Genomic DNA, 144179 nt, shown 5'->3' on the forward strand with positions numbered 1-144179 from the left:
ACAAAAGCATGTCACATATATTGTCTTGTTTATGCCTTCTGTTTTCTTTAAATTAAGACAAGTATTTTTATGCAGGGGGTATCAGCAAACTCTGTAAATTGGGATATTCTAAGTAAATAATACAAATATATGCCACTTCAGAAAAACTTTTGAGGTAAAGCTTTTCCCCTCATGATAGCCATGGAAATTATAATTGTTGCAACTGACATTGAACTATTTATTGTGCATTGCTGCAACATGCAAATAAAGATATATAATGTGATTAGTAAGACTCTCATAAGGCTGGTTCCCCTCTCCGACCCCAACAGTATTACAAATAGTATCATAACCAGCAGGTTCTGAAGTTACTTACCATAACTGAATATGATCCTGGAAAGATTAACTAGGTAACTGCCTCAAAGAAGAGAGGATTGTACAGAAAGCACGTTTAATTGTTTCGCCATCATGAACAATCAATTATGCCTTCGTAAGCATCAATTAATCAGGTGTATCCAGGAAAGATCTGTGCCACATGAGCAGGAAGAATATGGCTCGGAGCATATAAAAAAATAAGGATTACAGGGAAGGTTGCCCTAAAAACGCCCGTCTTCCCCCCCGAGAGACTGCGCTCCCCCATATCAACTACTCGTGAGTGCATCAGTTCGACGTCGCAGCCGCCCTGCTCGCCTCCTGCACGCTCGGCTGAAGCGGGGCAAACAAACCGCAAACTTCGGGAGCCCTGGGGACAAGTCGGGGCCCGGCGCTCCAGGGCTGCGCTGTGCAGCCTCCGCGGGCGGAGCTCGGACGGGACCCGCCGCCGCGGGCCGGGCGGGGCTCGGGGCCGGCTGCCTCTTTCCCCCTCCCGGCGCGGATCCCGCCCGGCACACTCCACCCACCCGCGGCTACTTGTGCCCCCTCTACGGGCCGGCGGCATTCCCGTGTTGGGCGGCCGGAGGAGCTGAGCGCGGCGCGGCACGGAACGGCAGGGCGGTCATGTCGCGGGGCCCCGTGTCGGCGGTGCGGCTGCTGGCGCTGCTGGTGAGTGCGGGGCGCTGCCTTTGCCTCGGGGCTCCCTCGGTACCGGGGCGCTGCCTTTGCCTCGGGGCTCCCTCGGTACCGGGGCGCTGCCTTTGCCTCGGGGGTCCCTCGGTACCGGGGCGCTGCCTTTGCCTCGGGGGTCCCTCGGTACCGGGGCGCTGCCTTTGCCTCGGGGGTCCCTCGGTACCGGGGCGCTGCCTTTGCCGCGGGATGCAGCCGCGGTGGTACCGCCGCGGGGGTCCCGAGTGCGGCCGCCGGAGAGAGATGTTCCCATCGGGACTTGGCAGCCCTCCCGAGGCCGGCTAGGAACGGGTTTTCTCTCTTAGGGAATTAGACAAAAGGCATCGCCGTTTGCTGCGTTAAAGCAGGTGGAGGTAGGAAATCCCAACAGGAACGGTATCTGGGATGGGTGGGGTTTCTGGGGCGCCGGGAGGAGCAGGAGCGCAGTGAGGAGCTCATGTTGTTGCCTTCTTCATGTTCAACATACTCTCTATCCTAGTAAATTGCATTTCCCTTCTAAGGGAACAGTGCCAGGATGGAAGATGAATCAAAAGTTTGGCTGTCTTTATCGCCTTAGAAAAGTTACGCCAAATTCTTAACAATCCAGGACACTTCAGGCTTTCTCCTGCCCTTCCCTCGCTAATTTTCAGCCGTCAGCCTTTAGAGCTTCCGTCCTGTGGAATACTTTCTCTGGCTAAAAGCAGCGACTGTCTCATAACAAACTGAGAACAAAACGCTTGGTGTCTTGGATTTGGACTGATGCTTTCTAGCTCTTTCTAGCTGGTTTACTTCACACTCTTTGTTGTATCTGCGGCATTTTCTTCTGCTTTTCACCTTTCCAGGCTGGCGGAATGCCTGCGGAAGTTGGGCTGCTGCCAGTCAGACAAAGGTGAGGGTGGAGGAGGCCATGCCCTGGGCTGTGCAGGGAGCTGCCGAGCAACTGGGCACGGATCAGTAATGTCTTGTTGCATGGACAGAATGGAAGGCTCTGGGGGTCGGGACCTTGTTCCCTGAGCTCAGGAACCTGCAAAATCGGATTTTTTTATCTGGAGACCTCTTGTCCGATAACTTTAGTACAGACCTAATGTTGTGTATAAGTTGGCCAGCAACAGTTAAGCCTGTTTTCACGGCAAGCTGGTAGTTGGGGTTTGGTTGGAAAATGTTTTATCCCTGTTTTGTCCATTTTAACGATGGGAAACATGAAGTGCCACTTGTGCAGAAGTTTTTATATATCCTCTCTGCAATACCTGAAACCACACCATTTTGATGGGCTTGCGCTGGCTCGGGATGCTGTTAGTTTTGCCTGAAGAGCACTATTTTTCTCCGTCCTCATCATCCTCAGTTTCAGCTAAGGATGAGTCAGGATATGATGTACTGAGGGTCAACTCAATTTGGCCTAAAAGACTCACTGTTGAATAGAATATTAGACTGAATAAAGCTGCCTTAGTTGTCTGATGTCAGAAAAGAATGAGAGGCACTGCTGAGTTTTGAAATTTTGGGGTTTTTTTCCTAATCTGGGCATTCATTTGGCAAATAGTCAAGTTTCTTATTTGAGAGTATTGGATTAGGGTGATTTATTTCTTACTAATCTTAAGAAACGACTGAAAAACAAATAGATTAGTCTAAAAGTAGTGTCTTCTCAAAGTGTATTTTATCTTAGAAGCATCAGAAATGGTAGGTTCTTCCTCTCCCAGTTTTTCCTGGACGTATCTCTCAGTGCTCCCTCCCTGCCTTCAGGCTCCCTGTATCATCATCCCTGGGTACCTCGCAGAGGTCACAGCAGATTTCCCCAGGCCCCTGCCTCTGACCCTTTTCTAGGAATGTTTGTCTGTGCTGAATGGTGGTGCACCCAAAGGGTTGGGCTTGACTTGGAGCATGTCCAGAGCACACACCCAGAGCCATGGGCATTCCGGGTGGGCATGGCTATCGAGGATTATTAGACTAGGAGGTTTCTCTGCCTTTTCTAAAGGGGGTGGACATCATGTCTTCAAGAGAAGTCTTAGAACACTTCCTGCCTTTGAGTGAAAGAATAGTTTGACAGAGATATATGAATCTTACTATGGGAGTAGCAAAATTTACCTTTTCTCTGAATGTCATCCTCAGATTGTGCTTCACTGATGTTTTGGATGTTAGCCTTAGGCTGGGTGTGATGAAATTCAGGCCTGAATATATTAGGTCACTACTGTAATGTCAGAGTCATTAGCAGATAATTTTCAGAAGTCATAGAAACAAGTTAAAAACCATCACAAAGTGAAGCTTGGTTTTACAAAGAGCAACCTAGCTAGCAACCTAGCTTCTGTGGCCAGTAACACGTCGAAACATGGTAAAAGTATTTACAAGCATCTGTGTATTGATTTAACATTTTAATATTGTTCCGAAATCTAGGGAAAACCCAACTGTGGTGGGGTCTAAAAGCAGCTGAGAAATATATGAGGACTAGTGTTTTATCCATTCTATTGAACTGAAGTGGTAGGGTTTTTTTGAATATGAGACTTCAGAAAAAAGTGAATCTGTCCAGGAGAGACTGTATAACAGCAAAAAAAAAACAAAAAAAGGAAAAAAAAAAAAAGGCAATCCAAAGTCACAAATCCTGTTTTATGATTTTTAAGGGAAATTAAAGAACTGGTATGTGAGAAAAGACAGTGAGTAAGGTGTTTGATAAGTTTGCAGATACATGAAGGGTATAGAAGAAAAGGGACTTGTGAAGGAAAGGGAATTGCGTCGTGCAATGAGAGCATTGTCAGCATGACAAAGGAGATTAGTTTTGAGGCTAAGGAATCTCAATATACATGTTTAAGTTTCTGTTAAGGTATATGGAGATGCAATGGATGCCAAGTGCAGCTGTTTGATTGGATCAGATTGTACTTTTGAAGAAAATCTCGAGAACGTGTGAATCGTATCCCCCCAGGTGAAACCATGTTGGGAGATGCATCCATCTGCTTGTAGATGTTTGATCTGTGGGAGCAAGCTAATTCTAGTCTGTAGGATCCATCAAAACATGGGTTGTATGTTGTTGGGTTCTCTGCATTAAATCCTTTGCTCTATAATCCTTCTGTTTTGGGTTTACAATACTTAATTGGACATACCTGCAATCAGTAGAGCTCAGGGAGAAATAAATATAGACTGGTTTGGGGTCAAGTTGAACAGTGCTCCAATCTCTGTTAGTATTGGCTATATTTCTGCTGGTCATAATGAAAATTTAGGCACTTAGCTTTCATTTAGATATGTAAATTTGTGTACCTTATTCTGATATCATGCAAGCAGCAATATGGTCAACTTGCAAGGAGCTAAAAATTAGGATAATAAAATGAAGATTAAAATTAACTGGACACCTACGACTGTCGAGGTGCCCTGTTAAGTTAGTGAGGCTGAGGGACCTCCATCCCTCATTTTAAAGAACAGGATAAACAGTTGTCAGGAAGCTTTTGGGTGTAGTTTGTTTTTCCCCAGGGCCAGGAGATGACCTTGGATAGGTCATCTACTAGTTCTTCTTCTCTGCTTGCTTCTCTCAGGTTGTCTTCAACACCAAACTGACACAGGAAGTAGGAGCTCCAAATCTCCTAACACACAGCACCCAAAAAAGACCATGTTTCTAGGCATTACTGTTTCATGGTATAGTAAATACAGGCACATACCTTCTTGGTTACTCAGTCTTTATTGCTTTACAGCTTAAATTTGGGCTTTGTGTTGAAAATCTGCCCTTTAGTCACTTCCTGACTATATGAACAGGGATTTGGGCAAGAGCAGCCTTGCAGTCACTATACATGGCAGTCACTCCCTTCTTTCCCATGCCCTCTTGCCTATTCCTTCTGCTTTCCTGTAGTATTTCATTCCAATTTCATTACTTCAGGCCTCGGACCATTTTTTTTTGTAACCATCCCATTTTGTTCTTACAGTGTGTTGTCAGCTCTGGTCAACAGGTGTTGTCAGTAGATGGCTGGGTTTTGAGCTAAGGCTCAAGCAAATGACAGAGCTTTCCTACTCTGAGCCATTTAACAGAAGGCAGTTGTAAGATACTAAAAAAATAAAAGTAAAGTGGGGGAAGGGGAAAAATTCACGTGTTCAAAGGACAGCAAATTCTAACATTTCACTTGTCCTTGAAAATGTCACTGAAAAGTGCTTTTCCCCCTAAAGTTTTTGGAACCTTTAAAAAATTTCAATAAAAAGGCCAGATCCCTTTACATATTTTTCCCCTATTATTTGTGCATCTTGTGAATAAAATTATCATTAACACTTAAGTTAACATTAAGTGTCTTGAACGTTTTTTATAGGTATCTTCCAAGTCCCTTGTGAGGCTACCTGTGGACTGTAGATTGAATAATACAAGAGCAAAAGTATTTTTTATTGTCTTAGCATTAACCTGGAATGTTTTGAGGAGCATTTGCTACTGTGCAAATTGATTTTTACTTATCTTACTGAAAGATTTTCTTTTTATAATGGCTAGTGGAATTTTTTGCACATTTTTGACACATATCTCAGTTAAAGATCTGTTTATTCTTGGTCTTCAGATACTGTTGTTTATACTGGATTATGAGGTTTCCAGTACAAGTAAACTTCTCACCACGTGCCTCTTGTCTCCATTCAGTTTTAAGACAGAAATTTTTCCCTCCAGTTTACTGGTTAGAGCAACCAAGGATGTTTCTGGAGACATCTTGACAATTATTCACCTTCCAAAAGAGTTGCAGCTTCTGTGGAAAAACTTGACTGTAAAGCAAAATTCTCCTGTCATCTTGCTGGTATAATCTCATTAGTCCTGAAAATAAATTTTGAAAATCCATAAAATTAGTAAAATCAAATAAGACTAAGAACATCCATGAAAACAGCTTGGTGTGAGATCCTGTACCCATCATGATGCATATCCATTAGGATACCTACTGCTTGATAATTTTTTGTCTTCAGAATATATACATTGGGAAAAATACCCTTTGAAAAGCAGTTTTGTTGAACAAGTTGAAACAGAAGTTTGCTGTATTGCTCAACACAGTCTCATGGATTGTGTGGGTACAAGATAACATCTTTTTAAAAAAATAGAAGCTGTCATCAATTTAGTAATCTAGACTGAGTCAGAGGGAGGAATAGGGAGAGCCCAGTGAACAGACTGGAAACCAGTCAGAGACTGACTTATTTGAGTAGAAAACACCTTTTCTGAGCCTGCTTTGCCTTAGGCAAAGAAAGTAATCCCAAGAAATATCTAAGAAAATAATCACCCAAATTGCAAAATATAAGTAAGTAATAGTTTTCAGAACAGTACCAATATTCTCTGCCTGAACAAAGTTTAAAAGTTTGATTTGGAGGTTTCCCATGTTGTAATAGCCTTACTTCTTATTGTTGCTGCTTCCAATACCTACATTTCTTGCAGTTTGAGGGGTGGTGTTACTTGCAGAGTCTGATGCCTGGAGAGGGGACATAAACATGGGGTCTCTGATAAGTTGGCTTGTTCTGGCAGGATTTGTTACCTAACTGAGAAATTCAAGGCTATGCATAGCTGTCCTGGCCTATGCTGGTGTGTGAAGAGCTGGGCAGTCCCAACACTGAACGTCATCCTGCAAGGTTTTGTCAGAGCAAACACCTCTGCCCTATTCAAATAAGTGATGCCATTTATCCTCCCAGCAAGGTTCTGAGTAAGAGAGCTGCTTCTGTTGTGTACACTTCAGCAGATGTTTGGGTCAGTCCTTGCCTTTAAACACCATTTATCCGATTTTCTTCTCTGATGTGATTTGTAACCCACCACAGCCACAAATCCAAGGTTTGCCCAGAAGAGGGAGCTCCTCCAAAGTGCTGCAGGCAACCAACGCTTGTTTCCATCAATGGCACATCCTCATCGTTTTGGAGTACTGAAGCATTACTCAGCACTAAAAAAAATGGTTGCTTAAAAATTACTATAAAGTCTGACTTTATTAGGGAAAAATATTAATTGCTTATAATCTGTTTCCTGCTAGGAAAAAAAGGTGCCAAACTTAATTATTATGTAGTTAGAGTGTATATTTTAATGTCAGTGGTTATGGATGAATTTTCAGAAGCTGTTACGGGTAAATAATAAATAGTAATTTATACAGGTCAGAAGCCTTCTTCTTGTGGCTTTGTTGCTCTTACAAAGCAGTTCACGAAAGTTAAGTTTTAGTAGTGCTGAAGTGACATAGAATAAATAATGACTATCATAATTTCCATTGCAGATCTGTTTGAATTATGGACATGGGCTCAATGTGAAGGTAGGTTATAATGGAAAGCTTTTTCTTTATCAGTGACTGTAGAAGGGTTCTCTGAGCAGCATGTCAATGCCATGCCATTTTTCAGTTGAGAAATGTCTTGAATTCTGCCATTTTCTGATATATGAAAGCTGCATAATGAACAGAGAAATGAAAGCTGAAAAGTGAATAGATTCCTACATTCATCACCTAGAGTAGCATTGAACTTTGAGAAACTTCCCCTAACACAGTAAAAATGTAGATTGCTTTTTTAAACTCAGTAGATGAGAAAGCACTGTTTTATTGAATATGTTAATTTAGGAGTCAACAGAGACAGTAGAGACTAAAGTGGACAGAAGGATGAGGGGTATCACTCAGAGCAAGTTAAACAGGGATAGCAGAGACTTGGGTGGATTGAATAGAGGCCTGCTCTTCCATGTATTCTGTTTCAGAGAGAAGGTTAAATATGCAAGGCAGTATTGGTAGGAAGATAAATACTGTGGTTAGACAGAAACGGCGGTTCAAAACAGCCTTAGTGCCAAACTTCTTCCCATATCTGATGACAAGCATTTAAATCTTCCAGAGCAGGTGTATTTTCACCAACCAATGGTCAAGGAAGCTTGCTCATATTTTTAAAGCTTGTCTTGCCTAATTCTATCTTGATGAGAGGACCAGTGTCTCTTTTCCTCTTGAACCAACTTGAGGACTCTGTAGCTCTTAGACTGTGACTCAGAAGGTTGATGCTGCTCCATGATTTTGAAGTTACTAGCTATTGAAAGAGCAAATGTTGCTCGGAAGTCTTGGCTACAGCAGCAATAAAGCATTTATCTGAAATGACTAAGTGTAATGCTGACGTTCTGTGTTGTATTTTCACAGGTTTATAACCGAAATGACAGGAGTGGCATGTTGTCTCATCCCAACAGCCTGGTCAGACAGAAGCGAGAATGGACAGTTCCTCCAGCTTTCATACGAGAGGAGGAGGACAATTCCTATAAGAATCCAATTGCTAGAGTAAGCCTAGAAAAGAGTTAAATGTGCAATACACAGAAAAGTGGAGATGAAAACTGTAAAATAGGAGTGTGGCTTTGCTAAACACATGCAGGAATATTTCTTTTATTTTAAAGGAACTGTTGAATACCAGTTGAAAATTGACACATTTACTTCTGTATCCTTTACTTCTAAAGCCTGGTTTGGCTCAGTCACTCATCTTTTTATAGCCCCATTTTTCATTAAGATTTTGAGGAATGTGGTATCTTTGAGTTTTTTTCACCCCACCACCCATACTCAGCTGGGGTTGAAGTTGGCAAACGGGGCCCAGGTCTGCTGGTGGTAATTGGACAGAAGGGTGTACATGGAGCATGATTATGTATTAGTAGTCATTTAGGAAACTGAGTTAAGAATAGCCAAGGTGTTACCTTTGTGGAAGAGTGATGTGTATCTGGCTCAGCACCAGTGTTGACACCTGAATTCACCACTCCTGCCACTTCAGCATATGAAGTGACTGCAGGTGGTGGCAAGCTGTTGCCCTCTGCTTGGGCTGCTCCTTGATGATGATACTGGCACAATGCACGCTTTTCCAGATGTTTTGAATATCTGCTGACAGCAGAAAAACGGTGTAATCTCTAGTCTCTGCAGCCTTTTCTATGTGTTCATATCCAGGTCTGACCTTTTTTCCTCCACGCTATCCCTTCTCCAGTCCTGCTATATTTTCTAGCTTAGGTCTGACCTCCCAGCTCAGATCCTGGATCCAGATGTTTCTCATCTCCCTGTGCCAGATTATCAAACAGTACATGCAGCCATTCCTGCATTCATCTCTACATCTCCACAGTCAGAGGAGTGCAGGGAAATAAATATGAAGTGTGTTAAATATTTATTTTTGTTTGTTCATTACAAGGTAGAAAAAAATATTTTGTTGCACTTTTAAATGTGATTTTATTTACTGAGTGCTATTTAATTTGTTATATTCCTACTAGATACATTCAGATCTTGAAGATACAGGAATAGTAGTAACTTACACTATATCTGGTCAAGGAGTAACTGAACCCCCTTATGGATTATTTGTTATCAATGGAAAGACTGGTGACTTGAACATAACAGGAAGGGTGGACAGAGAAAAGACTCCAATTCTTCTTGTAAGTTGAAAATTAATTTTTTTCTTTATAGATCCCCTCCTGTCAATTTTTTATTTATTTTCTTTAAATGTGTCTGCTTGAAATAATACATATATATAATGTATTTTTGGATATTTGTGCATACCTGCTTGTATTTATAAGTATATGTAATAAGCTTTTATGATATTTATTCTTTGTTATATATAATGGGTGTATTTCTTGTTTGTATTCGTATTTTGTATACATGACAGTCACTTACTGGATTTGTTTATTGTTTCTGTCTGTATTATCAGGTCCGAGGCCACGCACTAGATAAGAATGGGGCAAAACTGGAAGAGCCAATAGACCTCCCAATTAAAGTTGTGGACATAAATGACAATTTTCCAGTGTTTTCACATGAAGTTTTTGTTGGTTCAATTGAAGAATTAAGTGAAACTGGTAACTTTAATTTTTTTTCCTTTTATATTTCCCCAGGGTATGCAAGGGGACAAGTGAATATGCACTTTGGAGCAGTACATCTGCAGTAAAAAGGCACATTCTCTTGGTGACATAAGCCAGGTTATTAATGTGTGAATGGAAGTTTTTGATCAAAATTAAAATATGTTGTGTGAATAAGGGAGAGCATCCCGCTAGGGGCAAGAGAGAACAGTATTTCCTCTTGTGGCATCTTTGGTTTGTTGTTGGGGCTGCCACAAATCCAGCAACCAGAATTCTTTTGCAGGAATTGCACAGGAAATGCAATCTGCCTTCTGGCCTATTAGTCACAGCCTATTTGGGAGGGGTTTCACTTTGCCATCCTCATCCAAAGCCCTGCTTTATTTGTGGCTGGGGCGGTAGTTTTCTGGTAAGCACATATGGCTGTGCCATAACCATCGAAGAACTAGTTAATGACCATTTTCCTATAGACATCAGTGAACATAAAAGCAACAGATTATTTTCAAGGAGATTAGAAAAGATGGAATAAAACAATTTAATAAATAACCTGTCCGTGTGTCTGTTTCAATGTTACCATAATCTGAAGAAACAAATTCTTGCCCATCCACTTGGGTGAGGTGTTGAGTAACCTCAGTAAACTTTCAAGTCAGTAGCAGCCATATATATAATGGCTTTTAGTATGAATTCCACCTAATGTTAAAACTTGGGCTCTGGATGCTGAGGTATACCCTCTCCCAAAGGACAAAACCCCCTGCCATAAATTATATGGGGATTGTACCATGGGTACCACCATGTATATTGAGTGAAGCTGTTGGAGGGCATCAATAGAGATCAATGGTTTTAATAATGTTCAGGTAAAGGAATAATTGGTGGTCTCTTTGGAAAAACGTGTGAGGGAATTTATTGTATGAGTAGCTCATTATTCAACAGTTTTTACTTTCTGCTCTGCTTGGTATCTACATTTTTCTGTCAGAATTACTGAGAGAATTTAGTCTGTTGTTTAATTTGTGCATTGAATTTTATGGGTTACAGATGTGTGAATGCTCTCTTTTTGTTGGATACAAAGTATACTTTTAACATGTACCTAATGGGTTTAAGAACACTTCTTCAACTTCATGCATTAAATGAATAAAGTCAAGAGCATCATAAAATTGTGCAGTGCTTCTAACAAAATGCTCTTATCTTTGACACTGCAGTAAAGATATATGCCAGTGCATGGTGGTGTAAACAAGTGCCATATTTTTGTTTGTGTTTTCCAGGTACAATTGTAATGAGGATAAATGCAACAGATGCAGATGAACCAAATAATTTGAATTCCAAAATTGCTTTCAGGATTGTTTCTCAAAGTCCTAGCGCTGCATTCAGCATGGATAAGAATACTGGCGAGGTTCGAGTAGCAAAAATAAACCTTGACAGAGAGGTAAAAACACCCTCCAGTTGTGGTCTTTGTTAGTAGTGGTTTTCTGGTGCCCCCATTGTGTCACCCTCAGCCCTGCTTGCAGGGTGAAGAGCTGGCCCTCTTACTTGTCTTAACTTCCTTTGGGATTAAAACCTTGTCTGGCTGATGCATGCTTTTCAGGGATTGAGGGAAAAGGCAATGGGATTGAGGCTGTCTCTCCCCACATCACCTCCCTATGCCAGCACCAGCCAAATGGTTGTTGCTTTCTTTCCTCCTTTGCAGCCAGGGCAGCAGGTATCCACAAAAGGCATAATTTCTTTCAGCTGGGGAGCGTGTAGCAAAGATAACCTAGATCACCACCTGCAAAGCTGCTGGTTGCATCTGGATTTTTGCAGCCTGCTATGCAAATCACAGTGCAAAGAGTTAGGACAGGTGCTACTGTGAATCTGCACTGAAAGTCACATACTGCCAGGGACATGACTTGTGCTTGCAGAGCTTTCCCTGGCCAGCAGGTGGTGGTGGGAATGCTAGCTCTGTGCCTGACGGATGTGACTCTGCCTCTGAATGTCCTGACATTCAGGTGTCACTGGTCCTGTCCCTGTTCATGGCCACGGGAATTTTTTACTTTGATATGTAAGTACAGTCTGAGTTTTTGTGTGGAAGATGTGAAGGTCCCGTATCCTTTTCAAAGCCTCAGTTCTACTCCAGCCGAATCTGTCAAGGCGCTTGTGTGCAAGATTTACTTCTAGCTAGAGAGGTGTTACAATTGACCCTAAGGGGCATTAACGACATGTAACAGAGATCATATAGCAATGGGAGATTTTTTTTTAGCCTGGATTAAAAACCTTTTTCTTACCATGACAGACACAAAGTAGCTACTCTTTGGTGGTGGAAGCGAAGGACCGTGGTGGTGAAGCAGGTGGGAATGCTGCAACATGTTCTTTAGAAATTAAGATTCTGGATGTCAATGACAATATACCTGTTGTTGAAAGTCATGCAGTAAGTATAGTTATCACAATTTTTAGCATGTTCCTACACTTTCCAGTACCCCATAATCAGACATTGTGCAAAATCCCTTGCACTGTTGAAATGAGGTAAACCATGACATCTTTTTAAAGAGTGTGTTGTTTTTTTTAATTGAAGTTTGAAGGAAGCATTGAAGAAAACAGAGCAAATGTGGAAATTATGCGAATAAAAGTATTTGACAAAGATGAAGAGTTTTCTGATAACTGGCTGGCAAAATTTACATTTGTTTCTGGCAACGAGGATGGCTATTTCCAAATTGTAACAGATACCCAAACAAATGAAGGAATTTTGACTGTTGTGAAGGTAAGTATCGATTTTAGAGATGCTACTTTCAATATTAGAATAATTTATCCATGTGTTGGCAAATTGTTTTTATTCAGTCAATATGTAAAATTCAGTCAGTACTTAAAATATGTGGATACTCCTCCTTTGCCATATTTTTAATGCGTTCAGTAATTCCATGCAACATAATAATTTTGTCAAGCTTTTCCTCTGGCATTCTGCGTGATCTCAAATATGACTAGTAGGGCAGAAGTCCACAGATTCTTTGGGCAACAGTACTAACATGCTGTAAACTTTCACGTTTCTGCTGTCCTTGATGATCTCAGTATAAATTTTTTATATCCCCTGGCCACTAATAATGTTACAGGCAGCACTTTTTCCATGAGGTGTGGGCTACAGTCTATTTTATCAATTTCTGTAAGTTGAAATGAGGAAAATATTTTCCATTAATGGAAATGTCTGCTTTTATAAGTTTTGCTTTTCTTTAGTCCACAAAACCTGAAGATGCATCGTGCCCTAGCTTTTCTGGTTTTTTTCCTGCTTGGGTTTCCCTATCTGAAAACCGCTAATTATTTAAAAAAAAAAAAACAAAAACAAAAAACCTGAGCATTATTAAGTGAAAAAATAACAAACCACAAATTTGGAAGAGCTAAGTAATTGAGCATTGATTCACTGAAAGTGCAGGCAGAAACTTTAATTAGTTTAAATCAATAATATAAAGCCATACTTACGGTGCTGTCCATTAAAAATGTGTGAGAGTAACAAACTTCCTCACACTGTAATGTCCTTATTGTTAAATATTGCTGAAATATTTACATCCTTACTACTTAAATAAGGATGCTATAGTATTATTAAATATTAAATGTGTGCATGTTGTCCAGATATTTGATTCTGAAAAATTCAGAATGTTTTTGTATTATTTTCTTTATTGCTCTAGGAGCTGGATTATGAGAAAATGCAAAGCCTAAACTTAGGCATTGTTGTTACAAACAAAGCAGAGTTCCATAAGTCAATTAAACCCAGTTACAAAGCAGAAACAATTCCAATCAAAATTAAGGTGATCAATGTGCGGGAAGGCCCTGTGTTCCCTGGTGGCACAAAAATTATTGAAGCAAGTGAGAAACTGCAGATAAAGCAGGTTATTGGACAGTATCAAGCCTATGATGAAGACACTGGGAAAATCGCAGAGCACATTACGTAAGAATTTCTTTATAACCATCAAAACTATGTCAGAAGTCATATCTTGTTGTCAAAGTTTGCATGTTGAGCCAAAATAATTTCAAAGGCAATAATTTTCTGCTAAGTGTAATTCACACCTTAAACATCATCATGATCTTGAATATTCTATTATGCAGAAAACAGGTGATATGAAAATCCTCCTTCTTTTGTTGTATATGGCGAGACATGAGTGTTTGGGCTGAAGTTGTCTGTGTTTGCATGATGTGTTTGTCATACCTGCCTACTTCTGAGATTAGATTTACCAGTCTGATTCCATTGTCTGCAGTAAAATTAGGAAGGAATATGCAGAAACATTTATCAGTCAGACAGAAAGGGTGTAACACAGATACGTCTGCATTTGTGTGTTTGGGTTTTGAATCACAGCTTTTCAGCTAGAATTTTAAATTTAACCACCACCATGGCCTTTATAAATGGAGCACAGCAGAGTTGCACACCCAGGGGTGGATCCCATTCCCCCATGCCTGTAATACAGTTTTTCATGGGTGTCTAATGCTCACCTTGTGCTGGGAGCACAGAAGGAGGGGAAGAGGATGGTACCCAGCAGCGTAGCTCCATCTCCTGTTCCAGCCTCACTCACTGACTGTACTTCCTATAATGCACCCATACCTAAATGTTTGATCTAGAGAGAAAAGCAGCTCTCAACATGCAGGGTAGGTTTATAGTTGTAACCAATTACATCAGCAGGAGCATCAGACTAAGGGATTTGATATGTTTTAAATGGCGAGTAAACATACTGTGAAGCTGCTTTTTCTACTGATGGTTGTTTTCCATGTTATAAATGTGTCCATCTTTGTGTGATTTTCATCAGATACATGAAAGGAAAAGATGCAGCAAACTGGATCACTGTAGACTCAGTCACAGGTGAAATCAGACTTGCTAAAAATCTTGATTATGAATCACCTCATGTAGTAAATGGTACCTACACTATCACCATGTTGGGTGTAACTACTGGTAAGTAGAGAGGGTTTTGTTTTCACACAAATTGGCTTGTTTGCCTATTTACAAGGGTAGTTGGTTTAACCTGCCCATGTCTAAAGTTAGGCACCAAGTGCAGTCTTGGTGTTCAAAGGAAAGACTCGGGCAACTCATTTTTTGGGATGGGTTCCCAAGGTATCTGTTTCTCCCTTTGGCTAGATGGAGGTGAACTTCTATAAAAAGTTTTCAAAGATAGGTCTGATAGGAAACTCTGCTGTCAAGGTGGGAATTGCCAAAATCTCAATATGCCTATCACCAGACTTCACAGTCCTAAGTTTTCTTAACTTCTAAGCAAGAAAGGCTCTCTGAATTTCTTTTGTATCTAAGTAGAATTCTTCATTTATAATCTGCATGTTACTGTGTAACCATACAGGATTTTTTTTCAAGTTATAGTCATAAAAAAGCTTGCCTTCAGAAGAACTTTATATATTGTTATATATTAATAATAACTAACAATATGTAGTTATAATTAATACTTTGTTATTGATAATTAATTATTAATATTATATAACTAATATATTTATATATTATTTATAATATGTGTCAATATATTTATTAACATTGGGAATGAAGCACTGCTTTCCTGAGCTTCAGGGAGATCTCTTTCAACTTACTTCAGCAATGTTGGCATTTTGGAAAATACTAAATTGGTTTTTTTTCTTATTTCAAGATAAATTTTTGTGCACAAATCAATTTAATTTTTAATATTTTAAATTATTAGATTCCCCAAGGAAAACAATCACTGGCACAGTCGTCATTCAAGTTCAAGATGAGAATGATAACTGCCCAATTATTGCGAACCCTGTGCAGACTGTGTGTTCAGATGCAAAATTAGTTAATGTTACAGCTCGAGATTTGGATAGTTACCCAAATAGTTATCCGTTCAGCTTTACTGTCATTGATGAACCAGAAGGGACAGCAGAAAACTGGATAATTGCATCTGGAAATGGTAAGAAAATGTATTTTTAATTGCTTTCAGTTCTATGAAGTTTTAAGGTCATAATTTATTAATTCCAGTCAAACTGACAGTGTGGCTGAGTGAGACCATGGAAAGCATATGGAGTCAGGCATTTAAACCATAATTTACATTCTTTTCCCTTCTCTCTAAAGATTATAAAAGCTCAGACATATCCTCTGGGGTGTGTTGCCTTCCCTCAGCTGGACCATCTTTTCCTGGCTTGATGTCCCATGTGTGGTGACCAGGATTTCATGAATAGTGCTAGGATCAAACTATACCAATCATCTCGTGGAAAACATGCTGTGATGCATTTTCTGGGCATAGAAGACAAGCTGTCCATGAGCCATCAGTGTGTCTTTGTGGCCAAAAGGTCTATGGTGTCCTGGGGTGCATTGGGCAAGGCAATGCAAGCAGGTTAAGGGAGGTGATCCTGCCTCTCTCCTGTGCCCTGGTGAAGCACATCTAGAGTGCTGTGTCCAGTTCTGCCTCCTTGGTACAAGAGGGATGTGGAATTCCAGCATCCAGACAGAGGGCTATGAAGATTATTAAGGGGCTAGAGCATCTCTTATGAGGTCAGGCTGAGTGAGCTGGGCCTGTTCAGCCTTAAGAAGAGATGACTGACAGGAAACCTCATGGACATCTATAAGTATCTGATGAGAGTGTCAAGAGGATGGAGCCAGGCTCTTCTTGCTGGTGCCAAGCAATAGGACAAGAGGCAGTGGGCAGAAACTGATGCTCAGGAAGTTTCCACCTGAATACAAGGAGGAACTTCTCTACTGTGCAGTGACCACACACTGGAACAGATTGCCCTGAGAGGATGTGGAATCTTCCTCTCTGGTGGTACTCGAGAACTGTCTGGATGCAATCCTGTGCCATGTGCCTTAGGATGAACCTGTTTGAGCAGGGAGGTTGGGCCAGAGGGCCAACTGTGATACCTCCCAACTTTAATCATTCTGTGATCTTCTGCCTGGTTAGTCCTTGACACGATACAGGCACAGGAGCAGGTATTTTGTTGGCTCCTGATCTCTCTCTGTGGCCTACAACAGATTAATCTCCTCAAGACTGAAGCTGTTTGTTTGTGAGTTCAGCCTTTATCTATCCAGATGACATGAACGCTATATAGGTGATCGGGCTGTCTTCCATGCTTAGTCTCTGGTTTTGTGAAATTTCACAATTATCTGAGGCTGCAAGTGAGCATGGCTGCTCACTTACTGGCGTGAGTTACTTGGTAAAAATAAAATGACATACTGTAGCAGCAGTACACTTAATTTCATTGCATTGGCTGGGCTTAACTGGAGGGGATTTGTTGGAAGACTGTAACAGTTGTATTTTAGTTAGTTTACAGGAGTCAATTTTCTCTCTGCTCAGTTCTTGTGTTTTGTTTTGTTTCCTTTAACCTCCCTCCACTTCTGCTTCAGATACCAGCATACAGCTGGTACCACAAAACCTGAAGCCAGGCAGAACTGAAGTTCCCATGCTAATAAAGGATTTCCAAGGGGTCAGCTGTGCTCTGCCACAGTCTCTGCAGCTGACTGTGTGTGAGTGTGCAGATGATGGTGTGTGCCAGGAGAAGTTTGTTGGTGCGCAGTCCGTGGGTCTGGGACCAGCAGCGGTTGCACTAATCATCTTGGCATTTTTACTTTTGCTGCGTAAGTAATTGTTTCATGTTATCTCAGAAGCACTGCAAATGTGGTCTGCAAAACATCAGGAAAGAAATAGTCCAGCTCCCAGGTTTTATCATCTTGATACATTCTGTGTAAACTTCTAGTCTTGTGGGAAGTCATGGCACCAGTAATTTTGGTAATATCAGCACTTCACCCTCAAAGGATTTCAAGCTGTGCATTTTAAAATTAATAATAACAACTATTAATATTTGTTTGTGGTGCAGTAAATAACAAGTGGGAAAGCACTGAGTAATGCTTTTGGTATTCTGAGATGTCCCCAGGTAAACCCTAACTCTTCCTACTCAAACCACAGCACATTCTCCACTCTCTTCTGTCACTGCAGATTCACTGCCTTGCTCAGAGCAGCATGTGACTTTGTTCTTTGGTGAGATAAAATAAAATAAAAATAAGAATATTTGTAATTATGGTGTGGCCAGGTGTAGCAGTGCTGCATTTAAACTCCCAATGGTTTATTGCTTGTGCTGGCAGCAATCTAAATGTGATAAAACAAAGTTCATGACACAGGAATAATATTCTCTGCTTCTGAAACGGGGTTATTCTAAGTCCCCCAGGGGACACTCTAGGCATGTCAAAGGAGTGGTGAGGTGGAATATACATGATGCCATGTAGTAAAAGAGGAGGAGTTAGAAATGCTGAGGTTGTACACTGATAGCCAGGGCTTGGAATTGTTATATGACATCTTCGATACAAGTATGGTTCCATACATGTATGGCCATCTTCAGGATTCAGGCCCTGATGTGTTAGTTGTCAGTTTGCTCTCTAGGAAAATGACCTTGGCATATGCTTCTAGGAAATGCCTTGAATATTTGGGAACCTGTCTTCAATCCTTGCCAGCCCTCATACTGATCACTAGCTCATTGAAAATGTATTTGGGTATGGGAGCTGGTCAAAATCACAGTGGCTGTAAGTATGCTAAGGTTCTAATAACCACACTGTTAATGGCAACCTTCTGTTTCCCTGTAGTTGTTCCACTGTTACTGCTGCTGTGCCCTGGTGGCTTGGGAGCGAAGGGATTTGGTGGAGCAAAGACGTTTGCTGACATACCAGACCACAGTGAAGCGATGTTGCGTCAGTGGAACAGTGAAGGAGCAGCTCCTCAGGAGAAGGCATGTATCCCTAAAAACCCTTCTCTTAGATTTCTGTCCTAGCGTTCAGTTTGGCACCTGGGGCCCCTTCCACACTACAGGTGGATATTTCAAAGCTCTATAACAGATTTTAACAGCACACGAACATCAGTTAAAATTAACTCTGTGAGGCTTGGTGAAGGATGTTTGGGACATCAAACTTCCACCAGCAGCTGTAGAAAAAGCAACCATAGCACTTAAATCCAAAAATATAGGGAAAGCAATCAAGCAAATATTGATCATATCTGAGCAGAAGATAGAACTGTGGGAAAGGCTTTGAACCAACAGAGAGTGAAACATTTGCATTTGCAAGCCTGGAATGCTCTGCACCCCTTCGGGAGCATCATAAAGCAGCAAAATAGTGGGTTATAATGCTGAGCTTCCCTTCATTGGTTTAAAGTTTCAGACTGTTTTAAATTAATTCCCTGTGTATTTTCTTTTTCAAACAGAGGAAATTCCTTAGTAAAAAAGAAAAAGGCAGAAAAAGGTGCAAATCTGCAGAGGGAACAGTAAATACCAGGAGACATTTGCTCTTTGTTGTTATGCTACAAAACAAGGTTTTCAAAAAAAGGGCATGACACTGACATGCTCTTGCACAGTGACAGAAACAAAAGGTAAAAGACTTTGATTTAGGGCCAATGCTCACACCAAATTCTTGTTGAAAGATAATTAACAAGGAAGTCAAACTGCTAGGAAAAAAGAAAGGGCCAGGATGCACCACAGGCAGTGCATACTTCCCCACTTTGTGTCTGAGGAAAACTGGGCAGAGTTTTTCTTGGAGCAGCTGAGCTCCCTAGAGTTTTGCAAGTACGTTTTTCGTGGGTTTTTTTGTTTCGTTATTTTTTGTTTTCAATCCTCTGAATTTCAAGAAAACAATGTGTCTATAGAAACATTTCCATGAAACTTCTTGGCAGTTTATTTGTGGAAGCTGCACCCTGTTTTAGGAGGCCTTTGACTCTTTGCAGCAACATGTATAAGTGCAAATTGAAATGAGTTGTAAGGCAGCACCCTCCCTGTTCCCACCCAGCCCCACTGCTGGTTTGGTGAGTTCCATGTGCTAGACAGCAAAGCTTTCATGTCATGTCTTAATTTGTCTTATTTATATAGCCACTGCTAAGCTTCATTCCACCCACTGCACTTGGGAACTTGAAAGGAGGAGCAGCAGCAGGAGCAGCAGCAGCAGCAGGAGCAGCAGCAGCAGCAGGAACAGCAGCAGCAGGAGCAGCAGCAGGAATGAGTGGAGAAGAAGTTCTAATAGGAACAGGCAGCTCTGCCTCTCACGTAGGAGAGCATCACAGCACTATTACCAGGGAAAGATGGGAAGAGCAAAGGTGTCTTCTTTCTGCTGCCGACTATGGAGCCATCATGGCAGCTGGAGCAGCTGAAGGCATGACAGGTGTAGATGGCAAGACAGTAATGTCTGGAGGAGGAGTTGCTGTGGGAGCAGCAGGAGCCATGAATGAAGAATTCTTAAGAGACTACTTCAATGATGTAAGCATATGACCCAAAAATAACAGTATTGTCATGTTTACACTTAGCATTGTGAAATATTGTTCATGGTATGACAGACAGAGATGAGTAGAGATGTAGATATAAACAGTTCTGATATTGTGTATGTGGAGTTGGGGGCATTATGGATTTTTGGATTAGCCACACATGCAGGACTTGGAGTGTGACAATGCTCAGTCTTCTAGCGCTGAATGTTTGCAAGGTGTCACACAAATAGACCTTTCTCTCAAGGAAGATATTTGTGGATGACATCCAGAATATTCAGCAATAGCAAAGGAGCGCCTTGCCTGGGAAAAAGCCCTGAGAAAGACCATATGATCTAAATCTCAGGGATTTAAGAACATGAAACTGGTCTCTAGGGAGACAACTGTGATTCATCATGAGTCACAGCTCCAAACTTTACCACAGAGCAGGTTTTTGGAAGATAAGCCAAAGATGTCATACACCAGTGGGTGGGGTTATATTTTCAAAGTAGCTGATGCAGTAAGTGGTGCTGACTTGTCTATTTGCCCAGCAGCCTGGGTAAAGGGCCATTCATCAGAAGTGTATGAGGCATGTGTTGCAATCGCCTTCCTTTTTTTTCTTTTACTGACCCAACCATTGGCCAGTAGGTTGTTCCTACTTGTTGAAGTTATTTCTCTTCATGGTGCGCACATCATTAGTCCTTCGGCAGGTGAGCTCCTTTTAGTGAAAGTTTGACTTCCATGCACCATCACCTGTACAAACAAAACGTCTTCACACCCTATAGCTGGCAGCTGGTGTGGTTTTGCAGGGGAGTAGCTGTGCAGATTTGAATCACCACCTCAGGCCAGGGAAGGATTTGAGCTTTAGGTACTTGTGTGTTGCAGAATGCTCTAGCTACTGGTCTCCTGGGTGAACAGATGGAATAGTAGCAATCTCCTTTTCTTGTACTCTTTGTGACATACTTAAGCATAACTGCCTGATTAAGTCTTCAGATGGGAAGTCATACTCAGTATCCACACAACTTCTGGGAGGCTAAAGTATCTCAGATTAGGTGTGAGGAAACAGACAAGTAACCAAACCAAGTAGTTTCAGCCACAGATTTTTGTGGCAGAATCTTGGGTTGTGTACCTACTTCCAGGATCAAATGCAGATAAACATGGGGAGTCAAATTGGATCTGGATGTATAGTACATTACACAGATGCCTGAGCTAATTTGCAGTCCAGAGCTTCAAATGTGTCAGAAGTGGTTCTGCGCACAAGCGAGGAACCATATTAGATAAAGCTGGTTCAGCAGGCTCAGAGGATTTGGCTGTCTTCACTTTTGGAACTGGAGCTGATGCAAACACATACACAGATATTTGTGCCAGCTCTGCAGCAACTCCATGGCAATGGTTTCAGATTGAGCTGACCCTGTAAGTACTGTAGCCAGAACTCCTGAGCCCTCCTTGTTGCCAGGTAGCCTGGATAGAGCCTAAGAATTTACATGGTGGACTATGCATCCATGCTTTACCAATCCATTTAACTTTTTGATTTGCTTTCTCTTGGGCATTTTGGATGTGATCTTTCAGTCTGTGCTAGTGAGAAGGGCCATGGTAGGTGATAACATGTCAGCATGTACTCAGTAAATGTTTCTTTAAATGTTAGGGTACTCTCAGAAATGGTCTTGGTGTTCTCCCACAAAAAACTAGTTAGAGGTAAAGTTCATTCACTCACTGAACTAAAACAATTTCTTCATGAGTATGAAGAAGTATCACATTTAGTGGAAGGAACACCAGCAGATAGTGATGGTATGCAAAGTCTTAAAAACAATCTCAGATTTTTCTTCATATCAAGTGTACTGTCAAGTTCAGACTAATTTCAGAAAAGAAAAAAAAAACATGTTAGGTACCACCCTCATTTGGTTGACAGTTTCTGTGGGGTCAGTTCAATTTTTTATTCCAACCTTTTTGTCCAAGCATTTCTGATTTTTCAAAATTACTAACTCCAGAGCTGGCATTAATGAACTTTTGCTTGCTTTTGTTTTCTGTCTGCAGAAAGCTGTCTCTTTTGCGGATGAAGATGAAGAGCAAGCTGCGAAAGACTGTCTCCTGGTTTATTCCAAAGGGGAATCAGGCTCCCCTCACGGCTCCATTGGCTGCTGCAGCTTTATTGAGGGGGATCTTGATGACCATTTTCTTGATGATTTAGGAGAGAAGTTTAAGACTCTAGCAGAAATTTGTATAGGTAGACAGATCAACATGAAAGAAGGTGGCTACAAGAATGAATCGGGTTTTGGTCTTAGTGAAGCTAAGTCACAGTTCTTAGATCAGCAAAATGCTTCCACCTCTGAACAAACCTTTGCCTCAGGCAGTGGTTTCCAGTCCCTCCCACCCATGCATGCAGGCAGTGGCACTGGAGAAAGCACCCTGTCCAAGGAGGTGGTCACAGAAACAACCTTTTCATCTTCCCATTCTGGGCAGCACAATGCCCTGCACCTCCCCACAGGCCACATGGAGAGCAATGTCACCATGAAGGAAACATCCTATTCTGTGGGGGCTCCTGCCCGCTCAGCCCCTGTCTTTTTTGACCCCCAGTTTAAGGAGAACGTAGTGGTGACAGAGAGAGTGCTGGCACCTGCATCGAGCATTCAGGGCATGGTGAAAATCCCTGATTTGCCACACGGAAGTAACATGGTGGTTACGGAAAGGATGGTGAAGTCAGCAGGTGCAGGGCCAGGAGCCCTGACAGTTCAGGATCTTCCTGACTCCCAGTATGTCGTGGTGAGGGAGCGAGAGAGAGTGCTCGTGCCTGCTGCAGAGCAGGGCTTGATCAGCTTCCCCACTTCCACGGAGGAACGCAGCACGGTGCTGAATGAAAGGGTGGTGACAGCCTCAGGGCTGCAGAGCAGAGCTGAACAGGCAACAGGTGCCAGCTCAGGAAGGCAAGAGCATGCTCTGATCACAGACTCCCCACTTAACTTGATGGCCTCTGACATAAAAGGGCCACCTCCTGCCAGTGCCACACTGAGCAAGTCTTCCAGGGTCACCAAATACAGCACAGTGCAGTACACTCGCTCATAGCCTGGCTCCTTCCAGGGGTGCCAGTGTCCAGCACCCTTCTGTCTGCATGCATCCTGCCTCGGGCTCTTCCATGGCATCCAAATTTGCTGGAGCTTCCAGAATGACATGTATTCATTTGCACTAGTTTGTATAAATATGGATTATATGACCAGGAAGCAAGTAAGAAAAACTGATGTTATGTTACATTGGCAGGGATGCTTTTGAAGTGGAAAGATTTTTTTTTTTTTTCTGGTTTGCTGTTTGTGTTATTGCTTTTTATTATACAGATAATGTAACAACATCACGTAACCAGAGCTGCCTAATTATGGGAAAACAGGAAAAAAAGTCTCCAGCCTAGTGATGGATAGTACCCTGCAAAGCACAAGTAAATTTTTTTAACTGCTATTGAGTGTATCTGGAGTCCTCCTGTGAGGGGAATCAGTTTCTTGTTGTGTGTTTGCCATTGTATTGTGGGCCATGGTAGCTCCTCATGAGCCTTGCTAAGAAATCTTCCTGAGAAGCCCAGGCCACCAAAGCTAGTAAGCTTTCAGGGCAGGGGTGTGTTGGTCTCCTGAAGGGATGTCACAATTTCAGGTTATCAGAATTTGTAACTTAAGCAATCAATACTTGCATGTTACCACAGCAGTTAAAGAGAGCAAGTAGCAAAAAAGCTGAGAACTGCAATTTTTCATTACCTCAGTTTAAAAGTTCCATTACTTGGTGTGGGTCTACACTGACATAGACAAGTAAGCATTTGCATCGTGTACATTTTCCACTTCATTTAAATTATGAGAAACAGCTAAGTCTCACCTTAGCCTTAGAGCCAGAGATTCAGTCAGTGGCTTTGTCAACAAAGTTTGTGGCCCTTGAACATCTGTAGGATCTGATTTACAGGTGTGGTTCCACTATTTTCAGTACCAGGGCCTGAGTGTCTGTTATAGTGCTGTGTAATAACAGCTTCCCTTGGCTGTGGCAAGACAAGAGGAAGCTTCCTTTAGCTCTGCAACATTTGAGTTTGCTTTCCTTGAAGTTTATGTGGTAAAAGCAGGAGACAGTACTGTGCTGTTTGGCAGTATGTATATATGCACATGTAAATATTTGTATGCCATTTGGAACATTCTGAAGTTAATTTTATACAGGAAAAATAGTCTTGCACTCCTTACGTTTTCTCAGAGTAGAAGTATTTTAGATGAAGCATAGATATCATGTTTATCTCATACATGTGAAATCAGCAAGTTGGTCATAAGGTACTGCAAATCCCATGGACCTGCATAACTTTCAGGTTGTCTCCATCTCCTGGAGTTTTCTTGCAGCTACAGTGTTACATTTTCCACTGATGTGTTCTGCATTTGACTAGAAATGCTCTCAGTGTATTTAGTTTTACTAACAGTAAAAAAAGGTTGCTTCAAAAAACATAAATACATAGATTAGGAACTATGGCTGTGCTCCACCATGACAGATGGGCCATTACATAAGTGGAGTAGTATTTCCAAACATATCAAACTCCCTGCTTGCTTGGACCTATTGGTTATTTATCTCTTACACTACACTTTTAAAATACATGTATTTATTTTTAAGCAAGCCTGCAGTTCCAAGCGGTCACCATTTTTCTGACTTTCTGATAGAGCATCTCTGTGCTTTTATACAATCTTAAAATAAAGAACAGAGCTCAACTGTATTTTATAATTCTTTGTCAAACAGCTACCCCACTGAAAACACTGGCTTTCCTACTGCAAATAAAGAGTTTAAAGATAGAATGAGGACTGAGGTTTCCCAAACATTCTCAAAGAATAGCTAAAAGATGCAGGTGTAAAAAAAAAAAAAAAAAAAAGTTGGTGTCCTGCTAACTTAAAGATTCTGTCAAAAATGTGAATTCTGCCTTATGGTTAAGTACACTAAAATCTGTACTAATTTGATGCAAGAGAACGGTGTCTTCTCTGTAGATTTACTGGGCTTTGAGTCAAATCCTTCAAATCATTTTATGCTTCCAGACAACATGGCATAAAAACAGTCTTGGTTTTATAATGTGTTAAAACATGCAATTGTTAAAATCCAGAAGAAGATGTAAGAGTGTGATATTTGTATATAAACTTCTTTCACAGATCTGCTTGTAAAGAGTCTGTTTGAATAGGTTCATTAAGAGCGAGTCTCCATTATTTGACTTGTCTTGTACCAAGGCTGCAGCTGCTATCAGCATATCAGCATGTGTTAATGCTGGCAGAACATCCATCAGATTAAGTCGCTCACCTCTAATGGAGCTGTGTTTTGTAAACGATAGTGGCTGGTGGGAGGAATGTACAGACTCAAATTAATGGAAGTTCCTGGTTAGCATCTCACTACTAGATAACCCTGAGAGGGGGACTAGCCCCAGACACTTATCTTTGTGAGAGATGCCTTGTTGTGACTTCAAAAGGAAAAGCAAAGTCTGTAATTTTCTTATCTAAGAATAATAGAGCACAGTTATGCTGAAATGCCAGCGTGACAGGGATTAAATCCATGCTGCTATTCTGTGATTTATGTTACCTATGAATCCTTGCTAACTATGTTGGACTCTATGAGTATGAGCCAGCCTGCCACAACAAGGGTGCAGCCTGTGTCCTGGATACCCATGAGGAAGAATTTCTGTATCATCCCTCAGTGTCTAGTTGGAGCTAGGTTAGGCTTTGCAAGACAGCACAATCTTTCCCAGGCTCCTGTTCTTTCCTGGGAATTTGATCATAGTCCCCCATCAAAGGTTTAAAGCTTGTCAGGGTTATCAGCAGTAAATCAGTCTTTAAAAGTTAAGCAAATCAGCTGCTATCCCTAGGAGAGTGATGATAAGTGTTTATGGCCTTGAGGCATCTCAAAAATGCTTCACTCCTGCAGCATGCACTGCAGTGGTGGAGCTGGTGGTGCTGGCTGTCTCCTCTGCTAGCCTCTTGTCCTTCCTGGTGGCCTTTGAGCTTCCAGGGAGCTCAGAGTGCATTGCAGCCATCTGTCCTCCTTACCTGATGTGCAGGAAGGTTGGCCCCTGCATGCTTCTAGTGCAAGCTTCCAAAGCACGTAGAGTTTGCATGGTTTCAAGGCAGCTTTTCAAGGCCCAAGTGCATGGAGAAGGAAGTTTACTGAACACACTTATGTGGCTTCCAGACATGGGAAAAGCTGAGAGCCCTGTTAGTAAAGCCTTCTTCCTCAGGCATATTTGGGTGACTGCTGCTACAAAGATGGGATACTGGATGGCAAGGACTTTTGGCATGATTGATGTGGGAGAGGCTTGGTGTCAACAGGATGGCATTCACATGACACAAATGATGGATTAAGATGACTGGATGAGGAGAAATGGTATTCTGCTTTCCCTGCATGGACAGCGATCACCGAATTAAAAAAAAAAATTATGTGGGGCAGGGCCTTGATTGCCCAATAAGCCATGCCCAGTGCCCCAACCCTCTGGTATGACTAGTGAGAGTCGCTGCCAGGAAACAGCTGCACAAATGTAGCCAGGGTGACTCTTGAACCACACAAAGTGGTTGCAGTGGCCAGCTCCCAGCTCTCCAGCTTCTGGTGGCCTCACTCCAGGAGCCAGCACTGCAGGTGGTCCGGTCTACCCAGCAAATCTTACTGCTCAGCACCCTGGCAGCCAAAAATCAAATGCAGAGCTGGATACCTGTTCCCTATTGCATGGGGCTGGTATGTGGAGAAATTACCTTCTTTTACAGCTACCCATTCGTGGTGCCATGGGGGCTGTAATGAAAGGGGGCATGACAGTAGGACCCATAGCTAAAAATTGCATTTTTATGTAACTCTTAAGCAAATTTTTTTACATGCCAAATGGTGAAACTTCCAACTTTATGATGTATTAGTTAGGGAAGCCCAGGGAGAGACGGATTCACACTGTGCAGATGTTCCCTCCACTTAAGTTCAATATTTTCTGTTAGATACTGATTTGTAGTGAGTTATAGCACTATTTTTAAAATTGCCCTGAAACTCATTTCCTTGAAATAAATAGCAGAAAGTGTCATTAGCCCTATGGTAGGAGTGCATCCAGAAGGTGCTGTGGACATGCTGGGGGAAAACCACATGGCAAAGTTTGTTCCACTGGGTGCTGGGGGAGCAGGAGGGTTTACAGCCTTCCCACCTCAGTTCCAAGCTGGTTTCTGACCTACGTTTCAAATGTTTCATCAGACTATTTCTCTTAGATCTGTTATCTGTTATTTGCTAGAGCAAATAGAACTCAGAGATATCACGTCACAATGATTGCGCAAAAATCCAGCATTGATTCCCTGGCTAATAATTATCCAAGATCTTTGGAGTGTGGCTAAAGTTTAAACCTTGGGGTAGAGCAGGAGTCTGAGCAGACAGTACTGGTACCAGCTGACAGGTCTCCCTCAGGCCTTGAATTCAGCCTCCCTAACAGCCCTGAGACATGGGATGGTGGCAGACACTGAGCTCCTGGGAGTGGCTGAGCATCAGTGACATGGCACTGTGCAACAGATACCATAACAGGAGCTGGGAAAGCAGCTGTAGTAAAGTTTGACTTGTAAATTAATCCAGGTAGTATAGAAATATAGTTGGCTGTTTAAGGATTAAAGAAGTCTTTTGAAGGAGGTATTTAAATGAACATTCTGGTTAAAAAATCATAAACTTTCAAGACACCCACTAAAACACTTATAACAGGTATTTCAGTGTATCATTTACCAAAGATCTCACCCCTTTAGTGTGATCCCCTGTCTGCAAATCACACTGATAACTTGTGCATTCTGGCATCCCACTGTACTGCTTTTGGCTGGGATAAAATTCATTTTCTTCGTAGAGCTCCTGTGGTGCTGCTTTTCATTTATGACCAGAGTGGTCTTGCTAACACAGGGATGGGTTAGTTATTGCTGAACAGCACTTGCAAAGTGCTGATGCCTTTTATTGCTGCTCACATTGTCCTGTCAGCAAGCAGGATGGGGGTAGGCAAGGAAGGGACTGAGCCAGGACACTGCATCCACAGTGCAGAATCCAAAGGGAAGGGCAGAGCATGGTGCTGTCCCAGAGCATCTTCACTTATTTCTCAGATATCTTACTCAGGTTTTTCACTAAGGAGTATTCTGACCTATGACAAAAGAAGAAGAATATTTTTGAAGCACATGACTGGAACAAAAATGTTCTTGTTGTGATGTGGTCTGAGGAGCAATAAAATAATTTGAGGTAGAAAGCCCCCAGGCAGTGAAGTTCTGCTGTAAACACAATTTGAGGCTCTCACACTGCATCAGCTGAAGTTTGAGATTAGCGTAAAAGGACACAATACATGTCACAATATCGTGGGGAAGAAGAAGAGAAGCTGTTACTTTTAAAAATGTTTCTGGGAGAGAATGTGCTGAACATACTGCTCAGTCTGAGTTTACAAAATTATCTGCTGTGTGTTAGGGAGAAATACTCTATGAGGAATGTTTGCTGCACTGAAAGGAATTTGTACCACAAATAAATCAGTGATTAGTACCACCATGGTTCATTTCAGAGAAAGCCTCCTTTGGAAGGCCCTGCCACTCAGATAACCCCTCTGTTTCTCTCCCACATTTACCTTTTCCTGCTGTGCTCTACAGCCAGATTAAAACATCAACAGGAATTTAAATACTCCACAGTGTCGCCTACTCATCCAGCAGATCAGGTGTTTTTTTTGTTTGGAGAAGTTTGACAGTATCTATCTAAGTGCACTAAGTTTGTCTGCAGAGCATTAGAAAAGAAATCCAGGTTTTCAAAGGGAAGGGAAATGGAAATCTGCCTTCATCATATAATTTTTGTTTACTTTGGTGACAATGATTTTTGGTTTGTTTTTTTTTTTTTTTATGTCTGGCTCTGTCTGCCACCACAGATAAGTTTCTGTATCACAGCAACAGAGGAATGGCTAACATTTTTCCTGGTGTCAGTGAAAAGAAAATAAAATAATTGGGTTGTTATCTTTATTACCAACAGATGACCGGCTGCTTTCCAGGAGGCACCAAAGGCATAATGCATTTCACAAAGCAGAACCATTAAATCTTTCCTTCACAGAATTACAAAAGTGTTAGGGTTGTAAAGAGATCATCCACTCCAACCCCCTTGCCAAGGCAGGGCCACCTAGAGTAGGTTACACAGAAATATGTCCAAATGGGTTTCGCATGTCTCCAGAGAGGGAGACTCCATGATTTCCCTGGGCACCTGTTCCAGTGCTCTGCCACCCTCAGTGGAAAGATGTTCCTCCTCATGTTGAGGTGAAATGTCTTGAGTGTTAGTTTATGGCCATTACCCCTTGTTCTGTGTCTGGGCACTGAAAAGGGTCTGGCACCATCCTCTTGGCACCTGTCTTTAAGATATTTATATGGATTAACAAATAGACTGAGCAGCTCCAGCTCCCACAGTCTCTCCTCATAAGAGAGATGCTCCAGACCCCAAATCATCTTTGTGAGCCTCACTGGACCCTGTGCAGTAGCTCTTTGTCTCTCTTGTAATGAGGAGCTCAGAACTGAGCACAGCATTCCAGATGTGGCCTCACTAGGGCCGACTAGAGGGGGAAGATCATCTCCCTCAACCTGCTGGCCACACTCTTCCCAATGCACCCCAGGATTCCCTTGGCCTTCCTTCTGTGCAGGAAAGCTCCTGCCCCACTCCTTCGGAAGCAAAACCAAAGCAACAAAAGTACCAACAAGAAGTATTTTTTCCTAGATTCAGAGGAAAATGCCTGGGGGGGGGGCGGGGGGGGGGGGGGGAGGAGGAGGAGGAGGAGGAGGAGAAGGAGAAGGAGGAGGAGGGGGCGGTGGCAGTGGCAGTGGCAGTGGCAGTGGCAGTGGCAGTGGCAGTGGTGCCTGGGGCCAGCAGGTGGCAGCCCGTGCCCGCGTGTCCCTGCCTGCCCGGGGCCGCGGGAAGGTCACAGGGCGACACGGGAACGAGTGCCACGGGCAGCGCAGCGGCTGCAGAACTGCCCCGACTCCACACGCGGCTCTCGGTGAGATCCCTCCAGCCTCGCTGCATCCGAAAGGTTTTTGCTTGGGTTACAAACACATCCTTAGTGGCATTAAAATGTAACCAGCCGGGCTCGGTAAAGTCCTTGGGAACAGAGGACGAGGTCCTGGACTGCAATACAGCCTCTCCCTTTTAGTGCTTCCTTTCATGTAGGCAACAAATCCCTTCCAAACAATAATGATTTTGTCCAGTTTTGTCATTGAGCTCTTAAATAGGATGTTCTCTGGTAACGTGCCAACACGTTCCTGCTCTCAAAAGACCAATCCCTTAAGACTCTCTTACAGCATTTTTTTCTTTCAGAAGTTTTGACACATACTCTAATGAAAAGAGAAACAATACACAAGCTGACTAATAGAACTGCAGCTAACAAACAGTGCCCTGAGGGAACAGCACTCTAATCATCATGTAATGTCAGAGCAATGTCTCCATCCCCATTTCCATCACTATTTTTCTTCTCAGCTTTGCATAGTTTTAACCTGAGATAGCTCTATCCGTGTGCTGGTCTTTTACTGGTGATGAGTCAAGTTGCAGGAGGAGACAAAAAAGCATCCCAGCACTGCAGTTCACTGTGTGGTGGCTTCTGTATGGGTATCGCTCTTAGTCAAAAGGACCAACCTATCAATGACATCTTTAGAAAGGGACCTATTACGGATGTTGTTTGTTTGCTTTTTATCAACAAAAATTAGGAAGTGGTTGATAAAAAATATTGCACAACAGCACAGGATATCCCCTCAGAAAAATAAAAATATTGTTATGTGCTTTGCAATAGAGTATGTTCCTTTTCTCTGTCCATGCTTTATAGTTTTTCCACTGAAAACAGTTTTTCTTCCATCAGTGTTTCTTTCTTTTTCCACCTCACTATTCTGGAAGATTTGTAAGAGGAAACTAAACTTGACCTAGGGTCACGACTAGACCCTTTTTGCCATGAAGGCACTGCTGTGTTTGCTTCATCAGGGTTCTCTTGGTAGTTTATTCAACATCTAGGCAAAGACACCATGAGAGGTGAAATGAAATTTCTTTTCCTTGTGAGCAGAGCTCAGCCCGGCATGAGAGGCAAGTGTCATTCTAATGAAAGTTTCTGTAAGAAAAACACACATCAGTCACATATGTAATGACAAGGTGAGGGATAAATTAGTCATCCTATCACAACTGAGTAGTCTGGCAAACAGCAAGGCTGATATAGTACTACTAATTTATTTTTCATGGGTACAAGCAATTTAGTTTTTGATAACTGGTTAAAGCTGGAGTTTAGACTGTGGATGACTAACTACAAAAACAGCAGGATGTAGGAATTAAAAGAGAATGCTCTCTCTCTATTTTTGAAGAGTATCTTTCTTCCTTCCAGAATGACTTCAGAAGAAGGGGCCCTACCTAACACTAGACAAAACCTTTTTGTTTTTTAGGGGTTTTTTGTTTGTTTGTTTGTTTTGTTGGTTTGTTTTTTTTTTTTTCCAAAAGCAGACTGCTCACGGGGTCAGCAATCACGATCTGTATATCACTGCTCAAAATTATGAACTGGTTCATCTGCCTGCTCACTTCTCTGGTTTCCACCTTCTCCACATGGGAAGTTCCTCCAGGCCCTTACTTCTGGAGTGGTCCATGGGCACTGTCATGATGAAAGTCAATGCTACCTCTTCTACCAAAATTTAAAAAAAAAAAAACAAAAACTGTATCTCAGATCCTAATTGATTCGGATGAGGAAAGAAAGGAAGTAACATCCTGTCCTCATCCAGGGTGCTATGCCCAAACCTCAAGGGCAGCAAACACCTCCTGCACTTTGCCAGTTCTCTTCTTCGAGTCTGAAGGAGACCCATAATATACCTGGGAAAAATCTGTTCTGGCATAGGAGCCACAAAGTGAATGTTTACCCTGTGTTTGAACAGCTGATTCATCCCAGCAAGGGTTCCATTTCTGGACCCACTACTCTAGGCAGTAGCTACCCTGCTCTGGCCACTGAGCTAAAACTGATCTTAGTGAGCACAGTGTCCTGTCTGGAAATAGCACTGTTACCTCCAAAGGGAAATTACATGCAAAGCTACAGCAGAGTGAGTTGACAGGAGAATTACACAAGCTCTTCAGAAAAAAAAGGACAGTGTATTCATTCCTTCTAAAATTTGAGACCAGAAAAACCCAGAGTCTCCTCTGCAAAGAGCTCTGTAAGACAGGATGTCCAGCAAACACAGCCTCGAGTAGGCATAGAGGCAGCACATGTTTAATGTCTGCTACAGTATAAAACACAGAGACTGACTCAGAAAATATTATTTCAGCCTTGTTTGTTCTTGAGTTATTGCTTCCCTTGGAGACTTCAGCATAAGACACTGAAAATACCAGTCTGCTGTAAAGCAGGTATATTGAACTACTGACAGATTTGCTTTTCTATACAATGCTGCTTTCTGTTTCTGTGTTTTATTTGTATGACAGCCTGTGGCCATCACCACCTGAAAGTGAATCCTCTCTCCCTGCACACAGCCTTCCCTTCTGTTGTTTTTGCAGCTCTTATTTCTCACCATCCCTCCATGCCATTTCTTCCTTTTACTTGAATTCATGCTAGGCAATTTCTCCAACCATTCCCCTTCCCTGCTCCTGTTAAATGCTTAGTTCATGTTCTTTCCCCCTGCCCAGTTGCAGACATGTGTCCCCACAAAGCTCTGCCTTTCTTCTTTTCTTTGCATGGTTCTTGCTGGTGCAGCTTTTCTACTTAAAATAATCAATTTTTTTCCTACATAAGGAGGCCTTTGCTCCTTACACTTCTATGAATGTACGTGCTGTGTACTACCACCTTCTCCTCACAGCTGACAAACTACCTCTCCTTCCCAGACTTCTTCCCTTTCTGTCTGCATTCCCACCATTAACCAGATATGCTGTTTCCTGATTTTTTTGTGCCCTTTCCACTGTGTTCCCCTCAAAACCCACTCTAAACAATTTCTGCCAGAGGTTCACCCTTAACATTTGATAATTACCTCGGCCACTCAGGCTTGTGTCTTCCTCCACTTTTCAATGCTGCTTGGCCACTTTTGCCTAGGAGAGTGGAACATACTAGCTTGGAAAAGAGAGAAAAAAATAGGGATTTTTATTGGTTAAGGAAGCAAATGGGTAATCTCTGAAGGGTCTGAGCTCTTCAAACCATTTTGTATACTCTTCCTGCTTTCTCCCAAAATAATTAATTCCAAAAGGCTAGGGAAAAAATTTTGGTTCCTGAGACCCCCTGAGAACAGAGACCCTCAGGGTACTCTTACAGGCAGACCCACCACAGGGTGCAGAGGCTTAGTGTGGAAAGGAAAGGCCAGTTTATCAGGATCCTGATCAGACCCTGAGGATAAAAATCTCTGGAGGGGTGAGGCACAGAAGCTAAAGCTCAGTTCTCAAGTAAGTAACTGAAATGTATAATTACACAAGAGCACTGAATAGAGGTTTCTGTTAATCTGTGATCCGATAATCATCTTTCATTGCCACTTAGCAACAGAACTACAAACTGAGGATGGAAAGCCAGGTTGATTTAAAATTCCTCTCTTTGCTGGGCAGAGATGAAAAAAGGTCCCTCTCTGAGCAGGCACAACAGGTTTTCCAGCTACGGGGAATTGTGCCTTTCAGCACAATGTAAGTACAGACACCTGAATTTCAAGTTGCCTGAAGAACAGATCAGTTGGGCAAATAACATTGTTTCTAAGAATTAGTAAAATTTATTCACAGAAATACAAGATTAATCCAGACACGCTTGTCCACAAACTCCTTTAAAATCATATATTTCAGAAGAGGGAATGTGGAAGAAGGGACTATTGGGCCAAAACTGCTGCCCTGGAAATTATTCTTAACTGGTGGGTCGAATAGCAGTTGTCATATTTTTTGGGAGATCCACAGTGTCACAGAGATGCACAGGAGAGGTGCAGGAGGGTGGTATTCCTTAGCAATGATCCCTACCCAGAGCCACTGGCCTTCATTGTTCTATCTCTGAGAGACATTTTGAACCCAACAGAGTTCCAGTGTACTAGAGGCCTCTATTAGGTTCATCTGTTTTCATAAACATCAGAAAGGAGGTAAATTTAGGTGCCTGCCACCATTCTCTTTATATCTCAACCTCTTCTTTCCATCTTCTTCTTACCTTTTTTATTTCCTTATTTTTCTTACCTTTTGTCTTTTCCAGTGCTTCTTGACTACAGAGTTGAGAAGTCAGATCAGGCATCATCTTTTGCAGTGCTGCTGTGAGTCTGGGAGAGAGAGACAGCTCAAAGGCATGCTAAAAGCTGCTTAACAACCAGGCTCAGCCACATCTTGGAGTGCCTGGTGAGACTGCATGGCCTGCTTGGCATTCAGCAGATTCTTCCCATAATCCAATTCCAGTGCCTTTTCTTTTGCACATGTCATGATCCCCAGAGACAAGACTCCTACAAAGACAGCTTCCTCCCACCTTGAGCAATTTGTTCCCTGCACTGTGGAAAGGATGGGCTCCCATCCCAGTAGTGTTGCCCAGTAGCAGAGGAGACAGGGGAGGTATTCCATCCAAAGGGCAACAGACCCAAGGGTGCTGTTAAAATGAAAGTTTAAATTAATATTTACATTTTAAAAGGATTTTAAATTTGCTTTGCTGAGTTCATCTTCAGCCAAGGACATGGCTTTTTTTTTGTTCGATTTGTTTTTACAGTAATGTTTTGCTCTGAAACTGAGCAGCCTGGACCTGCCCATGCAGACCCATGCACCCTGTTTAAGAGAGACTCTTTGTGCCACAGCATGGCTTTGCTCCAGATTGCTGGAGTTCTTCATTTCTGACCAAAAAAACCACAGTGGCAGGGGTCTGTGCAAGGGGCCTGCAGATCTCCATGGCTGCTGGGTACCCTGCCATGGACCACGGGACTGCGTTCCCTCAGGAAGGAGCTGATTGGCAGGCAAAGAGGAAGGGGAGAATAGGGCACTCTGATACCTCTTCTCTACTGTTTTGGGTGGCTGCGTGCATGGAACAGCCAGAGGAGTTCTGGCTTTCAAAAGAGCCCAGGGGGTGGTTTCCCAAGGAAGTTACACCTGCGCTGGTAGATGTTACAAGAGCACTTAATGTACTTGTTCAGGACCATACACACCCAGCTGGATGTACGCAGCACACCATTGTGCTTGCACTTCAGGCAGAGAGGGTAAAAAGTCTCATAAGTCATGTATAACTGAGTGCTTTCCTGCACTGAGATTTTCCCATCTTCTGCATGGCAACCCTGGGTGTAAAAAAAGACAAACTGCTCAATAGAAAGGAGTGTGACTAGCAATTACACACTTCTGCTATTTACAGCCTTCCTCACATAATGGCACAAAGAAAGAGCAAAATTAGTATGTCTTCATCTTTTCATGTGACTTTTTGTACTTGGTGGAGAAACTTCAATAGACTCATCAAGCTGATACTAATAAAAGATCTACAGAGTCAAATATTCCCCAGATAACAGTTGTGGGCTGGAGTTATTTTCTGGTTTTCCCCACCTCAGGCTATGCTTCTTTCATCATTTTTCAAAGACTAAAGCACCTACTTGCTGAGTATCATCTTTAAAGGAAAGCCGAAATTTACTTTTTCCTTGCCACCAGGAGCCCAATAGCTAATGATGTCAAGCTCATTGGAAATCATCAGTACAAAGCAGTAGCCAACAGTGTAATGAGGTCTAATACTGAGGACAGAGGGAATCTTTTAAATTGCAAGAAGGAGAGCAGAATAAAGAAAGTCATTCAGAGTGCATGAGTCTTTTGTCCTCTATTGAGGGAGAATGCTAGTTAGCAAGAGAGGGTGAGGATTTTGACTTGACATTTCAAAGCCTTTTGAAGCATCCAAGCAATTCTAAGGACTTGTCTATTTGGCCACACTTGAGTTTGTTAAGGCAAAAGGAGAACATAAAATGTGGCAACTGTTCTGCTAGGTGTGGACAAGCTGCTGGCCTCAATGCCTTCTCTGGCCTACATGAGAGGGATTAAAATTCTTTTGAATCGCGCTTAGAGGAGAAAATCAAAGAGATGAAGGGGATTAAATGAATTTAGTTTACCAGTACATATTTCCCTAAGCTGGTTTTCAGTGGCTCCAGTATTATGGGCTGCGATGAACTTTCAGGAAGACGTGGGATACTGTGCACTACATCGTGCAGTAGTGAAGGGACCATAGTGCTGCCCTACCAACAGGGAGGGCACTACCTGTCCCCCAGAATCAGATATGGCTCCCAGATCAGCTCTGCACGAAGGCTGGGGTGACAAGGAGCAGAACTGGCCTGATCTGGGAGCTACTGTTAGAAGGGCAGTACAGCAATCATAGTTCATACTCCACCTCCACGCCTCATGAGAGTGAGGAGTGGGAATAACTCCCCAATAGCTCCATATTCATCCAGCACTGTGAATCACTTCACTTGCAGAGTGTTTTGTTTTTTTTGGATAAAATGCTTAAAATCACTATGTGGACTCCAGGCTTGTAAAGCAAGCTGTTGGGAGTCAGGAACTCAAACTTCCTTCCTCTTGGACCTGAGTACAGGCAGTAATAATTTTTCCTAACTCTAGCAGAGACCTAACTGGCTGCTGTAAACCCGCTACTGTTTCACCCCCTGGACACTACAAACTGCATGACACTGTTGGATAAGATGGTGGTTGTTCTGCTTGAGTTTATGTTAAAGACACAATAGCCTCTGCTTTGCTACGATTATTGGCAAATGCAGAAAAAAGTTGTGAAAGTCCAGAGACTGAACAGTTTCTCAGCAGTGGTATGTGGGGGCCTATATTCTATACCAAGAAAGAGAATCTAGAGCCTCCCCAGGAAGGATATACACAAACACAGGGCAGGGATAAAATGTACCTCAGCTGCAAAAAGCAGATTCTGTAATAGCTGTGACTGTAGATCTAGAACAGTGACACAAGAAACATAGATACAGCTAAATTGTAGGCTCAGCTGATATTTATTTTATTTTCGTGGTGGTACAGGAGGTGTTCTGAACCTAGTTCAGAGACAGTGAGAAAATAAATTGCTATTTTTTATCTGCAGCAAGTGTTGCATTGACCTATTCACAAGCTTTCACTCTATAAACCTGAGCATGTATCTGTTACATGATTGGAATTCAGTCTCCCAGCTTGGCTGGCAGTAGGTAAAGGGGGATATAACCACAGAGGTTTAATCATGGAAAAACACACACATATTGCTTTCTTTAAGAACAATCTGTGTTTGCCACTATGAAAGGCACGCAGCAGTTCATGCAGAAAGCACACTGGAGAGTCTGTGAATTTACATACACAAGTAAGATTTACCTTTACAGTATACCAAGGAATAACAGCCAGTTAATCTCCTGTTGACTCAATACCCCACTGCATTTCAAAGTGTGTGAATCACTTTTGTCTGTACAGCTCAGTGTATGGGTAACATGCTGAGAAGCACTCTCTCAAAGCTATTCCTATTTTGTTTGGTATGTCTTCACCGAGTACCTCCTACCTGGATCGCAGAGCTAGCTTTCACATCTGCTACAGGCAGAACTAGCAAGAGCTTTTGGGCCAGAAAGCTAGAAAATCTATGACCAGTAGCTTGTCTAAAATGGCTATTAACACTTTTCTTTTGCTGGTTCCACATCACAAAATTGTCTAGCCCTCAGGTTTTTCTCCCTGAAATGTTTGTAGTATCTATACTTGTGTTTAAAATTTGAAGAAGAGCAAAAAGAAAAAGAAAAAAAGAACATAGAAAAGGAAAGACAGGTGTTATTAATGCATTGTACATAGGGTCACAGATTTCTTCTGTCCCTTTTTGAAGTGTTTTTCCTTTTTATCCCCTATAAAATACAAGGCTGTTTCCTCTCACATCCATTTTCATGAGGCACTCATTTGGTTCAGACTACTGACACTGGTAAATGTGCTCGGAAGCTGATACCAAAGTTCAGTGAAGCCCGTGGTGGATACAGGAACTCTGTTTATGAGATAAAATTATTAGTATAGCATTTCCTCAGAGCTTTAGGCAGGAAGCAGGCACCAGTTCAATTAATAAAAAGAAAGGCATAAATGTGTCACTGTCACTGTCACTTGGTAACTCCCCACTCAACAACATCCCCAGGGAATTTTATTGCAGGGCAGATGGGGATCTTATTAGAAGGTGGGACAGATGGACAGAAGGGAGATGTGGTCTGGGTGGACCAGGACACATGACAGAGTGCGAAGGCACTCACAGGCACACCAGCCATAGTTCACATGGAAGCTGCATCCATGTAAGTCCCTGTGGTGATCTGCTTTGTATCTACATTGATCTCCACTAAACAGAGACTTGAGTAATTCAAAAGACATTAACCAATGGCTAATTTGGCCCCGTGCAAATTTGCAGAAGCTTTTAAAGAGCCTACTCAGGTGACCCCACATAATGGAAAAACAGGCATTTCCTCACACCTATTTGTAATCAGGTACCAGAATGAAGTGACCTAGACTCAGCGTTTTACAATCTTAAACAGCAAAATGATGAACAAAGTACATAACTGCAATAGCTTAGCAAATATATATAACCTAAGAAAAGATTATAGTTTAACCCTACAGAACTTCTTTTGATCATTATTGCTAGAGGAAGATTTTCATTGTCATGTCTGCATTAATTCATTATTTGATGCCTGCAGTCCACTGGGAATAAATTGATAATTGATGGAAATTCACTTAAAAATATAATACATTCCCAAAAGAGCCTAGGAAAATAGTGACCTCTCTTACATTTTTTTTTTTTTTTTTTGCTATTGAAACATTTGCATCATGCTGTAGATTTATTGTGTATGTCTTCCTGTAAGAATGGCAAAAAGATAAATTTAAAATATAAACTACCTAATCATTTTACTAAGAAATAGACTGACCTTTAAAAACATTGATCTCATGGCAAGTTCCAGCATCTTTCAGACATAGGTAGTATTAAGGCTGGCACAAGGATATTCAGTCAGCTTTGTGCATAAACTGAATTAGGGTGGGTTTTTTTTTTTTAAATCACTTGTCTAGACTGATAGATTAGTATGTAAAAATGAATACATATTAAAGTTGAATAACAGAAGTTTGTTTTTGAGAGATCACAAGACCTATAGGGTAGCTAATGAAGTAGTAATGATCAGTGCCCAGTGACCTTGGAGTTTAAATGCTTCAGAGCCTTCTGAGATGAACAGGTACCAGGTGAATTCATACACTACAAATGCCCTAAAGTAAGAATCATCTATTTATATGTTTCTTTTTTTGGACTTTGAGCTTTGTCCCAGGATGCTCCTTGGACACAACCTCAGAAAATATAAAAAAAGCCCTGTGAATTTATACCTCAAGACCAACCCAATCCATCTGTCTTCAAAATTGTTTGCTAACAGCATCCACTTCCTCATTTTTGAAGTAATTGAATTAGATTTAAGATACAAAATAAGGACGTTTTTCTTATTTTTCTGCATAAAATCAGTAGTGTTTCCTTATTTCCAAATAAATAAGCAGTGTAATCCTGTGAAAATCTGGGAATAACCATTAAAACTCAAAATACAGACATAGTCCTCAGCAAAAATGAAAACAAAAAAGTCTGATAAACATGTAAACACCATGCATACCAGAAATGCCACCATTTTTAATACCATTCTTTGCAAATTGAAATTCAAGCTCAAACATGAACCTCCCTGAGCACATTTGTTAATTAGAAAAGCATTATCCCTGGCTTTGCAGAGAGGGGAGATGTTATATAATTAACACATAGTGAAATCAACTCTCTCTCTCTCTCTGGCTTCAAGCAGTTACTGCACTGAGCACTCTCTGTAAGTGCCAGAGCTCTGCCACAGCAACCCAGCTGGCAGACACCTGAAGTAAAACTCATAGACTCCTTGACTCCAGTTCAGAAAATTCAGGTGAAATCCTTTGAGAGGCAAATCTGAGGTCTTTTCCTGTAAGTCCCTATGGAATGTTACTCCAGAGAATTGAAAAAAGGTGTCACATTCCGGTCTCTATATTATAGAAAGGATTTCTTCAGAGCCCAGGAATTCATTAATTCTTCAAACAGTACTAGGGAATTCTATCCAGATTACTGAATGTCTTACCATCTATCAGGCCCTTTCATTCCGGTGTCACAGGAGAAGCTTACAGGTTTTTATGTTTAAAGTCAGGTATTCCAGCCTGTCTGAGCTGGAATTTTGTTATGTAGAAGCAGCTGGCTTTCTAAATAAAGTCAAATAGAAGGGAATGCAGCAGAGAATAAGGAGCTTATCCATGTAAAACAAGCCTAAGTGTGTGAGACTACACAGAAGAGAGAGAGAAATGCTGTAGCATAGTGAGAAAAATACTTGACATAAACAAGAGTATTAGTAGGACATATTTGCTCTTGACCTGAACACTGTAATGCTTCCAAGCAGGGGACCCGCTTTCATTAGAAATAGGCATTAATCCTAATTCTTCAGATATTAATTTAAATTGATTTGGAATTCAGATAAGCCTCAAAGCATTCACATATTTGAAGATTATCTAAATTTTTCCATAACTGGGGGTCTCACACTTGTTGGCTTCCATAAAGCTGAGGTTACTGGGCACACCAGGGATTCTTGGCCATTCTCTTCTTCAGCACCCTAATAAGCCTGTGTCCTGGATAAGCACCCTTTTTTCTGGGTTTCATGAGTCCCCTAGATCCCAGATTCTTGCACTTTATAGTCTCCTACTATCTCTATTTTAGCTGTGTTACCCTACAACTTCTTCCACACCAGGATTCCTCTTTCTGTTGAGTTTTCAGTAGCACTGTTTAGTCTTTTCTTATAAAGGGGCTTTTATGCTACTGCTACTCTGTGCTAAGGTTCTGTCTCACACCACTTTTCCTGTGGCAGGTATCCTGCTAGCAGTCCCTAGGAGCTGCCCTCTTTCCTGCTCTTCATGGCAGCTTCTCTCTTCCTTCAGAAGGCCTGGAGTTTCCCAGCCCCACTTCCATCTCAGAGCTCAGCCCATTTTTTTTTCACCTTCTCTTTCTTTTTATCTGGGATAAGTTATTCAGTTCTTAAGCTTCAGAATCCCATTGCACAGGAAATGTTTAAGAACAGACAGACAACAGTCAACCAGCACCTGTTGGATGCTCAGCAGTTACCCATCCTCTTTATACTTTTCCCTCCCACAATCACGTTTTGATTCTCTGCTAAGGGAGAACCATCCTTCTCTGCCAGCTCTTCCAAATCCCTAAGCCTTCACATACATTTTATGGAAAATATTACCACATTGTGATACTAAGTTGAGGCTGACAATGGAGGGGGGAAGATGTACCTGGCATTGTTTCTACTGGGCTATATTAATTTTAAATTTGTTTTGCATGGATTTTAATAGAATTCTGTATAAGTCCTAGATGCTTCATGATCAGAGATACAGTAGATACCTTTTTTTTACCTTCTCACTGAGCCCATCTGTATCTTAGAACTTACAGAAATAATCCAGTTGTGGGCAAAATGTGTGAATGGAGATTCACAAACACACAAAATTTAATTTCCACTCAAACTGGACTCCCTGCTAGTAGTTAAAGAGTCCCAGTCTGAGATATGTATGGGATGTTGAGAGTTGAAAAAAACAGCAAATGAAGGACAAGGAAAAATATCACATTGGAGATAGAATTTTTCATGCTCATTTTTCACTCTAAGAAGCAGATGCCAAAAGGTCAATGCTATAAAAGAGGGAAACAAAATAATATGGACAGCTGAAATGTACTGTCCCTGTAGATCTGACTTTTCAGAAACTTCTACTTTGCAGGAAAACCTGGAAGAAAAACATTTTTTAAGTAATTGTTCCATAGGAGAGCAATTTCTCATGCAGACAAGTGCCAATATAATTAACTCCTTGGTGTTATTTCCTTACAGAACAGCTGACAGCAAAACACAGGACAGCCTACTTGCCCTAGAATACAGATAATTTCTCTTCCAGACATACCAAGCTTCATTGCTGCAGAGAAATATTCACAAATAATGAGAACAAAATAATGAAGTAATATGCTGTTGCAGAGATCTAGGAGCAGCATTTAACGTTCCAAGATCTGAATACAACCTATGAGCATTAGACTGCAGTATGGTTTGTTACCACTGAGTGCCTGGCACTGACTTTTACGTGCAGGCAAAGTGTGTGTAGAATGTTACCTATCAACCTGCTTTGCTGTAAGGACAAAGGGCACTTTGATGCCAGTGCAGGAGATTACTGTATTATAGATTTTTTTCCTCAAAAAGCAACTTTGCCTAGAGAGAAAAACTGTATAAAGCAGCCTGAAGGCATGAAAACCTCTAGACAATACCATCCATAATTTCTCTCTAAGACCTTCATCATAATCCTATTCAAGTTAAGGGGGGAAAATGCTTTTTGTAAGAATACTGTGAAATCAGTAAAAAGTGAGTGCCAGCTCCTGAAAAGCATAACCTTAGGGTTGTTTAGGATGTAAGAGAAAGGAACTGCCAAACAAGACAGTTTATTTGTCTCTCAACTAGCACAAGGTACAGTTTGGACAATTTATATGATGCAGCTGAACAAAACCAGATATACCATGCCATCTTCCCCAGATGACTTCTCCCAACTTAGGCTGAATTCACCCCTGAAAAACCTCTTAAATCTACATTTGTACACTTACAAATGTCAAAATGTACAAACATACATGTAACAATAACATTCCCAGCATAACAAAGGTTTGGCAACTAGAACCTTAGCCAGATGTTAACAAAAGCTACCAGACTTTGCTGGCTGCCTTGGCTCTTTCTGTGGTACACGGTGCAAGAGAGGACTCATTTCACTTTTCTGGGACCTTTAGCTTCCCAAAGGGACAGCTCTCTGAGACCTCAGTGTTTACCTGAAGGTCGGGCAAGGTGAATCATTAGAAACTTCTGGTGGGTGGCAGATTGTGTCAGATCTCATCTAAGCTGCATCTCAAAACAGAGACATTGCTCCTTTCCAACAAGCAGGGAGACTGGTTGGGAATCCAGCCCTGCTTGAGCCAGACAATGAACAAACTCCATCAGCCACATATGAGTCTGCATCCATATGTGGGATCTGATCCTTAGAAAGCACTGAATGTACTGAGAAGAAACATGGAGCTGGTGCAGAGAAAGCACTGGAGCATTATTATGCACAACCTGAGGCCAAGGTAAAGAAGTTCTCCTAGAATTGGTTGGATTTCTGGGCAAACAAAGGTCATTTGTGTTATTTTGTGGAGGGCTTTCTATGAGTGTAATCTCCCCAGGCAAGGGTCATGTTTGTGTCCGTTACTTATTTTCTTTGCTCTAGTGATCCTGCAGTCCTTCCATTGACTTCAATGGCAGTGCTATTCATGGACTGACTCTAGGATTGGGCTATTTACTAAGCAAATAATCAGAATCAGCAGTTTTGGAGTCATATGGGCACCCAATAAGCAGCCTGTTTTGTTGTTGGATTGGCTATAAAATCCCAAATCCCCCCAGCTCCTGGCTGCTGGCTCCAAGGCTCACTAACAGCAAGCAGAATGGCCTTTCAGTCTGTGCTCTTTGTTTTCTTAGCTGGACTGGTATTTTTCTCTGAAGCTGCACCACTGGTGAGTTTCTTTGTATTCAAATTCAATCATTACAAGAATGATAATGTAGATTTTCTAGATGACTAGCATCCTCCTCATCCATTAAATTCTGTAACCATTGGGCTTTGCCAGAATGCTATTTCTGTTTGGTTTTTTTTAATAGTAGCATCTTCAGAATTCTTATTTTTTTTAATTTTCTTACCATTTACCCACCTATTTAAAGGTGTTATGGAAGGGTCAGGGATCTACGTGGTGTGATCTTTTCTTTCATTTGTTTCTATCTGTTCATGACTCACATCCCGTAACCTCAATAAAGAGGCAGCTTCACCAAACAAGTGCTTCTCTAAAGCACTAAAAATACTTTTGAGGTATGACTAAGGATTCCTTATAGTGTAATGAAGCCTAAGAGAGGGATATTCTTTCAGTCTTAGGGTGCCATATGTATTTTTTGGTTTCCCTAGTCAAAATACTTTGTCTGCACTTACAAGAATTTACTATTTTCATATTTGTGATCTCATTATAAAGGTATAACATTATACCATTTTCCTACAGCCATTTAGAGAAACTCTAAACATTGATCAAGTAATCTGTGTGTGTGTAATAAAGTTATCGGTATAAAGCTCTAAGATACTCTGCTTAAGAAATAGATGTTTGGAAATTAAGTTTTGAATAGCATTTGTCAGAGAACTCACTTTTAAGTGAATGGTAATTCTGCAATTAGAAACCATGTTTTCTTTGGGAGAAGGTTTTTGCAGGCTATACAACTTTTCTTCCTTTCCCCAAGGTTTCCCATGGCTCTGTTGATTCCAAATGCCCTCTTATGGTGAAAGTGCTGGATGCAGTCAGAGGAAGCCCTGCATCTGATGTAACTGTTAAAGTTTTTAAACAGGCTGAAGATGGAAGCTGGCAGGACTTTGCTGTTGGGTAAGTTGTGTGGTCTTCTGGAGCCATTTTCAAGGTGTCCTGGTCAAGCAATTGAGGAGTTAATGGAATGGATCCCTGATCAAAGCAGAAATATGTTTTATGACATGTGCCACATTATCAGTGTTCACAGCATGTGAATTCTCATCTAAATTCCAATAGATTTTAAGTGGAATTTATCCATGACTGAAATTCTAATTGCAGAAGCATGTTCAGATGCTCATTTTATCTTTGTAAGGGACTAGTTTTAATACTTATTTTTTTGTCCTAGCTTCAGTATCTTTCCTTTCTATAGAAAGAAAAAAAAAAAACCTATTTACCAGAATTTTGCAGGTAATACAGACTAGCCTATCTTCTTATGCCATGGATATAGAGCTTTATTTGCAGCAGTCACATACAAAATCCTCTCTGTAAGCTTTTCACACATGCAAATAATAAGTGCACTATTCATCTTCTGCTGTGTACCAAACATGCTGGTTGGAAGAAACTCCTTGGCCAGCAAGTTTGAAAGAGCCCTATTGTGACACAACACAGAAGCGAAGTGTCAGCATTTCTTTGAGGCCATTTCTCTAGCTCTGAATGCCTTTTTCTAGAATGACTGACCAATACCAACAAATACCTATCCTGACAATCCTTACAAATACCTTTGGACATCACAGAGGGTCAGACAATATTCCCTTCAATCTGTGACAGATGTATGAGTAACAGAAGAACACAGTTTACTAAAATTCAAATAACTGAGGTATTCAGACTTTTAATTTTCATTGCAACAATTTATTGAATCAAATTTTTAAATAACTCAAGAGGTGTCTCCAGTAGCACCAGAATATTCAAGCACAGAATGATAAGCACAAAAATGGACAGGAGTCAATTGTATGTTTAACTGTCTTACACTTGGATTTTTATAGCATAATTTACATAAAAGCAGCAGGAAAAAAAAATAAAACCCCAGAGAAGAAGATTATAAGGAGAGATAATTTTCTCTCCATCTGAATGGTTTCTTTTTATATAATGAAAAACAAAAAACACTTTTCCCCATTGAAAAGTAGCAAGAAAGTTTACAAGATTGAGAGAGAAACAAACAACTCCACTCCCAAGTACTGAGTGTTAACCTAGGAATAAATTACTCCTAAAATTGATTTATATACTTTAATGAACAGAGAAACTCCATGAAAAATGACACATTTTTTTCAAGGAAAGCAGAGACAAGGATAACATTTTAGGCCTAGTGAGCATTCCTTTCATTATTAGGAAACCAAATTATTTCAAATGTTTCATCAAGTGCTGTTTAACATCTAATACAAAATACAATTTGCAGAAGAATAAGATAAATGTAATGTCATTATTAAATACCCTCACTTCTGGAACATAGCAGAATGCTCTTATTAATTTGCAATGCTGCTCCCAACAAGCCCATGGAGACAAATCCTGTAGTTCTTCGGCAACTTCTGTTGACACTTTAGGTTAGCACACTCAAGAGAATCTAATCACTTCTTCTTAAATATAAATTGAGAAGATTAACCCTAGGCAAGTGAGAACCATATTGCTGGGGGCTGGCACTGAAGGAACATAAAATCACAACTCCCATTTCAGGTAAAGATTTTGACATTTTTCTTGACTTGCATCATAACCAAGGCTGCGTTCAGTGCTACCATTGACTCTAGGTGATGACAGTTGTTTGAACCAAGTTTTTATATGCGAATACAATTTTATTCTTTTGGAGAAGCCAGGATTTTCCTGTATTAAAACAGCTGAAAATATGAATACGAAGTCCAGGAATACAATCTGTAAATACTTCTGTGAGGTGAATAACATTTTGAAGTTACAGTACCTAGCCGACACATACAGGAAAGTTATATTTCTTACAAATGTCTGTTGCAGTTATGTTTTTACCATTTCATTTTCTTGTTTTACTTTGCAAGCACACTTCATGGAGTTAAGCAAATGTACTTAGCAACTGTTGAATTTGAGTAATGGTATTTAAGGGGCAGCAGTTGACTTTATTAAGAAGCTTATTTCAAAATTACACTAGCTAAAAATATGCAAGAATAGATAACTTAAGCTAAGACACATACTGAGGAAGGGTTTAGGGCATAGAACATGTGATTGGGATGCTATATGAACTCATCCTGTGACTATCTTCAATCTTCTTGCTCCTCACAAGTTTTCAGAAAATCTAGGTTCTGTCATGTGGTTCAAGAATTGCAGTCACCAGTTTTCATGTGACCTAGGTTACAAGTCATGAAAGAAGAGACTTCTATGTATTTGAAATAGTTCCCCAGCCCTCCTTTTTTTTTTTTAACTCCAAAATAAGAGCTTGTGTTCCTGATATATTTCTTCATCAGTCTATATCTGAGAGCACAGTTTATCTCAATGCAGTATGTGTCCAAAGAGTTCATAAACATCACTGTACAGACTGTAGATTTAACCTGGCCACAATATACAACTTAGGTCCAGATAGCCACTAAGGGGATCCTGATCACAGTATGGACTGGCACGGTAGTAACTTTACTGGAAAAGCACAGTTTTTTAACTGTCCATCTTACAGCAGCTGCTGGCAGTCAACATCCTATTAAGAATAAGGAACCATGTTATATTTAGTCCCCCACTCAGACAAAAATACAAGTGCTGCTCAGAAGCAACCACAGCATTTTGCTCCCAGTGCTGAATGCTGAGCATCCTCTGCCTTGTGCTAATCCCCTCCAGGCTCTGAATCACACACTGTCCTGTTGGCTGTCAGTGCAGCAGTAATGCTGAAGGGTTTCCTTGTGATACCAGTTGCACTGAATGACTACCACTTAATAAAGAAAGAAAGAAAGTAAGAAAGCGCTGTTAACTTCTGGTAGTGGGCATGCCTTTTCAAGTGAGCTCTTGTTTCCAGTTTCTCAGCTGTTCTGGATGGTTAACAGCTGACACTCTGGGCAGCATCCCTTAGGGAAAGCACCATTCCAGCTCCATCCATACTTTTCTCAAACTAAAAATAATTTGTTTTTCTGAAGAAAGATTTTGAGACAGACACCATTTTTCTTTGTAATTGCTTTGTGCCTAGACTATCCAGATTATAAGCAGAAGTACCTGGATTGCTAATGTCTTCTGCAGGATCCCAGTAATTCTGTTTCACAGCTTCAAGGACACTCACAAATGAATTTTTTCTTCTTTTATTAAAGCAATATAGATTAAACCAGGAATTACTAATTAAATTAGAAGAAAACAGGTGCATACACTTTACAAATGGACTGTGATAGTTGTTTCAAATGGGACTTGGATTCTCTGCAGGTTTGGTCTGCCCTGCATACACTTGATTACACTTGTATTGGACCAGTGAGATTTTGTCAGTCTTGACAAATAAGAAAATTTAAAATTAGCATGGGAATTTCAATCCTGTTACCTCTTAATTTAAGTAAAAGTCAGTCTTTTTAATTACTACCATTAACCAAAGATTACAAATAAGGTCAAGAAGAAAGAGACTGGGAAAGAAAAGCCCAATAGCACAACTGATTCTGTCCCAGATAAGCAGCTCGTCACTGCTTTCTCGACTTCTTCTCCTCCTGTTCAAGTTTTTTTTCTGCCTAAGCAGAAAAATTCTGCCATTAAACAGGAAAGTTCCACTAGTTCTCTCCGTCAAGGCTTTCTTCATTTTTCCTTCAACTAAATCATGTGGTTATCAAGTGCTAGAAATATTAAATAAATATTTTCAGCAGAAAAAAGATACAAACAAAAACAAACAAACAATCACAAAAGCTTAAAACATCAGAAACTAAGTAGAAAGAGGGAAAAGAGATAAATGGAGTTTAGGAGCTACGTATGTAAATATTTAAACAGCTTTCATACAAAGCTTGAAAAGCTTCCTTTTCACACAAATAAGGTGCAGTGCCAGCTATACTTCCTTCTTGCAGCTGGAGTTTCTTCAGCCACAGTTTTTTGTTATGAATTGAGCACATAAGCTCTGAGCTGGGAATTCCTATTGCACATTTATATGGTACCCAGTGGAAAAGGCTCCTGCTCTTTGACCAAGGCACTGTAATTCAAATTCTTAAAATCTTGTGATGCTAAATTGCTTTTCCAAGACATTACCACTCAGGGTCACATAAAATCACATCAGTGTATAGGAATTAACTCCAGAGTCTCAATGCTAATAACTAGAGAACAAAATAATTTTCCAATGAAATTTCTCATCTCTCCTCAATTTTATTTTGATATTTACCATCTTGCCTATCATCATGACAATTCTTCTCCTAAGACAGTAACCTTTGGTTCCAGTGGACATTTGGTACAAGTTAAATGTGATACTAAATAGGTATCTTAAACCAGCCAGCTTTGATTTGTGATGTGTTATGAGTGAGTTGGTAGCAAGGGCAGACTCTGCAATGCATGGAAACATACTCTGCATAGAGGGAAGTAATTATTTCAAATAATTAGAAACTGCTCAGTGTAGAATTTGGCACCTCTGCTATTTAATATTCCACACTGACTGTTTCTGTTTAGTGTCTAAATGACAGTATAAAATATTTATATAGCTATTTAATCATTACAGGAAAACCACAGAGTATGGGGAGATTCATGAGCTCACGACAGAAGAACAGTTTGTAGAGGGAAAATACATGGTGAAGTTTGAAACCAGCTCTTACTGGAAGGCACTTGGGCTTTCTGCATTCCATGAATACGCTGATGTAAGTAGTGGCAAATATCCTTGATAACCAATATACCCTGCCTGTGCAGTGGTATCAGCTGGAAAGAGCAAAAAAGGCCCTTTAATACTGAAGGAGCAGCATCACTCAGTGGAGTGGTTCACTGCCACTCAGCACTGAGCAAACAAGGGCAGTAAATATCCAGCTAAAGCCACAGGAAGGAGCCAACTTCACTGCAAATGCTGACACAGCTCTCCCAAGGTGTAGCTGTGCCCATGTACCCACTCATACCAGTAGTGAATCTTGCTCAAACAGAGCTACATTATTCAAAAGTAGACGGTTTTTACAAAAACAAACAAAAAAAAGTATCAAGAAAAAGAGAGTGATTTTACTGATGCTGAAGGAATGGAGAGATTTGGAGACCCTAATTTCATAGGAAATAAGCTATGCCTAAATCAGAGGTATTTCCCCAATATCAGTCACATGAAAATCCCTGAATTTTAATATGACGTCATTATGGGAAAAAAACCAATTCCTTCTGGTGTGCCTTTTTTAAAACGATGTTCAGTATCAAAATATGTAAATTTTTAAAAAAAAGTATAAAAAAGTGAAGAAAAAAACCAATAGTGGGAAAGGAAAAGTTGACTATTTCATTGGTACTCAAATTTCACAAGCAGGCCAACAATATGATAATGTCCTGTGTCTCCCTTTGCTTTCAGTCCTACACTGATTTATTGTGTGCTCTATTCTACTGTATTTACTTAGCACATACAAAAATCTGTTAATTTTTTCAGGCTTAATCTGTCGTTAAATTTAAGATTCCCCAATTTAAGTAGTCTGAAAGAGCTACTGGTAGTGTTGTAGAACATTTCAAATCACAAGTTCATGGAGCTCTGTGGAATTAAATATTCTAAAACAAATGACTGAGTCCCAGGTCCATAAAATTCTAAGGTGCATTTTGGGTGATTTAGGTCAAAAGGAAAAAAAAAAAAACAAAATCAAAAGTATTCTGTAACCATTTGGATGTCTGAAAGTTGTGAGGGCTACACCTCAGAAGGTGCTTAAAAGTGCCTGACTGAGACTGTTCCAGCTGGGTTGAAAAGTTTTCCTTGACATAATAGCCTAAAGGTCAACAAGCTAGCCTGGGAAGTGGGTAAAATTCAGAGCCTGACTGTGTACAAGGTTACTGCAGCCTACAGTCCTCACGTCCCAGCAACTTAGACTTTGGTTGTGGAGAGAACTCTCTAGTCCACTTATAGAAAGTGCACCATGGTTTAGAAAATAGATCAATTCGTAGGCTAAAAAAAGTTGGAATTTAACCCAGGCGACAATACTCTCCTGGGAACTGGGCGTCCCAAGTCCCATTGGACTGATTTGGAGAGCAGCAGATTTGATTTGTCATAGGGCAAGGGTCTCTCCTTGTCCTGGCAGGTCTAGCTACTCAGTTCTTAATGCAAAAACTGACCCATGACCAGTGATGTTAAAAACAGGAGGGGGCACTGAAGTACAGGAAGTAGCTTTGGGCTCCAGATGCCTGCCTTGTTCGGACACATCTCACAGGGGCTGTATTTAAATTCCCTAGGTGAAATTTCACCCCTCTCTTTCTTCCTGGTCATTTGAGATGCCTCCCCCTTACCTTCCCATTCCACATCACAAAGCATGCCTGGCTCAGGCGTGTGTATTTCCATCCAGCTCCACCACAGCTGAGGCTCTTTGTGGACCTCAGCCCAAACCTCACCAATAGCCCAGTCCTTGGCAATCACAATGTAATGAGAAGCATTACCCTTCAGAAGGGTAAAAGCATTGAACAGAACCAGCAAAGTGCTCTGCAGATGAAGTGGGGTGTGCTGCTATGTTGTTAACAAAGCAGCTTTGACTGTATGTTTCTCACCATGACCACAAGTTTTCTTCTTTCCAGGTGGTGTTCACTGCTAACGATTCCGGTCACCGCCACTACACCATTGCTGCTCTCCTCAGCCCTTTCTCCTACTCAACCACTGCTGTTGTCACTGATCCCCAGGAATAAACATGCACTGTCTTTTCACACTTTCCTCCACTAGAACTATCATAGGCTTTTAGGAGGTTTTTCCTACTGCTAATGCATAACTTTTTGCCACATTAGTTGTTTGGGTTTTTTTTCCATTTCGTAACCTGGCAAATTTCAGACAAGTCAATAAAATATTACTTCTTTAAAACAGTTTTGATCAATTAGTGAAAATTTTGCTGATTTCTAAAGTATTATGATTTACATTGAAGTGCAAAGGACATCTGAAAAGCACGCATGGGATGACACTTGATTTAGTTTTATTATCTTCCTCCACTACCTTAAAGAAGTCTCACCAAATACATTGGCTCAAAACAGAAAATGAATATGTGTTACCTTAAAAAAACAAAGCAAAACAGAAACAAAATAAATAAATGTACTCAAAACAGGAAAGTCATCTGTGCCACTCCAAGTTTACACACAGAAAATATGGTGACACTATCACCCAGGTCACAGGGTGAATAGGTGAAGTTCTGAATAACTAGCAGCAGAACAAACAATGCAGAAACCATTGAAATAACTATGTCCAAAGAGCTGAAAGAGTTAGAATCTGTGTACCTTTACTTAAAACTTCATTTAAACCTCAACATGCCGACGTTTCAGGAGGGAAGTTGGCTGCTCAATCAACCTAGGAAGTACTGAAGTGATTTCAATTAGCAATTTTTTAACATCTTTGATATTAAAGTAATTATTTGACATCACACAGCTGGCTACCCTATATAGGTGCATTCCAGTTAAATACCTAAAAAGTCTGTAGCCGTCATTAAAAACAAGTCCAAAAAGAGGAGCATCATCTTAATATTTTCTTCATATTTTTTAGAAATAGGAAAATAAAATAAGGTTGCTGATAAACTGACTAAAGACTTTGAGGGCTTTAGCAGTGATTTCTGTAAACCCATGGCCTACTCTATTTAAAATATCCTGAAGTACAAGAATTGTTTTTTAACCGGATTACATAAATTACAGAGAAAGAAACTGAAATCATGCCAGAAACCCTCAGTACTCATTCACCACTGACCTTGGAGTTTATACCCAAAGCCTGCTGGGATGACAGCATAGCAAGTGAATTCACAAGTTACAAAAGCACACCTTTATTGTTTCAATGGTTACTTTTTCACAGATTTCTAGATGCTACCATAGTTACACAACTCTTGTAAGCAGCGCAAACAGTTTCAGAACAGCATCTATCATAAAGTATGGAGATTTCATGGGATCCTGCTATTCCTGGAGATTGAAAACCAGTAGGTTCCATTTGAAGTGTGCTATGCTAAGCCCTCAAAATAGGACATAAATTTGTTCATATAGACATACTTGGCAAAAGCAAAACAAACAGAAAAAAATTACTCTGCTTGTAGCCATCCATCTGATGAGAGGATAAACCTAGTAAAAGAGTGTATGAATATATGTCTAAGCAAAGATCAGAAAGACAGCTTAATTTCAAGAAGTGACATTTCCCTGGATTGAGCCAGATGCTTCTGGCAGGAGTGGACTGGCAGTTCTATGGGGAAAGTCCTGAGCTTGTACTGAATCTAAGGGACAGGCAATACAACCTAAAATACTGTTTAAATGTGCTTCAGAAGTCGGTGTGTAGGTATTTTGATTCCATTCTGAAAACTAAAAGTAATATATTTTTCTTCCTGGGGAATGTGTAAAATAATGAAATAGCCCATAGATTATCCACCTACCTTCTGTTAGAGGTGGAGAGGAGAAGGACACAGAGAGAACTCTCTTCATGTATAAGCATGGGCGACTCAAATAAAGCTATAACCACAGAGAATTTCTCACTGAAATTGCTGAGTTGGCATAAAATTTATATTTCTCTCAGTTATATGAGGTCAATACAGCATTATTCCTCAATAAAAAAGATAAAAATAAAACAGATTAGACATTTCTTTCAAGAAAATTGACTCAGTATTTGAACTAGGCAATGTTCACAGTATTTCCACAGACAAGGGTAGAAAGTACTTATTTTCACAGACAAGCTTCATGTTTGAATGAGTTACTTATTTTCTCATTGTTTACTAAGTAAATAATATGAATCTACATGTTGAAAGTCACAGGAGTTTTCTGATAAGTAGCTTCATTTCAGAGGCCTTGATATAAAAATCACAGCTCCCACCAGTTTCTGCTTGCTGACACAGACTTCCTAGTGGTAGGCAAAATGTCTTTTCATTCTGTATTTCTGGTTTTATTAGCTGGCCTGGCACTTTGCTCCGAAGCTGCGCCACCGGTAAGTGTCTCAGGACTGAAGTACTTCTGCTGATGTAGTCCCAATTATTTTCTTTTATTATTTTTTAATTAGTGTAAGAAAAAAAAAAAGATATAATATTCTAATTTTTATTATTATTTTGATTTTTCATAATGTACTGACTGTAGTTGTCTGCTGCTGCTCTTTTCTGGTCCTTCTTTCTCCTTCTCTAATGATTAGTGAGAGGACTTTATGGGTAGAGAAGTAGTGCTTGTCATTAGACACAGCAACTGCATGAAAAACAACATAAGACAAGAAAAGAAAAACTATCATATTCACTAGGCAAAAAATATTGATCATTCATAACATAATGAACAATCTGTGTCATGAGGAATTCCACCTCCTGGTGCAAAATCCATGCTGGAGAAAGGCCTTCTCTAGACTTCTGCCTTACCCACTACAGCTTAATCCTATGTAAGTATAGAACAGAGCTAAAGTCGGGATTCTTCTTCCAGAGGGTTCATTTATCACAGGAAAGCAAGCTAAAGACTCAGATGCTTCAGCCTGAAATTCTCCTCCAACAGCCTTCTCTCTCTGATGGTTTGAGAAGCTATCTAGAACACAGGCTAGACAGTGAAAAAGGAATAAAGAAGGTATCCATTAGAAGGCCTTCAAATGATACACCTTGGGCAGTAAAAGAACCTGGCCATGGCTCTACCCAAGATGGATGACGGGTCACATCATTTATAAGTTTTGGTCCATTTGCATATTGGGGTTAGTTGTCCAATTACAGCTTCAAGTTATGAAGTTCCATCTTCCCATATTGCTCTCCTCAATTTGCTGTTGTTTGCACCTTTTTGGCCTGAAGCTGCAATGGTGTCCCTGGTTCTCAGGCTGGAAGAGGATTGTTTTGTCTAACTAAGCTGTGAAGAGAACATGCTAACACTTTCTATGAAAGTTCAGAGTCATACACCAGTACAGAATCTGAAAAGCATAAAAGCTAAAACTTAAGGCATCATCTCAATGATCATCCTCAACTACTCATTTTTTCTCTAAACTTTGATCTTTGGGAAAATAATGCCTGACTATTACGGTTGAGGAATCAGACTTTCGTTGAGCTCCCAGGGTGTAAAAGTCTGGGAGATCAGCGGTGCCAGTGCAGCCCTTCTTGCCAAGGCCTCACAAAAAACACGAGCGAGGAGCCCCTGCACTCCAGAAAAGCAATCTGGGAATACAGACAGTATAGATATATTTGTATGATACTAGACAGGGTTCCTGGCCTATGGAACATCCCAGATTGTAAGAAGGCATGAAAGAGAGGGCTCTTAATTTTTAACCATCTACATCACAATTCATTTTGCAATGATTAAATGGATATCAGCGACTGCTATTTTGAGATCATCCCTGATTAGCAAGTTCTACAAAGCTCTATTTTCTCACTCTTCATCTGCAGAATGAGGTAAGGTCAAAGCCCTGATTTAACTCTATTTTGAAAAGGTAAAACATCAGGCTATAATCACTACTTGTGATGAATATGGTGGGATGAAACTATAGCCATCCTTTATATGAAGGAAGGTTTTCCTCTCCTGTCTTTGTATAGCTGCTAGGGTTGACAAATTTGATCCAACACACTGTTAGGACAGAGTCTGTATGTGGTGCTTATCATGTTTACAGAAGAACTGTAACTCTGTGACAAGAGAGATAATTCCATGGCAACAAGATATCAGAGGCTCTCAAATTCAGAAAGGTGAGCTCAGATTGCCAGTCCAATACAAAATATAATTAAAATACAGAGGAAGAATTGACAGATTTTTAAACATTCCTACTACTTTTGATGATGTAATTATTTCCTGTTGAGGCCACAGTTTAGTTACAACTTCATGCTGGAGATGATGTGTAGCTAAGCCATGCCAAAGAAAAAATAGAAATGTGGTGCCACAGCTGCAGTGCCTCCCTGGTGTACACGGCTACATGCCCAACAGCACCTGAAATCTTTCTTCCTGGCTCTACCATATCCAGACCCCAGAAAGCTTCAGATTGTTTCCTCAGCACAAAGCAATCTTCTCATGGAAAATATGGGCTCTACTGCAGATCTGAAGAACAATATCCCTTACTGCTTTATGATGCACCATCACTTACCCTTCTTGCAACATAAAAATTCTCTCTTCCTATTGCAGTACCCTTTTGATGCCAAGCATCCTCTTTTTGTAAAAGTTGTGGATTCAGTCCGAGGAAGTCCAGCTTCAAACATTCCAGTTAAATTGTATAAAGAATCGGCAGATGGATCTTGGGAACTCTTAAGTTCAAAGTAAGTCACATTAAAATAATGAGTGGAAGATGAGAAAGGTATTGGGAAGAGGCCAAATAGTCAAAAGACCAGTTCCATATTCTCTAAAGTGAGATGTCTGTTTTGCTCAGAGGAAAGATAATATACAATTGAACTATCTTGCTGCAGACTGTCTTTTAAATGCACTACAGTTTCACCTGCCAAAATGGTTTTATAATGTTTTATAATTCCTAAGAACATAAGAAAGTATTTTAAGCTATTCTTTAATTCAGTCATCACTTCTCTTTAATTTCATTGCAAAGGTCTATATTACCTTTAAGTACCTGGCAATGAACTGCTGTATTGTTACCAGAAGAATCAGACTCTTACATTTTGAAACCAAGGCTCTGGTTGAGAATCCTACCTTTATTGGCTATTTTCCATCTTTCTAAATGGATTTTTATTTCTTACAACACCACAGTTTCAAAAAGAAACTGTTCTGAATATATAACACATAATATTTGATAGCCTTCTTTTCTACAAGGTAAAGGACTTAGCCAAAAGGAGAAAAACTGGGGGTAAATCTTTCTCACCTTCTCCCCCACAGAGAAGCAATCACACTTCAAATAACAAAAAAGAATCTCCAGATACATAAATATTAACCTTTTAAAAAACATAATTGTAGAATTTAAAATGCAAATTACTTTTTTAAAATTGCCCTCTATTTCAGTATATATTAACACTTAAAATAATAAAAGTCAATTTTTACTTATAGTCTGAAATTAAATTGGAAAAATTCTTAGGGGATACATAGAATGAGCGTTCTTTATTCACTAAGCAACACTCAACTTCCACACTAAGCTCCTCATGATAGGTGCAAGGTCTCACCTGAGATCTTTCCAGGTATGCAAACAGTCTATCACACCTTAAAAAATTAGTGAGAAAGGGCTATTAAGGGCTAAAGCTGGTGTAGCCCATGAACTTCAACCGTGGAATCCCAGACCCAGATGCGTTTCTAGAAATTCCAATAGAAACTGTTTACATGGCTCTTTGTTGTTGCAGAGCAGTGAGCTGGCACGAGCTACACTGCTCTCATGTGTCCTTGAAAAATATAGGTACAGTGAAGGCCACACATACTTGTACAGTGTGGGGAAAACAATCTATTCATGTTGACCTACTTAAATTGCCTCACACCCGCAAGTGAGAAGACAATTTCACACATATTCTATCACGTGAAATTTTCCAGTAAGCGTTCAGGTCACGCATCTTCATTTCTGAGCTTAGAGACTCCAGAAAACTCAATATAACTCATAACAGCTGGATGTTGACTGAAGTCTTAATAACATTTGAAACAAGGAGCAAAATAACCTCAAGATAAGGTAAGCAAAAGTCATGCTTATACTAAATCAACCTATCCCGCCTTGATAATTTGTAAAGAATTGAATGCTAGCAAGAGGTCCTGTAACACAGGCTCTCAATCAAAGATGCATTTGGTATTATCTGATAAAGTTTATTAGAGAAGTGACTAGTTATCTAGCAAAGATCAATCTGCGACAAAGAAAAAAATTAGGCAATTGAATGGATATAAAACTTCTGATTACTGACCATGGAGCATCTTGTCTGACATAAATGGTATTCTATACTTTATTTTCTAAGCTACATGAAAAAACAAATCCTAAGTAATGCACTACTCAATGACATTCTTTTTCTCTGCATGCCATTTGAATAAAATATGTTCAGAAAAAGTTTGTCAGCTAGAACACAAGACAGTAATATTTAAATACCAAAGTCAGGCACTAGCAGGTCTGTTGTGGATAACCTACCTAATAAAAAAATCCCTAGTACTATAAAACTTATTTCCCAGAAAGGTGTTTAAAAAAAGGGCCATGTCTGAGAGACAGCATTCAATATTGCTTCTGGACCCCCAAATGGGTTGGTGTTAATGATGCATGGTTTCAAATCAGTACTAGAGCTTTAGATAACACTGATAGTATTTTCAAACCTAACAAAACATCAGGTTTGTTGAGGCCAGCACAAACCAGAAGGAATTCCATGAGAGTACACTATTAGCTGACCTATAGTAATTTCAAATAGCAGATCTCGAATTTCTAATATCCAACTGTAAACAATATTTACTCCGCTAAAACAACTCAATACAGTTAAATAAGAAAGAAAACAATGGAAAAATCAGGACAGTTAACCCTACTTAGCTACACAGTGAGTGCATCATAGAGCTTCCACATTGCTTACAGCAGCAGTGAAGTTTTCCCTCTGAGTGGGCTCATTTCATTAACTCCAAGATTCTGCCAAGAGTCTGTGAACAATAATGCCAGTTTTTGGCTTACCCCCAAACCATGCAGTTAGTGAGATGGCAGGCAGCAAAGTAGCAAATGCCAAAATAAGCTCTGAGGTATCCATAATGCAGATAGACATAAGCCATTCCAGATCAATAGAAATATTCATCCTATTACTTAAGCCACACATCACTCAAGATCTGTCGCTAAAAACTGCATCTTTCTCAGGCTTTTAACCAAATTATAAAAGTGTGTTCTTCTACCATTACACAGACAAACCAATGACAAAGGAGGCCTCCCAGAGCTTACAACTAAAGAACAATTTGTAGCAGGGTTATACAAGCTTGAGCTTGATACAGCCTCTTACTGGAAGAGTCTGGGCTTGAATCCCTTCCACCACCATGTTGATGTGAGTATTCCTTTTTTTCCTCTACTTCAGTTGCAAAGAATAAAGATACTTGATATGTGTGGACTTCAGTTACTAACTGCATATGTTGAACTTTAAAATATTTTCACATTAACACTTAAAATTCAGTCTCAAAACTTTGTAGCAACATAGTCATGACAGAACGTAGTTACTAGCTCCCTCGTAAGTCGCAAAGCTTCTAGATGTGTTATTTATGGAGAGATTTTCCATCCTTCTACTTCTACTTAAGCCCAAAATTGTTTTTGTGATTATTTAAAGTGTTTGAGGGACAACAAGTGGAGTACCCTGTGATGTCCCCTGGGAAAAACATGTATCTGCCTTTTGCAGACAGTATTTGTATGGCTATAGGTAAAGTTCATAATTTAGATTTTCAAAGACAACAAAAGTATTCATTATGTTCTGTTCTTGGAGCCCCAGTTTACAAGAGAGAAAAAAAACAAGGAATGACATGCCTCTTTAATTTGCATGGGACAAATAAACTGTTTAGAGGAAAGTGTTCCAAACTAGGTACCAGCGGTACCTTCAGGTACTGCTGAAGGATTTGGTACTCCTTGGGGACTGTCTCCTTCCCCTCAAACAGCATTAGTGCTTTCCTACAACCTTTCAGTAGCAGCAGTTCTATATTAATTGCTTGTTGGACTGTGACAGATTTGCTCAGCTGTTCCTTATCTCCATGGAGAAATGGTAGCAAACACCTGGATTAAATTTTCTGTCTTCCTGAAACAAATAAAAGATTACATTCTTATACTAGACAATAATGGTTAATGCTGGATAGCCTTGTCTTCTGCGGGAACGGAAAGAAAAAAGGGAAGATGAAAGATTTACAGCATGCAAGTAAATTGATTGTATATCAAGATAATGGTTGACTGGAAAATAATATACAGTGCAGGAGCCTTCCTTCTTAAAAATAAGCCTCAGTTGGGAGCACATTTTGCTCAGTTCAGTGGTTGTTTCATGAATCTTTTTTATTAATGTTGAGAGGAGCACAAGCTGTGCATCACAGAATACTATTAAACTGTCTACCATAAAAGCTGACACCTCTCATCTCATAACACAAAATAATGTCTTATGAGGAGTGAGAAATCAAAGGACAGGATGTGCTGGTCAGGGAGATGTTAATAGTGCTGTGGTAAATCATGCATATGTAAGGTTATTACTGTGCCATGGTCAAATAACTAATGCAGTCCTTCTCTAACTACTACATTTTGAAGTATAACTAAAGAAACTCATTGTTTTATACTCTGACCTAATGACAGCTAGTGTAGCTCTGTTTAATTCTGTTCCATGAAGTACAGAACATGGTAAGAGCAACAAAAGCATTCCAACACTTGAAAGAATGGGCAAATGGGCTAGCTTTTTGGTTTGGTTTTTTGTTTGTTTGTTTTGTTGGTTTTTTTTTAAAGAAAATCAGTGGGGTTCATAGTAGACCTTCATAAGGGAGCAATAAGGAAATAAGAAAAAAGGTCTTGTTGTTATTTATGAGTAGCATCAACAAGAAAATGTCAATTTGGAAAATAAATAAATAAATAGAATAACCACTTCAATAACGTGATATTTATACTTTTAACAAAGGGTGTTTAACCAGTGGAAAATCTGTTTTACAGGCAGTCACAGTTCAGAGTGAGAATATTTCTGAAGTTTCCTGTGACATTACATAAAATGACCACATTAGTTCCACCGAGGTTTTTATCTAGAGATTACTTCTCATTTTTCTCATATTTTTCTTTTTCCAGGTGGTGTTCGCAGCTAATGATGCTGGTAATCGGCATTACAAGATTGTTGTTGTCCTTAGTCCCTTCTCTTACTCAACTACAGCAGTAGTTAGTGAGCCAGTGGAATAGAAGCTGACATTAAGCACGAAAATTCAGTTGTGTAAATTAAAATTTTAATAAATGATAAGAACTTAGTATCTGACTGTATTAACAGCTTTAGATTTCATCGTAAATCACTAACAGTAAGTTTTTTATTCACTTTGTTAACTTTAGGAAGAAAGTGTATTGACTTCGTTTTCAAATACTCTTCTGAATAGAAGTATTCTGCATTTGTGTATTGTCAGTATTGCCCTTCTGACTAGAAGTTTAGGATTTGAAAAAAACACATGAACCTTAGCAAAAAAAAGTATTGAAATTCCATTATGGGGACTCTGAAAATAAACCAAAGTCTTCCATGAAGTTGACAAACTACATTTCTTCTTGCAAAGGAATTGAACAAAACACATCTGTGAAAGGGGTCTCGTGAAAAGTAAGCAGACAGAAAATACAATCCACGACTACCACCTCTTGTGTTTTATTAATGAAGTTCACAACAGATGAAGTCTTATGTGATTACTTTGTCAGGGGCCTTATAATTATCAGATAAACTCACCTCTCAATTCTAATTTTGGAGACACAGAAGTGAAAGCAGGTAAAGGTGACAGCATAATGGAACAGCATTTAAAGATGCTAAGCAGGTTACACATACTTAAAATGCCTTCTTTCCTATATTCCAATGTATCATAACTGGTGACATTTTCAAGGACAGACCAGAAGCCTGTGTTTCAGAAGAGTACATTGCTCCAATATGCCTGAAGCAACTTATTCATGTATTTGCAGAAAATTCTGAAAACAGTCTCCAGTTAAAGTACTCCCCACAATCACTTGCATACCTCAAACCTTCAGACACTTTCATAATAGCTGTAAAATGCAAATAAAAATAAGGATAACTGATGAATCCTGAGAAAATCAGTTTCCTATTTAATGCCAAGAGAAATATGGATGAATCCTATTCCCATTCTAGTTAACCCGATATAGGGAAGAGCCATTAGGAGATTCAACAGAATTGCAACCCTGTCTTGGAGAAATATGCAAAGCTTGAGTCATTTAGCCTAATAAAAACAAAAGCTGAAAGCCTAAAAATACAAAGGAAGGGAAAACGCCCTGCTAGCCTAAGCAACCTAAGCCTTGATCCCATCACAGCCTAACCTGATGTATTTGGACAGGTGCGTCCTTTCTTTTTACTGTTACTTTGGGGTACTGAGTACTAGAAAAATGAGCATTTTATCTAGAAACAAAATGCAAAAATTATATCTTTTCCACAGAATCTCAGAATAAACAAACCAACACAATCTTTAGAACATTGTATTTCATAAAAGACAATGATAAAAAAGTACAAACATTTTCATGACAACAAAAAAACCCAAAACTATGATAGTACACAGGAAATTCCCAGCATTTGTTTCAGTGCATTTTTTTCATTAAGCCTATCTCACATACCTCTACAAATAAAATAATCTTAAGCACACCTCCACTTGCTGATATGCAATGGATCCTTTTAGTTTGTTTTTTTTAATAGCTGGCTCATTAGTAACCCACTATAACAACTAGTAAACATAACGATAGAAAAATAGAGTGGCAAGATCCAAGAAAAAGGACATTTTGCACTTGCTTTTCAATATTCTGCCTATTTGCAAAATGGACTTTATATTTTTATATTCTCCTACTTAAATCTGAGATACAGAAAATGGGCTTGAGAGTATCTTAGCATGTTAACCAGATTCTACTCTTAATATTTCTGTAATGTTTTCACTTCCTTATTTGTAAGACCTTCAGAATCTTGTAAAATACTCCCTTCCTCTCCTTCCATGTCACTCCTTGAAGACGTCCCTTATTTGCCTTGTCAGCAATGCAAAAACCAATGTGAGTGGTTTCTCTCCACATTTTACAAGAACCATGAAATTATCAAAAGGAATGTGCACAACGCTTAGTTCTGCATCGTATTTATTTTGTTTGAAGGCACTGTCTATGTTAAAATTCACTACAGAAGAGTACTGAGTTCAAGCAGGTAGTATACAAACACTATTTTGATGTAACTTAAGATGGCAATTTCTAAAACTTCCCAACAAAGTGATAAAAGGTACTTAGAGTGTTGGTCAACAATTCATAATTTAACATCCATCATTTTGGGGCACCAAAATGTAAACTTTTTAAGAACTCAGCTATATGTCACAATACTGGTTTAAATCACATTTTTCTAGGACCATACATGATCAATCACTTAAAGCTGTAAAGTTATATTAGTTCAGCCAAAGCATATGTGTAATATAGTATGTATATATGTAACTATATATACATATATATATGCATTAGATTTTTTTAATCGCACATAAATTTCACAGAATGCCAAAGAAATGGGCACAAAAGCACGCTGCAGAAAACAGTACAGACTTACAGTACCAAAGGATGTTTCATAATTTTAGGTGCGAAATTGTAAGTGAATCTGTACTGAAAACCAGAAATCACTTCAAAATTACACGAGGGATTTAAAAATTTATTCAACTGTTCTTAAAGGACTGTATTAGTCCACAATGAAATAAGACTAATTTTATTTTGAAGATAAAACTGCTCATACAGTGTATTATCTCTGCTTTCTCCATATGCTTCAGAATGTTCTATACACCCACTTATAGAAAAATCTATCAGGAGGTGAGCAAAACACTTAAGCATGCTTTTGAAGGATGTTTTCCTCACTTTATGCTTTTAGTTATTTTCATTGTATTACATCATTCCTAAAGCATATTATATTAACTATTAGATATTAAGGTAATTCCAGTATGGCATAAAATATCCCTTACAATTGTTATCAACTACTAAATTAAACAATGATATTTCTACTAAATATTTGGGATGCCTACAGCTAAGCTCATAACATTACTGAACGATGGCCAAGGTTGAAATTTGTTGCTGGGACGCCAAAGAAATAAAAGGTGTTTATGGCAAACAAACTTAAAATATAAAAAGCACCACACCATCTGAGGCAGCAGCTCAGGAAACCAACATATAGTAATGACTCAAAGTTAGGATTCTTTGTCAACAATCTTACAGAACACTCTATGAATAAACAATCCTTATTATATATACTGCTTTCCATTCTTTATGGGAGCAGAAGTCAGTCTTTGGTTCCTAAAGAGTTGAGTAAATGTGACAAACAAAACAGTTCAGTATATCTTGGTCGCTATATTTGCATTAACATAGAAAATAAATGACCTGGTCCTTTTCCTTTGTATTAACAAGTAATGTAAAAAAATATAAGGAAAGATAATAATGCTTAGCAGTGGGATACCTCTAGGTAGCATAACATTACAAGCAAAGAGAAAATAAGAAGATAAGGAAAGAGGCTAGTTACTCATATATTTAACACCACAAAAATAGAGAAACAGGACCAATCCTTAGAGGGACTGTGCAACCTCAATCTCATTGACAGTCATCGACTTGAGGATCCTCAGTGCATCATAGAAGCACTCAGCACTCCACAAGAATAGGCCCTTAAATAGCTATGTTGAATAATATATCATGAGTGGAATTTTAAAAAGCACTTGGAATCGGCCTGCTTTCTGTTCTGCTTATGTCATCACCATCCTCATTAGCAGAACAGTGCGACCAACACCATGCTTCTAGAAAATCCCACGCTGCAAGCATTTGAACTATTAGAACTATGTTTTATTATTCTCTTAAAAATCTAACTATAATATTCTTCCAATGAAGACACATTTTTGGCTCTTCTGATTTTGGAGAAATAAAAGTGCTGTTTACTAGAATTAAAAAAAAAAAAAAAATTAACAATACCAAAATACTGTACGCACCCAGACACATCATTTTAGGCATTAAAATCCCTGACATTAACACTAGTGGCACACTTGGAAACAGTTAAGAGTTCCTGTAGATCATAATATGCAACAACTGCAAGATTTTCTGTAATACACATGCAATATGCATATAAATACGATTCAGATGGCAGGCAGGGTATCATACAATTTTGCTGGCAATAAATAAAATTAAAAGCTTTCTTTCTAGCAGGTTCATATAAGAAATTGACTCTTCTATATAGATATGCAGGAGGCCTAGAGCTCAAAACTAGTATAACAGTTTACAGTCATAGCTGGCCAACAATTAATATTTCCTTCATTTCACATAAGGTATAACCTTTTTATAAGCATACTTACATTTTACACTTGTTCGTTCATGCTAATAAAAACATTCCTATAGAATTTAAATAAGAACACACTCAAATACATACTGAAGCATAAAATATTGAACAACTGAAAAGCAATGTACACACATTAATTTACACCACATATTTACAAAACACATTTTAAAAAGAAACAAAAGCATTCATTTAAATATGAGGAGGGGCAGTTTAGTATAAAAAAATCCTGGAGGAGGCCTCTGTCCTTACTTCCAGAGAAGCTAAAAGTCTGTTTTCTGCAAGTTATTTAGTTGAGTAGTTAAGATAGAGAGTGTGAAGAATGAAGGCTTGAACAGTAGTCTCATGCTGTAAACATCTGTGTGGTAGCTGCTGGCTTTTCTTTTCAGCACTGTATGCACGGTACATACGATCACTTCTCATCCCAAATATGCATCATCAGTTGGTCAAAAGACTCTGATTCTAAGATGCTGTTTGTTGGTTTTGTTTTGTTTTGTTTTACAGTGCTTATCAGTAGCTTTCAGTGTTAAAAGTTTATTCTGGTAGGATAAGGATATCTTGCCATTCCACTTCCATCAATAGTCTCTAACAGGAGCGAGTTCTGGTATGAGATTAACAGTTATATTTTTATACAACCTACTGACAAGTATTTTAGGAGTATATACTAAATTGTTCAGCCCATCAATATACTGACGTTCTCTGGAATACCTCAGAAGTTTGTATCTGCAGAAGGAGTTGGAAGAAGAAAAATGAGAATGATTTGAAGAAACAATTCAGTTGATGTTAGACATGATACTGTGACAGTCATGTAATTGTGTAGCATACCTTAAACTCTGAAACTACTTTTCAGACCTTTGAAATTACCAAATAACCTACCTCAGGTTTAAAAGCAAGGTTGTAAATATTTTTAATACAGTTAGATTTTATGGTCACACATACAAGTTAACATTAAGACTAAAAAACAATGGAGGCATTCAATATGCAAATTTTTTATGGTCCCAGACTAAATAGATTTTTAAAGATTATTGAATTTCTTCATGTTCTTTTGCTATAAAATTCAACTAAGGAGTTCAGGAAAGATTTAGGAATCTTCACCATTCTTCATTATCCATTTAATTGTCTGAAATTATTTTCATTTCACTCTTGAGACTCCTGTATTTGCAAACTCTAAATTAGAGGCGATTAAAAAAATGTTCCCCTCCCCCAGATTTCTCATATATACACTTTAGTTTCCTATAACAGATTTACTCATCTCTACTGCACGTCTATAATTTTATTCATAATACAAAATTATGAATAAAAGAGAAAAAATATGTTCCCAGAAAAAGACATCCATTGATGGCAGAATTGAGCAGTTTCCTAGTTACCTGAAAACACATATCATAAACCCTTTATTTTGTGTTTCACCTTCTAAATTTTTTGTCTAGCTCATCTTCTGCATTCTGGTTTCTATTCCATTCCAGGGCAGCCAGAACCTACTGGCCAGTTTAAGTGTTTTGTATCTTTGTAGCAAAATAAAGGAACTCCAAAAGAAAAGTTTTAAATCAATGTATGCTGGAAATGAGAAGACCAGTATCTCAGAAAAGAATTAAATACGACAGAAGAAACCAATCCTTGAGGAGTTTTAAATTCTGTTTTCATGCAGGAGTCCTTTGCCCTAGCTGCACTGCTTCCTTTTGCAAAATATCCAAAATAGCCAACTAATGGAGCCCTGCCAGCACTAATGCCCAAAATATTATGAAACAATTACATTATGGATCAAAGGTTATGATGATAATATCTTCTGACATGCAAATTTAATCTCTCTCATGGTTAAATAAAAATATTTGAACAGCAAACATAACGTTTAAGAAAACACAAATTGTAGCACCAAAGAGGAAATAACACTAATAAGAACTGGCATCTTATTCCTATGTGTGGATGCAAGAAAAAAAAATTATGTCTTTAACTGAAGTATTTGAATTTTTCTGTTTTTCTTACCGTCCTAAAAACTGGACTTCTCCCCTGTGATGATGAGGAATGGATTTGTACTTCCCTAAATCACCTTCTGGTCTTGTTACATTGTATCCAGCATAGTGAACCCTGCAGTAAAACACATAAACATTTGCAAAAATATGTTCTTACAACAGGTCATACAAGTTAAAGCAAAAGTGAAAAACACACATCAAATATTTTAAAGTCTTTATGTTCACTGACATTCTCTTCCTGAAAAACCCTGCAACACTCTAAACCCAGCAACTAAAAAAGCTGGCCAAACAAAGTGCAAAATACTAATAATAACTTCATATTTAATATTTCCTGTTTGTTCCAGCACAAAAGCTTGAGAATAGCAAGAAAAAAGCATTAAAAAACCCTCATCCTTTAAAAGATTTTTCCTTCTATATAAACTCATGCAGACACTTTCAACAGCTCAGAACAGTTTTGACTCATTCACTGTGAGCAGTTGGCAATGCCATGAGCAGGGCTATCCATTGTCCAGCCTGGAACTATCAATATATTCACAAATTAACCTCTCTCAAACACTGTCCCTGAGATATGAAACTCATGCCTACACTATATGTCTGTGGAATAGTTTATCATAATGCTAGCACTAAGAGTGATGTTATATTGCTTAGTATAGGTACCTATTGTTATATCTGTTGCTATAAGACCCAGCTCTTAAAAACTTGCTAGTTGTCCCCAGCACAATAAAAAAGAACATCATACTTATCCTTTCAAATTGTATGTTCTTATATTTCTGAAGCAAACTATGTAGAATTTGTCCATATGAAACAAATTACAAAAAAGGTAGCAAGTGACAGAACAAAAAGCACCTAATTGGTCTCAAAGGGTGGACAGTACAGGAAGACCTAAGCACTCAAATCTCACCTGTTCCAAAGATCATCATCTTCTCCACCCCATCCCCAAAAGGCATTTGGAAAACCATTAATCTTCTTGAATTGTTCCACTGTCAGGCCACTTACACCACCGAAGAACTCATTGTATGGAAGGCTGGATATAAAAGACAAATTCTATATTATCAGCTGAACTTTGATAGGTAGCCCACTCTTTGAACAATACCTCTCCAAAAAACCAAAAGCCCCAAACTAAGGACATGATCAGAGGCTGAATGTATTCACTAAGGAAAACTGGTTCATAGATTGCCAGCATTAAGTAATACACACCAAGCTGAACAAAAGGTTTGCAGTAGTGCCTGATTTGCATAAAAGATGCTCTTAAAACTGTAGCTCCAATTAGTATCACACATATGAAACAAAAGTCTACCAGGTATTTCAGATGGCTGATTTAGACCCATAGCTGAAATATTAAGTGAAGCCCTTAAACTACTTATGTTGACATTATTCAACTGAAAAAAAAACACTTTAATCAACTGAAAAGTTACAAATCAGTAATGCATCAATTAAATAATTTTAATTCATTATTATATCCTACAGAACTGTCAAAATTTGAGAGAAGCAGTTTAACATCATGTATTAAACAGTGAATGTAAAAGAACATTTTCCAGGTTTTAAAAGATAAATTTTTGAATCAAAAGGATCTACAGGCTTTCCTGTCAGTAAACAACAGTATTTACTAACACAAAAAATTAAGCAATAAGCAGTTGGCCAAAATGAATAGCCTATCCACATAACATACTATGCCCCAGACAATGCAATTTCCAGTCCTTCAAACACTCTGGCAATCTTAAAAAATCAAAACATTTACGTATCTATATTTACTTAAATCAATAATAACTTGCCTCCTTAACCCAGAAGCTGCTACAGTAAAGTAACTTTCAGAAGCAGCACACAATTTCATAAAATGAAAGTCTCTCAGGAGACACTTCCAAATCTGGAACCTTCAAGAGTTAAAATCATCTGTAAAAAGTTTTACCACTGCTTATGACACAATTGCCACACTGGATAACTCCAGAATGCAAGGGGGAGGAAAATAGAAATAAACACTCATGTAATTTTTAATCTCTGTGGAAACACAGAATTCAACCAAATCTTAATAGCATGTGGGGAAGGTTGCAACTATATTTCCCTTTCAACATTCAACTGAAAGAGCAGGAGTTTTAACCCCCTTCCTCCCTCTCCAAAAAACCTACATACATACCTCAAAGATAACCAACAAAAATTTACTGCCAACCCAAAACCAGACCACCAACCAAAACCAAAACCAACTGAAATATGACAGTTGATGGAACTTCTTGAGGTTTATTTATTTTTGTATTTTATAAATCTGGTTTTGTGTATACAAAATTTATCAATTTTGCAGATACTTATCTATTTAGACATTATATAAATGCATGCATAAAATGTTTTATAAATACATACAAAGATGAAATCTCTTTCATAGTCAAAGGTGCTAATTTATTTAATTTTAAATACACATGAAATCTTTAAACATTTAACTGCTGATTGGTTGACAACCTGAAGTCCAGACACAGAGCCATGGTTTCAAGGCATTGCACTGATCTGTTAGCTGACCAGGTTTTTGAGTTGATTAATTTCACAAATATAGTTCAGGATAGCAAATACATTCATGAAGCAAGTAATAAGATACAGCTTATTATTATCCAAGAATATTATTATCCAAGATATATCCAAGATATTATTATATCTTGGATCTTATTATCCAAGAATAATTTCATGAGATAGCAGAGGGTTAAGAAGTGAATGACACATCATTAATGTAAACTGACAGAAGAAAAAGAGGTAAGAAAGCTGCAGGTCCCACTACATTCACCAAATGTCAGTAGAGACTGAGAGAAAATATACAAAATGGTCTAGCAGTAAGAAAATCTTCAGTTTAAAAAGCAGTATGACAGAAATAGAAGTGTGCATTTGTAAGAAAATAAAGACACTTTTCCTGTGATATTTTGCTGCAGATTAATTGTTTTGATTTTGTAACAGCCAGCACAAGTGTTTATGCAGCCTTGTTCTAGCAAGATAGGTAAGACTTTCCTCCTTGACAGACAAAGCCTTTTTTTTCGAGATCAACCTCACTACAATGAGCTCAACACTGAAAATCATAAATAACATCTTCTAATTAGTAACACATCAAATATAGTCACTAAACTTAAATCTTTCTTTCAGTAACTAAATATTAATTTCTGTAAACAGCATAGTAGGAGGCTGCTTTGCTGTTTTCACCTACTGTATATAGTGTCAAAAAATTCATATACCTTTAAATACTTCTGGGTATTTAAGAAACAATGTGAATAAAACTATTTACTTACATGTACATGTATTTGTCCAGCTTTGCTGCAAAATGGCGTGGCATTTCTCCACATCCATAGTAATTTCTGTCATTTTCAGGTAAGTGATCCACATCATGAAATATTATGCAATCCCAGACAGCATCCTTCATAGCCTCTTTGAAGCCAACATTAAAGAGCATTGCACGATTAAAAGGTTGTGTACCTGTCTTCACACAGAAAACAAAGGAGACATTGTAAAAATCAAGAAGAGACAAAATGTCAATACTATGAGAAAACCTTACTCTAGCACATGAACACAAAAAAAACCAAAATTGAAACTATGCCATTTTTGACCAGCAGCTCATGGTGGGTTGGCTGCACCCCAGGATGGGGTTTGCCCTCCTGGCTGCCAGGGCACACACTCCTGAATCCTGTGAGCCAGGAGCGAGCCTGGCTGCCAAACAGCACCCCCAGATTCCTTTGGGCAGGGCTGCTCTCCAGTCACTCCTCTCCCACTTTACACTTGTGCCTGGCTTTACTCCGTCCTACGTGCAGAGTCTAACACTTTGGTTTATTAAATTTCATCCCATTAATCACTGCCCAGTGCTCCAATTTATCTAGAACTCTCTGCAAGGCATCCCATCCTTTAAAAGTCAACCACAGCCTCCCAGCTGGAAACCATCAGAAACTTGCTGATGGTGTATTCGGCTCCTGCATCCGCTGAACATAAGACCCTGGAACTGAGCCCTGAAGAACACTACTGCTGACCTACTTTTTCACCTTGAAAACTTACAGTAAATTCTAAGAGGCCATCTTATTGCCTACAGAATATCAGCCCATATTTGAAGAAAAGTATCATGTATCTGGCCACTGATCAAGCTGAGGAATGGAGAGAGAGCCTTCCTTTTTGATTTAAAGGACTAGAAGAGTAGAGCAACAACTTTTAAATTCTGGATTTATCCAAATCTTGGCAAGTGTACCAAATCCCTTTTAGCAAGGAATCTCAAAAGTCACTTTTCAAGTAGATGCTGTTACCTGTTCAACAACATAGAAGGCGAATTCCAGCCGCTGCTTCTGCAACATAGGTATCAGATGACGGAAAAAAATTGGAAGGTGCTCGTGACGATTCCGAAAGGGAATAAGGATAGCCACCTTCAGAAAAAAAAAAAAAAAAAAAGCTATTATATCATCATTTTAAAATTTTTATTTTTCCATACAGATCAAGTTTCCTGTCGTTTTTAAACAGATAAGTTTCCTGTCGTTTTTAACTTTTACATTTAAATTGGCTCAGTGTTTTACATCTTGGTTTCCCCTAGGAAAGTGTGGTTGAAATTTGCTCAAATAATTAAGAAAAACATTTTGAGTAAAACATAAATAAGATATTCTTTTTATGTTCACTTGCTTCTAGTTATACTTCAAGCAACAGACACATAGGACAGATTTGCATCCATATGATGAAATGTTTAGTAACTACAGCTAATGTATCTTTAAAAGTTCTTGATGATCCATTTCAAATTTTTCTCCTAGCTGAAGTTTCTTCTTGAGCACAGATGGCATACGACAAATACAATAAGATACTACATACATAGCACCAAAAGACTGAGTGCTTGCAATGCTAAATTATTCTTATATATCAACAAGAAAAAATAAACCAAAACAGAAAATCAGCATCTAACCTTCCAGCGTGGCTTGCAGTCATTTGGTTTCCAGTGTCCTCCTGGTTTAATGTCTAAATCTTTTGAAAACAGTTGCTGAATTTCATCAAAACTAATTTCACTCATATTGACATCAATAAGGCCTCCTAAAGAGAGGAAAAAAACCCGCTTATATATTAATTTCAAATTAGACAACTGACCTAATGCTACAAGGAATATCATAGACAAATGGCATCAGAAATTTGTAGTTACACTACCTACAGAAAAAAAAAAAAAAAAAAAACACTTACACTATCCTCCTAATCTTTAATTCTTACAGAATTAATTTTTGGTGTTTCCAAAAACAAACATTTCTTCCACAATACCCATAAACAAAATACTCATTTCACAGCACACAGAACAAGCAAAGTCATTTGAATTCTTCATCTCTTAAAGAAAATTTGGGTTGCCTTTCAAGTACCACTGTTGACAATTCTACATTGCACTACTGAACCTTTACTCAGATTGTGTGCCTCCCTGCTCCACTTCCACATTAAAAGAAAATGCATCATCACTACATTCAATAAACTACCCCAATTTAAATTTTAGATGACATGTGCATTTCATGTAGAGTCTTGACCCACTAATTCACCACTATTTGCTTCAAATCAATTCATAGCAATGGACTGGATTTGAGAATTATCATTGGTAGAACTAATGGGAAAAGTATTTGCAAAAGGCTTAAGAGTGAAATTCAGTAAGTTATTGAATAAAGACCACAATATGGTTTGAAAAGAATAAGGTTAGTACCTACTATGAGAAAATATAAACATTGGTTGACAGCTGAAAGTTGTGAGTTATTAGCTTATGCACGTGTGAAAAGTTCAAAACTGGAAACAATGATTCATAGTAAATACTCTCAAAAGCAATAGAAAGATTCAAGGAAATCTGGGGAGAAGACTAATGTAATACTCATTAACAAGAAGCTCAAGTTTTTCTGCAGCAACTACTTCACTATAAATCATCAAATAAAAATCTTTCAAGAACTTACTGACAACACCATAAAATATTCTTATTTTTGTCTAGAAAGTTAAGGATTTTGGTGGGGTTGGTTTAAAGTCAGTCAAAAAATCACTCCCATTTTCTCCCATGTGTCCATATCCTCAAGATCTTATTTGTGCCAAATAGACTGTATCACTGAATTGACTAGTTATCCAAGTATCTTGAAAACATTTAATTTTTTTGGAACACAGGAATAACTACTGTCTTCAGAAGAAGGTAGAAGATACTGTAAGAGCTATTTTAGTTTGGGATATGATTAAATAAAGTACTACTGGCAAATGAAGAAGGTAACACTTTTTTAATGTAAAATTATAAGTGAAAGTTATCAATAACAGTACACTATGGAGCTATTTCAGGAGAAGATTTAAAGAAACCCATATTTATTTAAATATTTTAGGAAAAAAGGAATCCTGACAGTTGCCAAAAAACTTGTATAGATAGACATTAGAACAAGCTAGTCCTACAGAGATTTAAATAAAAAAAATAAAAATAATTAAGAATAAAAATGACTTCTTTAAAATAATCTTAGATTATCATAATGGTTATGTCTGAAACTCTTCAATAACCAAAAGAGAAATCTTACAAAATATAAAATCAAGGCCAATCAACAAAGGACCAGTATATATACATGTACAAAATAAATTTTAAAAAACCAAAAAAATTTACAAAAAATCCACTTCAACTACTAAGAGACAGAAAAGCAACAAGAGCCTTTCAGTCCAAATACAGAAGCTAAAAGGAAAATAAAGCTAAATAAAGGTCAATTACTACCCCAGAAAGGGAAGGAAATAATGCATTATGAGATTCAGATACTTCTTCTGAGAAAAGTTCAGATGTGACCAGAGTTTAAATAAGAAAAAAAAAAATCAAATGATAGAACAGCATTTAGATAAAGCCTATAGATATAGGTGCATCTAACGCCATGGGACATGATGAAATTCCATCCAGAGTGTTTGAAAAGTAGCTATAGTAAAACCTGAAGTATTGCTACTATCAACAGTACACAACAGATGACTGAATACAAATCAGCATTTTTTCCTTGTCACTGGTAGGGGCAGGAGAAGGCATCTCTATAAATAATTGTGCTCATTATTCATTAGTTCTATCACTGTCTAGCAGACTGCAATAAAACATATTTATACAACCTGCAAAATAAGAAAGCTGAGAAAGCAAAAAAATTATTTTGAAGAAAATCAGAAAAAAATTTATTCAACAAATGAAACAGGTACAGAAACCAGTAAAGTAAAATTAATTCAAAATAAGGAAGGATGGTTTGTTGCTGAAGGAAAAAATGAAGCATGCAAAGCAAAACAAACAATACCTGGCTATGCTGCAGGATACAGAAAGATAGTTTTACAGTTTATAATGAATTGCATGTTAATACAAGTCAATGCAATGTAATTGCACAAAAAGAAAAAATCTCCTCCTGGAATGTATTAACTGCTGCTATGTGAAAAAAAGAGAAGTTCTCCAAAACTAATTTGTTTTCTAACCAGGATTTAAGCCAGTTATGATGCTTTACAAAGAAATCAAATTAAAGACAGTCTACAGTGCAAAAAATTCAAGAATGACAAAAGCTTTAGAAACTCTGCAGTCGAGAAAGGTTGGGATTATCAGTTTATCTACAAAGGAAAAGACAGATTCTTGTGGTGCTTCTATCTCAAAGAAGAGATATTTTGCTTACAAATTACAACAGCATTGTTCAACCAGTGGGTTATAACCTGATATACCAAGTCACACAAAATAGCAACAGCTGTTTGTATTTTAAGAGCATATGTCCTTGGGTCCAAATATGATTTTACCATGCCGCTTTCATGATATAAATTTGTCAGGCTGATGCAAAGAAGAAAAGTTGACTTCTGTAATTACCTTAGATTAATTAAGCATGTCAGGGTATACACCATTCAACACTCTTTCTTCCCTGGCTATCTCACACTTCCTACAACATTGTATTACATTAGAAGATCTTCAGAGATGCTTTATTTTGATTATACTTAGACAGAGAGATGACTATTAAAATGGCATACATGGAAACCAAAAGGAAACACATATCCATCCCTTTGCTGAAAAGCAACTTATCCAGTGAATTATTTTCAATTAAAATTATTATTTCTCTATTAAACTAATCAGGATAGAAGAAGTATAGAGCAATTACTAATAAAAACAACAACAAAAAAAAAAGATAGTAAAAGGAGAGCAGCAACAAAGAGATCTATCGAGAAATTACTGGTGGAATTACTTAGTCTGGGACTAATCTGACAGAATTCAAACTTTCAAGATCCCTTGAAAGTGCCATTAAAAAAAATAATTTATATGCATTTTTCAATCAGCAAAACATCACATATTGTTTCTCTGATTATCCAGATTTGCCATTTGCTGAACTTTTTAATGTTTCCAAAAGTAGCTAAAATATTTAATATTTAAATAATTTGGTTTTATTTGTTTAGATGTTCAATATTATATAAAAATGTGATTTTTCAAAGTCAAACTCTATGTCTGGAGGGAAAGACGTTGAAATAAGGACATTATCACACCATGGGGCTAATTACTACTTGGCTTAAGACAATTTTCTATGACTTAGTTTCATAAGCAACAGCAACTGATCTATACTTTTGGCTCCATGTCTCTATATTTAAAACATAAAACAAAGCTTAGAATCTGACATTATTGAAAAGAAACACAGGCAACATGCACTGTTTCTGTTTCCTTCAATAGATAAACTCAGTTGAGATTTTAAAAATGTTATAAAGTAATCAAGATTACCCTAATAACATCAACCCTTTTTCCTTGAAGAAAAATTTATCAGAATTCAGTTTAGCTGCCAGCAACATTTTTTGGTATGATACCTATCTGAACTGCTATATTAGATATTTAATTAATTGGTCATGCTGAATGACAGCCCACAGATTAAGTCAGGTGTCTAAAAGACAAAAGGTTAGAATTCTGGAATGCATCACAAATAACTTCAGAAACTATGCGAGATTTTCTCTCTTACAAATCAGTAGTTCAATTATTTTATTTCAAATTAGTAAAGCTGATTACTAAAGAGACCAAAAATTCAGTGAGACATTAATTACAGGCAAACTTCTGCTAAGCATCATTGTGCATTATTAGATGTATTTTATTCATTACTTTCTGCAATATACTTAGACTCATTACAATTATATTTTATATTAAGGTAACTGTGTTTTGTTTAAACTACGTCATTTACTAGATAAACATTAAAGCCCATTTAAAACTTACTCATGTAAGGCAGCTTCTCTGGACAAGGCTGGTAAGGAGAGTAGGTGAAGTTCTCTGGAAGATACATTGTTGTTTGAGCAACACAGTCACTAGAATTGTTTCCTTCAGGATAATCTTAAAAAGAAGAATTGATTTTTGTAAAAACCTATGCTACTCACTGAAATGGTAACACATCAGCATGAAGGTGAGAGCATTCATTTTTATTTAACATATTCCTAGTAGCATGATCTAAAAAGCATTTTATTGCACTAGAGGAATAATAATTAAATACAAGTATCTTTGTTAAAGATAATACAAGTATTTCCGACTAAAGTGAACTGATAAATAGTAACAATTTGACCTTGACTCCAATTTCAGAGAAGTAGGATTTGGGTAAAAGTTTTCATAATTGAGCTATGTCACTAATGATAGGCTTTTTTTTTTTTTTTTACAAAAAAAGGTCTTTTAAAAATTAAATAAGAAATATTCTTACCTGTGCCATTCAGTGTAGTATTTTTGTTAGTGTACAATCTTATCATGTGTCTTATTGTTTTTACATTTTCTCTCAACATTATACCACGAGCTTGCACCATAAAGAGATAGGTGTTTGCTGATAAAACAAAAAGCAATTTTGAATTTGTATTAAAATAATGTATTTCCAAATTATTCTAACATACATCTACAATGCTTTCAACATTTTTTACTGTGTCTGAATGCATGGTCACTGAACAATGATTCTTAGAGATGAAGGTCCACACAGTGAAACCTAACAGCAACAATAGAAAATAATAAAATGGATTCATAATTATGGCTCTATTCAAACCCAAAAACTACAGACTGTCAATATACATTTTATATGACACTTTCATGTCTCTTTAACTTTACAGTGACTGAGAGTGACAAGAAAACTTAATTTACCAATAAAACACTTTCATATGTAGATACATGTCTCATATATACACCTACAAAAATATTACTGAATATAGGACAAAAAAAAGGTCTAGTAAATCTTTTAGTCCCATATAATGGTTCCTTTTTTAGTCACTAATTAACACAACTTCCAGTCAAAATGTACTGTTATTCATTCACTCCAAACAGCTGCTTTGTTATACAACTGTTACAAATTTCTGCCAATCTCAAAGTATTAATATTTTTAAATTATACATGAAATATTTATTATAGGCATCAAGGGTGAGTTAATCAACACTGAGTAATTAACTGACTCACTAACAACAAGAGCATGAAATATTTCTCTGTCTCAATCTGGCACCCAAAGCCCCAAATAGGAGCTCAAGGCATTTCTTTGTATTCAACAGAAGTTGGTAAGTTAGAAATGAAGATGCATTTATATCTGAGTGAGAAAATGTCTACCCAGGACTCAGAGAGCTGAAAAAATATTGCAAAGGGAAGGATAAATTTCCTTTGCAGAAGGTAGCAAAGAGGATCAAAGGGATCATCTGTCACTTCACCTACATTAAGCACCCAGTTGTCTGGGGGATATTTGGCTCGCTGTAACTAGCAACCACCCTAACAACAAAAGAATGCTCTGCATCTCTGAGAGGAAGAACTAAACATACCAGGGATGAAAAATAGAAGAAGAGATTAAAGAAAAGTTAGAAAATTATCTCGGGAACACGACCAGATGAGACAGCACCAGTGGCATGACACAAGTAACTCCGGATCAACTGATAACTTCTTATAGCCCAACTTAGAGGTCTAGAGCTACAGAGAACTGTGTATAAGGGACTGGGAGCATTTCCAGAGGGAAACACGGTGATTAATTCCACCATATTAGCAAACAATACTACCAACACCTACAGAGATAAAAACACCAGCATAGTCTTTCAAGGAATAGTAATTCAAAGTCCAGCAATAATGTCTTTATTTTTAAATGACTGAATGGGGGGGTTGTCCTGGCTTTCAAATAACTCCTTTTTTAAAATAAGGAATAAAACCAACTGAAAGATAGGCTCTTAACATGCCAGGTGCCATGCATGGCATGTAATTCTCAAACCGTTGGCCAGCATGACTTCCTGGGCTTGTTAACAAGAGTTTACATAAATATAAAAGTTACTCAGCTGCTACCGTCCTGAAGTTGTCTCAATACTTTCTGGCCACCAAAACAGAAGCAAAACAAAATGAAAAAGCTACAACCTTGGCTTCATGACAGGTAGAAAATCCCAGATGAAAGATACTTACCAGGATTCAAGACAACAGATAACATTCAGATTTCCTTACACAAAAATTACACAAAAAACTTCTCAAAATTTTAACCCAATTCACATTAAGTAAAACATTGTGATTCCAATTCTTTAATTCCACTTGTAGTTTTCCATTCAAATACTGAGATTTTTAGGGTGTCTCTACTAAGCATTTCAAGGAATCTGTACAATTCATGAATTCATATATGAAGTTTCCTACTCAAGAAACTCATACTTTAGGAATCAACATAAAGGCAATTTGATCTGTTCCTCCAAGAACAATTATTTACCTCCACACAAAAATTTTAAAATTCAAGGTTTTACTGAAAATAAGACCAAGTGTATATTTGTCTGTAAAATAGGATAAACATTTCCTAACAAAAGCTTCTTTCTTCAAACTTTAACATATTTTAAATTGGTATCATCTCTTTCCACAAATAAGTTTTTCTTTTTCCTCCCATAGGTACAGCAATTCTCTTCAATATCTTCCCATTCCAATACTAAAATAAAGTGGTATTTTAAATATAAATCCATTACTAAATACTGATTTCAGAGCTAACCTCTGGAATACTGTGTGTTTTATTCTCCTTTTTAATGTGATACCAAAAGCTAAAGTCACTTGAATTTTAACTCTGAAGAAGGTTTATAGGGCTTTCAGCAGGTTTATAGAAGGATAACCTCAATTCACATAAACCAGGCACGGTAGGTTGATGTGGCTAACAACGAAGTCTCCACCCAGTTGCTGGCTCACTCCCCTGAAGTGAGACAGGGAAAACAATAAAAAGAGCAAAAGTCTTACAAAACTAATATAGCAAAGAACTGAGAGTAAGAATTTTCAAACAAGCCCACAACAAAATCAAGAGGCCAGGTACACATTTTCAATTTTCATGGGAGATGTTAGCGCAGTCCAGATAATGGAGATATAAACCTTGAAAAAACAAGATTTTCTGCAAAAGCACCTACATCTCCCCTTTGGTGAAATACAGCTTACCCCTTCTGACACAGAGGAGAAAATTTCGAGCAAACACGCAAGACCTTTGTGAAAGGGAAAGCTTGAAAAGGCATTTGTCTCAAAAATAGACACCATGAAAAGACATAACTGGAAAAAAAAAAAAACAAAACAAAAACCCAACCAGGTCTGCTGCCACCTTGGCTTAAGTATGCAAGAGCTGCTATTGCTGCCAGGAAGATGTAACTTTGCCATGTTTTTATCAAGTAGTTCTTGAAGTCTACTTCCTCTTTCTTGCGGAGCTGCTTGTCAGCTCGCTATCAAACTCTACACAAACACATCAGGAATAAATCAGGAATGAAACATTCTCCTCTCTGGGCAGTCTTTTTCCCACTGTCAGGCTCTCCAGCACAGTTAGGAGAACAGATCTGCTCAGTTTATTCCACTGTCATTCAGCAGCTGCTTGCTTAGGTAGCAGCAGATGCCTGAGCAGCCAATTAATTACATCAGAAGGTAAAACATCAGGCAAAAATCAAAGATATTAATTTAGTCCCAAAAATAAATCTCATCTCCTGGCACTGGTCTGCTGGCAAGGACCTGTGACAAGGAGCACAGTAAATGTGTCACATCAACCAGCAGCAACAACAATAAAGTATTCAACCCACGTAGGCCAAAAGCACAACAGAGACACACAGCTTTTCTTCTGACAGCCATACAGAACTCCAGAAGGTTCCTGGGATGCCCTGATGGCAACTTCCCGCACAAGTGCCAGAGTCAGGGAGGGGAAGGGACCTGCAGAGCCTCATACTTACCAAGGAGGAGGGGATATGAAGGGGGATATGAAGATCAAGGGCAGCCTTAGCTGCAGAGATCATGAGATGGTGGATGGAGTTCAGGATCCTGGGGGCAGGAAGAAGCAAAAGAAAGCTCACAACCCTGGACTTCAAGAGAGCAGACTTTGGCTTCTTTGAACATCTGTGTGGTGGACTCCCATGAGATAAAGCCCTCAAGACAATAAAGCTGGGAAATATTCAGGGATAATCTCCTTCAAGCTTATCAGAGATCCATCTCAGACTGTGAAAACTGGTAAAATGCCAGGAGGCTGTATTCCTGCCCTCAGTGGAAGACTTGGAAGCAAACAAGACCCAGGTTAAGTCCATGTGATGTACCAAATGCTAAGGGAGATGGCAGATGCCATTGCACAGCCACTTCTGACCATCTTTGATCCATCACAACGAGTGGGAGAAGTGCCTGAGGACTAGAGGAAAGCAAATTTCACTCCTATCTTCAGAAAGGAAGACCCAGGGAAGTACAAGCTGATTAGCCTCAGCTTGATCCCAGGGAATGTGGTGGAGCAGCTAACCCTGGAAACCATTCTTCAGATACATAAACGACGAGAAAATCATCAGGAACAGTCAACCAACTGGGTAACCTTCTCTGATGAAAGATGCATAAGAAAAGATCAGGGGGCACTGTCTACCAGGACTTCAGCAAGGCCTTTCCCACTGTAACACATAAGACTGTCATAGACAAACTGTTGATGTACAGGCTGGCTGAACAAACGGTGAGCTGGATCAAAAGCTGACTGATCAAGCCCCAAGACTGAGGTCAGTGACCAGTGATGGACCCCAGGGGTCAACACCAGGTTCGTTCCTGTTTAACACCCTCATTAATTATCTGGATGACAGGCAGAACATAACCTCACAAAGTTTATTTATGACACAAAAATGAGGTAAGTAGCTGATATGCCAAAGGGCCATGATGGCATCCAGAAGTACCTCAGCAGGCTGGAGAAATGTGCTGACAGGAACTTCATGAAGTTCACAAGGAACAGTGCAAATGTCTGCAAATGTCGGGGGAGGAACAACCCCATACACCAAAATACTCTTAGGGGCATCCAACCAGAAAGCAGCTTGACAGAACAGGCTTTGGAGGTCTTGGTGGACATCAAGTGGAACACGAGCCAGCAATGTGCTGCAAAGAAGGCAAAGAGCATCCTGAGATGCATCAGGAAGAATGCTGCCAGCAGGTCAAGGTGATTCTTCACAGCCTTCACTCAGCATTGTTCCAGCCACACCTGGTACAGTGTGCAGTTCTGAGCTCCACAGTGAAATAGAGAATATGGACATCCAGGGGCATCCAACAATAGGCCATGAAGAAGACAAAGGGACAGAAGCATTTCTCCTGTGAGGAAAAGCTGAGAGAGCAGGAATTGTTGAGCCCAAAAGAGAAAGCTCAGGGGGTCACATTAATGCATACAAAGGGCAGGTGCATGTATATGTATACAATGTATGTGAGGGGAAGGTGCAAAAAGGGAGAGCCAGGCACTTTTCAGTGCTCAGGGACAGAACCAGTGGTGGTGGGCAAAAACTGAAACACAGGATGTTCCACCTGAACACCAGGAAACACTCCTATACCGTGAGGGGGATGGAGCACTGGCACAGGTTGCTCACAGTGGCTGTGGAGAATATTCTCAGAAATATTCTAAAGCCTTCTGGACACGGTCCTGGCCAACTAGCTCCAGGTGGCACTTGTTGAGTAGGGAGGCTGGACTAGATAATCTCCAGAGATCCCTTTCAACCTCAGCTAACCTGTGATTTTTCTTCTACTTTTGTGTTTCTGCATTTGAACCAATCCTTGATGTCACAGTGCAAGGCAAAGCACAAATGGGGAAGGCAAAATTTCACATGCAACCAAAGAAACATCTAACTGTGTAACCACCTAGAAGCAATTTTATTCATATTCTTCTTATTTCACTGTACATGGTTCATGATAAGTAAGAAAAAGAATTTCTGACTCAAGAAACATAGAATTCAGGCTGCCATATGCTTTGCAAGTTAATCAGATAGAAAGTTCAGCGAGGAATATATAAGAACACACATATATATAGAACACCTTGGAACCAATACTATACTCAATGTTCCATCTCAAGCAACTGTGAGTGTGAGCTCAGAGCTCATAACTAATTCAGATGAAGTTTTCCTGTCAATTGATCCAGATCTGCATCAGCAATCATGAACATACAGCCACATGTCAGTCATCAAAAATCCCGGTTTTAGGGCATTATTTAAAACTCATTCTGATAACACACATTAGGCCATTAAAGGGATCATCCTGTATTTCAGAGGACACATTAAAAATATCAGATGAATCATTTTTTGTCTCGAATTTTTATAGCTCACTAGTTATTAATAGTTTCAGGTGTTAGACTGTTGGGGGGGGCAATGCATTAATTCTAAAAGTACAAAAATATCTGTAAAAATGGCTCAATTTTCTCTATCAGGTAGCTGTTTGTTATTTAAGTATTCACTTGTAGACTATTTACACCTTTTTTTAAAGAAAATGGTATCATTCACAGATCACACTCCATTAGGGAATCAAGATCCTTCCAAGCAGCACACCAAAAACCAAAGCACTTCTCACAATACTGCATTCATTTATCATCCCACAGCTTCACAGGAAAAGCACAAGACTAATTTTTATATAGAAACTTAGTAAGTTATCATGCTGTACTCATACAGCAACGCAAAGACAAAAAAATATGCCACACACGTAGATGCAATCAATGTAGTAAAATATACAACGGAACAAGTGAAGTTGAAGCTGGGTCAATTACTGACATTCTGAACAAGACTAGGAAGTTAGAAATGTGATTGTTTTAAAAACATAGAAAAGTATTATTACCAAAAATTATTTTTAAATGCCAAACAAAAGATGAATAAACTTGGAGGTCACAAATTTGATTTTAAAATGCAGCTTTTAATTTGCTAAAGCAAAACCAGAAAACCAAGGCAAAACAAAACCAAAAACATAGAAAAAAGCATTATGTCAAGAATATTTTCAAAGCAATTAGCAAAAAGTTAATATACCCAGACCTCAACAACAACAAAAAAATTATCTATAATTAGAGTAGTTGTAGCAACATTATACACTGATCTTTCCAGGGAAAAAAATTGCTGAAAAACTCAGATAGGAAATACTTCATAGAAAACCCACAGATTCTGCAAGATTCAAACGCAATAAACACGGCTTTACAGAGAATAGGTCTTGACAAATGACCATTGCCCCTGAAATCACACATCTGCTAGTCAACACCTGTTTTCATGGGACTTCTGAAAAGCATATTCAACATATTGTATAAACATTGCTATGGATTTAAGCAGGTTAACAGAAAATTCTCCACTAGCAATTGTAAATGGGGAATCATCTCATGGGGGCATTTCTAGAACAAGTCCCACATGGATCTCTTCTTATCTCAAGGTTATGTGATATTATTCTCACCAATATTAGAGTTAGAAATACATTGTTGGCAGAGTTCACGCATGGCAAATTAACACAGAAGTGTTAAAGATGAAATTTTATGATTAATCTAAATATACAGTAAATAGAGGTCAGCTGAAGATTGCTTCTGAAATATCACAGTTACAATTCTAGAAGCTAGAATGTCTTCCACAGGATAATGACTTTAGTCTGTGAAACTGATTCATTAAACAATTCAGCAGCAAAGGAAAATATCCCTAGCAATGTAAGACTGCTATAAACTGGTTCCTATTAAAAAATGGAAATTTACAACAAACATCAATAAATACTATTGTAAGTGTTCAACTTCCTTAACATTGAATTTATTTTTAAACATTTGTTGCTAATCAGAAGTTGTTTTTAAAACAGATACAACAGCATGAAAAAAAGAAAACATGTGTCTTGAAATATATTATTTGATTTGTTTTTGAATATTAAATAGCAGTTTTTCACTATTTGTAAAATAATAATAAATCCAATCTTATGTCACAGGGATAGTGACACTGCATTTGAGTCTGTATATGCATATCTCCTTATAAAAAAAGTATCTTAGAAAGATACTGTTGAAATCTGTTGAAAAAAACAAAAGCTGCCAGCGTTTCTGGAGGTTAACAGTGATCATTCAAATGGTGCAGATGTACAAATCTGTAAAATGATGATGTACAAAGCTGCAACAAAGAAGCTTCAAAATTGTTTTTTATACTTCAGGCAACTTCCATACACTAATTGCAACAATGGATATGTCAAATGGATGAGTCCTCTGACTGCAAGTCTGAGGAATTGGATAAATGCCAGGTCACTATTTACTGGGAGATGGTAAATGAGGGGATCTCCATTTACAGTGAAAAAAATTGAATCAAAATTTCTTACGCTTGCAGTAGTTTTAAGCATGATAGAAGATACAATGTTCAATATAATTTCTAACATATTTGATACTCTTCCACCCTCTCAGGCTATTAGTTGATTATACAGTAAGATATAGAATAATTCAATAAATGCGCAATGAAATGAAGATAAAGGACAATCACAAATCTGAGAAAGTGAACTGACCATTGGCGATACCTTGCAAAAAACCGTCTTTTGTATTCTAAAATCCTGAAGCCAATCTCTGGTCTATGCTCACAAGAATCTAGCACTGGATCCCACACAAAGCATAATCATTTTATGCTGCTCCCCATAGTATCATCACATAATTTGAATACAAAAGACTACCTAAGAGTAAGAGCTATAGAAAAGCAAGCCAAAATAGTAACTTGCAGAAACAGTCTTATTAATCAAAAAGCCAGTAGATAAGCTATCTTTCACCACATACAGATGTGGAAATGGTTAAAGCTTTGGCTATGTCAGTAAGGCATCACAGTTCAGATAAAAGTCCCCAGGGTATACCATCTCTGCTTCTCAACACATGAGAAGAATGCATTCAAATAAATGGCTGGCTTAAGTGAAAACTCATTTCATATGAAGTCTCACAATTACTTTGTCCTTGTGAAGTTAGCTGCACACCATAAGTACCTAGGTATAGTCTGTTATCTGACTAAGAACAACATCACAAAATTAATATTGACTGAAATCTTATGCAGGCAAATTCCCTGACCGAGTAATACCTAAGGCTTTAGGAAAAATATCAGATAAAAATGCAGAACAACTGATTCAGAAATAAATGTGCATGTTTAGTCAAAGTTAATCTGTTGGTAAAAGAGAGTCATGAATAACAGGACTGTGCTGAGCCAACATAATGGAAAAGTCCTTGCATCTCCCAGATCAAGGCAGAAAACTGACCCATGATACTGCCTGAGTTCAGTGGGTTCAATGAGCCCAAGCCCTTAGTCAGAATGCTGAGGAACATTTCACCACTGGAAATCAGACATCAAGCAGAGTGTTTAAACCTCAATTTCCCCTTCGCACAAAAGAAAAAGGAAAGTCCCTATTAATCAGAAAGTGAACTACAATTTCACAGGTAAAGGATTTGATGATAATTTGTGGAACTGACATGAAAAACTGCAATGCAAGCAAGAAGACCTCTGCAGCTAATGAAAGTACTTCTGCCTCCAAGTGAAGCCTTTAATAACAGGTGAACTTTAATAATGGAATATAGATGAAAATAGCTCCCAAACAACCAGTTCTGTAGTACAAGCATTTCCCTGCAGAAATAATGGAACTATGGGACAGACAAGTTTCATTTACTCAAGAAACTTATAAGAGACCCATGAGAATAATTCTCTAGAAAGAAATAAGTCAATCATGGGGAAAGAAAAATACAAACATTAACATCTACCACACCCTGCAAAATTCATCAGCCTTTTATCAGATACTTCCACACAGCATGAGAAACAAGCAAGTTGTTTTAGTCCTATTCCACTGCAGCACTTGAGGTGCAGTAAACCTACACACAGGCTCTATTACAAAACCCTCAGACAAGGTATACCAGCTACCTATCACTGTGGCAAACAGTCAACAACAACCTGCCCTGTACTGGCAACAGTATAACCAGCAAATCAATACAAGCAACTGTTGTCTATTCAGCACCTTGGGAAATTGCATTTGGGGTACCATGTCAGGTTTGGGCATCCCAGTAAGAGACAAACATTAATACCAGAGGAAGCCCAGAGGAAACCATCCAAAATCAAGCATATTATGTACAAGCAGAAACGAAAAGAAATGGGTTTGTTCAGTCTTAAATAGAAATGGTTAAGAGGAGGATTTTTTTGCTGTCTTCAGCAAGATAGTACTGTTGTACAGAGAAGACTAAATGCAACACCTGAAAGTATTCGGTGAAAAGACATAAGGCAATGAACACAAGTTAGGAAATTATGATTACATATTACAATTTTCACACAGTTGTCTGACACTGGAACAGGTTTCCCAGAGTGACAACAAAATCTTCATCCCCGTATTTATTCAAAACTCTGCTGGACACGACTCTGAGCAATTCAATCCAGTAGTATCTGCTTTCAGCAGGAGGTTGGATCAGGTGACTTCCAGGTGCCCCTGCCAATCTAAATTATTCTATAATCAAACAGCAAGTCTTTAGAAATACCACAACTGCCACAGATGCCAGGAACAAAGAATATCAACACAAAGGCTGTGCCCACATTTATGGGCTCAGCACCTGGAAGCAACAATAAACATTAATCTTGCTGATAGCATTTTTAGCACTCTTCCCCATTTCTGCATAAGTTCAAAAAGGAGTGATATCATTCTTCCTATTAGGTAAACTAGTTCCTAGTAACAGAACAGGAAACAGATTTATATAAAATTGTGAGCTAAAACAAATAGAGATGTTTCAAAGTTCCATGTAGGTTAGGACTGACAAAGAAGCAGCAAGATTTTAATAAAAGAAGCAGAAGACCATAAGAGAGAAAACATTATCTGTTTTTTCCTCCTCAATCTCATTTCACCATTCAGGATTCCTAGTTATTGATGTCAAAGCAGACTGCATCTTCTTTGATCACTGCACTGTTTCATAACCAGCTCTTATTTGAACTGCATAGGCCATTATGTTCAAGGTAGACAAGCTAGAATGACAGAATATGCTGAGTTGGAAAGGAGCCAACTGGACCATTGAGTGCAACTACTGACCCTGCACAGGACCTCCCCAAGAATGTTACCATGTGCCAGAGAATGTTGTCCAAACACTCCTTGAACTCTGTCAGGCCTGATGCTGTGACCTCTTCCCTGGGGAGCCCATTCCAGTACTCAAGCACCCTCTGGCTGAAAAACTAGACTAAAATTGCCTACAATATGGAGAGCTCTAAGACACTTTTCCACCAAATCTGGCAAAGGTTCTCTGCTGCAATAAGACAGAAAAGAATAACCCAGGGATGAATAAGGGATCATTTTCTGAGATCTGTTATGTTGCCCGATGTAATTTCAGATATAATGCTGAGAGCAAATGGGAAAAACAGGAAAAACTGTCTCCTGCAATACTCAGGTTGGTTTGGCAGTGAAATTAGACCAGCAGATGCTCTCCCTTGGTCACCATTGCCTTATTATTTTGTCTTACTCCCCTAATCTTTGGATCCTTTCCACAGTGTAAACTTGAACCTACGTATGAGTTCTGGACAGCTGTCAGGACCAGACATAGAATATGAGTCCCTTTCATTACTTTTATCTATAACACTGAGAAAAACCCAAACATATTGGTGCCAATTAATCCTGCTTTCAGGAATATTAGCTTATTCAGCCTTTAACTAATACATGTATATTCACAACTTTCAATGAAGTTTCAGAATCACAGGCTATTAATTCAAGATCAGAAATTTCAGTTTCTGCTTTTTCTAGGGGAGCACCAAATGAAGTACTGTCACAAAAGTGGTTCATTCTGAGAAGCAGCACCTCTTATCTGCATTCACTGAATACTTGAGACTATCACACAGAAGTGTCATTAAACATTTAAATTAAATTTTAAAATTTTAAACATTTGAAATAGAGATAAAAGTTTCTCTTTTAAGAAAGATAAAGTTTAAGGTTTTCCTCTGAAAACATCCACTGAACTAAACAGGAAAAATTAGAATTAGAAAAATAGCTGTCACCTCTAATTAATAGTTAGAAATCAATCTGCTCTTGTGTTTCAGCTCCTCTGACTACCAAAAGACTACCAGGATGCTGAGGTAGTGCTCCAATCACCTCTATCTCATCCAGTCATCTATGCTTACAGAAAAGGGAAAAGCAGGCACATGAACAATCCCACACAGTGCTTGAATTCTTCTTAAATCATTTAAACCCTTTATTTTTATATTATTTGCAGTATTAGATGTCTTAATCTCAAAACACAGAACCACGTCTGAAAACATGAAAATGTGGTTTTCCTTCTCTCGTATTATACATAGAATAATAAAAGCTTTTATTTCCTAAAGAACTAACATTCTGAGAGGACTCTTCAAAAATGAAAAAATAACAAAAATCTGAATTGCAATGGAGTTGCAGTATCTGTAATTATGGTGTAAATGAAAACTTTTAAATATTAGACAAATAATGGAACACCTTAAAATAAATAATTAAGATTTATTTCCTCCAAATAAATTGTCAATATTTCAAGTTGACCTAAACTGCATGTGTTACAAAATTTGCAGTTTCATTAAAAAAAAAAAAAAAAAAGAGAGAGAAAAAAAAAGGCAGTAACTATTTTCTAAATAGTTTGAAGGACAGAGGGAATATATTAGTGACCTCCTTGAGAATTCTTCCAGCACTAAGCACTTACAGTGTTTGATAAGTCATTAATTCCTTGCTGAGGGGGACTCCCACTCCATTAGCCCATAAGAATTCAAAATTTCAGTCGACTTTGACATCTCAGGAAACCATTCTGCCGCATAACTCCCTTATTTTTCCTCTCCCACCTTCAAGTATACTGCAACTACATAAAACATTTGAGAGCCTAACTTCTCCCTCTCTTTTCAGTTCCTCTGACCACCACGAAGAGAAGCCAGCCAGGGAGCAGCTCCAGTTCCTTACAACATAATTAGAACGTTCTTCCTCTCTGACATTGTGCCTTGTAACTTGTTGAGGAATAAAATGTTCTGGTGAACTCAAATATCTTCAGTAAAACATTTGTACACAAATTATGACAGAACCCAACCATTTATGACTTAGCTGCAGAATTTTTTTCATTAAAAGCTTCCAACAGGTAAGGTGGCTGGGCTTCAATAAGCAACCTTTAGTCTTCCTCCTCTCCACACACACAATCAGCCTTGACTTAGATACGTCTATTCCATTACACTCAATATTCTATTCTGTCACAATATGCAAATGCCATGAGCATACAACATAGTATTATTAGATGAATCATCTGCCTGTAAACTTGGGTGTTCCTAAGTGCTTTAGAAAACTTCTGTTCTTACAACTTACATTTTCACTATACTGCCAGGAAGCTTGTTGGTTTTTAGATAATATCTGACCTTCTTTCTCTCCATTCCACGCAGAAACGTTTTAAGGAGCAAATTCCTGGGAAATCAGCATTACATCTGCAGGCTGATAGGATGAGATGCAAAACCTTCCTACTGCCCTTTCCTTTGTCATTTTCTATATTCTGTTCCCCAGGATCCTTCTGACCAGCACAGCAGCATTTCAAGATGGACTTAAGAAGTGCCACAGACAAGGAATAAGTTAATTATTGCAGGGTTTTGACTTAAGCTGGATGAGTTCACAACACAACCAGATAGAGTTAAGGCAGCACAGCATTGATCAGTAGCTGGGAAGAGTAGTAATCTCACAAACTCATGTAACTTCCCAAGATTTTTGCACTGTTAAACCACATCTTGAAAGGGCCAACACTATTTGTGTCTGAGATAGCAAGATAGAATAGCATGATTCTTTTTTCCCCATCAAGGTTGCTCAGACCTAATTAATCTACCCCAAGAACACTTTTGCTACATACTGTTGATTCCATTTCATTCCTGGTACAAAGGAAAATGAACATACATGTAATTCCCAATAGCTGAGCAGAAAGATGAAGTCAGAAATTAAAAGCCTCATCACTAAAGGCTCTCATTCTGAACAAGGTAATGCATATGCCTTGCTAAGTGAGTGTACTTCCTGAGAAAATATCCATTGGCAAGAAATGTTTAACTAACAAAGTAAAACTACAGTTGCATACATTATGTAAGATGCTATAAGTTTCACTTATAAAGATGTTGAAACTGTACTCTGCTATTTAAATCATATATCAATTACTTGCAATTAAAGTCTACTTTACATACATATCCTGTACTAGCATCTAAAGACCTAAGATGTCTAAATGGACGTCAACATCATTCTCACTTGGAAGACTACATCACATCCCTTTCAGCAGGGAAACACTGACAGACAAGAAAGTTCAGAACTCCAACCCTATAAATATCATATATTTCCTAACATTTTTTTTGCATTTATTTGAACTAGAAGAATAATTCGTAGATTAGCCAATATTGTAGGAACTACATAAGGAGAACTAGAGAACCATAGGTGAACTATATAGAACTATTCAAGTATGGAAGCAACAATTGCACCTTGAAAGTGTTCACAAATTAAATAGAAGATAGCGAACAAGAGGGAGCCAAACAGCATAATGATATAATCAACAGGAAACAATTCCTGAATATTCAGTGGTCACAGACAGTGTGGAGGTTTTGTAGTAATGGCTGCAGGGAGAAGTTCTATGCACTAAGGATGAAGAGAGTGATGATCTGGCAAGCATTTAGGTAGCACCTGATAAGCAAGGAGATGTGCAGAAAAATGTGGCAATCCTCCCTGAAAAAAAAAAAGGAAAACATTCCCTAATCAAGAGACACCCAACACAGGGAAATTCCACAGAGCACCATACAGGATACCACTGCCCTTAGCTCTGGGGTAATGCTAACCAGTTCTAAAAGGATCATCCACTAAGAAAAAGTCTGATGGTCTCCCAGTAACAGCAGAAGAATGAACTAAGGAAACCAGCACATTTCTTGGTCTGTTTTAGACACAAACTGGCACAGTTATTTTATGAAGGTTCTTCTAAATCAACCGTTTGTCTCCTTTTGAAGTGGTTCCTTCAGAAGCGGAAGTTACCAAACTGTAAAAACCTGTGAAGACAGAGAGATCCCACTAACAGAAGTAAACAACAAATATTCAAACTGGTTCTTCATTTTTGTTCACACGGGCTTTATTATTAATGCAGTTACTAACAATTTGAAAGATTAATACATTTAAGTGATTCCAGCAGTATTGCACTTCTTTCCCGGTTCATACCACCGTAACACGACGAAAGGCTGAGTCGCTTTAGTGCCTCACTTTGCCAGCCTGAGAAGCAAGGGCAGCATCCACCTACCTCTCGATGGCAGATGAACCTTCTAGAGCGTTTGAAAGCAGCAGAACAAAGATGCGGGATCCGCGCACGTTACCGCCGCCCCCGCCGGCCGCCCCGACCCTTCCCGGGCGGGCGGGATCGCGTTCCGACAGCCGAGCCGCCCCTCGCCCGGCGCCGCCCGCGCCCTCCCCGCCCGCCGTGACAGCCCGGGGGAGGCGGGCGCGCCCCCCACCACAGCCCGCACCCCGAGGGGGGGGCTCCGGACTCACCGATCCCGGGGGCCACATAGATGAAGTAGAGGCAGGATGAGGAAAAGGAGAAGAAGAAGATGAAGGCGAGCATGGAGCGGTTGGAGACGCGCAGCGCCTTCCGCAGCAGTGGCATCCTCCCGCCGCGCCGGCCGCCGGCCGCTCCGCTCAGTCCCGGCGAGCCGCGGCGGCGCTTCCCTGAGGGAGGCGGCCCGCTCCTCCCATGGATCGGGCGGCGAGAAGGTGAGGAGGGGGCGAGAAGGTGAGGAGGGGGCGAGGGGTGCCCCCTCCCTCCCTCTTTAGGGGGCTGGCAGCGGCAGAGGCGCGGTGTGCGGAGGGCGGGCGGCGGCGCTTTGTGGCCGGTCCTGCTGTCTCCTGGCGGGCGGCTGGAGCGGGGATGCCAGCCCGCCCGCCTCCGCGCTGCGCCCCCGGGCGGGCTGAACCACCGCCGGAGGGAGGGGCCCCGTTAGCGCTACCGCGGGGCTCGGGGAACGCTCCCGCCGCTGCTCACATGCCGCCGGGCACCGCGGCCACCCGCTCTCCCGCCTGCAGTCCCCCCCGTACTAGCGGCGGCGGCGGCCGCAGCAGCAGCAGCATCCCCGCTGCGGGCGAGCAGAGACACCTCCGCGCCCAGCCCGGCCGCTCCCGCGCCGCCCCGCACCGGGAGGAGCCGCGCGGCCGCTGCGGCGGTTGGGGCGCGCGCGAGCCCCGGCGCGGCGGCGGCGGCACTGCGGGACTGCGGCGGGCGGGCGGGCGCGCGCCTGCCCCGCCCCCGCGGGCCAATGGGAGACGAGAGAGAAGCGAGCCCGCGGCCGCCGATTGGCTGGTGCGCGCGCGAGCGTTGGTATCGGCGGGTTGCGGACAGGGGGGCGGAGAGCCGAGGGGAGGCTGGGCCGGGGCTCCGCCCCCAGCGGCCCCGCCCGGCCCCGCCCCTCCCGGCCCCGCCCGGCCCCGCCCCGCCCCGCGCTCCCTCTGGGTCCGGCCGGCGGGCGTGGGTTCCTTTTCTGTGCCCGGTCGCCTCGGCCCGTGCTCTGTCCTTCCCCTCCTTTACTCAGCTGGCGCTGCCCCTGTGCCACGGGTGGATGTCGTTGTGCTTCCAGCTGTTTTAATGCAGACCAGTTGGAAACGGGACTCGGGGCTGGCAGCTGCTCTCATATGAGGAGAGGCTGCTGGAGCTGGGCCTGTTTAGTCTAGAGAAGAGGTCAGTGAGGGGAGCTCATTAGTGCATGTGAACATCTCAAAGGTGGCTGTCAAGAGAATGGTGCCAGACTCTTCCCAGTGGTGCTCAGTGACAGGACAAGGAGTAATGGCCATAAACTAAAACATAAGTGTCACCTCAACACGTAAAGAGGAAGAACCTCTTTACACTAAGGGTGGCCAAGCACTGGAACAGGTGCCCAGCAAACTCATGGAGTCTTCCTCTCCAGAGACTCATCTAAAACCCACCTGGATGCCATCCTGTGTAACCTGCTCTAGGTGACCCTCGCTTGGAAGACAGTTCCTCCCAACACTTAACAATTATGTTTCTGTCTTTCTATGAACCAACCGTTCTCCACAGAGCAGGATAGGAAGCATTGCCTGCCAGTTTGGCTAGACTTGTGCTTCAGAATTTGCTGAATTTAAATGTGACGTTCTACACAATCCATTACCTTTTCACTCCCAAGGCCATTGCTTTGAAAAGGTATTTCTTAAAAATTGGCAACAGAAGCTCCATATCAACTCAATGCCCTTTCTTGCTTTTGGCAATGAACTTGGCTGCCACAAGTTGCTGGGTGATAGGGTTAAGCCAGTAATCGCTCAGTTCCTCTCGAGAATGCTGTCACGGATAGATGTGTGCCAAGGGGTTGGTAGCAGGCTAGGTCATGCCTGGACACACTTGATGTGGCAGCAGGATCCATTTGCACAAGAATCCAGGTCTGTGTTTTTAGTGTGTGTGCAGTTTAGTCAGACACAGAACAAAAAGAATGGAGGATTGCCCCATTCCCCACAATACAATTTTGTCTCAGTCACTATACTTGCACTATGGTTTTTATGCAATAGATATTATTAATAGCTTCACCTTGTTTCAGTAATAATCAAAGAATCATAGAATGGTTTGGGTTGGAAGGGACCTTAAAGACCATCTAGTTTTAACCACCCTGGCATGAGCAGGGACACTGCTCACCAGACCAGGTTGCTCAGAGCCCCATCCAGCCTGGCCTTGAGGCTATATAGATCATTCACAACTTCACTGCACAGCCTCTTCCAGTGCCTCCCCACCCTCATATTATAAACCTGTTCTCTTTCAGTTTGAAGCCATTCCCCCTCATCCTTTCACTACACGCTCTTCATCTTGTTTCAGTAAAAACAGAGAGAAATCATTTTGTTCGCCTGGCACAGCTCATGGTCAAATATAGTTTATCCTTTAGACTGTCAGGGCAACCTTATCACTTCCTTCAGTCACAGGCAAACTGCTTCCAAACACTTTACAGGCTAACATATCAAATGTAAAAAACTTGAATCAGTTGACATGTAAACATCAGGGCTAGAAAAACAAAATGATTGACTAATCAGTGAAGTAGTGATGCAAATAACTGACAGTAAAAACAAAAGAAAGTGCTTAGTCAAAATCTTGCTGCATGAACATTTATTTGTACAGTGGAACACAGTACTCACAATAACAATCTTTAGCTACATCATGGGCTTCCTTGATTATCACTTTGATGCAGAGTGTAGACAAGGACTTCCTAGCAGGGGTTTTCACAGGAGAGAGAGAAATTCTGTTCCTTCAGATCTGAAACAGAGACTTGTCAGGTATATTTTGATGGATGTTGCAATGGGTATCTGAGCATGTTTTGGCTAGGGTGAAGTTAATTTTCTTCACAGTGGCTTGTATGTTGGGTTTGTGCTGAACTCAGAGTTGATAATACAGATATACATTTGTTACTGCTGAACAGGGCTTGCACAGAGCCAAGGCCTTTTCTACTTTTTGTACTGCCACCATGCTGGGGTACTTGGGAGGTTGGAAGGAGACAGACAGCACGGGTTACCCCAAATGACCTAAGGGATATTCCTGACCATATGACATCACGCTCAGTATGCAAAGTTGAGGGAAGAAGAAGGAAGTGAGGGATATTTGGAGTGATGGTGTTTGTCTTCCCAAGTAACCTTTGCATGATGGAGCCCTGCTGTCCTGGAGATGACTAAACACCTGCCTGCCATGGGAAGCAGTGAATCAAATTTTTTTTTTTTTCTTTGCCTGTGTGCCCAGAAATTGCTTTTTCTACTAAACTGTCTATTGCAGCCCAGGAATTTTCTGACTTCTACCCTTCTGATTCTCCCCCTGATCCTGCTGTGGGCAGAATGAGTGAGCAGCTGTGTGAGGCTTGGTGGCTGGCTGGGATTAAACCACTACAATATCACATAGATGGATAGATTGTGTGATGTATTTTGTCACAAAATTGCTTCTGAACTGCCAGTAACAGCTATTCAACTTGATATATGTAATTTATTTTATTGAGCAGAGTGCAAAACTAGCCATAGGAATACAACAATGAACTGTTATTTACATATATTATTTAAAGTTGAAGCTTTAGCTGACAGTAATATAGGACATGAACTTGGGTTTATGAAGCAAAAATGTACTGTACCTTTATGTCTTGTTGCTATCTCACATTAAGGTAAAATTTATTTTATATGTGATGTGGCTTTATTGCTACTTTATTTTTATGTATTAAAGCTATTGATTTACTCTGCTAACTGGAATAACTGAGTATTAATTTGCATATTATTTTCCCACATTTCACTTTTATTAGATTTTTTTTAATACAGTTTTAGATCTTTTTCTATGCTATAACCTTGGGGAAGGACATTAGAAGAGCGATATGTTGACTACTCACAGAATCTTGTCAGGTACAGGAGTGAGATCCACTGTACAAGAAATCTTTTGACTGGCCCTATCTTTTGGGTGGAGGAACATTAAGTGGTGCCCTACACAACACTGTCTCTGCATAAGTAAAGGAAAATGCCGTGTCTCCAGCTCAACATTAATTTTGTTTTGATCACTTGGACTGTTAGGTGCACTTTTGTAAGAGTTTAAAAGATTACCATGATGAGCATAAGACAACCTGTGGAGTAGTATATTAACTCATATATATAGAAATGTTTGTGAAAGCATAAAATAATGGAATTTTGGAAGATAGATGTGTCATGTTTAATTGAATCTCCATCAGCAGGATGCTGCAGGAGCAGCAGCAGCATAACTCACAGCTGCGGTACATAACTTCACACAGGTGTCTGCTCTGATCATAATACTTGAAGCCTCTTCTTTAAATATTATTTCCTTCAGTAAAAATATTACTGCACTATATGCAGATCACTTCTTTGAATAAGCAACAATATTGCATTTCACTTAGTACTGTCAGAAGAGGAAATTCCATTGGATGTGTATTGCTCTGCTGTGTTTCCTCCTGCAATGGAATTTCTTCTGAAAGTTCTTAAACAATTAGGAAGAAGATGAGGACTCCTTCCTCATTTCTGTTTTCTATCTAAGCATCCAAAAGTGAATTTTCTATGGATCAACAAACACAAAATCGAACAAGATCTTGTCAGAGCAATAGCTGCAAACCCATCAATGTCTCCAAAGCTGCTATAGAAACCACATCTGTCAATTATTTCAAAGGTTCAACTATTTCATGAAGTCCAACAAATGCTGCCATAGAAACTGCATATGTGAAATTAACAGGTTTCCCATACTGCATGGATGCAGTTGTCCATAAAAATGTTCTGTTAACAAAACCAAGGCACTGATCTTTTGGAGAAAAGTAACAACACTTGTTTTTGGATAGGGGAGGGGGGAGAGTTTTAATAATTTTTTTTTTATCTGGATCACTTCTGTAATCCGTTTGAAAGAGTGACACATCCCACCATTGTGGTTTTATAATTGTGGACATGAGGTGCTCTATGACAGCAGGGAAGAAGGAATGCCAGAAGCATCATCAGGGAAACAAAAGTATCTTATGCTACTGTCATCATCAAGTGTAAGAACTGAGCCTGATACTAGCATCACTGAAGCTGTGTCAGAAACTATCCAAGGAGGCAGAGAGTGGTGTATTGCTTTGATCATTTGTTAGAGCTGGCTATTAAAAGAATACACGAATATGCGTAAAAGAATATGAATGCGCTGCCTATGTTATATCCAGTTTTGCAGTCTGCAATACTAAGTTAAAATCTCACATTTTGTTCCCCGGGTCATCTACTGCCATATGTTCATGTTATTTCATATTGCTTGTACCCAGTCTTTGAATCAGCTGTAGTAAACTCTTGTTTAACTAGCTGTTTTTCTCTTCCACAATGATCTGTCTTGAGTTTGTCTCTCCTCCAATCAATATTCCTACACACATTGCCAAATTTCACCTGGCTGCCTCCGTAGTCTGTATATTTCAGGCAGAATGCCTGCTTGTTTTTGTCACAGTTTTTGTCATTTATCTGTTTTAAACAATTTTATCAACAATAAAATAGTAAAGTACCTTATCAGTCTTGCAAATCTTGCATTTTTTTTTACTGCAAGTTAAGTCATTAATATACCATCATCATTCTGTCTTCTTTATGCCCTACCTTTACATTCTGCTACTGTCAAGTCATGTCTGTTTGCTCTCTGGTTCTGACTGTCACTTTGTCTTCACTTTTAGCTAAGACAGCCTATCTGCCTTATTTATGCTGTAACTGACAGCCCAAGAAGAAGCAAAATAATTCTTTCACAATTTTTTACAAGAGCTCTTTCCTACTCACACCACCTGTCCCCCAAACAAACCCAGTGAACTGCAGCCGAGGCACAAACCTCCCTTAGTTCCAAGCAAGCCCTTTGGAGCCACGGGCAAAATTTTGTGATCAGCTTTCTCCTCACTATAGAGAATTACAATAAATATTCCCTGTGGTTTTGCTTCTTAAATCTTTTGCCATCACTGCTTCAGCCCTCTTTCTTGCCTTTTGTGTTGTCCTTAATTATAGTAATAAAATTGATAAATGAGCATAACATGGTTTCATTTTTAATCCTTCGTGTAGCAATTATTTTGTTGGTATTTTTTTGTAAATACCTTTGGGTTCTCATTTATTTGGATTTAGCAGCGTGATTTTTGTTAGTCACACTTTGTTATACAGGGCAGCAACATTCCAGAATCCTGCACAGTTTACAAGTAACCCTTCTTGTAGGGTCAATGAGGAGTTAAAATGCCTGGAGTTAAAAAGCTCAGGATAAGAAGCCTGAGAAGAGGCCTGATAATTCCAAGAAAATGCACAGTCTGTGTAGGATTTTTAAAGATTAAGATTAATTATGATTAAATCAAGTTTTGTCAGGGTGTTCTTAACCCTGGGAAGGTTAGTGTTCTTCAGTGTGTAGCACAAACACATAAAATAAATATAACACACCAATAAATAATGAAAAATACAACACCACGCTCAAGTTTTGGGTCATGTGACCTAATCTCATTACATCCATTATAATCCCATTATTAAATAAAATGTCAGATTGGAAGTATTTTGAGAGAGTTTGGGATTTTCTTTTGTGCTACAACTTCAAGCCTGAAACTTACTGCTCTCTCATGCACATGGTGTGCTTCTTGAGGCTGTCCTGTGCAGGGCTAGAAGTTGGACTTCGGTGATCTTTGTTGGTCCCTTTGACCTCAGGATTACCAGTGATTCTGTGGTTCTATAGTTATCATCTTGAGATTAGGAAATTTGCAATTTTTTATGCATCATTAATATAACTATTTGTTCTACCATACTATTGCAAGCATCTTATGTGGAAAATACAGTATCTTGCATTAGATCATATTCCTTTAAAACAGTGCACGCACAATTGTTTGAAATCTACATAGCAAGGATAAGGTGCAAGCAAAAATTATTTTTATTGCTGTGTAAGTGCAGTACAAAGAAAGATTGATAAAAAAGTAGTTTTAGGAACCATGGGATTTATTTCACTGTAACTTGTGCCAGAGAAAAATAAATGCAGCAGGAGATACAATCATCATTAACAATTACAAAATATTTTTATTACGGAAATCAGAATTTGAATGACCTGAACTACTGGCATCAGAACTAGTCTGAAACCTCTGTTTGCTGCATTTGGATTAATAGCTGTTCCTTAGAACATTTTTGGAAATGGGGAGTGACTAAGAAATACTAAGAAAGGACTGCAGGATAAGGTTACACTCTTGGACTCCTTCCCTAACCTCACTTTTAGAAATGTCATTCAAGTTTTAAAAACCAGAGCACAAACTAAATCATGCAGTTTGGCTGGTAATCACTTCAGTGGGGGAATAAACTGATAGAAGATTTTCTGGAAGGCTTGGGGACTTTTTGCTTTGCTTTGTTTTTTGTGGCTAAAATCTTATCCTGAGAGTTGCAATTCCTTTGTATATATAAATAGAAACAATCTGGTCTCAACTCATTCTACTGCAATTAGGAAAAAGCAATCAGAGTTTGTTAAACAGACTTCAGAGAAAGAAGAATCTTATGTCTTAGAAGACAGATGTTTCCTGATTAAGCTTTCTGTCACAGCCTTATTTAAGTTGCCTAAGTCACAGATAACTTTAGCAACATTTACAGTTGTTGGAATTCCACTGTTTTGTTCAATTCTCAATAACAGCTTTGTTTAGTTTATGAGATAGTGTTTAAAGAGTTTGAACCTTCTTAAGAGCTGAAGCAGCACTTCTGTCCTCAGAAAAAGTCTTCATTGTCTTGCAAACCTAAATAATAATCTAAAGTTTTCATAAGAGTTTTCTTCCTGCTTTTCTGCTTATACTATGAAAAAAAATAAGGAAGGGCTAAAAATTAAGAAGTGTATTTTTGTGAATACCTCATTAATGTAGAAAGTCATGTAGCGGCAGTTCTGTAGAGATAGTGGTGCTGCCATAATTGTTGTTGCTTATATTGCTGACTAAAAAAATTCTATTTATTTGACTATCTTCTAAGTAACCATTAATTTGTTCAGTTTTTTAAAAATTCTGTGTAAAATGTTTTTTCCTAAGATGATCTTTTCCCAAGCCTAGAAAAAAATTCTCTATTTAGGAGGGAAAAAAAAGAAAAAAAAAGGAAAAAAAATCAAGAGAGAAACAGAAACCAAAAATCAAAAAAATCCTCCAAAGTCTCCACATCTCTTGGTCCTCAAGAAAAAAAGAGCTAAGACCATTTGGTCATAAATTAATTACCCTATATTTTGAAAGAGAAACAGTGCCCTTTAATATCATCTTTTTGCTCAGTCATGGGCATGAACACTTTCCCAAATGTTGCTGATGCAGCTGATTCCTTAGAACAAGTGAAGTTCTAAAGATTCTGTCCCAACCAAGCATTTGCCAGCCTCTCAGGATTTCAAGAACTGACTTTAAATATATATTTGGCAAAAAAAACCTATCAAATACTATAACAGTGTTGCAGATACTCCTTGGGGAAGTAAAATGTTCTGACATGAAAAAATATTATATATATTATGCCAGATACAAAGAACATCCAGACTGAAATTCTAGAAATAGTTACAAATTCCAGTGAATTTTCCAGACTACATAAAAAGAATACTAATCTGGAAGTGTTGTTAGATTTTTTTTTGTTTATTTTTTTGTTTTGCTTCTTAAAATCGTATTATGTTCTGGATTTAAAGTATATTTTGAATCACAGCTTTAGGCTACCTCTGTTAGAGTTAGCTAAAACTGCTTCCTTCAGTGGGTAGCTTTCCTTGCAGTATGTTTCTAAGTGTGTTTATGGATTAATGGTGATGTGGTGCATTTTACCTTCTTTCCAGTCTCCAGGCCATAGCATCAGTTACAAAACTTAAGGCTGAAAAATTCAAAAATAGCCTTTGGCATAACCTACAGTAAACTGAGACTGTTTATAGTACTATCTCACGACCTCCAAAGCCCAACAGGTTGGTTTTTCCTGCTAGTTTGCTTCCTATCCCAAAGACAGCAAAGAACAAGGTCCTACAAAACTCTAAGGCAGCCCTAGGATAGCCATGTATCCACATTATTTACTGCTGGTATTGGTACCTAAAGGTCCCAGTAACAGAAGAGACCCCAAGTCCTATGGTCTGTATAAATGAAAAAAATGAAAATAATCCCTACATCAGGAATTTACATCTGTTCTACATTTAGCACCTGCTGATTCCATTGTAGGGATGTAGATACGTGCTTGTATGCCTCCATCTTGCAAAAATGTGACTATTTTAATTTACTTCTCAGTTCTGGTAATTTATCTTGATCTGAAACACAGTAACAAAAATGAAGTTCATGGAGCTCCATATACTTAACAAGAACAACTGAAAACTGCTGTGGAAATCAGTCTGCCAAAATCTAATTAGGGGCTCTAATTGTGTATTGTTGCTCAGAGAGTTTTTCGCAAATGAAAACTTGGTAAGATTAATTTTTGCAAGTGCCTGTGGCAAAACCAGTAATAAATATTGAATTCATATGAGCTGTGATTATAAAATTATTTTTTGTGTTCTTAATATAGAAAAAACACTAAGGTCTTAAATACTTAAATTTACTTAGGAATAAGTTTAAAATAAAAACAAAAAGCAAAACAACAGCAAATGAAAATACATCCACTAAAGCACCAACAGCATCTTGGAGCTGAACAGTTTCTGACCAAGTGTCTGCTTTTTTCCCCCAAGATCTTTTGGCAGAATATATGGCAAATATTTAATGCAAACTGAAATGAAGTGACAATAAAAAATATGCAAGGGAAATACGCTCTGCATTTCTGTCTTTTGGAGAGAATCAGAGACATCAATGAATGAGTATGAAATTATATTTAAATTTAGGACTAATGACATGAAACCAAAGGCACATAAACTCAGATGCAAGAAATCTGGAAAATAAGTTTTGTGATAGGGAGAGGTTTTTCATTCATAATACCTTTCATATATGAAAGTAAGTGTCCTTTCTGACTTACTTAGCATCTGTTTTCTCACATGTATTTGGCGAGAAATCTGAGTTTTAGTGATGGTAGAGAATAGACTCAACAGCTTAGGAGGGCAAGATGAGTTATTAAATTACTGTGTACTACGCTGAAAGACTAACATCCTTCTGTTCTGGGTTTTTTCTTTTTTTTTTTTTCCTATTATACTAGGGATAAATTGGTTGTTTTATTTACTTTGGAGTTAGAATTTTCTTTCTCTGTTTATCAGGACTATTTCTAGAGCTACCCTTTTATGTTGTTAGGTACCCTCCCCAGAGTTCCCAGCTGATTGCCTAAACAAAATTTCCAAAGTTTGTCACTGAAGTAAAGCAACGGCAAAGGAAAAACGTTTGCAACTCAACTTCTGTGGAAAGCAAAGAAAAATTCACAGGAAAAAGTTTATATTGGAGAAACTGTTCACAAAGTGACCAACCAGTAGTCATGCCCAACATTTGCATGGCCCGTTACTTTATTTTCTAGACCTTTCTGTTTCCTTAGTTTCACCATTCTTTTTCCTATATTGTCTTTTAGTAAATATGGACATTCATAAAAATTGGTGAACAAAAAAAACCAAAAACATTTGAAAGTATATAGTCCTGTAACAAAAAAAAAATGAAATTATTAATTTATATTGTTTGTGGTTCCACAAAAAATACTTTCTTGCTTTAATTTCCCAAAAATCATATTATCATTTTAGTTATTCCTGTATGTGGTTTGGCTTAGTTCAAAATTCTTAGCTGATGATTTTAGAGCTCCTTATGTTCAGCTAAGTCTAGAAAGGGTTTAAATGACCCAAATGCTTTAAGAGTCAACAGTAAACTATCAAATTTCCAGGGCTGTCCTCTTTATCCTAGAGGCATAGGGATTTGCAGAAATGGGGAGATAAAAACATCCAGAAAATATGTTTGCATTCTTGTTGTTGTCCTGCAGTGAATTTATATCGTTTGTGTGCACAGAGGTTTCATAGATAGATCAGGAATTAAGTCAGAAATACACTTTTTAAGTGTTTTATAAAAGGACTTCCCTTTTTTAATGGATAAATTCATGGTTGCAGTTCTGATAATTGCACCTTCAAAAAGAATAGTTTAAAAAAGTACAAGAAGAAGTGAAATAAAATAGGCAGATCTGTGGGTGGCTTTTGTACAAAGGAAACTAAATGGGTCAGGATACTTCATTTTGGAAACTAACAGCTAGGAGAAGGCAGTTAGTGTGTAATTATTCCTTTTTTTTTTTTTCTCCAAATGCAGAAATGGAATCCTCCAAACAAATGATCTGAGCTGTATGGAGGTTTAAAGCATACAAAAAGAAGTATATTGTAATGCACTGAAGAATTAAATTTTGAGAAAAAATAATTAGAGCCAGAGGAGATACATTTAATAATTACTGATGGACTAGATAGTTTGGTCTGAATTTCTGGTTCTAGTTACCCTCAGCCTGCTGATCACATAAACTGAGTCATGGAGAAGCAAATGCATCCACCCTCCTTCTTGACTTAGCTTCTATGTCTGGGACAACACAGTGAGCTAGGTGAATACAGACCATTTGGGGCATTTCAATGTTTTGTAGCCTGAATAATCACAGCAAGATTATCAAGCAAATAAACACTCAGTTAATGGAATACAGTTCGTGATATTTTAGCTCTGAACCAAAATTGTGAAATGTTTACTGGCTGGGGCATAATAGAGATCTTTCCACATAGAGGAGCTACGTCATGGATCTGTTGTGCTACACAGATCTGGAATACAGAGAGACCATATTTCAGTGGAAGCTATCAGACAACCTGCCCCCAGGAGCAGAAAAGTAGGGATGAAGTCCTACAATTTCAAGCACGACTAAATAAGTCACAGAATTTTTACCCAGCGTTAATTATGCTTTTGTAATCCATTAACCACTTCTGTGGTTAGATCAGTCCTATGCTCACTTTTTCCATATTTTTATTTAAAAGGATTAGCAACTAAAAATCTGTGTTGCCCAAGATTATAATTATTACATGCTTACTGAATATAAATAGAGGTTAAAAACTACAGTTCAGATTGAACAGTTATGTTCAGCAGACACAACAAAACAATGCATAAGCAATCACTTCAAGAGATGAGGTTGGCTGTGAAAGAGCATCTTAAAGGGAAGCTGTGGCTAAAGCTCAGGCTTGCAATCCACCTGGCTTTGCAACTGGCTGGACATTAGGAAGGCTTAAACTAACTGAGTGCATTCTTAGCCCCAGCAAATGGGAAATGCTCAGTACAGTTGTATAAAAAGTCTAACTCAAGAATCAGAATTGTCATTGCCTACTCTTGCTCTGGGCAGCTGAAAAAAAAAATCGCAGCAATGTCAGTGCATTTTGTTATTCAGAAATTTTGTTATTCAGAAATATAAGCTCAAATTCATGATTTCCCTCTTACTCTTGAGTCACCTTCATGTTGAAAGACTGCTTCTTCTTCCAAGTCTGTGGGTATACCCAAGTCTGCATGTTAGAGTGATGTGGCAGAGAAAAAGTGTTGTCTGTTTTTCTAAAGAATGGAGAGCAGCAGAAGAAAACCTCCAAATCCCTGGCACAAACAAATTTGTCCCTCTCCACTTCCAATTCCCTTCGTTTGTCTATTATGAAAAAAAATACATGTTTAGACCTACCTCTTCAATTTACACGGTTTCTTGACACTCTGGGACTTCTTTCCTATAGATTTGCAGGTCAGCTAAATCACTTTTGTGAGAGCTGTGCACAGTAATAGGATGCAGGTGTCTACAGCATCTAGGTATCAGTTCTGCTAAGCTGCTGCAGATGCAGTCATCTTTTGCCTGAGTCTGAGGAAGTACAATGACTCTTCAGGCAAAACTGTGGTTAGTTTTCCAAACCTCCATAAAATAACAGAGGAATTTTCTGTACCTGACACAGAAGTGCCAGTGATACAATGGCATTAAATAGTTACATTATTAAAATTTAAAATGAAATTTGAAAAATAATAGTTTTTGAATGCCTACTTTTCATTCAGGAAGATCCTCTGACTTTTTTGAGAGTATGTTTTTATTGAGCTTAGGATTTATGGTTAGAATAGGGTGCTGTAAAGTGGTTCCTCCACCAGCATTACAACCACAGACAAGAAAGGACATTCCTCCCCTTTACTCTCTCTGAGCCCATCCTGCTTGTTCACTAGTCATGACCATGTTTATGGCAAGCCTTTAAATAACTATTGCTGTAAATACTTCTATATGCTGCAATCTCTCTTTAAAAATAGGATTGTGTTACATTAATGGGGAAATAAAAAGTTTGACATGGAAACTGACAATAAGGGAGGGGGTTTTTATCATTTTTGGAATTGTCAACTCTTAAATTTCACTTGTAATGCATTTGGATTTCCTTACAAGGGTACAAAGTGAGCATGTCAGCCTTGCTGCTGATTTAAGTCTCATCTATTCTGCTCCAGATGGCCTGTCCAGGCAAGAGAAGGACAGATGGCTTCAGACATTTCAATGGTGGGAAGTAGAAAGAGAGTGCATTTTTTCCTGCATGTGCTTTTCCTTTCTGAATTTTCTTTTTCCTGGAAGCAATTTTTGTTGCTACAGAAGCAATTAGGTGTTAGCGAGTGTTCATTTAGTCCATTGCCTTTATAGTGGACAGATTTTAGGTCTCAGATAATGGTTGAAATGTCTACAAATCTCTCAGTCTCTAAGATTCAGGTTTTTTATTCTCTGACAAGATTATATTTCGTTTATTAAAAGACCCATGTGAGAGCAGAAGAAACAAACATATTGATCTCAGATTATGTTTTTCCTTTTGAATCCAACCAAACCCAATCAACTTTATACTGCCAAGAGTGTAATCTTATCTATAGCAGTGAACTCAGAGAGGCTACTACTTCCAAAGTTATCCTTTAATTCTTATTCATAAAAATTTTCAGAACAAAGAAGGGTTTAAGGGTTTCCCTTTAATGATTTCACCACTATCCCACCAAAAAGTGAAAAATCAACCACGATTTTTCTTTTTATTTTATTACAGTAAATCCCAGGCAGAATTCAACTGTGATTTTTTTCTGCTAAAAAATCAATTAAATCTGGACTTGTGTTCCCAATAAGCAAACTCGAAGTGGTGTGAAACTGTGAAAATCAAAGTTTGAATTACAGTTGTCACACCTTCATGATTCAACAAAGCTTTAAATCTGTTCCTCAGACACTAATTATAGGGTAATTAGTTAGTCCTTGAATGGATAATTTAGCCTTCTCTGTGTCCTTTTGCAGGCGACCAGAATCTGGCCTGCAAAATGGATATCATGGCACTACTGTAACATACAAGGAGATGGGCACAGCATTAAGTTGCATTTCTAAAGACCTTATTAGATGCAGTTTATCTGTCATTTCCTAAGTTATATGCTAAGTGTTGAATTATTTTCTGAAAACACTGCATTTTGGGACATTTCCTAGACATATGGCATTAGTTTTCCTAACAGGAAACCAGAAACCACTGTCAAGAATGTTTTGGCTGCTGTGCAGTGTCAGTGTTCCAGTAACACAAAGATCAATCAGCCTATTCAGCAGATTATAGAAGACAAACAGAAATTCACTCTTTAGCAAGGGTCAATATTTGCTGTTGCCTCAGTTTGTAAAATGACAAAATGTCAAAGGGTCTGAACGGAAGGGAATAACCTTTAAAAATAAAAAGAGAGAAGGAGCAAAATTAATAATCTTTGTTACAGAATGTTTCCCAGTGAGAAAAAACAAAACCTGTAATAGAGACTACACATATTAAGAAGAGAAAAGGAGAAAAAGGTATTGTGGAGCAAAATGAGGGTGGATTCTGAAATACCATCTTGTTAACATACTGCTGTTATTTTCCAGCAGAGATAAAAAGAGCATTTACCAGAGCTTTCAATTTGTGGAAAGAGGCTGTGTTCTTAGATTGAAATATTCCATGATAAGTAAACAACCAGCAAAAATATAGGAAATAAAGCCTTCTTTTTACTGGAGAGCTGAAAATAGAATAGAATGAGAGAGAAGTGCCCATTTCTCCAGGATGCTAAAACTAAAGATAGAAATTATTTAGTAGTGAATAATCAATGTGAAACCACCAGCCTGTCTCCATTACCTTATGCCATGTAGGTCAGCTGGAGAGACAGACAGAAAGAGAGATGTATTGAAATTAAAGATTATTTTCATTCAGTTTGCATAAATGCAAATCATAAGTATGTTATTTGCATCTTCCACGAACAGGGAAATTAAGTTTCATATTTCTCCCTTTAGAATCTTGAAATATTTTTAATATTTAACTTAGGATGAATATGTACTCTTCAAGAAATATTTTGTGTATTTTTCCTCTCTCTATCTGCACAGTGCAAAGCCCAACAACTAATTAAAATATTAGGAATTTAATTGTATCTTCAGAGTTTAAGATTTTTACATTTGAAATTTTTACTTTTCTAATAAATGGCCAGAGAATATGAGACTCTTCTGAAAGACCAAGGTAAGGATGAAAGGAGACTAAAATTGACCAGAATAACTTTTATATGTATTGATTGGCAATGGCTGCACACTGGCTGAAGCTCATTGTAGAACCAGTCCTATCAACAGAACGAGGATTTTCTTTTACAACATCTTCTGATCCCAACATCTCCACTGTTTGCTTTCAGATGGCATTTGCCACCTATTCCCATACTGCAGAGCTATTTCTAAAAGCATGTTTTATTTGCCATGTGTATTTGGTTGTATTTCAATTTCATGTTGCGGAGAACCTGTGAAAGAACATTGAGTTTGTTGTCCCAGGTCACTCTTCACAGACTCAACATACTCTTCAATAAACTACAGGGTGACTAAAGCATAAAAGACACACTTAAAGCACTCTATGGCAATTATTTGCAGCAAGCCTCAGTTGTTAAGGAGTCAACACAAAATGTCATTTTAATGACACGTATTAATGATCCATTGTAACCTAGGTAACTCATTTTAATTACGCTTGCTAGAACAGAAATTCCAGGCTTTAAAATTAACTAGAAAGGTACTGTTATGAGCAACTTTAACCTAAAAAACTAACCATTCATTACAATAACAGACAAGTGACCTAAAAGTTTGGACCATCTATTTTAGCTGTATGTCAAATATCCTTTTGTAGTCTGTCCTTATCATAATCCATAGGAAAAAAATACCCCAAGGGAAAATTATTAGGAGATAATGGATACATCATCACTTAAAATTGCAGGACTGTATTTTTTCTTATTTTATTTAATAAGATATAGGCCAGATTTTTTTCTATAAAAATCTCAAATAGATGGCTTGAATGGTTAGAGTCCTTTGAAATATTGTAATTTATTAAGGCTGTAGGAAAGGATGTCATTTGAATTCAATTACAAAAGAATGATGCAGGTTGCCTCGTAGGCTGACTGAAAAATTACACCTCATCAATATTTATTAGAATCACGTTGCTAATCCTAACTCTATGGATCCTTATGCAACTTTTAGAGCACTTACCTTATTTGCCACTTGGCTGTCATTACATTAAAATGTGCTTCTACATCCACCCACATGTGTATTTGTTTGTAGCAAAAATCAAGTAAGTAACCATAGATACTTTGTACACTGAGAAGTAAGCAAATTATAAAATTCCCTAGGTTAGTCCCAAATCTACAAGTCTGGTTTTTTGTACTGCACAGTGTTAAGGAAATAAAAGACCAATTTCTCTGGCATATCATATTCATTACATTATTATTAAAAGGAAAGTAAATTCTCATTGCAATGGTCATTTTCATATGCAATGGAGGAAATAAAATTTGTCATGAAGAATTTTTGTGTAATATGAAGTACCTTAGTGATTCCTTTCAGTGTTAAAAGGAAGTTAATTAAGTCCCAAATATTGTAACCTTCTTTTTCCTTTCAGAAAAGAATGATAGAATACTGAACTGTGTTTTCTTTTGTCTACCTTTTGATTTTTTTTAAAAAAACCCTCTGTTCTGCACCATTCAGAGGGAAGAAAATCTCCCAAAACTTTTCAGCAAAATCCTGTCATGAAAACACCATTGCAAACAGCTGAAAACCAAAGGTATGTTATTTCTATTTTATAAATAGAAAAGGCTGAGCAGATCAGAAGTATATGAAATATTAAAAGAAATAGCCCACACAAAAGTTCTGTCTTGCTTTTCGTTGCTTTAAAAAATTGTTACCAACTGACAACGTATATTGTTCTCAATGCTGTGCAATCCCCTTTTCAAATAAATGGGGCTTGTTCCTTCCTCCCAAAAAAATAGATTGGAGGGAATTCCCTAAATACAAATAATTTGATTATCTGATAATTTATTTCTGGATTTGATTGTTCCAAAACAATGATGTTCCATGTTGTGTGTGAGCTCTTTAAATGTAAAAGCAATAGTACTACAAATGAATTCCCTGCTTTTCAGATAATTGTTATATTTTTCTGAAAGGTGAGATCAATTTTTTTAAGCTGCTGCATGCTTGAGTTTGACAAGGATTGAGTTTATCTCAGCTTCAAAGAGGACACAGGTAAACTTTTAATTTAGAAGTAGGTAAGGTATGCCCAAATGTGGAAAGTGTATCCAAAAGTTCTGGACACATTCACTGGCAGGTGAATTCCTGTGAAAAAAAATTCACCTGTGGCATGGGGAGTACAGACGGATAAAGCACTGATTCAAGTAGGTGCAAAGTTTTTTTCTGTTTCAGGTTCTTTTCAGTTCCAGTTTTTTTTCAGTTCAAAGTTTTTTGGGGTTAAATGAAGCTCTTGAAAAGCAACGAGGGTGCAATATTCAACTTGAGCCCCAGCACTACTAAAATGCGTAACACAACGGGTATAAGAAAGGAGATATCAAAATGGCACATAAACTTTCATGGCCAAGGTAACGAGCAGCAAAAGCACTGGTTATTATAAGAAAGTGGAATATGCAATTAATGTTCCAGTGGCATAGAAGAATTCTAGTAGTTTAGAAAAGCACTCTGTTTAAGGCACGGTGCCAAATGCACTAGTACCTTTCTTGTCTAGGAGGTTAATTTGGGATGTTGCTTTCAAAACTTGGCTACTGGGAACTGAAAAGCTTCTGATTTAGACTACCTGGGTTCCCCAGGTTCAAAGTTTAGAGTGTTGCTTATTTTGAAGGCGTAGAATTTGTGAGGAGCCAATAGTCCTCCAAAACAATCCATAAACTCCTTCAGGTTCAGGGTCCCCAGTACTGCCCCAGGCAACAGGGTGGGAGTTCAGATCACTGAAGTCATAAACCTGTTTTTCACTCCGTTTAACCAGTTATTCAGATTAACCCTGAAAATGTAACACTAGCATTTCTAGCATTTTCCAGCTATGAAAGGGATCAGATAACTATTCCCCAGTCATCCACGGAAATTCTGAGAAGACCAGCAATTCCATTTCTCAGTCATGTGTGTTTAATTTGGTTACCCTTTCTGCAAATTCAGGAAGAAACAAAAATTTGTTCTGCCTGCCTAGAAGATTGAGCATTACTTATAAAGGAACTTGTCAGCTACTAGTTTAAAACATTTTTACAAAGGTATTGCACATGGCAAAAGATGATACACTGGTTACACAATTGGGGCATTAGGAAAACTAGGGGTTTTTAACATGCTTGCTTGAGGGTATTTTCAAATTACTGAAATAGATATAAAATTAGGTTCCATAAACAGATATATTCCTACTCTTTTGTAATTTCCAGGTGTAAATCAGGAAAAGGAACTGCAGAGAAGTAATAATAACTCCTTCCAAGTGAAGTGGATATATTTAACCTCTGAAGCAAAGTCCCTTTCAACTGACTTTGGGAAGGGAACCAGGTTCTGTTACCCTGCTTGCACATTCTTCCTCCTCTCTTCAGGCAGTAGCCAGTGAGCAAATAGGCCACATGTGGAATGAAGAGGAAGTATTGCACAAGTTGATTGGCATATGTACAAACACACATATTAGGAAACGGAAATATTGTCACATATCACATAATATCACATATTAGAAAAGGAAAATACATTTGCATCAAAGACTGACCAACTGTAGCCTTGAAATAAAACAGAGAATAAAGTTTTTTAACTGACAAATTTTATGAGATGTATTTCAAGACAGTCACATAATGCAAGATCTTAAACATAATTATGTATACCCATCTGTTTATAGAGAACTTAAAACTTCAGTGTTTCCTGAGCTTGAACAGTCATTCCGAGGGAGTACATCCCATAGTAATAAACCCTCAGTGTGTATGAGGCAAAAAAATTAACTTCAGCTACAGATGCCTCTCTGGAACAAGAGTTGCTCCTCAGGATTATCTCCTAGAGGAGAGCAGTAGCTCACTGAAGAGAAAATTTTCTATAAAAATGAATTACAGCTAACAAAATTTTTGATTTTACATGTTTTTCTGCACCTCTCTAGGTTTATATGACTTCTCTTACCATCTCAACACTACTCCAGCAATTAAATCAGCATAGTGCACTTATTTTACTACAAGTGAGGCAGGCAGAAAAGAACCACTTTCTAGAAAAGTGGTGTATTTTTGCAAAAGCTGCTTTTCTCCATTCAGCTACTTCACCTTGTTTTCAGCCTCATCTTTTACAAGGTTTTATATTTCTTTGGAGGAGGAAAGGGGTAGCCAGGGCTATTTTTAGAAGCACTGATTCACAGTCTTTTATGTTTCCCTATGCCCACCAGGCTGGAGTGCTGGTAATTAGTGGAGTACAATGTCTGTCATACACCACAACAACATTCAGACTTTCACCATCACCTGAAATTACCCTAGACATTTGCTAGAACAAAAAGACATGTATTTTTAATTAGAATGTGGTGGTTTCTTTTTAATGAATTAGACTCATAATTTGGAGCTTATTTTAAATGAGTATTTAGTATGTTCTTTCCTTCCAGGTCACAGATATTATAATTTGTGTCTGAAAGGACTCTCCTAATCACTTGCATGAAGAAGATCATATGAGTTAACTTTCTCAGTAACCTCAATCAGTGTGAAAACAGCAGAAGAAGAGGAAAGAAAGGCACTGAAGCAGAACTTATTTCTTGGTCTGCAGTATTCATTAATATTTTGATTCATTTTTGTTCTCAGCCAGTCGAGTAGAATACATTTTATTTGGCTTCTTATGGCACAAACCTCTCTCTCTGAATTTCACTTACACTTAATTTATAACCTCTAGGCCAGGTTCTTTCACATTCATCTTATGCTGGGAAGCTCCATTAATTTATATGGAATTACTTCCAATTCCAAGGAAAGGAAGAATACATCCTCCCTTCTCTCCCTCTCCATTAGAACAGGGAGTAAGCTGTAGATGTGCTCCTGCTCATGCTCTGCTGGGAAACATCTTCCAATCCATCTGACTTAGCAGGGTAGATATGAGATACCAGCAGTAGTACCAGATAGAGCTTGCTTTACTCTGAGTACATTTCTCTTTGCCATGGAAAGTGGGACTATTACATTTAGAACAGTTCATTCCACTTACCAAGATGAGGGAATTTTGCCTTACCTCCATTACATCCATAGTAAACCAGAAAATCAACATTTCCCAGATGAAGTTTGCTCATTTACTCTCTGTCACCTGTCAAAGGCAGTACAAGACCTAATCCTGTTATCAGATTTCAGGAATGCTGCCAGCTTTAGTGATTCTCTTTAAGTAGCTGGCTCACAGATCTTGATTATATCTAAATGATACAACCTTGCATAAGAATTACTCTTAGTCATTATATGGAAATAAAACATGTTGAATTCACAGTCTCTTCGGATCCCGCTATTTTTCAATTAAACAAAAAAAAAAAATCTTAAAAATCACATATGGAGACATGAACACACTTCATGGAGAGTGACAGGTTCTACATCAGCGTTTCAGTTAAGAAATGCCACAACATACCTAGACAGATTAAAGGAGAAAAAAAGAGGAGAGAAATTAGACTTCTTCTTACATATTTGTTGCACCTAGAGGTATAAACACATTGAGAAATCCTGAATTACAGTCACAGAAAATCTGTCCAAAACCATATTTGTGCATGGATCAAGAATTGAAAACAAGAAGAATCTCAGGAAGCAACTCAGCGTGGTTCTGATTAGAGTATACCTGTAGCTAATTGACAAATCTGCATATGCTGGCTCAAATTAATGAAGAGAGATGTCTAAGAGGATTCAATTACAATATTTTTACTTGACATGAAAGCTAGAAAATCACATATTACTTGCTTCAAACTGTTTGAGATACTAAGCATAAAGTGCAGCCCAGCATGTGATGCTTATTACCTTATTTCACTTTTTGTGCAAGTTTTCAAACGGCTCCCACCTGAGCTAAGAAACTGTAAAGTCATGATTTAAGACAGCTGCAGCTAGGCAGCTTGCCTGCCTGTAAAGCAAAATAGCTTTGCAGTACTGTGGTGGTATGGTGCTGATCTTTTTTTCTTGTAAAATATGAAGAATATGCAACTCTTGAAAATATATATAAGCCCAGGATATTAGTAATCTTTTACTTTAGTGCAATATTCTTGCAATAAATATTTTTCTTGGTCAGAGAATAAAAATTATTTGGGACATTAATCTATTTTCAGCTTATTAAAAAATCTAGCAAAGTAAGAAGACCAAAATATACAACAAAACAGTGCTTGACATGAACCATCAGAAAAATTTCCAATAAGATCCTACAGTTACTCCAGACTTTGGTTAAAGGACGTAAATACTCATAACAAATTATCTGCAGGCAACTGGGACAAACCCACTCACTCACTCTGCTTTTTGCGGCAGTCAAAACCCCTTAATTTTAGCTTTATACACCCACACACAGTCTAGCTGATTTCAGCAAGGCACTGCAGAGAGCAGAGACCCGTACAGTATGCCAGCAGTAGACTGTCAACTCAGGATTTATTAACATGAACCTTCTAGATTATATTCTACTCTCTTCAGATTTCAGTAACTCAGTAATCTGTATCTGTCTGAGGAAAACGAACAAACATAAAATCAAAACAGATAAATATAGAATCTCTTCTATAATGTCATATTTGCATGTTTTCTAGTAAATACTCTTAAAATCCTTTTTTATAAAGTGTATTATCACTCTCTATAAGTACCTGAAGGGAGTCTGTACTGAGGTGGGGGTTCAGCCTCTTGCCTCAAGTAGCAAGCAATAGAGTGAGAAGGAGTGGCCTCAAGTTGCACCAAGAAAGGTTTAGAACAAGGTATTTCTTCATTGAGAGGGTGGTCAAGCATCGGAACAGGCTGTCCAGGGAAGTGTGGGAGTCACCATCCCTCTTGGTATTTAAAAGACATGTGGATGTGGCACTTGGAGACATGATTTACAGAATCACTAGGCTGGAAGAGACCTTCAAGATCAGCGAGCCCAACCCATGGTCTAATACCTCAACTAAACCATGGCACCGAGTGCCACAGCCAGTCTTTTTGTTTAAACACAAAGTGTCTAGTGGTGGACTTGGCAGTGCTGGGTTAGTGGTTGGACTTAATCATCTTAGAGGTCTTTCCCCACCTAAATAATCCTATAATCCTGTGATTAACTCCAGCATTCTTTCTAAAGAAGGGATCATAGCTGAAATAAAGAATCAGTTCTCTCTGGCTGCTGAAGATTTGTCAGGTTTCACAAGCTTAAAGAAAGCTTCGGTGCTGTCTGCATTCCTAGATTGTCCCCTGCCCACACCTGCACCTCACCCCGTGTTGCTGCAACACCTTGCAGGGTTGCAGCCCCGTGCTGCTCTCACCTAGCAAGGTGCAGCAGATGGGTGATGTCCCAGAGCAATCCTGCCTCTCGGGAGACACAGGTCAGTGCTCTGAGTTAAGGGGGGGAACACACTCAGCTGATGAATTGTGGGAAAGGTTTGCACATGAAGGGGCCTTGGCACGTTCCCAAGTGTGATCTGTGCTGCTGGTGTTTCCTCATCTCATTTTTATGCCATCGTCACGTGGCTGAAATTGGGTGGAAGTCAATTCTTCTTCTTCATATTGTTCTTGCTTGTACTGCAGAAAAGGATTAGATGAGGAGCCAGAAAACTTCACAGAATTCCTCTAGACACAGTAACAACACAGCGCACTTTTAATCTGTGCAGTTTCCAGACATGGTGATTAGCCAGAGATTAATTCCTCAAAAGGCATTATACCAATTGCACCTATATCCAAGTGTAATTTTTATTTAAAACATTTCTTACTGTAAAATGGAGTGTGACACACTGTTGGGTTGGTTATCAGCACGATGCTGAGCACTGCAGTGAGCTGAAGGATCAGCCTGTCGTGCAATTAGGTGGGCAGATGAGCAAAATGTTGTGGTGTTTTTTTGCCTCTGTGTTTTCATAGTGTTATTCTGCTAATTTCTTTGTGGTTATTATCCAAATGAAACCCTACAGAAGCCAACCAGTGCATGCAAATACCCAGCTGAAAGTGCATTTTAGAATTTGTGTAGACATATTGGGCTGTTGTCGAACAAACCCTTCGGTATGCTGTGTGTAGCAAATATTTAAAAAAAACTTCACAAAAACACTTTATTTCATCAATATCTGTATCATGAAGTTTCAAAATCCCATGGGAAACATTTTCCCTTAAGTTCAACTTTAGGTTTGCAGAACAGAAACTTATCTAGTATGTTCTCACTGAAATTTTAAGAGGTTTCCTGCCCACGCCTTTAACACAGAACATTATTTTTTCTCTGAAAGCCTGTCAGATCAGACCCTTACTATCTGACACTGACATTTTCTGACCTTTTCTATGACTGGTTCCCTTGCAAAAAATGTTCACACAAAGTGAATCAAACCAAACATTAAAATACAGACAATGACAATATATTCTTTCCAGGCTTCCAGTTCAAATCTCATTTTCTCTGTTCCTGCCTATTCGTTTGTAAATTCTTTGTCTCTCATACATTGCAGTGTTCAATGCTGTCAATTAGGAAATTAATAAGGGTGAAAAAAAGTTTTGTGTGCACTGACTGTACAGAATGCCCTCTATCTGAAGCACATATTGTCTCTCCAGCCTTGCTGTATATAAGTGTATCCTGTCATTCAATATATTTATCCTTGGTGGCCTTACATTTTACAGCTCTCCCTCCTCCATAGATGGGAATTTGAGGTATAGAAGTAATAGAGTTTGTATCTGTCAAAGGAACTTAATATCATACTGTTCCAGCAGCCCTACCAGGATGTAAACATGATGAGAATTTAGAATGTCAATTCACCAACTGTCTAACCCTAGAACACCTAAAGTCCCTAAATAACTAATTTTGAGCTATGAAGGTCAATAGATTTGTAACCAAGTTTTCCTGAGGATGCCCTAAATCACCCAACCCTTTCCAGTGCCAAGTAGCTAGGATCTTGACACAAAATGGGGTTCGGAAACAAAATGTTTCTCCAAGGTTTTTACATGGCTGGGTTCCACAAATTGTCCCCATGTAAATCTAACCAGAAAGTGCTGGGAACAGTGAGGATAGTCTTGATTGCTCAGCCACATCAGATGCAAAGCTGCAGGAATTCCAGTACCAAGACCACTGTAGAAAGTGGTAATAACTCCACATCTTAAACAAATAATGAGAGGTTGAAACTTATCATAGGACAAGAGCAACAATGCATTATCAAAAGGCTTGGGAGATCTAGAGCAGAACACATATTTCACTCACTAGGAAAGATCACAGGTAAAATCTAGATGCTATAGAGTTTACCAATTTCAGGGCAAAGTACCAAACTTTAGTTAATTTAGCAACATCAGGTGTAGCTGTACAGTTGAGTGCTTCTGAGTTTGAAGTTAGTATAACATCACCTAAAATTATGATAAACTATATGAGGAACACAAAACCAGTCCTCATGGTCTTCTATAACTACAGCATATTTTCCTATGCATTATAAATTTATTGCCAAGACATTTTCATTATGAGTCAGAGTACAACTACTCCATGAATCAGAAAACAACACCTCTCTTGCATATTCTTTCCCTTGTGCTGTCATGAGCACTAAAATATGTAACAGTGACCTTTAGAGTATCACAACTGACATTTGTACCTCACCACTATTGTTTCAGTTCTTTACAGATTGAGACAGACAAATGTGTAATGATTGTATTGCATTGTATTTTCACGGTTTGCTTTGAAACACTGCAATTAGAGAGTTAACTTCCCTTTTGAAACAAAGCTTACTGTGAGAGGAAAGCTCTGGCTTTGGTAGGTCCTATCCTATAAAGGAAGTGTTCTCCTTATTTAGGAGCAATTGTCTGATGTTTATTCAGAGGAAGAAAATAACCTTAATCTAATGAATGTACTGACACTTTTCAGTGAAAAGAGCACAGTTCAATCTTTTTCAAGATTGATGAAAGAAATGAATAATAAATGAACATAAGATACCTTTTGAACTCTTTTCCTGTTTTACCATGCTCTGTGAGTCAGGAGCTGGACTATGTTGAATGGAAGAAGGTTGCTGATTATCATTCCAAAGGGATGTTTTGGGCTTCTGTCAAACCTTTTTCACAATGAAGGTGAATTTATAGTTCTGATCAGAAACCTATTTCAAAGGGCTTTTAACAATTTTTTCCATACAAAATAAAAATTATTTCCTGAATAATAAATTCAGATTGAAGAATGGGATGAAATTATAATTTTGAATTCCTAGGTTCTCAGAAACATTAAATCTTTTTATTGCTTTCCCCTCTTACACTAATGCACTGTTGGCCTTTAACCCTAATTTAATTTGATTTTCTTCCAAGTTTTACTGTCTCTGGATAGATTTACTGTTCATTATATTTATGTCCTTCATTAGGGGGCAGCAAAGAAAGAATCAGAAGATTAAATTAATTCTTTGTTTCTATTTTTATAATTCAGCATTAGATCCTGAGCTAGTCACTAGATGTCATTCTAACACACCAAATAATTTCTGTGAAATTAGGCAGTGTTCTACCACAAAAGATACCTGTCTTTTGAATTTCCATTTGAAGGTGAATGCTTACTTTATTGCAATTCCTATTTATTGCAGCTGCAACTGATTGTTTCAATGCTCTGACCACAAAAGAAATCTGCTGGATTGTTGGAGCTAAATTATTATCATCAGCAATTCTTGCATTACATTGACTTGTCTTCTGAGACTCATTAAAAAATCAGCCACTGTTGAGCTCAAAAGATTCCAAAGATTTCATTAGTTCTAGTATGTTTGAATGTTGTCTACTTCATACTGAAAATATATTTTTCATTTAGTTATACCAGCTTGCCCAGGAAAGAGCAATATTATGCAGCTTTGGTGACCATTTTGCAGTTTGAGTGAGTAGTCAAGGAAACAATGCTCTTACACAATTTTTTTGGTGAAAATTATAATCAATCCCTTTTCCAAATATGCCTGTCAGAGGAATTAAACATCCTTATGCCATGCTATATTCTGCAGCAGAGGAAGACTGGCCACTGCCAGGGGGTTAATAGAAGGCATTCTGCAGCTTTAACTCACTGTCTCCACTGTGTCCTTTTGTCCTTTGGTCCCTCTGATTGTTGGTGTTTTTATGGGAGTGTTGCGGTTAAAACATGAACCTTACTGGAGGAGCTCAGTGTGTACCCAGATGCAAGACTGAAGAGAATGAAAAAAGGGACAAGGCTAGCCTGTTGTTCTAATATTTTTCCTTTATTTTCCTACATTCTTGCTATTCCTTTCAATTCTCCTTCACTTGAAGCCCCAGTGGTGTAAGATGGCTATTTTCCAGCTAAATCAATTCTGAATGTTGATTCAATGTTAAAACATTGCTGTAAGCTCCTACATGTGTCTGGATACTCTGATTTACAGATCAGGAGCTGACGTATTTGCTAAAATTTCCACCTTCAGTTGTTCAGTGCCCACTACTGTAGATTACCCCTTGCTCCCCCATCCAGCAAAAGAAAGTGTGTGACTTCCCAAGGCATGATTACCAAAGTCAGGTACTTTAAATCAAGTAATCAATGAAAGAAATTTCTATAAATCCAGTTGGTTTTGGTTGAGGCAACCTAGGCTGGGTTCCTAGAAGCTTTTCAGTAGAGAGGTGGGGAGTAGCACAGGAAAGTGAAGAACAGCTGAGGGTAATAAAGGCTCCATCTGGATCAAGAAGGGAACATCCACCCATATAAAATGTAGAGTTAAAAACATGCTTTCAGATAAAACTTTAATATAAAAATATGTGCAGGATTCAATTTAACTTAGAGAAATTCAGCTTGCTATGTACACCAAAAATGAACCAAATTAAATACAGTGAGGAATTCTCACATTGACAGCTTCTTTCTTTCTTCATATTTTGCTCCTGGTTAATCTTATGACAGATTAAATCTTCCTTCTGATGATTCATGGACTACTTTAGGAGAAAAGAATAGCAAAAAATGCTAAGCTATGGGTAGGGTCTCATGAAAAATTGTTCCTATGATATAATTTGTAAGGTATTATATTGCCTATTGGTCTACAGATGAAGGTACTTTTTACCTTCTGAAGACCAAAGCAATTAATTTAAAAATATATAATGAATACTGTATAGTAAAGGCAAAGAAGCTTATGCTTTATCAAGTTTTATTTAGTTCATTATTAAGGTTTTTTCAGTTTATATGGAACCTTTGAATCAGCACAATTTTTTAATTGACAATTTAAGTAGATCTGTATATATATACAGATACATTTTATAGCACATTGCACACCTACAGTGTGACATCTGATGATTTATAGCTACATAGACAGTCCATTGAATTAATTTGTGGCAGAACAATGTTTACACTGAAAGTTACTTGTAATTTACTTTAGTGGAAAACCTGTCTGCAAATGAAAAGCTTTGAATTTCTATCCCATTCCTAATTTATGCAACCAGTCCTTTCCTGGGAGAATTATATTGTTGAGAGGATATTGTTGACACAATATAAAGGAGAGGGAAGGAGCAAATACTTTTGCAGTAAGGAAAACTGAACTCCTAGTCTAATCATATTTTATGTGATAACTAATGACTTGTAGTTTAATCTTCATTTTTATAATAGAAATAAGCACAAAGTTGCCTTTGAGAGCACCTAACTGGGAGATATCCCTGGCAGATTTGTCTCAAACCAGAGAGGTGCAACGAAATTCATCCATGCAGCTAATTCCTCATTTCAATAATTTCTATTTAAAATGTTGTTGGACGTGGAGTTCTCCCAGACTACCCATAGAGTGTTGAAAGTTAATTCTAGTGATTGAAAAATGAAGTATGATGTTTCCTTTTATCTTCACTACTGTGGATTCCCTCCAGTGCATGTGGGGTAAGTACTGCAGTTTCTAAAACAGCACAACAGTAATGTATAATTACTCTGGAAGATCCATTCTTAATTTTTGCTTCTTGATGTGGGACTCAGTCCATCTGCAAGGAGGTGTCTCCATACCTTCTGGAGATACCATTCTTTGAGCAGGTCAAAGGGGGAGCTGGGGTTGACCTTTAAACCCACTTTATAATTTTTGTTGCATATGATAAAAAATAGACTTGCCAGGAATAGACCATGCCCAGTTCTCCATGAAATTGTCTGAAATATTTAAGGGTTGTAACTTGAAGAGTTAAAGAAATGAAATTCTGTTACGTAAAAGTATTTCTTGTGCTGTTTGCAAAGAGGACAGTAGAACAGAAAGTCTGAATGCAAGAATTGAAAAGAAGTAAAATTAATCCTTCAGGTACAGCGAAATGCTTTTGTTTCCCAGCCTTTCTGTGAGGAAACACAGAACCTTTGTCCTAACCTGAATGGCTCCTCGTAATGCAGTTTGAAGTCATCCAACCTGCCTCCAACCTGTTTTAAATTACTCTTTAAAGTTATAGTTTCTCTTTCATATACCTGTCATAATCTTACTCAAAAAAAATCCTGGGATTAAATTATCCCCCTGGCAGCAGTTACCAGAAGCTAAACAGGAATAAAAGAGATGACTTGCATATTTTTACAATTAAAGATTGCAAAAATTGTTGCTTAGTTTTACACTTTTATTTGTTGTCCTTTGTCAATTTAATGTTGGCAGCAAAATCATTATGCCTTGGACATTTCAATCTTAGCAATTTTTAGAATGAGTGTCAGAAATACTGCATGATGAATTTACAAGACCTATCACTATGGAGACAATAATTATATCAAGAAATAATCATTACATTGTCAGAGAAAAAGCTTAATTCTTTTGTGGAAGAGGAACTCTGTTAGTGTAATTCAGGGCTTGATCTAATAAATGTAGAAACCTACAAAATGTATTTTTCTTTCCACCTACATATAGTCAAAACTAAGCCCACAAATGAAATTCTGACATATACACGAGATCCTTCAACGTGTTCAGATTTCTCTGATTTGAGCCATTTAACATACCTGTTAAAGAGATGCTTGTGATTTACATGTACTCACACAGTTGTATTGGGAAGATGCAATATTTATAGAAAAATAAAACTTTTCACCCCTTTAGCTCTTCTGCCTCTTGAAGATCTGCAAGCAGCTACACCTTGCACTGTACAATGTGCAAAGACAGTGACATTAGTTTACTGGGCATCTGACAGAAATCTAGGGTTTAATCCAACATCACCCAGTCTGAATGCTGTAGACAGAAGTAGCATTTCCCTCCTGTCCTGGCAGACATAGCCATGCCACCAGAGTGCTCATACTGAGAACAGAAATTCAGGCCTTAATCATAGGCAAGAGTTTCCCATTTTGTCAATGCCAATCAGATAAAGGGCAGCTTTTGGTTTTGTGACATGTGATTTCAAAACTTGGGTCAAAGCCTGAGGGAGACTGTAGAGGATAAATCAGTTTTCACTGGTTTATGTTACATAAAGTGTGTCTGAATGCATTTGTGTGAAAGCTTTAGCACTTTGACTCCGGTGCAGGTGAGACCCAGTCAAGTCTCTTGAGCTTCATTTTAATTGCCAAAATTATTGTTACTAATACTTAATGAGCACCTGAAAGGATGTCTGGTTCTAATAACTCAGCTCGGAGTACTCTGTGCTGTTTTAAATTACTTTGAGCTCTGTTGTAAATGATCATTATACAATTGTTGCAGCCCAGAGGACTGGGGCTCACTTGAGTATCAGGAATCTAAACTAGACTAAGAGCATATCTTCATTTTATTAACCCATGTGTTAAATATACCATGGTTGAACATGAGGAGATTGAAAAAAAAGTGCTAAGAGGAAATTCCAAGATGGCACAAAATAGCAAGGACAGGACAGAAGTATAGCTCATACTTTTGCTTTATAATGAAGATTTCTTCATGAAGTTACAAGCTTCCATTAATTATCACCTGGACAGCCATTCACTTTTTTTTTTGTTTGGTTTGGTGGGGTTTTTTTGTTTGTTTGTTTTGGTTTTGGGGGTTTTTTTGTTTGTTTTTTGTTTATAAAAAACAAAACACTGCAGTTCATGCCACTCCTTTGTGTCCTCCTGGAAGTCCCTCTTATCCTCCTTCCTTCACTCCACTCCAGTCCACTCTGTTTCTTCCCTCAATTCCTGCCTCAATGAAGCATGAAGATCTTTGAGTATCCCCTGTCCCTGCATAGAGTTAACCTCCAAGCTTCATCAGGTGGATATGCCCCACTACACATACACATACACATACATTAGACAGTCACTTTTTCCCACATAGCCTTCTGCAGTTCTGTACTTTATTTGAGCTAGTTCTGGAGAGCAGTCTATAGGATCACCTGTTTTCTTTTGAGTGATCATTTGCAGCAACTCAGTTAAAGAAAGTATAGACTAGCTACTCAGTGTTTTTTTTCTTTTCACAGAATAGCAGGGAAAAGCCATGTGGACTATTCCTAATGGAGATTACTGCTCAAGGCTATGCAGGCATAACGGGAGTCAGGCTGGATTGGTCTAAAGCAAGAACAACTCTTCCAAAAAGAAATTCAGGCTACCTTCCAAAAAGGTAGCTTTTGGTTTAAGACAAAGACCCAGTGTACTAAAAGGGCCTTCACATCACAACAGAAAAGTGGTTAGATGGTGAGGTTCACTCCAGGAGCATGCTGGTGCTGGCCTTTTGCCCTACTACAAGCCATATGAAAAAGGGAGGAAGAACCATAGGAAAAAATACAGCACTTGTTAGCTGGGCCAAGGAAAACCTAATAACTGGGGAAGTGCCTCTAAAGGCAAGTATCACCCATTTTGCTTTTTGTGTGTGTAAAAATGATCCCTGTCATAACAAATAGGAAGAACCTTCACAGTCCAGCTACTTTCCTTTGCAAAGCACTTGTCTTCTATTTTCCTAAAATCTTGTATGAGGAACTGGCTTGAGTGCTGCCAGAAGGAAAAGGAATGAAGCCATTTACCCAATGGTAATCTTCAGCCATTTAAAGCCTTGAGCTGCTATAATTTGGCACTAAATAAGCTCTGGCAACAGTCAGTCCTGTTTGTGTTCAAAGCTTAGCTTTCCACTGCTTCAGCTGGAGGAAAGCATTTGCTCTGTCACCAGGTTGAGTTGTGCAGCTGAGCAGGCTGAAGGCAAAGCTCTGTGTGCACACAGGCTGACTTGCAGCATCTCCTTCCAGGCAGGACAGGTCAAGTCATCAACACTGCAGCTACAGCATGTTGGTGGTGTCCACAGAGCACCAGATTGTTCAACTATACAAGTCCAAAGCACTTTCAACTCATCTCTTGGGTTTTGCACTGAAATTGGCTCTGGGTGCCTATACAGCCTGTAACAGCTGAAATGCTCCTCACTGCTTTTGTAAGGGAGGTTTTTTCCCAGCTAAGAGCAATACCTGACAAAACTAAGGACAGGCTTGGTGTGTCCAAAAAAAAATAGATCTGTCCAAAACAATATATACACTAAGAAAACATCCATAAAGGAAATCTCAACTCTTTCTTCATATCTTGTGGTGTCTTCACACATTCAGGAAGAAACACTGGCCAAAGAACAGAGCCCACAGCACCTGAGTGCAAAAGCAGAGCTTTGGGCACTGAGCCATCTGCCTTCTGTTTTACTGAGAGTGGCACAAAAGTGAAAATATACATTTGTTCTGCAAAAACTGATTTAATTTTTTAAAAATCCAGAAAGCTGAAAACTGGAGTCTTTGGTTCATGGGTGTGTGACTCAAAATTAATTGCTAAATCTGCTATACAATAAAATCAGTTAATTAGGGCTCTCTGGTTTCTTGCATACTAGAGGATGCGATCATCTGACTTTGCTGTTTGCATATTGCAATGTACTGAAAATAGAAAATAAAAGTTACACATGACAACGTATTGATTGTCTCCAAAAAACAAAAAGACAAAATGGCATTAACCAATTACACAAATCTTTAAAAGAGAAACCCATGGAAACAGCATTTCCTTCTGTTACGGCTTTGTTTGGAGCAGCAGGCTGTGCTCCTGAATTAATTTTACAGCTGAGACACAGCTAATCCACAAATAAGCCTGTTACAGTTGGTGAGCAGAACAAAAGAAATGCTTGCCAATAGGCACACATGACATCTGGAGCTTGAAGGCAAATTTAAGGGGAAAAGTATTTTTGATAATACATTAAAACTTCAGGAGTAGGACCTGAGAGAAAAATGTATTCACAAATATCCATACCTGCTAGAGATTGTCACAAGGAGAACATGTTTACAGGGCACCCACAGATATGAGAAAAGCTATTTTTAATATTCCCATTGATATAGAATTATGTGTAAAAAGTGGAAACTCACACTTTTCTTATTCTTTAAATTAATTTCTTCTACAGAGAAGACATAAGTATTAGACTAATTTTAATTTTAATATGCTATTGCTGAAACCTATTTTCAATATATCAAATGATAAAGCACAGCAGTATTTCTGTTCAAACAGGATTTGCAGTAGTGCAGGTGAGATCCTAGTCCTTTTGAAGCCATTAACTTATCTCCTATGATTTCTAAGGAGACCAGAATATTATTCTGAGAATTCAGATAAACGTAAAACTTAAAGCTGATAACAGTAAAATAAATTTTTCTCTGGGATCCCCATCAGTATTTAGTTTTCAAGAAATTTTTAAACTTCAGAAGTTTCACACCTGAAAAAGAAAAAAAGAGGTTCATTCACATAATCTCTCTGTCCATTAGAAGTGATGCCAGCCAGGAGAATAACCTCACTTCCTGTGTGTTGGCACTTAGTACACACAGGCGATGTCAGATTTTTTAAACATCCATAGGCCAACACAAAGCCCAGCCCTTAGGTGCAGAGATGATGAAGGAATGAGAGGCTAGTGGGAAGGCAAACTGTGTCTGTCACTTATCTCCCGTATGCAAAGTTCTCCTGATTAAAGTAACATTCAGGCAAACACATGAGCAAGTGCTAATTTAGGTAATGACTTCAATAGAATGATTCTCATGCTTAAACACCCTATGAATAATGAAGTGCTTTAAGATGTAAATCTTTCACTTGCAGAAAGACATATAAGGTGCCTTCAAAAAGCTGGTTGTTTGCATTTTCTCAAGCAAATAAGATTTCTGTGTTTGTCAAAATATAGAGGGTTACAGATTGGTAGAAAATATTCATTCTTTGTATATACAACTAAATTCAATGGCTAATTATAGTCCCATTAAGATCATGTGTTGCACATAGTTTGAGGAAAAATAGAAAAGGATACCAGTAACATGAAATTTAATGGCAAGAAGGAAATTCTTAGTTTATATGGGACTGCATTGCTAATAAGGGTTTTAATGTGAATAAATTGATGCTTTAATGGCAATTAGTTTCAGTGTGTATTGTTAAAACTTAACTGCACGTAAAGGAACAACTATAACCTAAAATGTGTTGGCCTTTGCCTGTCAGTCTGGAAAATGCACTGCATAGTCAAAATCATGAGGCAACTGTACAAAATATTGATTTTACATATCAAGAGTTGAACTGCATGATTTCTTTTAAAACTAGTGTAAGTGACAGGGCTCGATATCCTCTTTGTATTGCTTTGCCACTGCTATCCCTACAACCCACAAAAATTTGTAGTAAGCTCAAGTTTAAAAAAAACAACCCTGAATATTTACAGAGAAGTTTGCATTACATTTGCAGATGCTCTGCCAATAGCTTTTATGCAAGAAAATATTTTAATGATACTAACACATTTCATCTTGGCTTAAGATATAGGCAAGTTCAATTCCAACATGTTTGACTGCTTGTTACTCCTAGCAGCCAGTCAGTCTCTGACATATTGAAGAAAAGGGTTTCTTTATCAAGAACATGTTAAAAGGAGCTGTAAAAAGTAGGTGTCCCAGCTCTGGAACTTCCTGAGGCAAAACCTGCTGTGAGAGATTTAAAAAAAAAAAATTTTTTTTTTTTTCTTTTTGTTCTGATTTCAGGTTTGGGTGTGATAGTGCTTTAGGGTGCCCGTATTTTCTCAGGAGAACATTAATTTTTCTCTGGGCTGCATTAATCAGCTTGCAATAACCACACAGCAAGAGGGTGATAATTTTGGACAAACATATGCCATTGAGACATCTCTTCAGTGTGTTCTATCTGCTGACATGTGCTTTTCTCTTCCTAATGCAGAAAGTGCACACAGGTAAAATGCCCTGAGTTAATAGTGAGACTGGAGGCTGGCCAAGGGAGCAGCAGCTGCATTCTGTGTGGCCAAGTTGAGGTGAATCCTTGCTGGTAACATGATGAAGCAAGAACTGGGTTTTTTCAGAAGAGCTAATTTCTCAAAATTGATAAAAATTTTTCTCCCACACTTATGATGGCCACATATTCAAACAATAATGTGCATGACTGTACATCAGTACCAAAGCAGGCTGGCACCCTGTAGGGTGTTTAACCCCCAAAGTAGGAGAAGCTTTGTGAAAAAAGAAATCCTTTGATCAAAGAAACCCTCTCATCCTTTGTGTGCAGCTCTTCCTTTCATCCTCAAGCAGTTTCTGGGTTTAAAGTAGTTCTTTCCTCTGTTCTATCACGGATGAGAAGAAAAAGATCTTGATTCCCTTTGTGAACTCTCTGAGCTGTCTGCCCAGTATCAAGATGAAGAGCTCATCTGCACAATAGAAGCAGGCTGTTCAATTTCTAGTTAGACACAAGTTCCCAGCATGGAAGCAGCCAAAATCATGCTCTTGGGGAGAATTTTAAGATATTCTTTGTCAATTGAGCCACAGATCTGGCTTCAGCTATGAGAAAACACAGAGCAGTGCAGTGCAGTCCAGAGTGGATCTGTGCAGTCAGTAACTGCAAGGCACTTTTGCTGTGGTTACATCTCCCAACAATCACATCACTAGTCCCTGAGCCCTGCCCCAGCAGACCACGAAGGATTAGTATAGATTCTCTATTTTAAAAGCAAGGATAGAAAGCACTCAGGTATCTCTATTGGCCCACGTGTACCATAAAGTGGGGTGAACTCAGTCTGTCATTCAGTGCAAAGAAGCCAAAGAACAGTTTAGGATCTGTATCTGGAGACTCATATATTTGATTTTAAAAGCACATTAACAGCATCCCAGCTATGTGTTCAATATGAGGGGTCTAACAAAAGCTGTCTAATTTATAAAGACCAAATAAACACCAAAAGTTGTAGCATAATCAAAATTGTGTCAATTTCTTTAAAGCTGATAATCACATTTTCTCAGAGTATCACTTTTATTAGCCTTCTATTGAAAGACCTCACACCTAGCTTTCCGGAGTTGAAAAAGTCATGACAGTTATAAAAAAAAGATGAATTATATTCGATGAATCATACCAGCAGTTTTCCTTTGGATTTTTTTATTTCTGCAGAACTACTGCTTTTCAAGTAGGAGGTGCCATTGATAAACATCTCACTGAGTCCCAGCTATAATATTTAAAAAAAAAAAAAAACCTTTATTATATTATCTGAAATCCTCTTCAAGATATTTAAGACCAGGCATGCATAGTAGTTTATTTACAAATTTTAGAATTTTACAGAGACATCTAGTGAATTCAATTATTTCAACAATGGATCTGGAAGAAAATTCAATCTCATCTGAGAAGAAAAATACTGATCTCTAGATGAGGTTTTTTGTATTTTCATGCACTAAACTAGAAAAATCTTCTCTGCTCAGTGCACAAGGAGCCCCCATGTTATTGGTAAGTAAAAATTAAATTTCTGGTTAACTTAGCAAACAGTGTCATTGGTGGAAACTCAGAGTAATATATATATTAATTATCATCTCTCTGTTCATAATCTGCAAAGGACAACTCTTATAGAGCACATTATATTTAAATGCCTCGTCATTAAAAAAAAAAAGACTCATCCAACTTCATTGAAACACTTTGATTCTTGTTCCTCTAATTTCTTTTGCTGCACAAAGTAGAATGGTTTTGCTATTCTCATTTGCTGATGATCTCTTCTTCAGAGGTCAGGAGTCCTGCCTAATTTTGCTATATTAGCAGTCTTAAATTGTGATGCTTTCATAACTATTTCTGTTAATTTTTCAAACACACTGAAAAAACCCACAAATTTCACTGTCAGCACATAGCTAATAAAAAGATCTGATTTATACAGTGTTAGCAAGGCAACTGAAAAAAGACATTGACATGCACCTTACAATATCCCAGTGTTAAAGAGCAGATTGAAACATTCTACTAAAATGGTTTGTGTCACCAAAAGAAGCATTAAAACCTCCTGGTAATCTGAGGCACATGAGTGAAGCAGAAAGTCTCAAATTACCCCTTGTGGGAGTGAAAGAAAATTTGGAAAATAGGTAAATCCTTGGGAGAAAATCACTGTATTACACACTGTAATACTTTATTAGATTAAGAGACCCTCTTGTAGTTACCAGCTAATTCCATAAAAAATGTTTTAAGATATAAAAAAGCATAAATTAATATCAAATAATACATAATAATCATAAAATAGTAGATGTCTCTTCCTTTTTGCAGTTGACATCTTCTGCAAGCAACTCTCAGTTTGCACAAGAGCTTCAGTGCCAAGGACATCTCTTTCTTTTCTTTCAGTGAACTGTTTGAGCTGCTGCTTGTCAAGAGTGGAAAACATTGCTAATGGTCATAGAGTTTCTCCCCTGAGGAAGTCAAGAGCTTCTGTTTCTCTTACAGTTTTTTCAAAAGGAGAGTCTTCTACCCAAGCAAGCAGTTTCCTCGACGTACAAAGTGACAACCTACCCCAGACTCAGCTTCAGAGGGCAGAAATCTGTAGGATCTCAGAAAACTTTCTTCTTCACAGATAAGTGTTTAGGCTTCCAACATTGTTCACTACAGGAGCTGCTTTCAGATTTTCAGAGCTCAGAGCAGACACGAACTTCTCTGCTTATCCCTATTACAAGTGAAACACACCACAGTAACCAGACCCTCTATTTATAGTAATAAAGTTCAATAGCATGAAAAGACTAGGGGGGGAACAGAATGAAGGCTTTGTTCATCTGTTGCAGCAAGAGTGGATTTTGACATTTTTCTTTGAACAAATGCATAGACCAAATTTCAGATGAAGACAGAAAGTACAGAAATAATGCTTTTCTGAGTCAAAACTAAGTAGCGCATTCTTTTCAATAAAGTAATTGTAGGATTATGAATGTCTCCAAAACTATAGATTAAAAGACAGAATTCTGTTTGCTGTTCATTATGTTAATCCTTCCATTTTCTTTATTGAAGTTCATATTCTGAATCGTATGCCTTTTCATATTATTTGGGAGTTCACTGTAGGAGGAAAAAGTCAATCCATTAAAGTCATTTACATATCAGAATAGTTGACTGAACACAAGACTCAAACACTGAATTTTAAACTAGAGGAAAATAAAATATATCAGTAGGAGCTAAATCCAAGTTTAGCTTTGGCCACCACTGAGAAATATTATCATAAACAAATGTTTATTTGCCTGCAAGAAATTTTATTTCCTACTACTTGGAGCATGACAAGTTTTATTGATCAAGAGATTATTTTCATTTTAGAGCATTACATTTTGGTTTTTTTTAAGATTATTACAGAGTTTATAATTTAATTCCGTGTCTCATCACCAGTTAAAAGCAAACTTTGTAGAAGCTCTAGATATAAGAAAAGATGTAGGATCCACATTTCACTTTTTGTTCAACCGGAGTATCTGTTCCTGTGTAGACACCCTCAAGGGGGATCATTCTAAGGTTTCCTTGTTTTAAATTAACTTGTCATTGTGCATCACATTAGTCTAATTAATCTGAGTGCCAGTAAGTTAAACAGCTGTAACGGGTAATTATGCAATTACACATAATTACTTCGCTGAGATGAGTTATAATGTGAGCATTTTTATTAAGCTTGAAAGTCGAGAGGAAAACAGTGTGTACAAGCATTGTTCTCATAATAGCCAGCCATAAGTTTTCTCCACATGCACTGTCAATAACATGGTACTTAGGTCAGGAGTTGCATCTGAGTTGCATTGAAGAACTTACCCTTTGGCAAGGAAGTAGGTCCACAGTGATTCTTGATTCATGAATGAATTGCAGTCCTACAAAGAGGCTAAGACAAGAAAATGAGCATTTGTTTCATGATCCCATGTCCTGAAAAGATCTGTGGAATTTTTTAAGAGTTATGGTGGTGATTTCAGTCTGTTAGAGTAGGCATTCAGCTCTGGAAAACCAAGAACTGCACTTCTTGGATAAGAGGCTATTTTCCCCATTCATTTTTTCCTACTGCGACATGAAAGTTGAAAAAGAAATGGAATTATTTCTCTGGCACTTTTCCTAGAAGATGGTCATTCTTGAGCTAGACTGAATCAAAATGAAAAGAACAAAATCTCAGTTTTGGTGCCTCTTTTGTTTAAAGAATGGCAAGTATAAAGAATTTACACCACCTTCTGTCAGAGGAAATTCAGTTAAGACTGTCAGTCAAATACTGCTGAATTCAAGTATTTCTCATGTGTTTTGGGACTGGCATAATTGTTCTACTCTTCCCAGAAACCACTGTGAACTAACAGCGAATATCTCAGCATGTTAAGGAAATGCATTGCATAAAACTCTGCCATGGAACTGTTGATATGAAAGAGTTCAGAAAATATTTAGTGTTTTTGTCATTTTAATAAGGAACTTGGGTTCAGTGGCTCATTTAGGAAAACCAAAACCTCTCCCTACATGGGAGACACAGAAGGTGTTTTGCAACCAAGTCAATTTTTGAAATGTGAGTTTATCACAGAAACTCATTTTATTGGGTATCAGATTTAAAACAAACCAAAGGAAGTAATATTTTCCTACAGGATTCCCCACTACCACATGTTGTTCTGCTGATGCAGTGTCCCATAGGGACTCAACAATTTCATGGAAAAAGAGTCTATCAAGAGCTGTGAAAGTCTGATATAAATCTATGGTATAATCCTCTGTCTTAGGAAGTGCCTTAGAAACAGAGAAATGGAAACAGACTGGAAAAGCAGAAGTATGTGTGGATGGATGGATGGATGGATGGATGGATGGATGGATGGATGGATGGATAGATAGATAGATAGATAGATAGATAGATAGATAGATAGATAGATAGATATAGATATGCCTTGCCACGTTTTTTTTCCATAGTATCTTCCCCTGAACACTGTCAATAACATGGTACTCAGGTCAGGGGTTGCATCTGAGTTGCACTGAAGAACTTACCCTTTGGCAAGGGAATAGAGTGACTCCCTGCAGCCTCCATACTTTTTGCCTCAATTAAGTTCTCTAGTTTTTCTCTTTTTCTCTAGTTAATTCTCAGATCACAGTGCAGCCTGAAAAGGGGAGGGGGAGAGTGGGGTTCCACCATCAGACAAGACTTGGGGTGATGGCTGAAGTTAGATGTGTCTTCCTGCTCTGACTTGATGTCAATGTACATCTCGAGCGTGAAGAGGGAATTTGAGATCTCCACAAGCTTTACATACTACAAATGGAAGAATGATAGTCTTCCTCCTGCGTGTGGATAGTTCCTCTGCTCCCAGGCCAGAGCAGGAGGCCAGGATGTGTACATTGGTAAGCTGAAAGAGTGGTCTGAGCTCTGCAGTAAACTGTGCTACAACACCAGCTCAAGGTTGAGGAATCAGAGTGCTGGACACGCTTCTTTCAGATCAGGTTACAGATGGCAGCCAAAGACAGACTATTTTGCTATTAATTCAGTAGGAATTCTGTGGTATGACAAGAAGGTCAAGAACATTTTTCCTCACAAATCTTTTTTCCTAAGGATTACAGTAGTGTTTGGCATTCATACTGTAACAACCAACAAGAAGTTACCATTACAAAACAATCTCTAAATTAAATCTTGCTGTGCTGGAAAATGTATTTTCACATAGAAATCAGTTTTCCAGAAGGAGATGGAGGAGGATTTGTACAGGATATGCCCCCTTCCCACTGAACTCTTGAGATTGGAAGGCACCTCTGAGGTCCTAGGGCCCAATCTTATTTCAAACAGGAACAATTTCTAAGTTGTGAGCAGGTTGTGAGTTCACACCTCATCCAGTCCAGTGTTGAATGTTTCCAAGGATAGAGATTCCAGGGACCTTCTGCTAAAGGTCTTTCAGTGCTGAGCCTATTAAACAGTGAGTAATTTTCTTTCCTATATCCACCAGGAATTACTTTTTTTCCTTGCTGCGATGTGTGCTCATTGGTCTTGGTCCTTTCATTGTACACTTTCAAGAAGAGCCTGTCTTCACTATAATCCCTCCCTAAATCAGTGATGGCTGCCCTCCTTTACCTTCTTTTTTTTAAGGTTGAGCAACCCTGTGGTGATAGCACAGCACAGCACGTGTTGAGATTATAAACCTTGCCTGGAGTTAGCAGCTCAGGCTCAATACCAGAGTGTCACAAGGACTGGCATTACAGCTTAGAGCTGCTCGTGGTGCAGTCTGCAGGCAGAGCAGGTTTACACCAGCCTGCAGCCTCTCAGGTCAGCAAAGCTGTAAGGATGTTACTGACTTTCTTTCGAGTATTTAATCTGGTGGCAGTCACTAGAACAGAGCACAGTAATAACCAGCTTTATCTGCTGAGCAGCATTAGCAGGGAGTTAAGAGTCTAAGATGCTGGAACTGAGCCCAGACACTCAACTCCAGTAACACAGCTTCAGTTTAAAAGGATCCACCATGAATCTTCATAACACCAGAGAGAACAAAGAATCCATTGTATTATTATTATTATTATTATTATTATTATTATTACTATTATTATCGATCTGTATTCCTCTAGCAGTTGGATCCCCCCCTCTATCTTAGGTGAAGAGCAAGCAGAGAACAAAAGGTTCATCCCTCGTCAAACACCTTGCAAATCCTGTATATTCTAAAAGATAGTGCTGTAGCTGAGAACAAAAAAAAAAAAAAAAAAAATTTCAAATTCCTTGAAGAGAAAGGTCAATGCATTATAAAATATTGAAACAGAAGTACCAAGACTACCTTGGCAACGTTGCAAAACAAGTTATGGTTACGAAAGAAATTAGTTAGGTATTGTTTTTGCTAACGAAAAAGGTTATCACTGCTGCAGGACAAAGCTGAAAACATCCCTCCTGACTTGTAATTGTTTCTTATATAACAATTAAGCAGAATATGTAATTTATCACCTTTTATTTCATGACAGACTAATTAGATTCCATCTAATCTTAAAACTTCAGTAGCAACAAATTGTGTGTCTTGATTTTTCTGTCACGTCTTTAATCATATCTCTACTGGAGGATTTTCTTGGTGTTAAAGGTATTAGGTATGATTCTTATCACACATTTTATTTCCAATTACTTAGCTCAGTGGAAATACTTCCCTACTGTGCTCTGGTATTCTTGATAAGGTTTTGGGAATTTGAGACTTGCTAGTTTTCTAAAAGTTTTGTCGTATTCAAGGTGTAATTAAATTCTGAGGAATGGAGATAAGAAGATATACTAGACAGCTGGCTTTTGTAGCTAACATTTTCCATGAAACCACTGGAAGAGAGCACCCACTGGTGTGGAAAAAAAAACCACTATTTTTTTTCTACTCTGAATTTCATGTAGTGGAATGAAGTAAGGCAGCATAGTTTCCTCACCTGCCCTCTTTCTGAACCAGTCACTCTGTATATATATATTAGATGAATGTGCCAGGCAGTTCACTGCCTAAGATGGCACAGCATCTCTCAGAGGAAAATCTTACAAGATTTTCTATTGGTCAAGTATAGGCCAGGAAGAGTTCTGTGTAACTACAATAGCAACACTGGGCATTCTGACAGGACTAACTTGACTTGTCTGAAGTGTGCTTTTGCACAGATTAACACTTTTGGTTGGCAGCAATGCACTATTCGGTCATTCTGTCAGCTTTAGCTGAAACAAAGACTGCAGTTTTGTCTCTGTGAGTTTAAAGAGAGTATCTCAGCCTCTCTGCCAGCTTCCACTTGATGGGTGGTGGGACAGACTCTATTTCAGGATGAGGGGCAGTGTAGGAAGTCATTACATGCATGGGTGCTTGCTCTAGGAGTTTGGTTGTAGGCTTAGTCACAGTGTGTTAATTCTGGCAGGCATGATTATTAACACCAACACATCTTAAGAATTGGTTTCCTAATACAATACAGTGACAAAATCATGAAGCAGCTGTGTCACACATAGTGATTGCACACAGATCTAAAATCCTTCATCCACTCTAACTGCAGAGCACCAAAATCATTATCACATGAAAGGTACTTCATGTGAAGGTGTGGACCAATCAACACCTCCATCCTGTGTACCTTCTCCAACTCATCCTTTCCCTTCTCCTCCCTGGCACTCTGAATCAGTAAATTAATTTCATTTTAAAAATGCTGGAATTAAAAACTTCTAACTTGATATTTCAAATGTAAATGCATAGAGCCAATAGTGAATACAAGTCCAAGAGACAGAAAAGCATTTCCGTCATGCTTTCAGGTATCTGGACACCCATATGTATTTTCTTTCTCAGAAATACATTTATGCATACATGCAAAAAGTCTTATCTTTCCCAGCTCTAGGGTTTCTATATTATTTTCCTATTTACTGTATTATTACTACACTATTGCACCTGGGCTCAGGGTTTCACTGCTGAGATTTCTTTGAGAAAACATCACTTTTCAAATTTGGCATGCAGCTTTCCATCCTCCTTCCATCCTCAGCAGAACAGTGCATGCAGTAGTCAGCTGCAGCTCAGTGCTGACTGCTCACAGCTCAAGCGTCAGGAGGATGAACCACACCTGCATGTCTCATGTTCACTGCCCCAGAATAGTAGACAGGAGTGCCAGACTTAAATGGTGTCAGCGTCTCTTCCTGACAATGTTGTCTGCAAAAGCAGCATAATTTGAATGCAAAACTAGAAGGAAAGAAATACTTGAGAGATTAACACAACTACAGTTGCCTAAATATTCCCCAGGCAAAGTAGCCAGATTTGGTCAAATTTTTAGTAATTACTAAGAGAAGCAGCCAGATATTTAAGACAAAAGGACATTATATATTTCCTCTGCTGAGACAAGAAAGAGTGTTCACCATAATCACTGACTTATTTCCTCATGGAAAATATTTCAGTGCACCTTCCCCACACTTTTACCAGAATTTCCTCCAGGTAGGAAGAGTAACATCTCAGAGCAGCACAGTGAAACCTGACAGCATTCATTGCATCAGAACCTGTACTACAGGTTCTGCTACTAGTACTACAAGGAAAATACCTTATTGCCCCAATTTTTGATGCATAGAATATTCAAAAGACTGACTGAGACGCTGGATTCCTGTTTGATGAAAGGATACCCCCAACCTGTTTCAGATACAGCTAACTTCATTTACATGCCAGCAGTCGTTCCTCTCCTTGATCATTTCCTGCAGTCTAGAGAAGCCTCCAAGACCCTCAGAGAGAATGGTGTTAAAATAGTTGTTGTCCCTGCCTCCAGAAACAAACCTCAGACTTAAATCTTTATTAATTTGTTGATCTGCTTAAAATCTGTTACTGTGTTTATAGGCTACAGGACACCAGGGAAATCAGTCCTAATTGTCCATTTTGCAAATATGGACAGTTTCTATTATATTATTATGGAATCATACTCCAGAGCCTACGTGAAGGCTTGTACTTGATTAGAGACTGATGTCCTCCAAGCAATTCCCCAGAAGGCTCTAAAAATTATTTTGAATATTTTTGAGTAATTTCAAGTTTTTAAAAAATAATAAGAAAGACCTTGTTTGTCTTCAGAGTAAATGACAGACAACACTGACAAGGGATGAAGGGAGAGCAGTGTTTTACTATAACTCTGCACTCAGTGCCCCTCTGTATGATACACAGCATGATAAATGCTATTGCAGTAAAATCAGAGTATGTCCCTTGCTCCCAGGCACATGTATTCCACTAGAACATTTGCCTGTGAATGTATAACCTCCTGCAGGTTTGTTTTGTGTCTAGGTAGATTTTGAAGTTATTAATGAATTAGCTTTGATATCTTCTCAGCCTTAAGATTGTAGTCCAACTATTATGTTACTAATATCCACTAAAGAGTGTTTAAATTGAGGCAATTTTTGTTGACTTTATATGGCACAATACTGAGAAGTGAAAGAGCTGTACAAATACAGCTGATAGAAGTAACTTGACCTGATTTACAAATAGACACTTGTTGACATTAAGGAAAGGGGTCTGTTATTACAAATCAGGAATATATTTATTCTGGGGCAAAAAAATAGCCACCCAGTCATCAAAGAAACATGGGAAAGACAGTCTGGGAAGTTGTTACCTTAAATATAATAAGAAAAAGGAAGAAAGTTTGTGGGCAAATGGTAACGACTGAAATCATTGGATGGCTCTGGTCATACAGTTTAGTCATGTAATGGAATAATCACATGTAAAATCTGGAAAGTGCCATTTATTAAAGCAAAGGTGAGTTTTTGCAAGCTTGACAAATATTCTACATGTATACCCAAGGTTTTATTTTATACCTGAGCTAACATGCAGAGTCTGTTATGCAGAATAGATCTTGAGCGGTAGTTAAGTGAGGGGGTTTTGATCTCTTAGAGAATCTGATTTTAAAAAAGATAAAGGGAAAAAGAGTAGGAAAATATGCTTTCATACAAAACACCACCATCCCTTTTAATCTATTAGCTAAACCAGAAAAAATTGAGTTTGGAAAATTTTACTATGCCAAACTGGCCTTGCTCCGACCATTCAGCCTCATAAAAAATCTGAGGTGAAAGGGAGGGGGAAGAGTTGGTTGCACTTTTCTTGTCTTTTTCAGCTTGTTATATTTAAAATAAAATCTTTTATAACCAAGCTTAATGTTCTTGCTGGAATCTTCCAGCTCACTTGCAAGCACTCTGATTAATTAGGAAAGATTCAGGCAATGAGCTGCCTTTTTTCTTCAAATTTGTTTCTGCTAAGTCACTCAGCCTCACCATAGGAGAGTTTCAGGACAGCTTAGTAAGATTTATTTTCTCATAAAATAAACAGCCTTAAATCAACCTGGACAACCCCCTTCCTCTTCAGCACTCAGATGTTTTGACTTTGTTCATCCATGGGTAGCACATTTAAAAGAAAGTGTGCCTTGCCCCATAGGGGCAATTACTCTCTCCTATTTCCTTACACCAGGCACTGTGGTAGGCCATGTTGTTCTTCTCACATTAGAAGTTCTGACATGGAAGCAGGACCCAGCCACCCATCTTTTAAAAATTCCCTAAAATTTTTATGGGACATAGTGAAGGGAAAGAGTGAACCCATATTTAGTTTGATAACTCTCTTGCCCATGAGAGACTTGCTTTTATACCTGATTTTTAGAATTTTAGAAGTACCTGTGTACTGTGTCTGCTTATTATGCTTCCAGTAGAGTCTGACTCCTACAATTTCTCACTTCTGGAAAAGAGTGATGGGGCTTTAATATTAACTGATTATTCACTTCAGCTTGTACATCAGAAATCTCAGACAAAGGCATAGTGCAACAAATCAAATGGAGATGAAAAGATTGTCTATGTTCTTTGGCAGTTACCACTGTTTTACAGAATTCCAATTAAATATTCTTCAGTTTTATATTTCTTAAATCAAAGTACCTTATGGAATACTATCAGCTTTGTTTAACTTCAGGATTAAAAGTCGAGCAAGGTTACCCACAAAAAAGTGTTTTCCAGACTTGTATCATACTTCACCTACTTTCCTGCCAATGTACTTGGCAGGGTAATGAACTGCTGAAGCTGGAAGTTTCCAATCTTTTATTTCCAGGTAAACCAACCAATGAACTGCCTTGGACCTAAAGCCATCATAATTTTCTAGTCCCCAGCTCCAGGAAATACGAGCAATTTTATTTGTCTTAGAATTACAGCTATTGGGAATGCATTATGGAAAACCGACATGAGGGGTGACAACATCCCACTTGCACCATGTCTCATTTTCATCTCCAATATGAATATCTGTTCTTGAATAAGCCATCTACAGGCGTGTGCATTGGGTTTGCACAGGCAGGTTTTGGTAGTGAAGAGGGCTACAGGAGTGGATTCTGTGAGACACAGCTGTAAGCGTTTCCCTTTTCCAACACTGTCAGTGCCAATTGGCTCCAAAACCAACCTGCTGCTGGAAAAGACAGAGCCCACCAGCAGTGGTGGTAGTAGGTAGATGGTGTCTCCTAGGAGACAGGAGAGTTAGGAAGAGGAGGGAAAAAACCATGCAATTTCAGCTGGAGAAAAGAGTGAGAATATGTGAGAGCAACAACTCTGCAGACACCAGGGTCAGTGCAGAAGAAGGGGAAGGAGGTGCTCCAGGCACCAGAGAGAGATTCTCCTGCAGCCCATGATGCAGATCATGGGGAGGCAGCTGTGTCCCTGCAGCTCATGGAGGACCACAGGGACACAGAGATCCACCTGCAGCCCATGGAAGAGATCCAGAACAGATGGATGCCCAAGGAGACTGTGACCCCATGGAAAACCCATGATGGAGCAGGCTCTTGGACCTGTGGACCCATGAAGAGAAGAGCCCAGGCTGGAGCAGGATTGCTGGGAGGACTTGTGACCCCACTCACAGAGCAGTCTGTTCCTGAAATACTGCATCCTGTGAAAGGGATCCACAACGGAGCAGTTCATGAAGGACTGCAGTGGGAAGGACTCCCAGTGTAGAAATTCACAGAGAACTGTGCCCCGAGGGAGGAATCCCAAGCTGGAGGAGATGAGTGTGAGGAGACCTCCAGCATGCGATGAACTGACTGTAGCCCCCATTCCCTGCTCCCACTGTGCCGCTGGAGGAGAGATAAAAATCAAGAGTGAAATTAAGCCTGGGAAGGAGGGAGGGATGGTGGGAAGGTGTTTTAGGATTTGGTTTTATTTCTCATTGTAATACTCTGATTTGATTGATAATTAATTAACTCAATTTCCCCAAGATGAGTCCGTGTCCTGTAGCAGTAACTGCTGAGTAATCTCTCCCTGTCCTTACCTCCTCCCATGAGCCTTTCATTATGTTTTCTCTCCCCTGTCCAGTTGAGGAGGGGAGTGATAAAATGGCTTTGGCAGGCACCTGGCATCCAACCAGGGCTAGCTTGCCACATCCTCTTACCTTTTAATGTTAAGTATCAAGCTATAAACTGTTTCAAACTACCCAACAGAATGCTAAAGAGTTAGAAAGTCTGCTTTCATGATGTCAAAAATATACATAAAAGTGATTAGATTTTTTAAAAACACAACAGAAACCCATAATAAAAAGATCTTCATTTGAGGAGCAGTCCATTAAAACCATGCTATAAGGGATCATTAACCATAAGGAAAAAGCATAATTAGCCAAAACCAATTAGATCAAAACTCAGTTCAGACTGATTGTCTGAATATAATTTCAGTCCTGGAAATTATATTTGTGGCCACTGACCCTTGGATGTGTTAAGTTTTAGAGGATATGAAGGAATTAGTGTTTCTTTCTTGGTCAGGTTGGAGGGGGGAAGTACAAAATTACCATAGAAATTAATTGGTGGCCTCTGGATTCAACTGTGATATTTTAAAACTGTAATGCACATATTTTATGAAGATAATGAGACAGTTTAACTGGGAAAGAACACCTCTTGCAGATGGCATGATACCAATTTACATTTTTTCAGAGTTCAGTGTAATCACAAACTCAGTGCAGCTTTTCCAACTCCTTGTCACATGTAATGTTTATGCAACAAAAGATCAAAATATTCTGACAAGTCTCTCCATATTTGAAATACCTTGTCAGATTGACTAAAATTTCACCATTTCCCTTTGAATGCTGTATTCTTTCATACAGCAATTGTAAGTTTTGGTGCTCACCTTTTTTATATGAGTTTCCTGCTTTTAAGTATGCCTCTTTTGATGATATCCTGGGAGACACTGCCAAAAAATTCTACTAACTTAGGTCACAGTTCAGCAGTCACATTTTTCTAATTCACCAGGCCAGACAGCTTGTCAGGAAATTAGACTATTATGCTCTGTTCTTAATAAACCCATTTTATAATCTTGCAAATCAAAATTAAAAACTTTAGCAGAACCTTTGCAGTTATTAAAGTTCAGGGGGGAAAAAAAAAGAAAGTAGAAAGTTGTGGACCATCTCCCTTTTTAAAATGCATAATGTTGATTCTTTTCCAGTCTTCCAAGACCTTCCCTGTCCACCATTACATGTCTCTAAGTGGAGATAAGTGCTACTGTTTTACAGACTGCATTGGCTGCTTCTTTAAATTCCCTTATAAAATGCTTTTTAATATTGCTTTGCCAAGGAATTGTAGCACATCTCCATTAGCTAGATATACTTTAGTCTGCTCTTTGGCCTCTTATGAACTTCTCTCCCTTCTGTAACAACTTCATTAAAATTATCCTATTGTCTTAAATTTTTGTGAAGATTGAAGCAAAGAGAAGAATTGAATCCTTTAAAAATCTTGGCTTCCCCTCTTATCTGTTCTTTTCTTTTTAATATGGACCAGGGCACCCTGCAGTGACAGAGGGAGCCCACCAGTTTTCCCCAAGAGTGATGTATGCAAAAAATGGCTTTTCAGAGCAACTGGGTTTTCAGCTGCCCCACTTAGAATAAAAGCCCAGCGAGTGTAAATGCACTCCCACGCTGCAGAAATAACAGGAGAATTTTCAACCCTGCATCACGCAGGTCGTACTGTGCATGGAGTTACCATAGCTCCTCTCCGGCACCAGGCTTATGGGTTTTGGTTGCTGAACACAGAAGAAAATATCTCCAGAGTTCATTTATGCAACATTCCTTTGTAAAACTGCAGAAAATATCACAGGAAAAGTGTTCTAACTTCTGGAAAACATTAAAATTTTTTAAATTACATTTTCTTCTTTCAGCAACTATATGTATACAACTTTTTATGAAATTGCCTATTCTGAAAATACTTAAGGACTTGATTCCTAATTTCTTTTTCCCCTTCCATACTTCCATAAAGTCTTCTCCTTTAGGACAGGGGGAGGGAAATGGTCAGGCAAAAACAGAAAGGGTGAATCTAGCTTTTGCAGCAGATCATGAGGGCAGAGGGGTTTTGTCCTCAGCTAGGGCAGGGTCTGCTGACCTTGTCAAAATAAAATTTGTGCTGATCTCCTTGCAGACCTCATGTATTCCTTCTTTTTACGTATCAGCCCTCCTAACAAAATGAAAGTTTTAAATCCTCTATCCATGCTGGAAAAAAACCAAAAACAAAAACATTGCTGTCATATCTCTAACACTTGAAAAGTGAGTTGTATTTCCAAAATAATTATCTGAGCGAAAGCATGTTTTTCTTCCTTTTAAGACTAGGTAAATTGTGAGTACACAACTAAAATGGTTTTCCTTTTCTCAGTCTTGTAGGAGTTTTTAATGTGGGTGCAGTTTAGGTCACTCAGCTGCTCTACATTTTGCATCACCTTTCTAAACAGCAGTCACCACCCTCATGCATCGGCAGCCTACACAGCTTTTTAAAATGAGGTGGTAATGTTGTTCACAATGGAAACATTTAAAAGATACACAATGTTACAACAAAAGAAAACATCAGTTTCATAACATACACCATGAGTCTATCCTGTGTCAGGCAGTACAATCTGTACAGTAAGAGCTTCTTTCCTTTATTTCAGTTCTGGTCTTAACTTTTTCAGCTGAATCCAGTGAATGCAGATACCAGAAAGCTGGCACTAATTAATGCATTTGGACTAATCTGCCAGGGCAATGTGTGCTGCAAGAGCATGATAGAGAGAATCATGGAATCAGGTTGGAAAAGAACTTTAGGATCATTGAGCCCAGCTATTAACTCAGCACTGCCAAGTCCACTCCTAAACCATGTACCCCCAAATGCCACACCTGCTCCATGTCTTTTATGTGCCTCCAGGGATGGTGACTCCACTACTGCTTTGGGTAGCCTGTTCCAGTGCTTGATCACCCTTTCAATGAATAATTTTTTCCTAATACCCAATCTAATTATCTTCTGTGCAGCTTGAGTCCATTTTCTCTCATCCTGTAACTCGTTATCTGAGAGAATAGATCAACCCCCACCTCACTACGACCTCCTTTCAGGTAGCAGTAGAGAGGAATAATGTTTTCCCTGAGCCTTCTTTTCTCCAGGCTAAACAACCCCAACTCCCTCAGCTGCTTCTCATAAGACTTGTGTTCCAGACCCTTCACCAGCTTTGCTGACCTTCTCTGGACATGGTCTAAGCAGGGAGCTGATAGCTGAGACAAGCAAAAAAAATCAGCTCCTTTTTCAGCTGAAAGCTGTCCCTGTGCAGGGACAAGAGTGAAAAATAGGAAGGCCTAATGGTGTACCTTCTGAGAAATCACTCCCCCTTAAGGTTTGTTTAACAAGTTGGATTCATTGGCCTGTTCAAATTGGGTTTAGGCTCAGGTCCTTCAGTTCTCTGGCCCTGCCTCTCTGCTGGGGGTGCAGCTCAGACACTCTGAAGGAACCTTGTCCCCAGGTACTGAGACCGTTTAGGACACAGAAAGGTGTTTAGAAGACAAATGTGGTTATTTGCAACGGGAGAACCCTGGATTGGACAGTGAATGAAAAGCAAAGTACTTTCAAGCTGTGGACTTAGCTAGTATTTTAAAACAGTGTAGTAATTTCTGCTGTACATGTTTGTACATCAGAGAGTACACTGACTGTGGCCACAGTCCATGAAGAAGCTGTCTGTGTTTTCATGCATGTAGAACTGGAAAAATTGCCTGTAGAAAAAAATACCGTTTTCCTCGAGCAGCAGGTAATCAGCATTCAGAAACAGCCTTGTCTCAGTATGAAGCCTGATAGGAAGCAGAGAAATAAGATAATTGAAAAGGAAAATGTTTCAGAACTCAGGATGACTTCTACCAGTCTCTCTGAACTAAATCTCAACAACTGACTGGCAGACAGTGTCTGCCAGTGTCTCTCTGTCAATGGAATAGGTTGGCCCTGACCCTCTTCAGAAACTGAGACACATCAAACAAAAGACAACAAGACTCATCCTCATTTCATCTCACAGCTATTAATTTTATGGTGTGACTCCTCCAAATAACAGATGCGTAGCCAGAGCTGTGCCCAGATTCCAAGTGATGGGATACCAATTTCCACCACCTTGACTCCTCTAATTACACTGACAAGCCTCCTGAAATCTCTGCTGTGGTTCTTCATCTGAAACAAAAATGCAGATGATTCTCAATAGCGTCTGTTGAGCTGAGAGGAACGAGAGGATTAATTAGTTGCAGTTCACAAAACAATGAGATGAAAATCCATGAGTAACTGCAAAGCGTAATTGGCAATAATGATGCAATTGCCACAGTGTGAAAAGGACAGGATTGGGCCCAGATATCTTACACCCATAACAAAACGCATCACTTGCACTGAATCCAGGGACAGGGAGAAGTCCAGATCACCAGCAGGCTCTTCCCCTTTCCTGGCTGGGGCAGCTGCCTGCTTCTCCTCGAGGCTGCCATGGGGGCAGAGCAACTGGTCAGCAGAGGGTCATCTCCTCTGCATCTCCAGAGGTCAACTGACCTCCATGGGTCTCCAAAGGACTTTACTGGGGCATTCCTCAGCTCACTGGTGGGTGTTATGGCTAACTGCGGTCTCAGGGTCTATGAGGTGCCCCGTGGAGGAGGGGTTGTGCAGCAGACAGTGCAGCTTTAAGCCTTCCAGCCTCACCCCACACCCTGGCCCCATGTGTGGAACAGGCTGTCGGTCTCTGGATGGTGGGGCAGCCACATGGCAGCACCTGCCATCCTTCCAGGCACTCTCAGCTGTTTCACACCACCCAGCGACAAAGGGTTATTCAAGACTAATACTGGTTCTTCTGGCTACAGAATGTCATCCATAATTTTACTGTTGGTGATCGAATGTAGCCACACACATTTATCAGACAGCTGCAAATTTGATTAGTTCTGAGGATTAATCAAATTGATGAATTTAAGGATACTTGTAATGCACAAATTTTTGTCCTAATAAACACTATGAAGAAAGCTTAATATGCCTTTATATAAAGAAGGAAAAAAAAAACCCCAAAACTATCAATCCTTAATTTTTTTTTAATAAATTATCACAGAGATATGTAAAGTGCAAGAATAAATATCAGATATGCAATAAGCATAAACCTTGTAAAATCTAAAGTAAACTGCAAGAATCGGTATGTTTAGGAAGACCAACCTGCTGGGCATAATTTTAAAAAGTTTGTAAGTGTTTTTAAAAACAATTATTACACAAATATTAAGGCACAATTTTAAACACCGTTTATGGAGTGCACCTATATTCTAAAGCCAAAAGCAATAATACTCATGCTCTTGAAGAAGCTTCACAAGTTTATTCTTGACAAAAGTATGATATTCAACTAAGAGAGACAGTAGCGAACCCATTCCATTTAGAATAGTGTTCGATTCCAGGGCAGAAGCAAAAATATAAGGAAGGCACTTTTCAGTTTCCAGTTGTGACACCTGCCTGAGCTGGCCTCTGCAACTGGAAGTACAGAGCTGCTAACTAGCTCAGGTAACTGCAAATCCACCACTTTTCTTAGTGAGGCTCAAACTTGTAAAAATATGGAGTTTTTAATTAAGAGAGATGACATTGCTGTGTTCAGAGTGAGAATGAAAGAGACCCTGAGCACTGGCAACAGACAAATTTGCATTAGACTCCTTTAAGACCTAGAGAGCTCCTCCAAATGATATTATTTTCTTAGTTGAATAGCTTCACAAATTTTGTTTTGCAAGAAGAAATATATTGTGATTGCCAAGTAATATATGACAGAATATTTAAGATACGTGTTGTGGCTTTTAATTGATTTTTTATTAGGCTAAAATCTGTTTATGGATTTGTGGATGTGTCTAGGAAGCCATCCACCGTAATAATAGTCAGAGAAGAAATTTCCTATTTGCAGGTGATAACAATTTAGAGCTCTAACTTGTTAGAGCTCACATAAAATCTGAAGTTAAACTCATTTGACGTGGAATTGAGAAATGGGGTATTTTGACAGACTGAGACTAGTTAAGAAATTATGAAGAGGCAAATCCACAAACTGGAGTGAATTTAATATTTGTCTTCATTTATATAGTGTTCAATTTCTTTGCATCAGCCAAAGACCTGGCTCCATCTCTGAATATGAATATGCATGAATGTTTTAATCCTCAAATGTCTGTGGCCAGTATTCAAGAGTGAAATTTAAACCAGTCTGTGGCCCTTTGGAAACATGTTAAGAAGAAATGGATGTTAGAATCAACTGCTGCATTTCACAGAAGGCTTATTTCACCAACTTTTCTGACCTCTGGACATGATCTAAGTACAGACCTGACTAACAATTAGTCTTTGGGATTGACATAGCCTTCATATTCTTCCCATGAAAAGACACTTGGCCCATATATTTTCAGGAGTGCTCAGCCAACTTCTTGAACTGCATCAATGCAGTTTCTCGAGCAAGGAGGGGATTCATCTTGCATAATTTGAACTATTCAAAAATTCTGTAATTCAAGCCCCAGTAACCAACTAGAATTCTATGGATATGCCAGGAA

The 144179-nt window shown here is 38.8% G+C and overlaps 4 protein-coding genes across 4 annotated transcripts; 3 read left to right on the forward strand and 1 right to left on the reverse strand.

Annotated features, from left to right (window-relative positions):
- The first annotated feature begins 972 nt into the window (after positions 1-972).
- LOC134041737 (desmoglein-2-like) lies at positions 973-22968 on the forward strand. Its single transcript, XM_062488698.1, has 15 exons — positions 973-1017; positions 7191-7226; positions 8079-8213; positions 9176-9334; positions 9607-9751; positions 11008-11168; positions 12012-12146; positions 12291-12476; positions 13393-13652; positions 14503-14645; positions 15391-15618; positions 17046-17276; positions 18276-18418; positions 19544-19927; positions 21943-22968. The coding sequence occupies exons 1-15, from the start codon at positions 973-975 to the stop codon at positions 22966-22968; spliced, it is 3417 nt and encodes a 1138-aa protein (XP_062344682.1).
- A 20353-nt stretch (positions 22969-43321) lies between these two features.
- Positions 43322-50944, forward strand: LOC134049152 (transthyretin). The gene is made up of 4 exons (XM_062501379.1): positions 43322-43390; positions 44154-44293; positions 48825-48960; positions 50837-50944. Exons 1-4 carry the CDS (start codon positions 43322-43324, stop codon positions 50942-50944), a joined length of 453 nt encoding a protein of 150 aa, XP_062357363.1.
- A 2179-nt stretch (positions 50945-53123) lies between these two features.
- Positions 53124-59978, forward strand: LOC134049159 (transthyretin-like). The gene is made up of 4 exons (XM_062501392.1): positions 53124-53192; positions 55328-55458; positions 57984-58119; positions 59871-59978. Exons 1-4 carry the CDS (start codon positions 53124-53126, stop codon positions 59976-59978), a joined length of 444 nt encoding a protein of 147 aa, XP_062357376.1.
- Positions 59979-64670: 4692 nt separating this feature from the next.
- Positions 64671-90793, reverse strand: B4GALT6 (beta-1,4-galactosyltransferase 6). The gene is made up of 9 exons (XM_062501401.1): positions 90679-90793; positions 75692-75808; positions 75220-75333; positions 70957-71081; positions 70316-70432; positions 69320-69507; positions 66964-67086; positions 66076-66177; positions 64671-64818 (listed from the first exon to the last, which is right to left on the reverse strand). The coding sequence occupies exons 1-9, from the start codon at positions 90791-90793 to the stop codon at positions 64671-64673; spliced, it is 1149 nt and encodes a 382-aa protein (XP_062357385.1).
- Between the last annotated feature and the right edge of the window lie 53386 nt (positions 90794-144179).

This window comes from Cinclus cinclus, chromosome 1 (genome assembly GCF_963662255.1).
Source record: "Cinclus cinclus chromosome 1, bCinCin1.1, whole genome shotgun sequence".
NCBI lineage: Eukaryota > Metazoa > Chordata > Aves > Passeriformes > Cinclidae > Cinclus > Cinclus cinclus.

Bases quoted from the DNA above. Each gene is read 5' to 3' on its own strand.
- LOC134041737 (XM_062488698.1), top strand. From the start codon at position 973: ATGTCGCGGGGCCCCGTGTCGGCGGTGCGGCTGCTGGCGCTGCTG. The intron at 17,277-18,275 runs GTAAGTAATTGT...GTTTCCCTGTAG, and splicing joins GGCATTTTTACTTTTGCTGC to TTGTTCCACTGTTACTGCTG. The intron at 19,928-21,942 runs GTAAGCATATGA...TTCTGTCTGCAG, and splicing joins TAAGAGACTACTTCAATGAT to AAAGCTGTCTCTTTTGCGGA.
- LOC134049152 (XM_062501379.1), top strand. From the start codon at position 43,322: ATGGCCTTTCAGTCTGTGCTCTTTGTTTTCTTAGCTGGACTGGTATTT. The intron at 44,294-48,824 runs GTAAGTTGTGTG...TAATCATTACAG, and splicing joins TGGCAGGACTTTGCTGTTGG to GAAAACCACAGAGTATGGGG. The intron at 48,961-50,836 runs GTAAGTAGTGGC...TCTTCTTTCCAG, and splicing joins CATTCCATGAATACGCTGAT to GTGGTGTTCACTGCTAACGA.
- LOC134049159 (XM_062501392.1), top strand. From the start codon at position 53,124: ATGTCTTTTCATTCTGTATTTCTGGTTTTATTAGCTGGCCTGGCACTT. The intron at 55,459-57,983 runs GTAAGTCACATT...ACCATTACACAG, and splicing joins TGGGAACTCTTAAGTTCAAA to ACAAACCAATGACAAAGGAG. The intron at 58,120-59,870 runs GTGAGTATTCCT...TTCTTTTTCCAG, and splicing joins CCTTCCACCACCATGTTGAT to GTGGTGTTCGCAGCTAATGA.
- B4GALT6 (XM_062501401.1), bottom strand. From the start codon at position 90,793: ATGCCACTGCTGCGGAAGGCGCTGCGCGTCTCCAACCGCTCCATGCTC. The intron at 75,334-75,691 runs GTAAGAATATTT...CTTCTTTTTAAG, and splicing joins TACTACACTGAATGGCACAG to ATTATCCTGAAGGAAACAAT. The intron at 67,087-69,319 runs GTAAGTAAATAG...TTTTATATCCAG, and splicing joins CTGGACAAATACATGTACAT to CCTTCCATACAATGAGTTCT.